The sequence below is a fragment of the Salvia miltiorrhiza genome, chromosome 3 (assembly GCF_028751815.1).
Source record: "Salvia miltiorrhiza cultivar Shanhuang (shh) chromosome 3, IMPLAD_Smil_shh, whole genome shotgun sequence".
Lineage (NCBI taxonomy): Eukaryota > Viridiplantae > Streptophyta > Magnoliopsida > Lamiales > Lamiaceae > Salvia > Salvia miltiorrhiza.
This window is the reverse complement of record NC_080389.1, coordinates 36494862-36639040: the sequence shown is the minus strand read 5'-3', so window position 1 is coordinate 36639040 and position 144179 is coordinate 36494862. Positions and strand designations below refer to the sequence as shown.

At 39.6% G+C, this 144179-nt stretch overlaps 9 protein-coding genes and 3 long non-coding RNA genes across 14 annotated transcripts; 8 read left to right on the top strand and 4 right to left on the bottom strand.

Moving 5' to 3' along the window:
- Positions 1 to 840: 840 nt before the first annotated feature.
- Positions 841 to 3567, top strand: LOC131016536 (uncharacterized). The gene is made up of 3 exons (XR_009099062.1): positions 841 to 887; positions 2582 to 2646; positions 3241 to 3567. It is a non-coding gene; the product is annotated as an uncharacterized LOC131016536 (long non-coding RNA).
- Positions 3568 to 16237: 12670 nt separating this feature from the next.
- On the bottom strand, positions 16238 to 17542 carry LOC131018733 (uncharacterized). The gene has a single exon (XM_057947442.1). It carries the CDS (start codon positions 17540 to 17542, stop codon positions 16238 to 16240), a length of 1305 nt encoding a protein of 434 aa, XP_057803425.1.
- An 18148-nt stretch (positions 17543 to 35690) lies between these two features.
- LOC131016535 (nuclear transport factor 2B-like) lies at positions 35691 to 36188 on the bottom strand. Its single transcript, XM_057945248.1, has one exon. It carries the CDS (start codon positions 36165 to 36167, stop codon positions 35727 to 35729), a length of 441 nt encoding a protein of 146 aa, XP_057801231.1. The 5' UTR covers positions 36168 to 36188; the 3' UTR covers positions 35691 to 35726.
- A 12240-nt stretch (positions 36189 to 48428) lies between these two features.
- Positions 48429 to 51242, top strand: LOC131018732 (uncharacterized). The gene is made up of 2 exons (XM_057947441.1): positions 48429 to 50618; positions 50805 to 51242. The coding sequence occupies exons 1-2, from the start codon at positions 48429 to 48431 to the stop codon at positions 51240 to 51242; spliced, it is 2628 nt and encodes an 875-aa protein (XP_057803424.1).
- Positions 51243 to 56444: 5202 nt separating this feature from the next.
- Positions 56445 to 59607, bottom strand: LOC131018731 (uncharacterized). Its single transcript, XM_057947440.1, has 4 exons — positions 59341 to 59607; positions 57985 to 58542; positions 56525 to 56709; positions 56445 to 56463 (listed from the first exon to the last, which is right to left on the bottom strand). The coding sequence occupies exons 1-4, from the start codon at positions 59605 to 59607 to the stop codon at positions 56445 to 56447; spliced, it is 1029 nt and encodes a 342-aa protein (XP_057803423.1).
- A 10963-nt stretch (positions 59608 to 70570) lies between these two features.
- On the top strand, positions 70571 to 73404 carry LOC131016534 (protein trichome birefringence-like 3). The gene is made up of 6 exons (XM_057945247.1): positions 70571 to 71161; positions 71231 to 71465; positions 71577 to 71748; positions 71834 to 72033; positions 72111 to 72269; positions 72844 to 73404. The coding sequence occupies exons 1-6, from the start codon at positions 70984 to 70986 to the stop codon at positions 73184 to 73186; spliced, it is 1287 nt and encodes a 428-aa protein (XP_057801230.1). The 5' UTR covers positions 70571 to 70983; the 3' UTR covers positions 73187 to 73404.
- A 4535-nt stretch (positions 73405 to 77939) lies between these two features.
- Positions 77940 to 80774, top strand: LOC131016533 (uncharacterized). The gene is made up of 5 exons (XM_057945245.1): positions 77940 to 78085; positions 78171 to 78251; positions 80211 to 80272; positions 80350 to 80408; positions 80498 to 80774. The coding sequence occupies exons 2-5, from the start codon at positions 78172 to 78174 to the stop codon at positions 80510 to 80512; spliced, it is 216 nt and encodes a 71-aa protein (XP_057801228.1). The 5' UTR covers positions 77940 to 78085; position 78171; the 3' UTR covers positions 80513 to 80774.
- A 2467-nt stretch (positions 80775 to 83241) lies between these two features.
- On the top strand, positions 83242 to 85718 carry LOC131016532 (protein SCO1 homolog 1, mitochondrial). The gene is made up of 6 exons (XM_057945244.1): positions 83242 to 83684; positions 83969 to 84059; positions 84694 to 84906; positions 84989 to 85078; positions 85156 to 85288; positions 85372 to 85718. Exons 1-6 carry the CDS (start codon positions 83346 to 83348, stop codon positions 85487 to 85489), a joined length of 984 nt encoding a protein of 327 aa, XP_057801227.1. The 5' UTR covers positions 83242 to 83345; the 3' UTR covers positions 85490 to 85718.
- Positions 85719 to 87015: 1297 nt separating this feature from the next.
- LOC131016531 (uncharacterized) lies at positions 87016 to 88227 on the top strand. The gene is made up of 3 exons (XR_009099061.1): positions 87016 to 87264; positions 87353 to 87434; positions 87694 to 88227. It is a non-coding gene; the product is annotated as an uncharacterized LOC131016531 (long non-coding RNA).
- A 5463-nt stretch (positions 88228 to 93690) lies between these two features.
- LOC131016530 (AMP deaminase) lies at positions 93691 to 102004 on the bottom strand. 3 transcript variants are annotated; one of them, XM_057945241.1, is made up of 20 exons: positions 101369 to 102004; positions 100190 to 100329; positions 99825 to 99993; positions 99220 to 99398; positions 99019 to 99070; positions 98810 to 98937; positions 98534 to 98713; positions 98292 to 98359; positions 97967 to 98109; positions 97747 to 97808; positions 97541 to 97654; positions 96554 to 96694; positions 96240 to 96392; positions 95593 to 95646; positions 95394 to 95504; positions 95139 to 95312; positions 94973 to 95053; positions 94389 to 94487; positions 94171 to 94290; positions 93691 to 94066 (listed from the first exon to the last, which is right to left on the bottom strand). In XM_057945241.1, exons 1-19 carry the CDS (start codon positions 101727 to 101729, stop codon positions 94222 to 94224), a joined length of 2478 nt encoding a protein of 825 aa, XP_057801224.1. In that variant the 5' UTR covers positions 101730 to 102004; the 3' UTR covers positions 93691 to 94066; positions 94171 to 94221. The 3 variants fall into 3 exon arrangements, with proteins under 3 accessions (XP_057801224.1, XP_057801225.1, XP_057801226.1); XM_057945242.1 differs by having other exon boundaries at positions 93691 to 94073; positions 101369 to 101982; XM_057945243.1 differs by having other exon boundaries at positions 93691 to 93991; positions 101369 to 101982.
- Positions 102005 to 116915: 14911 nt separating this feature from the next.
- LOC131018730 (uncharacterized) lies at positions 116916 to 118710 on the top strand. The gene is made up of 2 exons (XM_057947438.1): positions 116916 to 118469; positions 118696 to 118710. The coding sequence occupies exons 1-2, from the start codon at positions 116916 to 116918 to the stop codon at positions 118708 to 118710; spliced, it is 1569 nt and encodes a 522-aa protein (XP_057803421.1).
- Positions 118711 to 138602: 19892 nt separating this feature from the next.
- LOC131016529 (uncharacterized) lies at positions 138603 to 141473 on the top strand. The gene is made up of 4 exons (XR_009099060.1): positions 138603 to 139060; positions 140034 to 140113; positions 140755 to 140941; positions 141175 to 141473. It is a non-coding gene; the product is annotated as an uncharacterized LOC131016529 (long non-coding RNA).
- The last annotated feature ends 2706 nt before the right edge of the window (positions 141474 to 144179 follow it).

Sequence of the window (144179 nt, the reverse complement as noted above, 5' to 3'; positions counted from 1 at the left end):
CTATATACGTGTTTTAAGAAAGCCCACCTTATTCGTTCCCACAACGGGCGTAGAGTTACTTCCCTCTTTAGCTATCACTTCCCGCCTGGACCTTTATTGACGAAGAATCGATAAGTTCGAGAAGAAGTCGTGAAAGAAAGGAAGATTGATCTCTAAACTAAACTATCTCCTTTTTAATGATTTTAGGGTTCTAGCATCCATATTAATCTTGTCTCGTTCAAAACCTTAAATGTAATGACCCGACTTTTTATTAAGGATTATATACTTTTAATTACTGATTTAAGGATTGATTATGGTAATTAGGGTTCAGCATCCATTAATAAAATACGAACTTATATGAATTTCATAATTTATATATGTGATGATTTATTTTTATTTTCAATAGATGATGCACTCAAAATATATTTTGAGTCCATTAATTTATTGTGGAGAATTTAACACTGAAGTGTTAAATATGAATCTTTTATCGATTGTTTACTTAAGCCCATGAGTAATTTAATTTATGTTAGAAGCAAGCTCAAATGGATTTTATGCTTCAATAAGAATTAGGCTTATATGTCTTAATGTATTTAAATGAGTTTGGAACCATATAATTATATATTAATCTCTTAGATTTTTTTTAATGATTAAATTTGAATAAATCCTAAGCATGCTGAATCCTAAGCATGCTGAAGAATACTACGCATGCTGAAGAAATTCTTCAGTCATACAATGCAAGCTGAAAAAGAATTCTGTGTTCATACTGGTCAGTTGAATAAATTACACGATCCTCATCCATCCAAATCACCCCATTTTTTCTTTAAAACCACAGCCACTTTCACCATTCTCACACCACCATTTTCAATTCCTGCAGCAAGTTCACACAGCAACTACACCACCAGACCAAGGTTTTCTTCTTAAACTGAGCTCGTTTATTTTGAGCTCTCTATTTCATTCAACTGTTGCAGAGAACCACCAACACATACGAATTTCTCATATTCCATTTCATGTGCATATGTAGCCTGCCTGTTTATAAACGGAATTTACACATACAAATGAAGGGTTGAAATTACAGGAATGAATGTTTAAGTGCAGTATGCTCGATTGAAGAACATTTACAGTATTTGAAAATGAATTCAGTAAAAAGCCTATTTCTATGTGTTTGACTGAAATATGGGGTGAGCCCCTATTTTGTGTGAGATCCGAGGGAGACGGCAGCCGCGGTGACTGCCGGTGGTCAACGGACGGCGACGGAGCCGCGGTGGCTTCCGATCTGCCAAAGAGGGGGAAGGGAGATAAGTTTTCAGATTTTATTTTAGAAAAGGGAAAGGATGAGGGAAGGAAAAAGAAAAGGAGAGAAAGGAAATTAGAGTTACCTGTTTCCAGACGGCGGTCAGCGGCGGAGCCATGGTGGCTCGTCGTCGGCGGCGGCGGCGGTAACGTGACAGCCGTGACGTCGCCGTTGCTCCGATTCAGCCAAATCGAAAGAGAGAGAGAGGAGTTTTCAGTTTTAATTTAAAAGGAGAAGAAAAATAGAGAGGGAGTTAGGTTTTACCTGCTTCACGGCGGCGGCACCGCGGTGGTTGCTTCGCCGGAGGCCGAGAGAGGGCGACGGAGGCAGCAGCGACGGTGCACCGCTTTGACGGCGGCGTGCGTCCTGTTTCCAGCAGATAGAGAGTAGAGGAGAGAGGACGAGAGTTTAGGAAGAAGAGAGTGCCGAGAGAGAGAGGGAGAGCCGCGCCGCTCGCCGGCGGCGACGGCGCCGATGAACGGCAGCGGACAATTCGTCCGAGAGAGAGAGAGTGTTGGGGAAGGAGGCTATGTGTGTGTGCGTGTGATGTAGGAAGAAGGAATAAGAGAAATAGGGTTTAGGTATTGGGAGTGGGCTTGAGAATTGGGCCTATGATGGGCCGATTTTTAATTAAATTGGCTGGGCTTTTTATTTAATTATGTTGGGCTTGCTGTTGGGCCGAGACTTGGGTCGATTTTAATAATTGTTTGGGCCTTATTCAAAGAAAAACATAATAGACTTAATTTATCTAATTAATTTGGGCTTATATCTATTTAAATTATTTGAGCTCTTAATTATTAATTTAAATTGAGCTTGATTAATTTAATTATATATTGACCTTTAAATTAATTATTTAAATGGAGTTCTTTTATTTCAAGTATCTTTACAAATGGACTTTAAAATAAAATATTTTGAGTTAAACTCTTATTTAAATTAATTCTTTTCAAATGACTTATTAATATGGATTGTTTGAAAATGATTAAATTATTTTAAGTATGAGAAAGAATGATCTATGATGATTTAATTTGTCTATGTGATATTGTTTAATTTGTTGTTAAAAGATGGAATATTTGACTTGATGACGTGAGTAGAACGAGTTATGATTAATGCGCATGTTGATGTTCGAATAAATAGTTTCGAACCTAAATGTTAGTTATGTGATAAATGTTTTGAGTTTAAGGTTTTGACGAGATAAGATTAATATGGATGCTAGAACCCTAAAATCATTAAAGGAGATAGTTTAGTTTAGAGACCTATCTTCCTTTCTTACACGACTTTCTTCTCGAACTTATCGACTTTTCGTCAATAAAGGTCCAGACGGGAAGTGAAAGCTAAAGAAGGAGGTAACTCTACGCCCCTAGTGGGAACGGAATGAGGTGGGCTTTCTTAAAACACGTATATAGAGATCCCCTGGATACAGGCCTCTTATACGAAATGAAATGAATGACATGATATAACTGTGATATTTCAAATGATGAATGATTATTATGAAATGAAATGTTTATGGAAATGATTAAATGATGAATGGTTCTTATGAAAGGAAAGGAAATGTTTATGAAATGATTGTCTGCCAAAAATGTTTATGTTTTATGTATGTATCCTATCTGTGTTGGTTCGCCAACTATAAAGGAAATCGAATTCGGACCCTACGCTAGACGAAGGTTTGCTAGTAAGGGTTAACGTGTACACTCATGGAGACTGTGTGTCGCTTGCGACCGGTCTTAGCGTCCGTGGAAGGAGGCCTCCTTCCCGGCGTGTAAAAGGAACAGATATGGATCATATAGACCGAAAATGGGATGCGCATCCAACTTTATGAAATGAAGAAAATGTTTAGTAAGCACAGGTCTTTCAAGTAAAACCCTGTGTGTTACTGTTGGCAGTACAATAAATGATATAAAATGTTATGTTTCCGGCATATGTTCACTGAGTATTTTTACTCAGCCCTGCATGTTGTTTTCCCTAATGTGCAGGTTGAGCGGGTGATGGAATGGAGTGGAGTTGAGCGGATGTACCTTTTGACATAAAATAATAATGTAACCTTGAATATACATCTTCATATGTATAATTCACATGTATTTCCGCTGCAAGATACTCTGATTATGTTAATGTTTTATTTTAAGTATGATACTCTTTTTGGGTAATTCACTTCGACGGGCCTTCCCGAACAAACATCTTGTATTTGCCCAAGTGATCAGTTATGATCCTAGTGTTATATAATAAACGTCTCATTTCGTAAAATGTTTGATTGTAAAGTAAATGCCCCTTTCTTCCCCGCTTCTTAATCCCCTTCCCGAGTCATAACCCCGGTTAAGCCATCCTTAGGGATTGCGGGCTGTGACATTAAACTCAAAACATCTATCACATAACTAACATTTAGGTTCGAAACCGTTTATTCGAACATCAACATGCGCATCAATCATAATTCGTTCTATTTATGCCAACAAGTCAAATATTCCGTCATTTAAAAACAAATCCTATAATATCACATAGACAAATTATATCATCATAGATTATGCTTTCTCATACTTATATAATTTAATCATTCTCAAATAATCCATATTAATAAGCCATTTGAAAAGAATTGATTAAATAAGAGTTTAACTAAAAAAATATTTTATTTTAAAGTCCACTTATAAAAATACTTGAAATAAAAGAATTTCCATTTAAATAATTAATTTAAAGGTTCATATGTAATTAAATTAATCAAGCTCAATTTAAATTAAATAAATAAGAGCTCAAATGATTTAAATAAATACAAGCCCAAATTAATTAGATAAATTAGGTCCATTATATTTTCTTTAATCAAGGCCCAAACATTTTATAAAACAATTAAATCATATGGCCCAACAGTTTAATTAAAGAAGCCCATCAGATTATATTTGTAAAGGGCCGAGCCCAAACATTTAAGTCAAAGCCCATCAGATTTTAATAAATAAGGGCCCAAACACTTAATAAAATCGGCCCAAGTCTCGGCCCAACAACAAGTAATAAAATCGGCCCAAGCATATTGAGGCCCAAGCCCACTTTTAATTCTAAACCTAAATAAAACACACACTAAACACACTCAAACACACACATCACACATAACACGCAGCCACACACACTCCTCTCTTCTCTCACTCTCGGCGCCTCTGCGCTCTCTCCGCCGCCGCCGCCGCCGCTCAACGGCGCCGTCGCCGCCGGCGAGCGGCTCGGCTCTCCCTCTCTCGGCATCCCGTCTCTCTGAACCCTCTCTCTCTCGGCCGCTGGACCCAGGCGCAGCAGACACCACCACCGCGGTGTGCCGCCATCGCCGGGCCGCCGCCTGCTCCCTCATCCTCGCGGCAGATCCGCCGCCGCCGTTCATCTCGCCATCTCCATTTCTCCCTCGTTTTCATCTTCTCTCTAACTCTCACTGACTCACACACACACACGCGCGCACACAGACACCACCACCGCGCTGCCGCGTCGTCCTCCCCTTCGCCGGTGGACAGACGGCCAGGAGCCGCCGCCTCCGTCGTCCGTTGAATTTAAAGGTAAGCCCTAATTCCCTTCTCCTTTTCTTTTTCCCTTTTCTAAATTAAAAATCTGAAAAACCTCTCTTCTTTTTCCCTTTGGCAGAACGGAACCATGACAGGTTCACCGCCGCCGCTCCATCGCCGGCGACGAGCCACAGCGGCTGCCGCCTCCCTAATCTCGATTCACACATACACAGTAGGGTTTCAAGCCATATATCAGTTCACATAATAGCAAATAGGATTTGTGCAATTTCAGTTCACATGTAACATATCTTGTATCTGTAAATTATGAATTTGCTACTCATTTTCTTCATTTATCAAAGCATATGTAAATCTGAGTTAATGAGCATGTGTTGGTGTTCTGGAGTTGATGTATACAATTGAAGGATATCATAATATATAAATTAGAATATAAACCTTGAATGATGAAAGATGTGGTGTCGTTTCTTGGCTGCGAGAGAGATGGTAGATGAATGTGAGAGGTGGGAATTGGCTGAAAAATGGTGTAGGTTATAAAAGAAAAATGGGGTGGCTTGGATGGATGAGGATCGTGGACTTCTTCAGCATGCTTAGCATGACTGTGGTATTTCTTCAGCATGCTTAGCATGATTGTGGAAATTCTTCAGCATGCTTAGTATGAATGTGGAATTTCTTCAGTATGCTTAGTATGGTTCCATCTTAATCATCAAAATATCTAAGAGATTAATACATTAATCATATGGTTTCAAACTCATTTAAATACATTGACACATACAAGACTAATTCTTATTTGAAGTATAAAATTCTATTGGGCTTGCCTCTAACATAAATTAAATAACTCATGGGCTCACTTTAACAATCAATTAAAAGATCTATATTTAACACTTCAATGTTAAATCATCGGTAATAGATTAATGGACTCAAAATATATTTTGAGTGCATCATCCATTGAAAATAAAAATAAAAATAAATCATCACGTATATAAATCATCAAATTCATATAAGTTCGTATTTTATTAATGGATGTTGAACCCTAATTATCAAAATAAATCTTTAATCAGTCATTAGAAGATTTTAAATCCTCAATTAAAAGTCGGGTCATTACATACTATCCCCCTTAAAAGAAATTTCGTCCCGAAATTTGTACCGCAGAAAACAACTCTGAGTACTTCACTTTCCTGTTAGACCGTAGTCTATTCTTGACCATGATATATTCATAGGTCCCTTACTATCGGTATCGACTTAGTCCTTAGTACCTGAACTTCCCGATCTAAGATAGATTTGGATCTTCCTTCGTAACTCAAATATTGACTAATAACAATGTTGTTCTTATGGATCATATGCTTTGAATCGTAAACATACTTCTCTATTCGCGACACAAGGGATACGTTACGCACATTCTCAAAGCTTAGCGCTAACGCTAACCAATAAGTTATTGGGCCTATCCTTTCTACAATCTCGTATGAGCCTATAAAACGGGGTTTAGGTTTATTACCCTTCACATTGAATCCAATTATTTCTCTTGATGGAGAAACTTTTATGGAAATTATCTCTCCACTTTCACATCATAGGTCAATTCGTCTTTTGTCAACATATGACTCTGTCAATCATGGACCCTCTTTTATTCACTATCAAATTTTGACGAATGATTTCAATCATCTAGTCCATTTCATCCCAACAAAGTGGTGATCTATATTTCCTAAGGTATAACGCCTCATTTGCCAACCTATCGATAGTCGATTGATAACTGGTATTATATGTCTCACAAAGAGTGGCAAAAACATGTTCTCAGCTTTCACCCCGGTTTAGCTCGGTCGTCTTCAACATACCTTATTAGTAATTTCTATGTCGTCTAAGCGGAACTATAATGACTAATATCTCTAAAGCATTCCTAAGGCAACTTAAACAGTTTGTAAGGAGACCAACCATTTCAAGCATGTAGGCAGTCAGCCTAAAACGCCGTTATAAACTTTTATTCATTCATCGATGGAATCTCGAGTCACGTGGGCATTCACTGCCCCCTTTCGTGACAACCTTTGCTTAAGTCTGAAGGGTTCGAAAAATCCATCTCGACAAAGAAATTCATTGGTTCGTTAAGGGCTCGGTTTGTCCCAAACACGACATTAAGCTTGACTTTATGAGCTCGAAGACTCAAAGTAACAATATGATATGTTGTAAAACCTTCACTTGCTAGCACGCAAGACATATTTCAACAAATGAGGTTACATCTCGTTTTATTCCTCCTAACTAGAATTTTTTTTCTAGATCTTAATACATCTTAGTACTTCCTGGTGATAGTATAAGGGTGTCGTGGCTTTATCTTATTCTTAAGTTCATTGTCATGGAGATGCATATCTTCCCTTCAAAGAAGATAGCATTATTTTGATTCATTGTGGTAATTCTTGAAACTTCTTATCCTTATTCTTACTCTTAACTTCTCATCCTTCCTTCGTGCTCCTACCACAATTTTCCTCAAGCTGGGTGGTTTAATCACTTCTATCATCATCTTATCATATCTTAGACGAGGCCTTCCGGCTCACTGTATCATCTACTACATTGGTCTTGTCCATGTGATGGTTAATACCAAAATCATAATCCTTTACGGGTTCAACCCATCCTCTTTGTCTCATCAGCTACTACAAATTCCTTATCAGGTTTTAAAATCTCTAGCACTACAATTCAAAATCATCAAAACTCTTTATCAGTAAACTATCATTTATACTCGACACCAATTGTTCGAGTGTCAGATACCAACATTTATGTGCGTTATTCATAACTCTCACACTCACTCCATTTAGACACATAATCGATATCAAACTCAAATAATAAATTATATCTTAACAATTTATCATGCTCATAGTTTTCGATTAAATCTCGGACTTTGTAATTAAATACTAAATTCCAACTATAATTAATTAACATGCTTCTCTAATTTATTTATCTCATTTAAACTAATAAATCTAATCCATGCTAATTTCTCATACTTAGCCATTTTATATGCATTTCTCATGCAATTCAAAAAGCTCAATAACTTACTAATCATGCTCATCTCATAAATACTCAAATAATTCATATAGTCTTACTAACATAGCATTAACTCATATGCACTGCTAGTTCACTTACATGACTTCACATACTCCACATATCTCAACTTAATAAATCATCGAATAGTTAGAAAATTTGTATTTAATGGAAATAAATTCCAAAAATTTAAATACAAATATTTTTAATTATTCTAAACACATTGGCATGCTCAAAATAATTCAATTAAAATTGAGCATCGCTCGTCTCTGGCCTTATGACTCACGGCCTTCATCAAATTTGAACCTTGGTGTTCAAATTAATCTAAGTAAATTATACGTGCAATATTTAATAAATATAAACTCAAATCATTCAATATGTTCCAGAAAATGCCACTTCCTTGAGCAAAACTCACACCTACTAATTTGGCATAAATTCGTTCACCCAATAGTACTTGTGTACATGGTCCCTAAATGTTCCTTATGTTCATCTTCATTCTTGGAGTCATTAAGACGAACTTATCCAGGTGAAGGTGGAATACTCTATCAATGATGCCCATGAATATATTTGGGCATTTGTTAGCCTGAATGGCACACCTACAAACTTGTAGTGGTCATAACACATTCTAAAATTTGTCTTGAGTATACTTTCTTGTATGACTTTTAGCTAATGATACTCGATCCTAAAATCGATCTTGGAAAAACACACTTGCATTCTTGAGTTGGTCGAACAATTCATCTACCCTCGGTAAAGGATATTCATTCATGAGTATTAGTTTGTTCATCGCTCTATTGTCTGTACGCCTTTTCAAAGTGCCATATTTCTTCATAACATACAAAATATGCGCTCCCGGTGGGAATGCACTAGACATGATCTAACTTAGGTCTAGTAGTTTCTGCAATTGGATCTTTAGGTTCTCCAATTCCTTTGGAGTCATCTTGTTCAATGCTTTTGATACACGTGTCGATCCTGGTACTAGGTCGATGGTAAATTCTACTTATCTATTGGGTGACAGTCTTGGTAAGTTCTCCGGATAATCATAATGAAATTCACGTATAACTTCTACGTCCTCAACTGTCCTTTCTGTGCTAGCTCATCCGTTTAGGTATACAAGGAAAGCTTGGTAATGTTTCTTATTTATCACCTTCATGGCCTGTATATATGAAATAACTGATATTCTCTCCTTATACTTATCTCTTGAAAACTTAATGCGTCTATTCTTGAAGGTTTGAAGGAGATTTCCCATTCATTGCGTAAATCATAGCATATAGTTCTCAGCTAACCAGTCCATTCTTAGGGTTACATCTACGTTCCATATTGGTATAACATCAAGTTATTCGCTACCACCTTAAGTGATCCTACATTCAATTACAGGTTCATATAACTACGTGTCACTATCGTCGTTCCTTCTATGGGTGAAAAGTTTTTCATGTCTTGATCGCTTTGTTCAGTTTGTATTTGTGACGGGTGATCCCCGCATAACTACCTCGACGTCTAGAGTTTTGTTGAGCAATTCAAAGTACGTAAACTCACCGTGGTTGGCGAGTGCCATTCTTATCTCATACTTTAGGCCAGGTCGAAACTTCTTCGGGATCTTTTCATTGGTGTCCACCTATTGTGGGGCATAACGGACATGCCACAACAAATCTGGTCGTACTTGGTCATAGACATCTTATTTTGCTTCAGATTGAACATTTTCGTTTCTTTCCACTTATCGCAGATATTGAAAATATATGTCATATGTGTCCGTCTTAAAGTCTTTCTAAGACAAGTTTGCTAACCATTCTTGAGTTATTGCTTTTCTTTTGGCCTCCCACCAAAATCTGTAGATCTAGTCAACTGGAACGCAACACATGAAGTCGTTTTTTTTTTTTGTGCGGTACAAAAAAAATCAAAGGTTCTCTTCATCGTCTTAATCTAGAGTTTACCCTCAACTGGATTCTTGGTTTCATAGCTATAACAAGCTTTACTCGAGAAAAAGTTCATCCATCTTTCGTAATGGTTCATTTTTGTCCCCATCTCGTTTCTAGCTTCTCATCTACCAGACATTCTATTTTTCAAAGAAAAACGATCATCAATACATTCCTTTTCTCATATCACATGCGTAACACTTTTTCCATGATTCCATCGTGAAATCAGCATAGACAAAATAACTCAAGTCCTTATTCTCAAACCTTACGGTTTGTACTATAAATTGTTAACAAAAGGAGTGGTCGATAATAATCATAGGAGAAGAACTAATGTCAACAAATTTTAGACACAAACTGATGGACAGTTAACTAAGCTATAGTTTGGGTGACTTACTATGTCAATATACTAACACTTCTTAGTCGTATACCTCAAAAGAATCTACTAGGGCAACTCAAAAGTTGCAAAAACTCAAATCTCAAATGATATCAGAATAAAGTGTTGCAGAAAATTTGTTCAAGAGACTCAAATAAATAACCAGAGGGTAGAAAGGAGTAACTACCAGGTCGAACAAAATGACCTCGAGTGAGAACCCATCTGATTTTTAAACTGAAGTTGAAATACAGGGGTTTATAAACCCAAAAGACGTCTACTGAGATTTGGATCATGTGGACTGGCCAGGTCCAACATAATCACTTCCCAGTTACACGGGAAACATCATCCCGAACTTGGTAATTCTGGGTCTTCTAAATTCTCATCATACTATACATAACAAAACTTAAGTTCGTAACAGTAAGCTAATAGCTCAAACTTAGGGTCCTATCTCCTAGACTTATATACCGAACGTTCAACATTCTTCCATAAGTAGATATATTATAACATAGCAATGTAACAGTCAAACCATATTATTTCTATAACTCATCATGAAACAAAGTCAACTCGATGTTCTGTCATGTGTGAACTATCGAACGTAGAGACTATGCTTAAAAACCTTCGTGATGTAACGCCCATCTTGAAGTTGTCTCTTGCCACCTTTCGTTGACTTACTATCATCGTGGCACGTATCTTTTCAGTCTATCTTTGAGTTTTAACGAAACTACAGTCTCCCGAAGGAAACCAAAACATTCGAGGTGTTCAGTCATTTTTCTCATTCAACTTATCAAGCATCTAGAATATAGGAATATCCTATTGATCCATCAATCTATGTTCTTTTCCAATTATGATCATGTAACTCCTAGCAATCTATGTTCCTTGAAAAACGTGTCCATGTCCTTTCATTCTTACAATCGTATCAACATAATATGCACAAATTGTGCCATAAAAATTAAAGCATCAACATATCATTCATAACATGCGTTTCACAATCACATCCTTGCAACTGTTTAAAACCATAACATAATTAAACATTGTAACTTCAGTTACCTTTTTCTTTGATTGAGCGTGATGCAATGGAGTGTTGAGCGGTGTCGTTTGAACCCATATAAGTCTAGTGACTCGATCTAGGCTTTACTTTAAAAGGAACTTCTAGGGTCCAGAGCAAACGAACTGCTCTGATACCACTCTGTCACAGCCCGCAATCCCTAAGGATGGTTTAACCGGGGTTATGACTCGGGAAGAGGATTAAGAAGCGGGGAAAGAAAGGGGCATTTACTTAACAATCAAACATTTTACGAAAAGAGACAATTATTATATAACACTAGGATCATAACTGATCACTTGGGCAAAAACAAGACATTCGTTCAGGAAGGCCCGTCAAAGTGGATTAACCAACAAAAGAGTATCATACTTAAAATAAAAACCTTAACATAATCAGAGTATCTTGCAGCGGAAATACGTGTGAGTTATACATATGAAGATGTATACTCAAGGTTACATTATTATTTTATGTCAAAAGGTACATCCACTCAACTCCACTCCATTCCATCACCCGCTCAACCTGCACATTAGGGAAAACAACATGCAGGGCTGAGTAAAAATACTCAGTGAACATATGCCGGAAATATAACATTTTATATCATTTATTGTACTGCCAACAGTAACACACAAGGTTTTACTTGAAGGACCTGTGCTTACTAAACATTTTCTTTCATTTCATAAAGTTGGATGCGCATCCCATTTTCAGTCTATATGATCCATATCTGTTCCTTTTACGCGCCGGGAAGGAGGCCTCCTCCCACGGACGCTAAGACCGGTCGCAAGCGACACACAGTCTCCATGAGTGTACACGTTAACCCTTACTAGCAAACCTTCGTCTAGCGTAGGGTCCGAATTCGATTTCCTTTATAGTTGGCGAACCAACACAGATAGGATACATACATAAAACATAAACATTTTTGGCAGACAATCATTTCATAAACATTTACCTTTCCTTTCATAAGAACCATTCATCAATTAATCATTTCCATAAACATTTCATTTCATAATAATCATTCATCATTTGAAATAATATAGTCATATCATATCATTCATTTCATTTCGTATAAGAGGCCTGTATGCAGGGGATCTCTATATACGTGTTTTAAGAAAGCCCACCTTATTCGTTCCCACTAGGGGCGTAGAGTTACCTCCTTCTTTAGCTTTCACTTCCCGTCTGGACCTTTATTGACGAAGAGTCGATAAGTTCGAGAAGAAAGTCGTGTAAGAAAGGAAGATAGGTCTCTAAACTAAACTATCTCCTTTAAAAATTTTAGGGTTCTAGCATCCATATTAATCTTGTCTCGTTCAAAACCTTAAACTCGAAACATCTATCACATAACTAACATTTAGGTTCGAAACCGTTTATTCGAACATCAACATGCGCATTAATCATAATTCGTTCTATTTATGCCATCAAGTCAAATATTCCTTCATTTAAAAAAAACAAATCCTATAATATCACATAGACAAATTATATCATCATAGATCATGCTTTCTTATACTTAAAATCATTTAATCATTTTCAAATAATCCATATTAATAAGCCATTTGAAAAGAATTGATTAAATAAGAGTTTAACTAAAAAATATTTTATTTTAAAGTCCACTTATAAAAATACTTGAAATAAAAGAATTTCCATTTAAATAATTAATTTAAAGGTTCATATGTAATTAAATTAATCAAGCTCAATTTAAATTAAATAAATAAGAGCTCAAATGATTTAAATAAATACAAGCCCAAATTAATTAGATAAATTAGGTCCATTATATTTTCTTTAATCAAGGCCCAAACATTTTATAAAACAATTAAATCATATGGCCCAACAGTTTAATTAAAGAAGCCCATCAGATTATATTTGTAAAGGGCCGAGCCCAAACATTTAAGTCAAAGCCCATCAGATTTTAATAAATAAGGGCCCAAACACTTAATAAAATCGGCCCAAGTCTCGGCCCAACAACAAGTAATAAAATCGGCCCAAGCATATTGAGGCCCAAGCCCACTTTTAATTCTAAACCTAAATAAAACACACACTAAACACACTCAAACACACACATTCAGCCAACACTCACCCACTCATCTCTCTCTCTCGGACTCCCTCTGTCCGCTTGTCGTTCAACGCGGCCGCCGCCGCCGCCGGCGAGCGGCTCGGCTCTCCCTCTCTCGGCATCCCGTCTCTCTGAACCCTCTCTCTCTCGGCCGCTGGACCCAGGCGCAGCAGACACCACCACCGCGGTGTGCCGCCATCGCCGGGCCGCCGCCTGCTCCCTCATCCTCGCGGCAGATCCGCCGCCGCCGTTCATCTCGCCATCTCCATTTCTCCCTCGTTTTCATCTTCTCTCTAACTCTCACTGACTCACACACACACACGCGCGCACGCAGACACCACCACCGCGCTGCCGCGTCGTCCTCCCCTTCGCCGGTGGACAGACGGCCAGGAGCCGCCGCCTCCGTCGTCCGTTGAATTTAAAGGTAAGCCCTAATTCCCTTCTCCTTTTCTTTTTCCCTTTTCTAAATTAAAAATCTGAAAAACCTCTCTTCTTTTTCCCTTTGGCAGAACGGAACCACGGCAGGTTCACCGCCGCCGCTCCGTCGCCGGTGACGAGCCACAGCGGCTGCCGCCTCCCTAATCTCGATTCACACATACACAGTAGGGTTTCAAGCCATATATCAGTTCACATAATAGCAAATAGGATTTGTGCAATTTCAGTTCACATGTAACATATCTTGTATCTGTAAATTATGAATTTGCTACTCATTTTCTTCATTTATCAAAGCATATGTAAATCTGAGTTAATGAGCATGTGTTGGTGTTCTGGAGTTGATGTATACAATTGAAGGATATCATAATATATAAATTAGAATATAAACCTTGAATGATGAAAGATGTGGTGTCGTTTCTTGGCTGCGAGAGAGATGGTAGATGAATGTGAGAGGTGGGAATTGGCTGAAAAATGGTGTAGGTTATAAAAGAAAAATGGGGTGGCTTGGATGGATGAGGATCGTGGACTTCTTCAGCATGCTTAGCATGACTGTGGAATTTCTTCAGCATGCTTAGCATGATTGTGGAAATTCTTCAGCATGCTTAGTATGAATGTGGAATTTCTTCAGTATGCTTAGTATGGTTCCATCTTAATCATCAAAATATCTAAGAGATTAATACATTAATCATATGGTTTCAAACTCATTTAAATACATTGACACATACAAGACTAATTCTTATTTGAAGTATAAAATCTAATTGAGCTTGCCATTTAAATAAATTAAATAATCGCATATGTTCACTTTAACAATCAATTAAAAGATCTATAATTAACACTTCAATGTTAAATAATCGATAATAAATTAATGGACTCAAAATATATTTTGAGTGCATCGTCCACTGAAAATAAAAATAAAAATAAATCATCACGTATATAAATCATCAAATTCATATAAGTTCGTATTTTATTAATGGATGCTGAACCCTAATTATCAAAATAAATCTTTAATCAGTCATTAGAAGATTTTAAATCCTCAATTAAAAGTCGGGTCATTACATAAGCAGGCGGCGAGACCCTCGATACCAGCCCCTCTCCGGTCCGTCCGTCGATTTACCACCGCACATGTGTCGCCGTGTAAAGCCTGACCTCTATATCGACGGTTCCCTCATCCTCTGCAACAAGAAGTGGGACGACGTCTTTCGGAGCGAAAGGGAGGTGGCCGGTGTCAACGAATGGTGGGAGAGGTTTTCTCCTACTTTGCAAGGGATGCTCGAGATCCCGCTTCCTCCACTGTTTTGGGTGAGATCTTTGTTATTGCTTGTTCTTCTGTGATTTGCTTGATAGATCTATGATTATTTGCTCGAGAGTACTATGTGGTAGATGGATTGTGGCTATTGAAATGGTAAGAACGTACCTATACATAAATTTTTCACTTTTTTTGGTTGCATCTATAATTAATTGCTCTTTAAAAATGAGATTGGTTGAAACTTGAGTTTAATGGGATTTGATTATTATCTGAGTTGTGTCCGTATTGTTTGTTGTTATTTTTTGGCAGTCGATCACAACCGAGCAATAGAATTTCTACAACACTCAAACTTTGTCATGTTAGCCTGTTGAGTCCCTCGAACTAGCTTGTCATTGTTGCTATGTTGAAGTAGAAATAAAACTATAACTTATTTTTCTTATGTCCTGAGATCTTTCCTTCTAGTCATTATAACTTTAGTGTGTTAATTTTGGAGGTTGAAGATGGCTATATTTATTCTTTTTGGGAAAAAGATGACTATATTTGTTAATCATCCATACCCATGTTAGTGGGAAATTTGAATGAAATGAATTTTGACTTTTGGTTTCAATTTCTGCCGCCATTTTCAAATTTTTTCATATTCTGTTTTGTTTTCATTTTATCAATTTTCAAGTATGCCGCCAATTCATATAATCAGGTTTCTTGGAAAAAAAAATGAATTGAAATAAAAAATTAGTTAAATTCACTTAACAATTCAAGGTCTGCCCCTAATTCACTTAATTAGTTGTAATTAATTCAAAATTATCAAATTTAGTTAATTTAAAATTAATGTTAAAAATATTCACAAAATGAAATAGGAATAAAATACATTTAATTAAACACACTAAACAAGTGGGCCGCTAGACTTTACTCTCTAATCTAACTCTCCTAAGAGAGTGTTTGGCTGAGCTTATAATAGGGATGGCAATGGGCGGATTTGGACCGAATCCTTCTTGGTCCAGATTCAAATCCGAATTTTCGTACTTAGGTCTAGATTCATTGGATTCAAAAAAACAAGATCTAGGTCCAAATCCATAAGACTATCCCCATCAGTGACTTTCCCTCAACCCAACCTTCAATTAAAATATTCATTTATCTCTCTTCCACATACACAACCCAACCTTTATCTTAAATCTACTCCCATTAGTGACACTCACATGACCTTTATGTATTTTTTTATTTTCTTTTATTTTTATTCTTATATTAGTCACAATAATTTTTAAATATATTTTTAAAATTAAAATAATTGAGAAAAAAAATTTAAAATTTACTTGATCATACAACAAAAATTACACGAGTAAAACAAAATTAAAAATACATAAAATAAATTACAAATACATATAGGAAATTAAAATTACAAGTACAATAGATGCAAATTACATATTCAATTAGTCGTGCCGAATTTTGCCCATATATGCTCAATTAATTCCTTCTGAAGAGCTTTGTGAGCTTCGCGATTGCGAAGTCGATCCATGTTGATCATGTAATTAGACAAACTTGCAATTCTGTCAGTTGAGTAGTGAATAGATACATCTTCATCTGCAGGTAAATCCATCAAAAATTCTGTGGGATCATAATAGTTTTGGTATGTGTCTCGTTCATCTTCCACTATCATATTGTGCATGATGATACAAGCCATCATAATTTTTCCCATCAAAATCCTATCCCAAATGAGACAAGGACGTCGAATAAATGCAAATCGAGCTTGTAGAACTCTGAAGGCTCTCTCGACATCTTTTCTTACAGCCTCTTGGTGTTGAGCGAACAACTTGTGCTTCCGGAGCACTGGACTTGAAATTTTCTTGACAAATGCAACCCAAGAGGCTGTAAGATAATAAGCTCTATCATTTTGACGACCATTGACCACATAACTTATCTTAGGTGCTCTACCTTCTAAAATATCGCTAAAAACGGGAGATCGATGAAGTACATTGATATCATTGCACGAACCTGGAGTTCCAAAGAACGCATGCCATATCCATAAATCATATGATGCAACGGCTTCCAAAATGATTGTTGGTTTTTCACTTCTTCCTGCATATTGACCAGCCCAGGCAGTAGGACATTTCTTCCATTCCCAATGCATGCAATCAATACTTCCAATCATGCCGGAGAAACCACGTTGTTCCCCAGCATAGAGTAGTCTATGCAAATCTTGTTGATTGGGCCTTCTAAGGTATGTGTCACCAAAGCAAGAAATGATACCTTCTACGAAATGAATGACAGCATCCCTCGTGACTGTTGAACTCATTCGTAAGTATTCATCAACGGCATCGGTTGCGGTTCCATAAGCCAACACCCTCATAGCTCTAGTGCATTTTTGTAGTGGTGAAAGGCCTTGCCTACCCGTGCAATCGGGTCTCTGTTGAAAATATTCATCGTTAACAGTAACAACATCTACTATACGAAGGAACAATGATTTTTGCATGCGAAATCTACGCCGGAAGAGCTCCGAAGTATACGTTGGATTAGGGACAAAATAATCACTCATCAAACGTTGCTCACCAACTTCACGTTCCCTATCACAATACCTTTTTTTAGTGGTGGAAGAAGAAGTTCCTAAAATAAGATTGGGATTGTTTATGAGCATATCGTCAATAATGCGATCAATTTGACGATTTTGTTGATAACGTCGTTCTTCCCATTCATCTGAAGATGAAGATGAAGAAGAAGAAGAAGAAGAAGACATTTTGGCTTTAGAATGAGTTAGGTACTGGATATGAGGTATGTTATATAGAAAAATAAATGCAGTGAAAAATTTTAATTTAAGTTGTTTGACATGTGCATGTGAACCATTCATTTGTCGTTGTTGAGACATTTGGATGCATGTGAAATGGCAGGAAAATTATTAAGTGTGCATGTGAATGACAGAGACTAAAGTGTGCATGTGAATGGCAAAGATTAAAGTGTGCATGTGAAATGTCAGAAAATGTGTGATAGACATTTGCATGTTAAAAGGAGGAAAAATGTTATGGACATCGAGATGTGAAATGGCAGGACAATTATGATGGATTATCACGTGAAGAGTGTCAGAGACACTTGCATGTTCAACAGTTGGATTGAAAATTCAAACAAATTACATAGAGCAATGCAGAATTGAAATAACATAAATTAAAATTACACCATTGAAACATAAATTAAAATTACATAATTGCAAAACTACTTCGGAAATAAAATGGCAATGAGGTGGCTTTTCATCTCTTCCTTTCTGCAGATAAATGGTCCTTCGCCAACAATGCGACCAACATTTTCTTTTCCAACTTCAGAGAATTCATTTTAAACTTTTCACGTTCTACTTCAATTTTAGCAGTCATTATCTCATTTTCATGATCTCTACTAAGTCTCAATGCACAGATTTCTTCATACATTTCATTTGATTCAGATGCCATTGCCTTACCTTTTCCTTTCCTTTTAGCTTTGTCTCTACCTGTAGGACGAGACATAGTAGATCCGTGATCACTATTTTTATAGCAACAAAACCGCAACTAAAACGGTGTAATTGTAGCACGAAAACAGCAAGCAGAGTATCGTATCCACAAGGACTATTATAACGAAATTACTCTATCTATTTCCTAAACAGACTCTCACAGTAAACAGGCAAAACAAAATAGGAAGGTGAATCAAAAACTAAAGTTAACAGAATAAAATCTAAGTAGCAGAGAAACAATGATAACTAAATCAAATAGAAAGAAAACTCTGACCCTAGGGATGTACTTTTACTAATTTACTACATGCATTTAATCTATCGATTCAATTACCAATTTAATCCAACTCTGATGAAAGATTTTTCACAAGCTTCTCTAATGAACACCTATGAACGTAGATTAATTTACTCCTTTTCACATTCAAGACTCCAAGGAATAAACTAACTCCAAATAGCACACAAAGAATAGTTTCCTATAGCTTCACCTGTCGCATTCAAAACTCAAGGCTAATACTATATCATGCATTCCTGAATCGGCTGAACAATTATCGCATTCAAGACTCAAACTGAGCAGCTAAACATGTAAATTATTGATCAGGTAATTCACAAGAAAACAGGCACCAGAAATCATGAATCACAAGTTGGAAGGCAAATTGATATCAATAAATCAAAAACACATAATTAATCAGCTATGTACAAACCCTAGGTTCAGATTAACGAATTAGCCAGACATCGTAAAATAAAACATAAACATAATTAAAAAGAACGCAATTGTATAAACCAAATTGTATAAAAACCGAATAAGAATGATTGTAGCGGCTTGAATCTTCAATCTTGATCCAAGCCTTGAAAACTGGAAAACAATAATATTCTAAGCTAGAAAACTGAAATAATAAGTCTGGGAACCCTAGATAGGTCAAAAGAGGACCTATTTATAGTCTTAGGGTAAAATAAGAGTTTAAAAATCGAAAATAACATTGAAAAATGTAAAAACGCAGAGGCTTCAAAAATGCGCGACCAAAACGGCGGCCCGTTCGACGGTCGCCGAATTTGGCCTAAAAATCGCCCAAAAACGGCGATCGCCATTTTTTCTCCTCCTAGCATAATTCCAGTCCAGGGATTTCGGCGGCCAACTCGGCGATCGCCGAGTTGGTCGCCGTTTTTGCTCTTCAAAATGCCCAAATTCGGCGATCAACTCCTTTGACCGCCGAAATGCCCCTTTTCGTCCCGACTTCAGAATCTTCATCTTTTCTCGATTTTTGGGCTCGATTCTCTCAAAACTCTTCTCTTTAACATGTTCCTTACACTCCATGCTCCAGTATCACTCATTTCTGCATCCAAACAGTCAAAACTACACCCGACCGTGAAATCATGAAATAATAGTCAATGAACTCCAAATGATAATAAAACGGGCGTAAAATCGACTTAAACCGCAGAATATAAACCATAAAAACCATGCAAAATGAGTGTTTATCAACTCCCCCAAACTTAAGATGTTGCTCGTCCTCGAACAACGGGAAGAACGAAACAATAAACACGAATGGGTAAGATGATTGGATCATCGATGCCTCAGAAAAATAAAACTTTTGAATTCCCTCAAATCCTCAACACATGAACACAATAATTACCAACAAGCATGATCAATAGTAAATTCAACCTTGACATTCCAACAATTGACTCTCAAGATAAAAGTGTTTCACTCAACTCACAATTGATGGAAAGGACGTGTATCTCTCATCGAAATTCATGCAATGTAGATTACTTACCATATGCTTGCCAATAGTCTCAAATCTCCATCGCTAAAAGTGTGCCAAGAGTAAGATCAAATAGGTCTTTAATTCGGGTTCTAATGTAGGGACATTGGATTAGGTGGGGAAATTTGGCTAAGTGACTCAAATTAAATTGCTTTCACCAACCTTATGACCTCACCATTCAAGCATGGAATAAGTTCCATCTTCCACCTAACAACATCTCCATAATCACCACAAACCAAGGGATATAATCATCATAAATCAAAACTAGACATTCTTTTATGCTCTCACTTTTCTAGTAACACACAAAGTCGATTATCCATGAGATTTTCAATTATACACTCGACTTTCTCAACCAACTTTCATCACATTTTTTTTAGAGCTTATAAGAATGACTAGTATCATGTTTCACCCCTTATTTCAATCAACCCACAGCCAATACCACACAATGATCCCCATATACTCCATCACCCCCTATCATCCAGTTAAAGAATCAAAGCTTAAGAAGGCTCAAACACGGTTAACAAGGAAAAAATGTTTTCAGGAAAGTGTTTGGGATATAACGTGGCTTATGAAAGATGGCCTAAAATCATCTCAAACTCCTGGACACAACAAGCAATCTCAACCAAGACCCATGGCAAGTTCTAGAAGTGCACTACATGCATGACAACACTCAAAACAAAGAACAAACTGCAAAAATGGGCAGTTAAGGCTCAATTCCTCACAAGCTTGTTCAACGTCAAAAGTCAAGGCAAAATATACTCATCAATCACACACGTCAGTTCAAATCATGTCACACTGTCAAGAAAAATTGGAAATTACCTTCTTTTTCGCAGAAATCCTCATAGGCACCTTACCAATCAACTAACTGGAGCACTAAACATTCAATAAGCAAGAAACTATGGAATATGTCTGAGAATATATCAATTTAGTTACAGGCCCACAAATAAAAGACTATGAAAACCTCCTCAAAACAGCAAAAGAACAAAAATAACAAAAATACACTAGGCTCAAAATGCAAACCATAACCAATCTCCATCCCCCTCCCCCAAACTTATTAAGGAGCGAATGCTCGAAAATAAGTTTGGAGGGACAAATAGATAAAGGTTATGGTGAGCATACTTACAAAGCACTCAAGATGGCGGTCCTCCCTGTCTCCTCTGAAACTCCTGAAACTGTCGTAGGAGTTCCTCTTGCATCACCATCTGCCTAGCATACTCTTGATGCTGCTTCTCTATCTCTGCCCGCTGCCAAACCTCAAAAGCTGCCTGCCGACCAAACTCCTCCCGTGCATATGTCTCAAAAGCGCCAAAATGAGCAAACTGCTCACGCTGATACGCATCCATAGCTTGCTGCTGCAAGCGAACCGCCATGACGTCTGTGCGCATAACAGTGAGCTGCGCCTCTTGTTGCTCGGCAAAGGCCTGCAACTGCTGCATCCTCTCGGTGAGCTCAGTCACATCAAAATGAGCTCCCGATCCCCATTGTTCTCCGGCTGCTGCCTCTGCGGGCTCTTCTTGCTCTTCTTCATCCTCATTCACATGCTGAGGATCCTGCACGTCAACCTGCTCACCAGCTATGGCCCTCACATGGGCGCTGTGTTCATCAACCAATTCTGGGTCTCAAAGCGCCCGCCCACACGGGTGAGAGGCGGGTTCGGCAGGGGGAAGTGGTCACCTTCACTTTGCACCAACTTAAATGGTGGTTGGGCTCTCGACAAGAATCTCATGTGGACCATCCGGCGACCATTGAGCAGATTATCACCCGCCAAAGCTTCCCATTGAGCAACTGCAGGACAAATGCGGCGTGCGAGGGGTGTAAGCATCCCTCTAATCGTGATCACTCCTGCGGTGGCCTTTGATGCCTTGAACAACTGCTTGAGGATGATTTAGGTTAAATCCATTGGTGTGCGTGTGAGCATCCCCCAAATGATAAACAGCTCCTGCTGCATCACGTGGGTGTTGTCCTTCCTAGCAAGCACCGTATAAGCCAGAATGCGGTGTGCCATCCTTAGGACAAGATTTCTAATGTCCGCTGCATTTGATGTCCCCGACACAAATGCACCGACGCTTGGCAGAGCTATTTCTCTCCAGAATGCTGTGGCGTTGAATTCTGCACCGATGGTATGCACAGTGTAACCCCCCACTCTGCAGTTGAGCGCCGTAGTGATCTCGGTCACCGCGACATTAGCTTCCCAGATGTTGTTAAGCTGGAATGAGATCCTGCTTGGTTTGGATTGATTGAAGACCGACTGATCCAACGTGCTTAGGATCTCCAAAGTTGCTCTTTCATAGGTGGGCCATCCACCGTTGAAGATGTGGGTCCACCCAACATGGTAGAACAGGTCATGCACGTCATCATAGATTCCCATCTCCCTAAGAAGGTCATGATCGGCATAGCGTGTTATCTCGATCCCCTTCTTTGCAAGCTTTTGAAACCGAATCCGATCATCGTCTGATATAAGGGATACCCCATAAAACTCGGGGTCCTCATGTATGTATTCGGCCGGTTGACGGGAGCTTGAAGCGCTGGTAACTCTACGTTTCTTGGGGGCCATTGTACCTGGATTAACCACTAGTTAGAAACCATTTATCACTCCACAAGATTGTAAAACAAGTTAATCTAGCACCCCTATCAAACTCCCTCCACAAATTCAACTTCATTTATCTATCATAATCCCCCACATCATGCTTAATCTTCCCAAAGATACAAAGTCTCACGGATTTTATCAATGCCACAGTCAATATCACATATAGTCATCAAACAAAGACCAAGCAAAAGCAAAGCAAAGATAAGAACCCCTTGAGACTTAACAATTCTAGCACTAGCATGCTCTTTTGGATTCAACCAATTTCATCATCACCAACAAGTATATATCAATAAGCTCAAACACCAACACAAAGCATACGACTCAACTCCTTAAACAATTAAGCTCACAATATTGTTCTAGCATAAACCCTAGCTCTACTAAACCATCAAAATTCCACAATCAAACCAAAGAATCGTAGTAGTAGCATAGGAATAACACTAAATCAAGAGTTAGAAGCACATACCTTGAAGATTTAGGAGCAAAATTCGAAAATTCTAATTTCCTTGAGCAAAACCCCCAAAATCGTCAATCTCCCAATGTGGTGGATGAAAACTCGAAGTAATCGGATGGAATGGAAGCTAATGATGTGGGTGGAAGACGTATGGAAGGGATTTAGAAGATTCAAAGCCGTTTGGGAGTAATTTGAAGAAGAAAAATTGAGATTTTCGCCACTATGTGTGCTGAGTGTGTGTTTTAGGTGTAAAGTATGAAAAATGGGGTGAAAAACGCAAATAAAAGCTTACCTGGGCAACTCGGCGACCAACTCGGCGATCGCCGAGTTGGTCGCCGTTTTTCGGTAATTTCTCGAACAAATTCGGCGATCGCCGAATTCCATGCTCTAAGTGTAAATCGAGTTCAGGGATTTCGGCGACCTACTCGGCGATTGCCGAGTTGGTCGCCGATTTTGAAGCTAGGTCGCCGAAATTGAAGGTTTGGTCGCCGTTTTTGATTTTCCCCCTTTTTTTTACTGCAAAAACGAAAAAAACACTAGGAAAAACATAAAAAACGAACATAAACTTACAAGGCAAAAACTAACAAAAACGAGAAGAAAACAACGGCAAACGAAAAGAAAGAAAACAAGCAAAAACTAACAAAGCAATTAAAATTGGGTTACCTCCCAACAAGTGCTAAAATTAACGTCTATAGCTTGACGATACCTCACAAGCATGGATCAATGAAGTTAACCACTTCCACGTCGTGGTCTATCTCTGCCTTGTAATACGGTTTAAGACGATGGTCATTAACAGTGAAAGTGGATCCATTCGACGCAAGCAATTCATAAGTCCCATTCCAATTGCTCTTGTGAACCACATATGGACCTCTCCATTTAGACTGCAGCTTGCCAGGAAATAACCGAAGCTTAGAATCATACAAGAGTACCTCATGTCCCGGCTTGAATTCCTTTGTGCGGATGCTCAAATCATGGAACTTCTTTGCCCTTTCCTTGTAGATACGAGAACTCTCATACGCTTCATTCCTCCAGTCATCCAACTCTGTCAACAAATCTCGCCTTGTATGACCGGCCTCCTTAAACTCCAAATTGATTCTCCTCGTCGCCCAATATGCCTTGTGCTCGATCTCAACAGGTAAATGACAGGATTTGCCAAAAACAAGTTGATAGGGAGACAAACCAATTGGAGTCTTGTAGGCAGTGCGATACGCCCAAAGAGCATCATCCAAGTGCTTTGCCCAATCTTTCCGATTTGCGACGCTCTTCTCCAAAATCTGTTTGATCTCTCGATTTGCCAACTCCGCCTGCCCATTAGCTTGAGGATGGTATGGAGTCGTCACCTTGTGCTTTACTCCATGCCAACACGCTTGCTAACAACTTGTTGTTGAAGTGCAACCCCCCATCACTAAGCAACGCTCTCGGTGTTCCGAATCGAGTCAAAATATTCTTTTGCAAGAATTTAATGACTACCTTGGAATCATTGGTGAGAGTTGGGATCGCCTCCACCCATCTAGACACATACTCTACAGCAAGCAATATGTAGGAAAAACCACATGAAGGAGGGAAAGGACCCATGAAGACAATTCCCCAAACATCAAATAGCTCCACCTCTACAATGATGTTTTGTGGCATCTCATCCCGCTTGGTAATGTTGCCCATGCGCTGGCATCGATCACAAGACTTCACAAAAGTATGGCAATCTGCGAAAATTGAAGGCCAATAGAATCCACTATGATTTACCTTCATGGCAGTGCGGTTGGCAGCAAAGTGGCCTCCACTAGGTGAGCTATGGCACTCCTCAATGATATTTGGCCATTCATGCTCTCTAACACATCGCCGAATAAAGCCATCGGCGCACCTCCGGTACAAGTACGGATCCTCCCAATAACAGAACTTGACATCATGGAGGAACTTCTTCTTTTGATAGTGCAACATCCCCTCAGGAAGAGCTCCAATAACCAAGTAATTTACATAATTCGCATACCAAGGATCCTTAAATAACACCACCCAAATCTGCTCATCGGGAAAAGACTCATTGATGGCCATCTTCGGATCATCTCCCTCGATCGGGTTCTCCAAACGAGACAAGTGGTCGGCTACCACGTTCTCACACCCCTTTCGATCACGAATCTCCATATCAAACTCTTGAAGCAACAAAATCTAACAAATCAAACGGGGCTTGGAGTCCTTCTTCGTGAACAAGTAGCGGATGGCGGCATGATCAGTGTAGACAATTGAATGAGTTCCAATCAAATAAGAACGGAACTTATCAAAAGCATACACCACAACTAGCAGCTCCTTCTCCGTGGTAGTGTAATTCATTTGAGCAGAATCCAAAGTTTTACTAGTGTAGTAAATTACTTTGAACAACTTAGCTCTCTTTTGCCCCAACACAGCTCCCACGGCCCAATCACTAGCATCGCACATCGACTCAAACGAAGCACTCCAATCCGGCGTGATCAACACTGGCGTAGAAGTCAGTGCAGCTTTCAACTTCTCAAAAGAGACGAGGCACTCATCGGTGAAGACAAACTTCACATCCTTCTCTAGCGAAGCACAGAGTGGCTTGGACAGCTTGGAGAAATCTTTGATGAAGCGCCTATAAAATCCTGCATGCCCAAGAAAGCTCCGCACAGATTTCACAGAAGTAGGAGGCGACAACTTTTCAATAGCCTCGATCTTAGCACGATCCACCTCTAAACCTTAGGTAGAAACCTTATGCCCCAAAACAATGCCCTCACGAACCATGAAGTGGCACTTTTCCCAATTGATCACGAGTGCCGTCTCCTCACAACGCTGCAACACTTGAGCAAGATTGTCCAAACAATTATCAAAGGAGTAGCCAAAAACAGAAAAGTCATCCATAAATACCTCCATAATGTTCTCAATCAAACCATGGAAAATCGCCATCATGCAGCGTTGGAAAGTGGCAGGAGCATTGCAAAGACCAAAAGAAATCCTCCTAAAAGCAAAGATGCCGTAGGGACAAGTAAAAGTGGTCTTATGCTGATCCTCTGGGGCTATCATAATCTGATTGTAGCCCGAGTACCCATCCAAGAAACAGTAGTACTCATATCCTGCCAAACGGTCAAGCATTTGATCAATAAATGGCAATGGAAAATGATCCTTACGTGTGGCTGCATTCAAAGCTCGGTAATCAATGCACACGCGCCATCCTGTGACTAGCCTTGTAGCTATGAGCTTATCTCTTTCATCTTTTACCACAGTCATGCCTCCCTTCTTAGAGACAACTTGAGTTGGGCTCACCCGCTCACTATCAGAGATGGCATAAATAATGTCGGCATCCAACCACTTAAGCACCTCCTTTCTCACAACTTCTTGCATAGCCGGATTCAAACGTCGCTGCGGCTGCACCTTAGGCTTGTATTCCTGCTCCAATAAAATACGATGCATGCAAATAGAAGGACTAATTCCTTTGATGTCAGAAATAGACCATCCTATAACAGACTTGTATTTCCTCAAAACTCGCATCAACTTCTCCAACTCCAACGGAGATAAATAGGCAGATACAATAACAGGAAAAGTTTCATCCTCACCCAAAAATTGGTACCTCAAGTGCTCAGGAAGCGGTTTCAGCTCAAGTTTGGGTGCAGCTGCAGCTGCAGCTGGCGCAGGAAATTCTTTTTCTTTTTCCACCGACTTGCTTCCCCCATCAACAGGTTTGTGAATATCCATGTAAGGCACAAGATCGATGGGATGGCTCTCTACGGCCTCCAGCTCTGCAATATAATCCAAAATCTCATCACACGCCTCATCAAGATCGGAATACGGAAATAACGATTGTGTGATGCACTCCTCCAAAGGATCCTCTACAGCTGCAGGAAAATCCACTACAGTCTCAATTAAATTGCAATCCTCAAGTTGTGGCTCAGCTGGCTTCTTCATCGCATCATAGATAGACAACGTCATCTTTTCATCATTGACGCGGAAAGTAAGATCTCCCTCTTGCACGTCTATCAATGCACGGCCCGTAGCTAAAAACGGACGCCCCAAGATCAATGGAGTATTTTTGTCCTCCGGCATGTCCAACACTACAAAATCTGCAGGAAAAATAAACTGCTCCACCTGCACTAGAACATCCTCCACAATTCCCTTTGGATAAGTAAGGGAACGATCTGCCATCTGCAATGCAATAGAGGTAGGTTTGATATCTCCAATCTCCAACCGGTTGAAAATAGAGAGAGGCATCAAATTGATGCTTGCCCCTAAATCACAAAGAACGCGGGAGAAATTCTGCCCTCCAATCACACAAGCGATAGTAAAGCTGCCAGGATCCTTCTGCTTCAATGGTAGCTTTCTTTGTAGCACAACACTGCATTCCTCGGAAAGATTAATCGTCTCATATTTCCCCAACTTCTTCTTGTTGGAGACTGCATCCTTGAGGAACTTGGCATAGCCTAGCATATCTCTCAAAGCATCAAGTAAAGGAATGTTGATGTGAAGCTTTGAAAATACCTCCATAAACTTGGCTAACTTCTCATCCATCTTTGGCTTTGCCAGGCGACGCGGGAAAGGCGCTACAGGCTTGTACTCTGGCCTGGGAAATGTGGGAGTAGGAATAGGCTCCTTAACGGCAGAAGAACTCGACGCCTTAGAAGTAGGCGGCGAATCGCATACAATCGTCTCCAAATCATCCTCCTCAACAATCTCTACACCTTTTTCCTTGCCATCATGCTGCTCTGGATGATTCTGATATTGAGTCCCGCTTCTCAAATGAATTGCATTACATTGATTTTTAGGATTGATCTCAGTGTTGCTTAGAAATTTTCCTGGTATGTGCTGCGCAGCTGCTTGGTTGGCTATCTGACCAACCTGGTTCTCCAACATTTGCACTTGCTTAGAAAGTGCTGAAAATTTTTGCTCCATGCTGCAAATTTTGGTCCCCATGTTTGCCGAGTTTGCCTCCATCCCGGTGACCTTCACCAACACTTGCTTCATCATCTCCTCAAGTGACTCCTTCTTCGGCTCATTGACAACTCCTCCACTAGACACAGAAAACCCAGGTGGAGGCTGCAAAGTATTGTTCGGATTGCCGTAAGAAAGATTTGGATGCGGGCGTGCTCCTGGCTGGAACTGCTGCTGACTTCTGCCATACATTCCTGGCTATCCTCGCTGGAAATTCCCAAAGTTTCTGCCATTGATATAATTGATATCTTCCATGCCTGACTGGTCTGTCACAGCTTGCTCAGGACGTCTAACATTCAACTCACTAATTTTTGTAGTCAGCTCTGCCAGCTATGTAGCCATTGCTGTCTTCTGCGTAGCCATCGCTGCCTGTTGAGTAACCATTGCTGCCATTGGATCAGAGCTGGACGCAGCTGCAACCTTCTTCAATTGTATTCGCTCAGATGGCCATTGGTAGCTCGTAGAAGCCATACTATCAATAATGTTCCATGCTTCAGAACTGCTTTTCTGAAGTGGAGAGCCACATGTAGCTGTATCCATATGCATCCTTGTACGCTCCCCGCAGGCATTGTAGAACATTATCACGAGTGTGCCTTCATCAAATCCATGGTCTGGGCACTTTCTGAGCTTCTCCTGATACCGCTCCCAAGTTTCCGCTAGCTTTTCTCCCTCGTACTGTTGAAACTGCACGATGTCCATCTTTAATTTCAACGTAAGGCCAGGCGGATGAAACTTGCGTAGGAACGCATTAGCTAAGTCCTCCCACATGGTATTATCTCCCAGCTGCAGCGTATGATACCACGACTTCGCCTTATCCCGCAGTGAGAAGGGAAAAAGACAAAGACGGATAATGTCATCGGGGACACCATTCATCTTCACCGTGCTACACAGCTTCAGGAAATGCGCCAGGTGCGCATTAGGGTCTTCGATCGCATGTCCACCATATTGGCTTTGTTGGACCATTGTAATCAAACCCGTTTTCAGCTCAAAATTGTTAACGTTTACTCGTGGGGGCTCCTGGTACACATACTGCGGTATGAACGCCTCATTGATGGCTAGTTGCTTCTGAGCTTCTCCAGCCTCCTTTTCATCAATCAGCTTCTTCAATTGTTCTTGCAGAGCTCGAATTTGGATTTGCTCAGGAGTAGCCATCGTATCCGTCTCAACTTGATTCTTCTGCTTCTTGAGATTGCGCAAAGTAGCGTTGATTTCAGGATCCAACTCAAAAAGAGGATTTCTGTGAGATCTTGTGTTCATACGCAACCTACAGAAACACACCTTTTAAAAGTCAGAAAAGAAAAATAAAAACAAATAAAAACCTGTAGTACTATAAAGTCCTATCGAAAATATTCAAGCAACTTCTTAACAGTCCCCGGCAACGGCGCCAAAAAGTTGATCACTATTTTTATAGCAACAAAACGGTGTAATTGTAGCACGAAAACAGCAAGCAGAGTATCGTATCCACAAGGACTATTATAACGAAATTACTCTATCTATTTCCTAAACAGACTCTCACAGTAAACAGGCAAAACAAAATAGGAAGGTGAATCAAAAACTAAAGTTAACAGAATAAAATCTAAGTAGCAGAGAAACAATGATAACTAAATCAAATAGAAAGAAAACTCTGACCCTAGGGATGTACTTTTACTAATTTACTACATGCATTTAATCTATCGATTCAATTACCAATTTAATCCAACTCTGATGAAAGATCACTAAATTGTTCACAAGCTTCTCTAACGAACACCTATGAACGTAGATTAATTTACTCCTTTTCACATTCAAGACTCCAAGGAATAAACTAACTCCAAATAGCACACAAATAATAGCTTCCTATAGCTTCACCTGTTGCATTCAAGACTCAAGGCTAATACTATATCATGCATTCCTGAATCGGTTGAACAATTATTGCATTCAAGACTCAAACTGAGCAGCTAAACATGTAAATTATTGATCAGGTAATTCACAAGAAAACAGGCACCAGAAATCATGAATCACAAGTTGGAAGGCAAATTGATATCAATAAATCAAAAACACATAATTAATCAGCTATGTACAAACCCTAGGTTCAGATTAACGAATTAGCAGACATCGTAAAATAAAACATAAACATAATTAAAAAGAACGCAATTGTATAAACCAAATTGTATAAAAACCGAATAAGAATGATTGTAGCGGCTTGAATCTTCAATCTTGATCCAAGCCTTGAAAACTGGAAAGCAATAATATTCTAAGCTAGAAAACTGAAATAATAAGTCTGGGAACCCTAGATAGGTCAAAAGAGGACCTATTTATAGTCTTAGGGTAAAACAAGAGTTTAAAAATCGAAAATAACATTGAAAAACGTCAAAACACAGAGGCTTCAAAAACGCGCGACCAAAACGGCGGCCCGTTCGGCGGTCACCGAACAGGTCGCGGAATTTGGCCTAAAAATCGCCCAAAAACGGCGATCGCCGTTTTTTCTCCTCCTAGCATAATTCCAGTCCAGGGATTTCGGCGGCCAACTCGGCAATCGCCGAGTTGGTCGCTGTTTTTGCTCTTCAAAACGCCCAAATTCGGCGGTCAACTTCTTTGACCGCCGAAATGCCCTTTTTTGTCCCGACTTCAGAATCTTCGTCTTTTCTCGATTTTTTGGGCTCGATTTTCTCAAAACTCTTCTCTTTAACATGTTCCTTACACTCCATGCTCCAGTATCACTCATTTCTGCATCCAAACAGTCAAAACTACACCCGACCGTGAAATCATGAAATAATAGTCAATGAACTCCAAATTATAATAAAACGGGCGTAAAATCGACTTAAACCGCAGAATATAAACCATAAAAACCATGCAAAATGAGTGTTTATCAATCCGCCAGTAGTTGGAGTTTCTGGATTGGACGGGATAAAGTAATCACCATCTTCAGAAGTCTTAGACCTTTTTGTGTTGCCACCACTTTCTTGATCATCACCCACTTCATTGATTGCTAAGTTCCACTTCGGATGTTTACTAATAACATCATTGAAAACAACCAAGTCTTGGAACTTACTGCCACCTGCTTCATAAATTGAGTGAGCTTCCATCTCTATATCTTTCTGGCTCATTCCACTTCTTTTTCTAGCATTTAATTTGCTTCTTTACAAGCAGCAATCCACTTGTTTGCATTTTCATTAAGTCGTTTAAAACAACCTTTCATTGATTCGATATTCCTTGGGCTGATCTCATCTGGATTTTCTTTTTGAGCTTCATGATACATATTCTGCACACGTTCCCACATCGTCGCCCCTTTTTTGATTTTTTCCTTTTTGCTTATCTTCGCTAACGCAGATCCAAGAAGACATAAACGCTACATCTTCTTTCACGCACCAAGCTACATTTTTTGCAGCTTTCTGATTTTTCTTTGGGTGTTCGACATCTTGAAATAAATTCTGAGAGATATTTTGTGAAATGGAATGTTCGTGAGGGGTAGAAATTGGTTGAGGTGTGGAGAAAATTGAGAATTCTCGTAATACTGAGAATTTTGAACATCTTCTGGATTTGAAAAATTTTGAGGGTGAAAAAAAGATCCAAAAGTTGAATAATAATTGGGGTTATTTGGATCCATGACTTCAAAATGAAGAAAAAATGAAGATAGAAAATAAGGCTATTTAAAATATTGCTGGGAAAATAAGGATATTGAAATGGTGGTGATGAAAAAAAAAATTGAAGTCTATATATAGAATTTTTTTCCTAATTTTTAATTTTTTTTATATTACAAATAACTATTAAAAATTAATATTTAAAATTATATATAAAATTAAGTGGCACCCAATGAAAAGGTGCCACATGGCAGTTGACACTCTAGTGCCTCATCCGCCCAATGTCATGCAAATTGGAGCAATTTTCATTTATTTTATAAACTTTGGCTTTTGTCTTCTTATGGTGACTTTCACCAAAATGGCACTGATGGCGGTGGTCTAAGATCCACAGGGTCTCGGGTCCAGACCTAGACCCATATATTTTTTTTTTCTCTTTTAAACATTTATAAATTTTAAGTTAACTAAAAGTAAAATCGAATTTGTTCTAGAGTTTCAACAATTATTAAAAAAATAAATAATTAAATCATAATCTATAAAAATAATATTACTATAAATTTCATAATAAGTAAGAATATAATAATCAAGTACTAAATAACATATTAGTATAATAATGAGATACACACTTATTGTGATTGTATATGTAAAAAAGGGATGGAAATTAATTATAATATCATTAAAATCAATTTTATCTCTATCTTCATCACAAAATTTAGTAACACTGGAACATGTGTCTTCTATTTTTACATTGAAAAAAGAATAATAATAATAATAATAATAATAATAATAATAATAATAATAATAATAATAATAATAATAATAATAATAATAATATAATAATAATAATAATAATAATAACTAAAATTTAAATTAACATAAAAGTAAAATATTATCTTTAATATAATTATATATTATTTATGAAAAGAGATGTACAGATTAGTAATAGATCTTTAGAGTAGAGTTCGACAACAATAAAATAAAATTATACTTTTTTATATATAAAATTGGATCAGCGGGCCGGATTTGGATCTCAAAATTTTTGCTCCACATCCGGTCCAGATCCGTAAATTTTAGGAGTAATTCGGATCCGGTCCAGATCCATCGAGTCCATTTTTTACAAGATCCAAATTCTGGAAAAAGGATCTGGACCGGGCCCAGGATCCATTGCCATCCCTAGCTTATAATTTTTGATTCTCGAAGAATGAGGGGCAAGGGGATTGATCGAGAAGATCTCTTGTTCTTATTATAGGATCGTGATTGGATCCGCATATGTTTGGTAAAGAGAATAATCTTCTCCTATAAGCTCTTTAAATCAACTTATAAACTATTTATGAGTCTACGAGCTCCTTCAAAGTGTATGGCAAAATAAGCTCTTAAAGGGCTTATAAGTTGTAAAAATAAGCTCTAGAAGCTTATAAGCTTCCCAAAAAATAAGTTTTTCTACCCTGACTTATTTTCCAGTTATCTTATATGCAACACTCATTTTACAAAAATATTTCAAATATGATTTTTTTTTCATCATATAATCATTCTAATTTCATTTCACTTTGATTTTCTCTCTCTAACTAAAAATTCTCTCTAGCTTATAAGCTCAATTTTCCAAACACTTTGACAATTTATAACCTCTTAACAAACTACATTTTATAAGCTTTCGAAACATCTTATAAGTTCCAAAAGCTTATAAACTCTTTAAAATAAGCTTAGCCAAACACCCTCTTTAGTGCCCAAAAGTTTTGTGTCTTTATTATAACTAGCCAAATTATATTTAAAATAATTATAGCAAGATTATGCTTCGTTTCCTTATTAAAGAGGAGAATATAAATACCCCTTTTATAGTGATTTTTATTTGATGAAGTTTTGTAAAAAAAATCAACGTGGGATTTGAAAATTTAGAAGCATAAGTATAAGATTTTATTTGATGAAATTCAATAAAATTTTATTAGAGATTGGAGATATTACATATTTTTTCGTGCACTTTGCTTGTCATGCATGCTTTTATGTAAATTTTTTTAATCTAAAAATTACATGCTTTTATCCCTTGTTAAAAAGAAGTCATGTAATTTTTTAATCTCGAATTACTTTTCTTTTATTAAAAATATTAAATTAGTAACTGATCAAATTAAAATTATCAATAAAATAAAGTGTTGGGTCCCGGAGGGTCACTGAACTGGTATATGGGGGGGGAGGGGGAGAAATACACCAATAGGGTATTTGTTTTGAAAATCTTTTTGAATAACTGAAGATAGTATCGACCGATACAGAAGGATTTAGATTGAAGTCAACAGTTGAAGAAGTTTTCAATTAAAAATGGGTTGTAGACTGATACTGAAATAACTTCAGTATTTTGATTCCAATTAAGCACGAAGCTTTAACTGATAATCCACGTATGGTTTCAGTCTGGTATTTTGAAATCAGATAAGTGTTATGAATCTTACTGATTATCCAAAGATTTGTCAGTTAGACTAATAACACCAACAACGGAAAATAAACTTTAAGAAATAGCCTTTAAGATTAGCACCTTGTCAGATTTTAAGTTTCTCTTAGCAATTTATCAGTTTCAATTAAGTAAAGAACTTGTGCACAGATAAAAAAGGTAAATACTGAAAGCAATAAACAACATCAGATTTTTACGTAGTTCGGAACAAGTTCCTACGTCCTTGGTCAGTTAATCACACTGACAATCACTCTTGACTTGTGCTTACGGGTGCACAACAAACCTTCAACTAAAACAAGGTTTCAGTGCCAATACTCTAGATTGGACTTCCCGTCTCCTTCTCAACTAGCAGTTGCAAGGACTACACTTGTCTTGCTTGCGGAGGCTAAGAACTCTTGAGTTCAGACCATTGTTTCGAACTCTCTCTCTCAAACTCTCTTTTCGCTCAGTTGAAAAAGGTTCGAAATACCAACTAGATTACAGAGAACATGCTCTCTGTAATTGGTGACTTAGGCTAGGGACTTTACAACGGACTTGCCTAAAGATGTAAGAGAATTTATGTAATCAGTAAACTGACTTGGGCTTTAGATATTCTCTTATTCGATTCAAACTTTGAAAGCAGTGAGTGGGCTGAGTTGTAAATTTGGCAGAGGTTCAACTTGAGTGTTTGAATCAGTGAAAATTGAAGATGTTCCTTGAGCTCTATTTATAGGCAAAGTTTTGAATAGATCCGTTGGCAAGATGGTCTTCAAGAATTTGGCCGTTGTGAGACAGATTTGAATTTTGACTAAGGCTTCAATCTTCGAGGTTCCTGATTTGGTGAGGAATGGCGTCTCTAGGTGCAAGAGCATGGTGCTTCTGAAAAGTTAGCACCAAAAAGGAATGCTCTGCTCAGGGAAGGCCGATCTTCAATATCTGCATTTAATGCAGTTGTACTTGGTGTGTACGTGGCTTCCTTTTAACTTAAGGTCTTCAGTCCGAGGAAGAATGTCAATTGATACTTGACTTATGTATCAGTCCACTAATTCCACATGGCCAACAACAGTTATTCAGTCATAACTGAATCTTCAGTGAAGTCTTCGTCCATTAAATACTTCAGTATTTGACTTTGGTCTTTTCAGATGCGATCTTCAGTCAAACAGTTTTCAGTCTTCAAACTTTAGTTCGCCGGTCTTCAGTCTAACCAAATAACTGAACTCTAACACTCGAGTTCGAAATGTTATAGCCTACTAAAAGAAAGTCTAAGAGTTTTGGTATCATCAAAACTAGGGTAATGATATTTCATTAATGTTTCAACATAAATATATTGTTTGCGGATCAAATTTCAGTACAAACAATACTACTTGAAAATTAAAATTGGTAAAATTAATTTTTCCAATAAATAACTATTTATTTGCCCAATTAAATAATTAGCCAAATTATATTTAAAATATTCATAGTATGAGTATTTGGTTTCCTTGTTGAATGGGGGAATAGAAATACTCATTTTATATAGTAATAGTTATCATTTGATGATGTTGTATAAAAGATTAATGTGGCATTTGAGATTTTAAAAAATAAGTATAATTGTTAGATAAATAAGAATTAATAGATATGAAATTGTTTTGATAATTAAGATAAATAAAAAAGTAAAAATATGGTGATTCCACATTGGACTAATCCATTTCGCTATTATATATAAGATATATATAAATTTTTATATAGCCATACAAGAAAGAAACTCTTTGTCATTGTAACAAAGCATCAAAAACACAAGCTATTTTGTCCAATATCTGGAACAACAAATAAAGATCTATCAACCACTCTTGATGCATAGTTGAGCCGGAAGATATCATTGAATATGTAGAAGCTGCCCTGAGGTGTTGGCATCAGATGGAACATCTGGCTAAACTTGAGGGCGTGCTGCTCGCCGGCGAGCTGAAGATTGCCGGAAACAAAAACAAGCATTCCGCCGGCGGGGTCTGAGGGCTGGCAATCGATGGTGGTGATCTGGTGCTGGCACTGCTGGAACGGCAAGCTGGTGAGCTTGGCAGTGATGTTTTGGGTGCCTTGGAATTTCTGGCTCTCAAAAGTGAGCATCGACGTATCCTGGTAGAGATTCGCAAGAGCGGCCCGATTCGAGTCAAATGTGGAGTAGTAGTGCTCCATGAACGCCTTTGACACCGCTTCTAGATCCATCGCCATCGCACTATTTTACCCTTGCGGCGGAGGTATATAAATTTATATATATATATATATATATATATATATATAGAGTAAACATTAATAATAATTTCTATAATAACAAAAGATTATAAATTAAAGGGTTAATGCCGTGAAAAACCATGAACTTTGGGCCCATTTCCAAATTTTGCATGAACTTTTTTTTTGATCAAATTTTCCATGAACTTAAGGGGTTGAACAATTTTTCCATGCTTTTTTGCTCCGGTGAAGCTCCGAGCTGACGTGTCGCTTACATGGTTTACCAAGCTGACCTGTCGCCTACGTGGTAATACCGAGCTGATGTGGCACGTAGTGGGGGGTCGGCAGAGCAGAGCAGAGTCGGCAGAGCTGAGTCGTAGAGTCGGGGCAGAGCTGAGTCGGGCAGAGTCGGCAGAGCTGCCTCTGGATGCAGAGCTCTGCACTCTGACAAGGCTTAGTCAGCTCTGGAACTCTTCGTCATCTTCAATTTTAGGCTCGCATCAATCCAGTCTCCTCCACCACCATTAACGGCAGCGTAGCCATCTGCCCGCCCCTCCACTGCCTTCCCCCACCACCACACCAGATTTGCCACATTCTTCTTCCCCCAACAACCTCTGCAGATTGGCCGCACCCCTCCGCTGCCCTCCCCCCAAAAATCGGATCTGCCATCATCTTCCCCCAAATTAGGGATTTATTGTATGGGTGTGCTCCTAAATTGAGAAATTGAGAAGAGAGATCGAGAGATGGATGTATAACTTTACGAATTATGTCATTGAGAAATTGTGTGAGTGTGCTCCTGAATTGAGAAATTGAGAAAAGAGAGGGATCGAGAGATGGGAGTAGAAGCTGTAACGGCGGCGCAGCCATCTGCCCGCCCCTCCGCTGCCTTCCCCCACCACCACACCAGACCTGCCCTTCCAGCGAAAATCTGCACTCGTTTGCTTTGTTTGGACTCTGGCGAGTTTGCTTCATTTAGACTCCGCCACCACTTGAGAGAGAGAGATAGAGAGGGGGGTGATCACTATTTTTATAGCAACAATAACTGCAACTAAACAGTGTAATTGTAGTACGAAAACAGCAAGCAGAGTATCGTATCCACAGAGACTGTAAAACGAAATCACTCTATCTACTCCCTAAACAGACTCTCACAGTATGCAAGTGAAACGATTATGAAGATGAATTATGAACTAAGATTGACTAAATTAAAACTAAATAGCATATAAACTATGATAATTAACTCAAATATAAGGAAAGTCTGACCCTAGGGATGTACTTTCACTAATCAACTACATGTATTCAACCTATTGATTACCAATTTTAATCCAACCCTGATGAAAGATCACTATATTATTCACAAGCGTCTCTAACGACCACCTATGAACGTAGATTAATTAATCCCTTTTCGCATTCAAGACTCCAAGGAATAAATTAACTCCAAAGAGCACATAAAGAATAGCTTCCTATAGCTTCACCTATCGCATTCAAGACTCAAGGCTAACACTATATCATGCATTCCTGAATCGGCTGAACAATTATCGCATTCAAGACTCAAACTGAACAGCTAAACATGTAAATCATTGATCAGATAATTCACAAGAGAACAGGCACCAGGAATCATGAATCACAAGTTGGAAGGCAAATTGATATCAATAAATCAAAAACACATAATTAATCAGCTATATACAAACCCTAGGTTCAGATTAAAAGAACTAGCCAAACATAATAAAAGAAAGCAAAAACATAATTAATGAGAACTCAATTGAAAGAACTGAATTAAATAAAACTCTGAATAAAATAATTGTAGCGGCTTGAATCTTCAATCTTGTGGAAATCCAATCCAAGCTGTAAAAACTGGAAAGCAATAATAATCTAAAGCTATGAAACTGAGAAAATAAAGTTTGGGAACTGAAAAAGGAACCCAAAATAGGTCAAAAGAAGACCTATTTATAGTACCAGGGTAAAATACAGAGTTTGAGCTCGAAAAGGACTTGAAAAACGCCTAAAAAACGCAAAAATACGGAGGTGGCGCCGAAAACTCGGCGGGCTGCCCGGCGGTCGCCGGCCGGTCGCCGGCTCCTTCCCAAAACTCCTTCTTCGGACGGCGGTCGCTGCCCGGTCGCCGCGGGGTCGCCGCCGTTTCGCTGCTGCGCGCGACTTTCTTGTTTTGATCATAACTTTCTTGTCCAAACTCTGATTTATGATCCGTTTGCGCTCACGAACTCGTATCGAGACGATCTACAACTTCTATTTCAGATAAGTTTTCCAAATTCGAACTCAATAAACCTGAAAGTTCCTTCAAAGTTCGAGTAAGAAACATGTTTCAAAAGATAAAGCAAATTAAGCATAAAACAATCATCCAACACTTAGTTTCCTATAAAATTGACATCATATGAACACTAAAACCATGGAAACATGAGTGTTATCAACTCCCCCAAACTTAAGCCATTGTTCGTCCTCGAATAATGGGAAGAATAAAATCAATAACACGAATGAGTAAGAAATCTAGTTCATCGATGCCTCTGAATAATAAAGAATAATAGAATTCTCAAATCCTCAATAATTAAGCACAAAATTCACCAATAAACACAACCTATAGCAAAATCAACCTTGACATTCCAAACAATTGAATCTCACAAGGTATGTGTATCACTCAACTCTCAATTTGATGGAATAGGACGTGTATACTCTCATCGAAATTCAATACAATGCAGATCTCTTACCATAGGCTTGCCAATCGTCTACAATCTCCATCGCTAATAGTGTGCCATGACTAAGATCAAAAAGGTCTTTTTATTCGGGTTATAATGTAGGACATTGGTTAAGGTAGGGAAATATAGGCTAAGTGAGTCAAGTAGATCAAGAACACCAACCTTATAGCTTCACTAATCAAGCATGGAATAAATTCCATCTTCCACCCAACTATATCACCATAATCAACACAACTCAAGGGATTTAATCATCACAAAAAGAACTAAACACTCTTTTATGCTCTCCATTTACTTCCAACACACAAAGTCGATTTTCTAACAAATATCTCAATATATACTCGACTTTATACTTTTTTTTTTCTTTCTTTTTCTTTTCTCTCTCTTTTTTTTTCTTTTTTTTTCTTTTTTTTTCACAACTTTTCTAGAGCTTATAAGAGTAAATAGTAGCTCAATATCATCCCTTCTTTTTCACAACCCACTATGAATATTCACCACACGAAGATCCCCATATACTTCATCACCCCCTATCATCCGGCTAAAGAATAAAAGCTAAATAGGCTCAAAGTGGATAACAAAGGATAATTTTTTTTTTCAAGGATAGTGTTTGGGAAAAATTGTGGCTAACAAAAGATGGCCTAAAATCATCTCATAATCCTGGGCACAACAGCAACCTCGACACAGAAACCATGGCAAGTTCTAGAAGATCACCACATGCATGATAAAACTCACAACAAAGAATAAACTGTGTATGATAAACAGCTATGGCTCAAAATCTCACAGGTTTATTCAACGTCTAAAAGTCAAGGTCAAAATCACTCTAGAATTATGCAAATTAGTTCCAATTATACTTAAATCATCAAAGAAAATCAAATTCCAATTTTTTTTCATAGAAATCATCATTGGCATCTCACCAGAAATCTAATGGAGCAATAATCATCTCAAAAACAATAACACACCACCAACCAAGCGGGATAAAACAAGAAAGCTAACAAAAAGATAAAAGTGATACACATATCTACTCTCACCCCCCTCCCCCAAACTTATTACAGAACATAAGTTAGAAAATAAGTTTGGAGGGATGATGATATGTGTGTCACTACTCACAGAAAAAACATGCTCCATGGTGGTGGTATGAACCAAGCGCGAGTTCCCGCATCTTCCAAGCTCAACGCTCCACTAAAAACCCCAAAACAAAGAAAACAAAGAAAACAAAGAAACAAAAAGAAACTAAACAAAAGGAAAACAAAACAAAGAAAACGGTTGGGTTACCTCCCAACAAGTGCTTAATTTAACGTCTAGAGCTCGACGATACCTCAAAAACTCATGGAGGTCGGAAACAACACTCTAACCATTGGAAAGCTTTTCTACTCTTTGGTGCTCTCTCCACCAAAACACTTCTCTTGGCTCGAACATCCTCCACAAGCATTGTCTCATTCTCATTCTTGTTCCGAAAAATCTGGAATTTTACTTTCTTCTTCTTGGGGGTATGGGTTTTCAATGACCCCCCATCATGCTCCAAAAACAAACACATCTCAAAATTCAGAACTTCTTTTGGCTTCGGAGTTTTTTTCTTGGCTTTATACTTGGGCAACTCATTCTTCTCAACCTCTTCATCCTCCGAATTTGCTAGAAAACTGTCAGCCAAATTAATCACTTCATTCTGGGGAACTTCCTTTGGTGGAGGTTTCTTGAAAATCACAGTTTCCCCATAGGCTCCCAATGTCATCGTCCCCCTTTGCATATCCAGCTTTGCTCCACATGTGGCAAGGAAAGGTCTTCCTAACAGCAAAGGCATCTTTGGATCCTCCGGAATATCCAACACTACAAAGTCGACTGGGAAGAAAAAATCACTCACTTTCACAAGCACATCTTCCGCTACTCCTAGAGGTTTAGAGCAAGACTTATCAATAAGCTGAATTGTCTTGTTAGTTGGCTTCAAATCCCCCAGTTGCAACTTCCTATACACTTTGAGAGGCATGACATTTATGCTTGCTCCGGTGTCACACATCACTTTCTCAAACAGTGACTTTCCAATCTTCACAGGAATATTGAAGCTGCCTGGATCTTCTCTCTTTGGAGCCAACTGATACTCCTTCACTGCGAGCACCTCCTCAAATTCATTGAATGCTCTCTTCTTTTCCATCACAGCCTTCACAATTTGCACCTCATTTGGCTTGTTTCTCAAGATCTCCACGGAAGGAATATTCACAGCCAACTTCTTAAATGTCTCCAAAAACTTCTCATCCATCTTCGGCTTTGCCAGGCTATTCGGGAAGGGTGCTACAGGCTTGTACTCTGGCCTGGGAAACGTAGGAGTAGGAATAGGCTTCTTAACAGCAGAGGTGTTCGACGATACCTTAGAAGTAGGCGGCGAATCGCACACAATCGTCTCCAGGTCATCCTCCTCCATAATCTCTACATTTTTTTCCTTTCCATTCTTGCCGTCCCGCTGCTCTGTATGATCCCGCTGCTCTTCATCCTCAACTGAATTATCAACCACCCGTATGGAATGACATTGCTGATTTTGCTGAGGCTGTTGATGTTGGCTCTTCGGATTGAACTGAGTGTTGCTAAGAAACTTTCCTGGTGTGTGCTGCGCAGCTGCTTGGTTGGCCATCTGACCAACTTGAGTCTCCAACATCTGCACTTGTTTAGACAATGATGAAACATGATTTCCTATTTGACTCACTTGGGTCTCCATGTTGGTCTTCCACGCACCTACATTCGTTTCCAAACCACCTATCTTTCCCAACACCTGCTTCATCATGTCTTCCATCGAATCTTTCTTTGGCTCCTTGATAACTCCTCCGCTAGACACAGAAAATCCAGGTGGAGGCTGCAAAGCATTGCTCGGATTGCCGTAAGAAAGGTTAGGATGCGGGCGTGCTCCTGGCTGGAACTGCTGCTGACCCTGTTGAAATTGTTAATTTTTGCCATACATTCCTGGTTGTCCTTGCTGGAAATTCCCATAATTTCTGCCATTCACAAAATTGACATCTTCCATGCTTGACGGGTCTATCACAGCTTGCTCATGACGTCCAACATTCAACTCACCAAGTTTTGTAGTCAACTCTGCCAGCTGTGTAGCCATTGTTGTCTGCTGTGTAGCCATTGCTGCTTGTTGAGTAACCATTGCTGCAATGGGATCAGAACTGGAAGCAGCTGCAACCTTCTTCAATTGTATTCGCTCAGATGGCCATTGGTAGCTTGTAGAAGCCATACTATCAATAATGTTCCATGCATCAGAACTGCTCTTCTAAAGTAGAGAGCCACCTGCAGCTGTATCCATGTGCATCCTTGTACGCTCCCCACAGGCATTGTAGAACATTATCACTAAGGTGCCTTCATCAAATCCATGGCTTGGGCACTTTCTGAGCTTCTCCTGATACCGCTCCCAAGTCTCCGCTAGCTTTTCTCCATCGTACTGTTGAAACTGCACGATGTCCATCTTCAACTTCAACGTAAGGCCAGGCGGATGAAACTTGCGTAGGAATGCATGAGCCAAATCCTCCCACACGATATTCTCTCCCAGCTGCAGCGTATGATACCACGACTTCGCCTTATCCCGCAGTGAGAAGGGAAAAAGACGAAGACGGATAATGTCATCAGGGACACCATTCATCTTCACCGTGCTACACAGCTCCAGGAAATGCGCCAGGTGCGCATTAGGGTCTTCAATCGCTTGTCCACCATATTGGCTCTGTTGGACCATCGTGATCAAACCCGTTTTCAGCTCAAAGTTGTTAACGTTCACTCGTGGGGGCTCCTGGTACACATACTGTGGTATGAACGCTTCATTGATGGCTGGTTGTTTCTGAGCCTCTCTCGTCTTCTGTGCATCAAGCAGCTTCTTCAACTGCTCTTGCAGAGCTCGAATTTGGATTTGCTCTGGAGTAGCCATCGGATCTGTCTCAACTTGAGTATTCTGTTTCTTTAGATTGCGCAAGGTCTTGTTGATTTCAGGGTCAAACTCAAAGAGAGGATTTCCGTGAGATCGTGTGTTCATATGCAACCTACAGAAACAGCAAAAAGATCAGAAAAAAAATAAAAACAAAAAAACTTGCAGTACTATAAAGTCCTATTGGAAATATTAAAGCAAAATCTAAACAGTCCCCGGCAACGGCGCCAAAAAGTTGATCACTATTTTTATAGCAACAATAACTGCAACTAAACAGTGTAATTGTAGTACGAAAACAGCAAGCAGAGTATCGTATCCACAGAGACTGTAAAACGAAATCACTCTATCTACTCCCTAAACAGACTCTCACAGTATGCAAGTGAAACGATTATGAAGATGAATTATGAACTAAGATTGACTAAATTAAAACTAAAGAGCATATAAACTATGATAATTAACTCAAATATAAGGAAAGTCTGACCCTAGGGATGTACTTTCACTAATCAACTACATGTATTCAACCTATTGATTACCAATTTTAATCCAACCCTGATGAAAGATCACTATATTATTCACAAGCGTCTCTAACGACCACCTATGAACGTAGATTAATTAATCCCTTTTCGCATTCAAGACTCCAAGGAATAAATTAACTCCAAAGAGCACATAAAGAATAGCTTCCTATAGCTTCACCTATCGCATTCAAGACTCAAGGCTAACACTATATCATGCATTCCTGAATCGGCTGAACAATTATCGCATTCAAGACTCAAACTGAACAGCTAAACATGTAAATCATTGATCAGATAATTCACAAGAGAACAGGCACCAGGAATCATGAATCACAAGTTGGAAGGCAAATTGATATCAATAAATCAAAAACACATAATTAATCAGCTATATACAAACCCTAGGTTCAGATTAAAAGAACTAGCCAAACATAATAAAAGAAAGCAAAAACATAATTAATGAGAACTCAATTGAAAGAACTGAATTAAATAAAACTCTGAATAAAATAATTGTAGCGGCTTGAATCTTCAATCTTGTGGAAATCCAATCCAAGCTGTAAAAACTGGAAAGCAATAATAATCTAAAGCTATGAAACTGAGAAAATAAAGTTTGGGAACTGAAAAAGGAACCCAAAATAGGTCAAAAGAAGACCTATTTATAGTACCAGGGTAAAATACAGAGTTTGAGCTCGAAAAGGACTTGAAAAACGCCTAAAAACGCAAAAATACGGAGGTGGCGCCGAAAACTCGGCGGGCTGCCCGGCGGTCGCCGGCTCCTTCCCAAAAATCCTTCTTCGGGCGGCGGTCGCCGCCCGGTCGCCGCGGGGTCGCCGCCGTTTCGCTGCTGCGCGCGACTTTCTTGTTTTGATCATAACTTTCTTGTCCAAACTCCGATTTATGATCCGTTTGCGCTCACGAACTCGTATCAAGACGATCTACAACTTCTATTTCAGGTAAGTTTTCCAAATTCGAACTCAATAAACCTGAAATTTCCTTCAAAGTTCGAGTAAGAAACATGTTTCAAAAGATAAAGCAAATTAAGCATAAAACAATCATCCAACACTTAGTTTCCTATAAAATTGACATCATATGAACACTAAAACCATGGAAACATGAGTGTTATCAGGGGGGGGGGGTTTGGATTCAAAACGACGTCGTTTTACTCCTAACTAAACGACGTCGTTTTGATTTACCGCCGGTAACGCCATGTCACTTTTCAGGTCACTTAAAAATGCTATGTCAGCATTCAATTTGGGGATTTTTGAAAATCAAGGAATAATTGTTCGAGTGTTTAAGTTCATGGAAAATTTGATAAAAAAAAAGTTCATGAAAAGTTTGGAAATCGCACCAAAGTTCATGGTTTTTCACGGCATTAACCCTAAATTAAATTCAAACTATAAATTTAAAACTATACAGTTTACAAAATTGATTTAGAATACACGTCTCAAACTCAAATTTTAATAGTGAAAATAAATTGAGAAGTGATAAAAAAAAACATTATCATTAGATAATTATTTTTAAATTTAATTTATAATGAGAATGATTGCAAATAAAGGAGAATTAAGAAATTTTGAATTGGTGAGATTTGAGTCATATGTATTTTATAGTAAACAAATATAAATTGGTATATATAGAGTAAACGTTAGCAATAAATTCTATAATAATAAAAGATTATAATTAAATTCAAAGTATAATTCAAAATCATACAATTTAAAAAATTAATTTAGAATTTATATACATACACACGTTTCAAACTCGAATTTAGTAGTGAAAATAAATTGAAAAGTGATGAAAAATAATTAGCGTTAGACAATTTTTTAAATTAATTTCTTATCAATAAGTTCAGCAATGAAGAATAATTAGTGATTTCATTACAAATCTTTGGGTAAAAAAGGAAATAAAAAATATTAAGCAAAATAATCTTTCATTAAATAATTTTTTAAAATTAGATATCTATATTGAGAATATTATGATAGCTTAAGATAAACATAAATAAAGAAAGGAAATAACGTAATGTAAGCACATGAATTAAAGTAGAGTTTTGAATTTATTATTGAATTAATTACAAATAGAAGATAAAATATAATTTATGAATTATATAATGAGTAATAATTACATATAAATGAGAATCGAGAGATTTTGAAATGGTGCCATGTAAAATGAAATTATTTTCCTATTAGAGTGCGTTTACTTTAGTTGTAAAATTTTCATTGGAAAATGATGAATAAGAAAAGATGAGAAAATATTAGCCTTTTTCTCTCTCTTTTTTAAACCATATATTTACTAGAAATAAAAAGATGAGAAAATATAGGAAAATATTTAACAACTACTATTATTTAATATTGGAGAGAAAATGAGTTGTCCGATAAATTATTCCACCGTGTTCGGAGAAATTTTTCTATCATAATAAATATATAAAAATGACTGAAAAATAATAAAAATATATGGTCTCAAAAAAATAAAAACATATACTCTATATTTTTTTTAATCAAAATAAACGTATCATTATGTATTAGATTGTTTATGCGGAGTCAAGTTTCAAAAAGCATGACGTCTCTCTCTCTCTCAAACTCTAACCCTATTCTTGAGATTTGATTACACAACCGCCGTTCATGACTTCCGACCGTCTGCTTCCGACGTCGGCAGACCGGAGTGGCCTTAACCTCCCTCCGGTCTCTAGTAACTTCAACCTCTGTTCGCTGAATGCTCCGGTTCGTGAGTTAAGCCGCGTACCTTCAGTTTCTATTAATGGTTTAAACCCTAACATGGCTGTCAATACTAGCGGCGGCTCTATTGCGCCGCCCTTTGGAGAGAAATCTGATGCCGGACATGGTACTTCGTCTAGGGCTGGACCCTCGTATGCGAATGTCACCGCCCCTACTCGTGTCAAAAAACTGGATCTTCCGGCGCATAAGTTCCAAGCCTTGCGTCCCTTCAGGGCTGGTGACAAAGGAGTCTTGAAAGTGCCTAAGGATATTCAAAATTTTCAAGCGAACAAGTTCAAGTTTGCTTTGATTGGAAGGTTTTTGATGAACAAAGGCGAGAAGCCACGTACTACACGTGAGTTGAAACAAGAATTGCATTCATGCTGGGGAATTAAAAATAACTGGAGTCTAATGCCGATGGGAAAGGGATACTATACATTGAAATTTCAATCTAATGAAGATAAGGCAATTGCGAAGTCACAGATGATCTGGGAGTTCTCAACAGGATCCCTACGTCTCCGAGAGTGGGTCAGGTATTTTAATCCTTACAAGGAATCCTCCTCTCTTGCGAATGTCTGGGTTCGCATATACTTTTTACCTGTGGAGTTCTGGCATCCGGAGGTCCTAACCGGGATTAGGCGCTGGTTGGGGCAACCGCTTAAAATTGATGGGAACTCGATTGATGATGAAGTGGCGCATTATGCACGTATCTTGGTCGAAATTGATCTCGCGCAGCCACTCGCGGAGAGCATGGTGATTGATGGGGGTGACTATGCTTTCAATATTGATCTTAGCTATGAGTTCCTTCCGCTCTTTTGTACGAAATGTAAGATCACTGGACATTCGGTGGATCGATGTCGTAAGGGGAAGAAGGTGGAAAAGCAGCCGGTGGAGGTGCCTAAACCGAAGGAGCCGGAATGGCAGATGGTTGGTAGAATTGAAAAGTCGCAGTCAGACCATGATAAACATTTGGACGCCATGGAGGGCATCACCTCTGAAGTATTTTCTAACGAGGAGGCGGAGCAAGAGAAAGATCTCTTGGGGCCAGATTTGCTGGAGCTGGCTTGCCGAAAATCTCCGATGAGTGCTAATCAATTCACTACTTTGGAGCTTTTGGATGTGGAGGCAAACATTGACATAGTAGGGAATGCAGAGATCCCGAGGAATGTGACAGTCGATTTGGCAGAGCTGAATGGCAGTACTGGATTTGGAGCAGAGTTGGTGAGCTCTGGCTCTGGCACAGAGCTGAAGGGCAGAGCTGAACCTGGTGCTGAGCTGAATGTGGGAGCTGGTGACGCGAAAGGTGGAACGAGATCTGGAGCAGAGCTGACTGGCAGATCTGGAGCTGGATCAGAGCTGAATATGAGTGCTGGCTCTGGCGCAGAGCTGAATGTCAGAAAAGGATCTGGAGCAGAGCTGAATGAGAGCGCTAGCCCTAGTGTAGAGCTGATTGGCATAATTAGAACTTGAGCAGAGCAGAATGTGAGAGCTGGCTCTAGCGCTGAGCTTAATGGCAGATCTGGATCTGGAGCAGAACTGAATGTGAGCGCTGGCGCTGGCTCGGAGCTACATGTCAGCATGGGAACTGGAACTGAGCTGAATGTGAGACATAGCGTTGGTGCAGAGCTGGATGGCAGAACTGGACCTGGAGCAGGACTGAAGGGGTGCGCTGGCTCTGGCGCAGAGCTGCGGGACAAAACTAGAGCTGGAGCAAAGTTGAGCACTGGGACTGATGCTGAGCTGAAGAGTGTTGGCTCTGGGGAAAATTTGAAAGGCAGACCTGGATTTGGAATGAAGCTGCTAGTGAGAGACGGCTCTGGCGCAGAGCTGAAAGGCAGAGCTGGAGAGTTGCACAAGAAAGTTGGCGCGGGCGCAGAGCTGACGGGCAAAACTGGCTCGGGCTATTTGGAGACGTCAGAGCTGAATTATAGAATGAGTCTGGGTCGGATTACAACGCAAAAGCTGAATGATATTGTTGGCTCAGGAAAGGAGACCTCTGAAATAGCCAGATTGGAATCTGGTGTGGCCAGAGAAGAGCAGATGGACGGCACGAGCTCTGATCAGAGCAGGGCAGACTTTAGGTCTGACAAAAGGCCAGAGCAGAGAGATAAGAGTCCTGAGAAGAGTATGGCGTTGTTGGCTTGTGAAAATGAGATGAAGGTGCAACATTTTAAAGAGTCGGTCTCTTCACCCAAGAAAAAAAAGGGCCGACCATCTAAAAATGACCAAACGGCTCAGAATCATAACAAGGCTTTGATGCAACAGGAGGAGAGCATCAAGAATCGGTTAAGAAAGGCGGTTGATGCTGGGCAGAAGCCGAGGGATTATATCATTGAGCCTCGACATTCGGATTCTTTGAAAACTATGGATAACGTGTCGAATCAGCGATGGGCGGATGAAATTGAGCGGGGTTAGACTCTGCTCTTGACTTCAAACCAATCTCAATGAATATTCTCGTTTGGAACGTCCAGGGCCTTACGGACGAATCTAAACGCCTGTTGCAGGAGCACTGCCGCTCCTTTTCTCCTATTATTATTGGGTTGATTGAACCTAAGTTGAAAATGCGTAAAGTTCGTCAGAATTTTTGGCGTTCTATTAACATGACTCCTCGTCATCACAATTGTAGGCTCCCCAGACGTCCTAATAACTGGCTCTTAGCTCAGCCCTCGGTGGTCACGACTATCATTTTCTCTTCGGACCAAGTGGTGGTCGCCAACTGTACTTGGGGTTCTCAGAATTTCAGGATAGCGATTGTTCATGGCGCCAATGACAAAGTGCTGCATCGACAGCTCTGGCAGGATCTGATGGATTTTACTTATGAAAAAATGGTCTTTATTGGGGACTTCAATGCGATCAGGGGCGCGCATGAGAGGGTCAGCATTGTCGCACCGGATAGGAGTTCTTACCTTGATTTCTGTAACTTTATTGATGAGACGGATTTTATTGAGTCCCACTCCACGGGAGTTCATATGACCTGGTCTGGGCGTAGATTTCTTCCGAGGCATATTGAGTCGCGTCTGGACAGAGCTTTATTTTTCTCGGATTTTGCTACCAGTTGGACGGAAATCAACACGCATGTGCTTCCTCGGATTACTTCGAACCACTCCCCGCTAATTTTCCAGTGCAGCTCGGACATTCCTCTGGGACGACGTTCGTTTAAATTTCTCAAGATGTGGTTGTTGCATCCTGGGTTCCATGAGGTGGTGGCTAATTCATGGAATATTGATATGGAGACGCGTTGCCCAATTTATCGTGTGATGTCTAAGCTTCGAAGGCTGCGTGGGGAGCTAAGAACTTGGAATAAAGATGTCTTTGGTCATGTGGATATTCAAATTGCGGATCATCAGAGGCACCTCTCTTTGGTTCAAAACAATATCTCGATCATGGGATACTCGGATGAGTTATTTAATGAAGAGGTGGGAGCTCAAGCTGCGCTCAATTCTGTTTTGGCTAGGAAGCACAGTCTGTTTCAACAAAAGTGCAGGGCGCATTGGCTTACTGATGGGGAAAGAAATACCGAGTTCTTCCATCGTCTCCTCAGATTTCGTAAGAATAATCTTCGCATGGAGCATTTGAGAATCGGGGACACGGTTTCGTATGATCAGAATGTTATTCAGCAACATATTGTGGATTTCTTTTCCAACCTCTTCAAGGATGACCTTCAACATCAGGTGGACGTGACTATGTTTGAGGCTAATATTGACAATTATGTCACTGGTGATCATAATGCGGCTCTCATCAGGATTCCGGATGACGAAGAGATTCATGCTGCTGTGTTCAGTATGGACGCTAACAGCTCCCCTGGGCCGGATGGGTTTTCTGGAGCTTTCTTTCAGAATTGTTGGGGCACGATTAAGGGAGATGTGCTCAAGGCGGTGAAGGGGTTTTTCATCAACTCCTACTTGTCGGATGGCTATAATGCCAACATTTTGATTCTCATTCTGAAGAAAGAGACCGTGGACACCGTAGCGGACCTCCGCCCTATCATTCTGTCCAACTTCTTCTTCAAAATTATCTCGAAGATTTTGGCCACGAGGCTCAACAAAGTTGCGGCTGAGCATGTCTCTCCAAATCAATTTGGCTTCATTGGGGGTAGATCCATTCATGAATGTATTATTCTGGGTTCTAAGGGCTTCAGTTGTATGAATCGTACTGGTCGTAAGTCGAACATGGCTTGTAAGATCGATATCCGCAAGGCTTTTGACACTATGAGTTGGAATTTCATTCTGAAAGTCCTCGGTGTCAATGGGTTTCACGAGAAGTTTGTTCGTTGGATTTCCATCATCTTTTGCTCTGCTCGTATCTCCATTTTGTATAATGGACAGCTCAGTGGTTATTTCCCTTGCTTGCATGGTGTTCGACAGGGTGACCCGCTCTCACCTATTCTTTTTGGCATTGCGGAGGATGTGTTAAGTCATATCTTGCTTAATTGTGTTCGCTTCCGTCACTTGATTCCCATGGATTTTAGTCGGGCTTCTCATTTTTCTATGCATCTGTTTTATGATGATGATATTCTGATTTTTTGCAAGGCTTCTCTCAAGAATGCACGCAAGATTAAAGAGATTCTGGACTTTTATGGTGGTTTGTCTGGCCAAATCTGTAGTTCTCAAAAGTCGAACGTGTTTTTTCGAAAGGTGTGTCTCAGGCTATGCAGAGGAGTATCGTTCGTGAGCTTGATTTTGGCGTGGGTAGTCTCCCTGTTAACTACTTGGGGGTTCCGCTCTTCTCTGGTCGTATGAAGGCTTCTTATCTACGCCCTATCTATGATAAAATCATTCAGAAGTTCTCTAGATGGAAAGGCTTGCATTTGTCTATGGCAGGAAGTTCATTCGGTCATACAGAGCTCGGTCACTCATTCTATGATGGTGTACAAATGGCCGAAGTTGTTGATCTTTGCTTTGGATCGGCATTGTCGCAACTTCATTTGGACCGAAAATGTTGATCAAAAACCGTTCTATCCGGTTAAATGGTCAAGGGTTTGTGCTCCGCGGGGGGAAGGAGGTCTAGGGGTTCGCTCGTTTTCCAGCATGAATCGGAGTTTTCTGATGAAAAGTGCTTGGCGTCTTATTGATGGAAATGACTTTGCTTTTGCGGTTCTTCGTACTAGGTATTTGGATAATTTTAGTCATGCTAAATGGGCCTTGGCGTCTTCTCCTTTTTGGACGAGCATTCGTGACTTGGTGGATAATATGGTGGAGAATTCTTTTTCTTTCATCAGCACTGGTGCTAGTACTTTGTTCTGGTGTGATGATTGGTGACTCAACCTAGAACACCTCTAGTTTGACTTGCAATAGAACAAGGACATTCTAGTGATGGTAAGTTGACCCAGTGTCATCTCTCAAGGAAAGTCTTAAAGGGCTTCTAGTAGTATCGTGGGAAAAAGTAATAAAAGAAAGCAGTAAAGAGTTTGATTATTAATCTAGAACTGAAACTTAAAACTGAATTAAAACCAAATTGTAAAATTACTAGGCGAATTAAATTATTAACCCTAGGCAGAATTAAAACAACTTAAATAAAATCTAACTTAAGAAATTAAGTACTTGTAAATTAAAAATAAAACTAATCTAGGCATGAAACTAAAGTGCATAATTTAAATTGCATAATTAAAAAGAAAGCATAAACATGAACTAAAAACATAAACATGATTAAACGAAAATAAATTGAATTGAAATACGAAATACCGTAAATGTCTTGAACGTGTAATTGTGTCACGCAATCACAATCCAATAAATAACTAAAAACTTAACTAAATCGAAAACTAACTAAAAACAATGAATTTTCAATACTATGAAAAAGAACTTATGAAAGCAATAAATTCTAAATTTCGGATGCCAAGAGATCTCAAGGATGGAGTCTACAACTATAGCAAAAGATAGATGATTTTACAATAGAAATGAAACCCTATTTATAGACCTAGCTCTGGTGAGAATAAGCATAGCTAGAAAGTAATCGGTGCTGGCAAGAATAAACATAGTTGGAAAGTAATGGTGCTGGCAAGAATATGCGAAGCTGGAAAGAATAAACATAGCTCTGGAAAGTGAACTCTGATGATTATGCTTGGGAAAGGTAGTCAGCGTTGGCGAAATAGGTGGAGTTGGAAATGGTCAGCGCTGGCATTTATGGGCGGAGCTGAAAATGGTCAGCGCTGGCAGTTATGAGCTGAATTGAAAATGGCCAGCGCTGGCAAGAATGGGTGGAGCTGAAAATGGTCAGCGCTGGCAGTTATGAGTTGAGTTGAAAATGGTCAGCGCTGGCAGTTATGAGATGAGTTGAAAATGGTCAGCGCTGGCAGTTATGAGCTGAGCTGAAAATGGTCAGCGCTGGCAGTTATGAGCTGAGCTTAAAATGGTCAGCGCTGGCAGTTGACTCTGGCACTTAGCTCTGCTATGTCGATGTCTGCTAAAAACACCATTTTTAACCCAAAAATCTCCAAAATTGCATTCTTCCATCTATAAACCTAAATCTCCTGCAAAGCATCAAACAAACCATAAAACGCACCAATTTCCACAAGATTTAATTTAAAATATGCACATGCAAACCCCTAAAATTAGAACAATTAAGCATAAATCAACCCCCCCCACACTTAGCCTTTTGCTTGTCCTCAAGCAAAATCCATATGAATCCTAGGAAGAGATTGATTTCAACAATACAAATTTTCATCCAAACATTCACAAAGTCAATTCAAAATTTTATCATCAACACACATCTCTTGATCATGCAAGTAACTCAAAGTTTAAGACGCAACAAAAGAGTAATGCAAGTAATTCGATCAGACCCGATTCTCCGCTAGAAGTGAATTCCCTAATGTGATCACCTTTATAATCAATATCCCCATTTTTCACACTTTTTGTGCTTAAGATTTTCAACAGTTGAGCCAAAATTCATGAAATAAAACCATTTGGATGTAATCCAAAGTCTTTTCACGTGGTTTCCCATGCTCATAGATTTAGTCTAGAGGAGCAGAGACTCAGAGCTGTCACGTTTTCAGAACATGCCAGATGTTTTAGAGCTGGAATTTTCAGAGTTGGCAATTCGTCCAACATTTTTCACATTTTCACAGATAAGATACAATCGTAGGTAATCACACTGACAATACTCCTTCTAGTATCTACCGGACAAATCACGTTTTACTAACTTACAATCATGTTGCAACAAAACTCATAATTCTTTGCATAATCAAGAGACGCATATTAAAAATAAAACAAGAATAACCACCATTCATTCACAAACCCTAAATGCACATCGAAAACCATCTTCTCTTCCACAAATTCATAAAAATTCGCATGAGACAAAGACCAAAAACTAAGCATAGAAGACTAATCTCGCCAATTTTTTTTTTTTTTATTAATTTTTTTTTTATTATTATTATTATTTTTTTTTTTTAAATATAAGCACAAGAAAACACCCCCACACTTAAAGCATGCCATGTCCTCAGGGAAGAAAAGAAATACGAATAGTTTAGAAAACGTCCCTGATTATCGGCATTGAAAAACTGAAGCATCGTGAGAGGCGGTTAAGAAAGGGTTTTGCGGTCTGTTGCAAGTGTGGAGAGTAGCAGCATTGATAACTGCAGACTAGAAAGGCAGCGCTGACTCAGTGTGTTGAAGAACGGCTCCACGTAGCAGCTAGATATCGCCACCTTCGTGTCGTCGGCCCCGCCTTTCAACGCCATCGCCAAATTTGAAATCAAGTCGCCTAACGAGTTCCCCACGCTAGGGCAGTTCAGCGCTGACGGGTGTTGGGCGCAGCAGGGCGTGGTGGCAGCAGGGCCGAATATTTGGGAGTGAAGGTACTTGCATTTGGCAGCGCTGGCGTTATGCCGCGCTGAATATGGAGAGTGAAGGTGCTGGCAGCGCTTTCATGTAGCAGCGCTGACGTTCTGCCTTGTTGAATTTGGAGAGCGAAGGCGCTGACATAGAAGACTAATCTTCGCATGAGGTATGGTGCGCGAGAGCAAGGCGCTGGGCAGCGCTGGCCATGAGGCACTAAGCATAGAAGACTAATCTTCGCATGAGGTATGGTGCGCGAGAGCAAGGCGCTGGGCAGCGCTGGGCATGAGGCAGCGCTGACGGGTGCGGTTGGCGGGGCTCGCAGCGCTGGCATGTGGCGTGTGGCTGAGCGGTGCGGGGGCGTGGCTGGGCCGGCTGAGCGGGCTGGCATGTGCGCTGACGGAGGTGGCTGGCAGCGCTGGGCGGGTGCGGGTGTCGGTGCTGGCAGCGCTGACGGGGTGGGCTGCGGTTGGCGGGTGGGCTGGGCGTTTCGGGGTGGCAGCGCTGACACGACTCTCGTGACGGGTGCGTGGCTGGGCGGGGTGGCTGGCAGTTCGGGGTGGCAGCGCTGGCGGGTGGCAGCGCTGCCGTGGGTGGGCTGCGGTTGGCGGGTGGGCTGGATGGTTCGGGGTGTCAGCGCTGGCGGGTGGCAGCGCTGACACGACTCTCGTGACGGGTGCGTGGCTGGGCGGGGTGGCTGGCAGTTCGGGGTGGCAGCGCTGGCGGGTGGCAGCGCTGCCGTGGGTGGGCTGCGGTTGGCGGGTGGGCTGGGTGGTTCGGGGTGTCAGCGCTGGCGGGTGGCAGCGCTGACACGACTCTCGTGACGGGTGCGTGGCTGGGCGGGGTGGCTGGCAGTTCGGGGTGGCAGCGCTGGCGGGTGGCAGCGCTGCCGTGGGTGGGCTGCGGTTGGCGGGTGGGCTGGGTGGTTCGGGGTGTCAGCGCTGGCGTGTGACCGAGGCGTGCGGTGTTGACGGGTGCATGGCTGGGCCGGCTGGGTGCCGCTTGCGGGTGGCATATTTTGGTGACTTTTCCTTCTTTTGCTAGCCTGCTCCATTCGACGTTTGGCCAGCGCTGACTCTTTTAACTTCAATCGTTGACGTAATTTCCTAGCCAAAGCTGCGTTGGCCCTTTCTTAGTTTTTTAATCCAGCGCTGACTCTTTCCCCTCTCTTTTAGCAATTTTTAACACCTTAATCAGCTTTGGCCCACACATTTAAATCAACGCCTTCTCTTAGAATTGGTGTATTCTCAATCTTTTAGGCAACGGACTCCTTTAGCTATTTTTTTTTTTTATTTATTATTATTAGCGTTGGCTCCCTTCTTCCCTTTGTCGGCGTTGGCAACCAAAACTGAGGAAAGACTCAAAACAATCAACGAAAACAAAGAAAGCAAAAGAAAAATAAAAATTAAAAACAAACCAAAGGTAGGTTGCCTCCCACCAAGCGCTAGAGTTAAAGTCTCCAGCCCGACTTCAGAGCTGAACTTCAGCTAGGGTTGTGCAGAGCTTGAGACTCCACCTCCATAGGCGAGCTCTGGTGCTCGTAGTACGGCTTCACTCGATGGCCATTCACTCGGAAACTCTCCTTTGTGTGCTCGTTCAACAGCTCTACCGCACCATGCTCGAACACCTCTTTGAGTAAAAATGGACCGCTCCACCTGGATTTCAGCTTTCCTGGAAATAACTTAAGTCGAGAATTGAACAAGAGCACCTTCATTCCAGGGCAAAGATTCTTGTGGCAAATGCGGCGATCGTGGAGTCGCTTCACTTTGTCCTTGTAAATTCTCGCATTTTCATACGCCTCATTGCGTAGCTCATCTAGCTCCTCCATTTGTAGCGTGCGCTGCTTCACAGCAGAGTCCAAGTCATAGTTAGCAGCCTTGATCGCCCAATAAGCTTTATGCTCAATTTCCACCGGCAGATGGCAGGCCTTGCCATAGACGAGACGGTACGGACTCATCCCAAGCACGCCCTTGAAGGCAGTTCTGTACGCCCAAAGAGCATCATTCAACTTTGCGGACCAGTCCTTGCGCGAGGGTTGAACCGTTTTCTCCAAAATTCCCTTGATTTGCCGATTGCTCATCTCGGCTTGGCCAGAGGTCTGCGGGTGATAAGGTGTTGCTACCTTGTGCGTGATCCCATTCTTCTTCATGAGCTTTGCAAACAACTTGTTACAGAAGTGCTTGCCTCCATCGCTAATGATGGCTCTAGGAAATCCGAATCTAGAAAGAATGTTCTCTTGCACAAACTTAAGTACCACATTAGCATCACATGTTCGCGTGGGAATAGCCTCAACCCACTTGGACACGTAATCTACAGCAAGTAAAATATATTGAAACCCATGCGAAGTAGGAAATGGCCCCATGAAATCAATGCCCCACACATCGAAAATTTCAACAATTAATATGCTTTGGAGAGGCATCTCATTCCTGCGGCCGATATTTCCTACTCTCTGGCACCTATCGCATGCAAGAGTGAAAATGTGTGCATCTTTGAAAATGGAAGGCCAAAACAAACCTGATTGAAGAATTTTATGTGCTGTTTTCTGCCCCCCAAAGTGTCCACCACAATGATCTTCATGGCACATCTTCAACACTTGTTGTTGCTCCTCTGTCGGCACACACCGTCTAATGACATCATCCTTTCCAAGCTTGAAGAGGTGAGGAATCTCCCAATAGTAGTGCCTGCTCTGAGCTAAAAATCTCTTTCTCTCCTGCGATGTTAGCTCAGGTCGTAGAATACCACAAACTAAGTAATTGACAATATCGGCATACCAGGGCTCAGCGCTCGCAGGGCTGTACTGAGCAGCGCTGAGTTTGGCAGTGCTGGGCTGGACAGCGCTGAGCTGATCAATGCTGACTTCGGCAAGGCTCGCAGGGATGAACTGAGCCGCGTTGGGCTGGGCAGCGCTGCATTCGGTGGAGCTGGGCTCGGTAGAGCTGGACTCTGCAGCGCTGCACTTGTCAAAGGTTAATGCATATGTTTGCTCAAAAGGAAAAGATTCAGGGATGCAATTAAGATTCGACTCTATCCGATGATTATCCAAGCGTGAAAGGTGGTCAGCTACATGGTTCTCGCTCCCTTTTCTATCCCTGATCTCTACATCAAATTCTTGCAACAGTAAAACCCAACGGATCAGACGAGCTTTAGCTTGAGGTTTAGTCATCAAATATCGCAGCGCAGCATGGTCACTATGAACAATAACCTTAGACCCAATGATGTAGGCACGAAATTTATCTAAGGCAAAGACCACAGCAAGCATCTCTTTTTCAGTAGTGGTGTAATTTACTTGTGCACTGTTCAGAGTTAAACTAGCATAGTAAATTACACGTAACATCTTATCCACACGCTGACCTAGCACAGCTCCTACAGCAGAGTTAGACGCATCACACATAATTTCAAAGGGCAATGACCAATCAGGCGCAATCACCACCGGGGCAGAGCTCAATTTTAGTTTTAATGTTTCAAAGGCACTCATGCAAAAGTCATCAAAATTAAACGGAATGTCCTGAGCTAGCAGTTTGCATAGAGGTTGGCTAATTTTAGAGAAATCTTTAATGAAACGTCGGTAAAAACCGGCGTGACCTAAGAAACTCCTAATTCCTTTAACATCAATAGGGGGTGGCAACTTTTGGATTACCTCCACTTTAGCTCTGTCGACCTCTAGTCCATGCTTAGACACCACATGACCCAAGACAATACCACGTGTAACCATGAAATGACTCTTTTCCCAACTCAAGGTTAAGCCACTTTCAATGCACCTTTGCAACACTACATCAATCTTCGTCAAACAATCATGAAATGACTGCCCAAAAATCGAAAAATCATCCATAAAAACCTCCACGAATTTACCAATCATTTCAGAGAATATGGACATCATGCATCGTTGAAACGTCCCGGGTGCATTGCACAACCCGAACGGCATCCTCTTCCATGCAAACGTCCCAAAAGGAGTGGTGAAGGCAGTCTTGAGTTGATCTTCCGGGGCGATCGCGATCTGGTAATATCCTGACAAACCATTAAGAAAACAATAAAAATCATGCCCAGCTAAACGATCTAACATTTGATCAACAAAAGGGAGAGGAAAGTGATCCTTCTTGGTGACGGCATTGAGTTTCCTATAGTCAACACACATCCGCCACCCCGTCGTAGGACGCGTCGGTACCATCTCCATCTTGTCATTGCGCACAACCGTCATTCCTCCTTTCTTTGGCACGACATGCACGGGACTCACCCACTCACTATCAGCGACAGAGTAGATGATCCCTTCGGCCAGCAACTTAAGGATTTCCTTGCGCACGACATCCATCAGAATAGGATTCAATCGTCGCTGAGCGTCTCGCTTGGGTGCTGCTCCCTCCTCTAGGTTAATTTTGTGCATGCATGTGGCTGGACTTATGCCACGAATGTCTGCCAGGCTCCATCCCAAAGCTGCCTTGTTTCTCTTCAATACCTTGAGCAACGCTGCCTCTTGCTCCCAAGTCAGCGTGGAAGATATGATCACTGGCTTCTCCTCACCTGCTTCTAAAAATACATATTTGAGATTGGCAGGGAGTTCCTTTAGTTCCAGCGCTGACCTCTTGGTTTCCATCTGTTCATCAAAGGGCAGCTCGGTATGGCTGAAGGGTGCTGAGCTCGGCAGAGTTGACTGTAGCAGCGCGGGAATCGGCAGAGCTGGCTGCGGCAGCGCTGACTCTTCAGGCAGCGCTGATTCTTCAGCTTCCTTAGCTAATTCCTCCATGTCGGCCGATCCAGCAAAAGCTTCCATATACTCCTGTTCCTGAATAAATACCTTCTCAACCAAGCCATTAATAGCATCTATATATGAACATTCACGTATGAAATTCGTAGAAGGCATTGCACGATTTTCATGCACCGAAAAAGACACCGACTCCCCTAACACCGTCATTTTAATAGTTCCATGTTTAACATCAATCAAAGTGTTAGTGGTCGCCATAAAGGGTCTTCCTAATAGTAGAGTGTGGTCTCTACCATTCTCATGCACATCCCCAATCTCAAGCACTACGAAATCAACAGGCACAATCAAACCCCCGACTCTAACCAGAATATCCTCTACTATCCCACGGGGGTACCTAACGGACCTATCAGCTAGTTGTAGACACATGCGAGTGGATTTCAAATTACCTAACTCTAATTGTTGAAAAATAGAGTAAGGCATCAAATTAATTCTCGCTCCCAGATCTAACATACCCGTGGCCTTCTTACCATTTCCCAAAGCAATATTAATCACAAAGCTACCTGGATCGCGCTGCTTTGGTGGTAAGGATTGCTGCATGATTGAGGTCGCTACTTCCGAGACTAAAATTTTCTCATTGTCCCCGAACTTTCGCTTGTTGGAAACCAACTCCTTGAAAAACTTCACATACGCCGGTACTTTTCTGATCACATCAAGGAGAGGAAGATTCACGTTCACCTTGGCAAGCATGTTGTAGAAGTCGGCGAACTGTTTATCCAGCTTTTCATTCTTCAATCTGCTAGGAAAAGGGATCGGAGGTCGATAGGGTGTGGTAGATTTATGAAGTTTATTCTCCTTTTCTTCCTCCATCTCTCCATCTTTTTGTTGATCTGCCTTCTCTCCATTGGTAGGGCTGGTCAGAGCTGAGCTCGGCATCTCTGGTCTGGGCTGTGCTGAGCTCGGCAGCTCTGCTCTTGTGAAGGCAGAGCTATTCAGAGCTGAATTAGGCAGAGCTGGACTTGGCAGCGCTGACATCGGCGGAGCTGGATTCGGCAGCGCTGACTGCAGTAGCGCTGACTTTGACTTTGAGAGATTCTGTAATGTTGAGTTCGTCAGGGATGATCTTGGCAGCGCTGGCACTTCCACTTTGTTATCCACCATCTTACCATTACGAAGAACAGTTACAGCTAGAGCTTGATGCGACTGAGCAGGTTGGCCATGAAACTTTCCGGGCTGCTGTTGTTGTTGGATTTGATTCAAAGTACCGGAAAGTTGACCGACAGTTGTTTCAAGCCTTTTTATGGTAGATGCTTGGGACTCCATATTCTGCTTAGTCATCTCCATATTTTGCTTACTAATCTCCATGAAAGCTTGCAAGGTATCCTCTAGGGATGTTTTCTGTGGTGGCATGGGCTGTGCACTCTGCTGCAGGGCTGATTGTTGGTGTTGGTATTGCGGTCTATATGGTTGAGAGGAGCTTTGCTGCGGAGGGAAATATTGTGGTTGCTGTTGGTAGCCCATTTGGGGTGGTCGACGGTATTGATTCCCCCCAAAATTTTGATTTCCCCATCCAGCATTCGGTTGACTTCTCCATCCTCCATTGACATTCTGTTGCCCTTGATTCATGTTCTGCCCATATGGTCTACTTAGCCCTTGATTATAGCTTTGAAATCCTTGTGCCGCATAGACCTCGGCTTGTCCTTCCGGAGTAAACTCTCCCATTCTATGGCACTCATTAGCTCCGTGGCTGAAATCTCCACAAATACCACAAGGCTCCATATTCTGCATAGCTGGGTTCAGCAGAGCTGACATCGGCAGAGCTGACATTGGCAGTTCTGCATTCTGCAGAGCTGGCGTCGGCAGCGCTGCATTCTGCAGAGCTGAATTCTGCACCGGAACGGAAGGTGTATCCATCTTGCCCATCTTCAGTTGTTGTACGTCCCACATGATTGAAGCCAATTGTTGTTGTATTTCAAATTGATTCGTCACTGCGCTGGCTTCAACTCTTCTTCCACGGACGGATTTTTGTTGGGAGCTCTCAGCTAAAGTTTTAAAAATCCCTTTTAACTCAGTTGCTGTCTTCCGAGCTATGTTACCTCCTGCCGTGCTATCCACCATAAATTGGGCAGTTTGCACTAACCCATCGTAAAAGAACTGCATCAACATAACATTAGTGAATTGATGTTGAGGGCATTGACGGAGGAGTTCTTCATATCTCTCCCAAGCTTCATGCAAAGGCTCGTCCGCTCCTTGGGTGAACTCCATTATTTTTGTTCTCAACTCCTGTGTCTTATGGCTTGGGTAGTATTTCAGCATGAATTTTTCACAAGCATCTCCCCACGTAGTGATTGAGTTGGGTGGCAGAGATAGCATCCACGTCCTCGCCCGGTCTTTAAGTGCATAGGGGAAGCACTTGAGCTTGAGTTGGTCCTCCGTGAGACTAAGCAAAGGAATTGTTTGCACTTGGGTGCAAAAATCCCGGATGAATTGCAGAGCATCCTCGCTTGGCATCCCGTGGAACACCGGCAGTAAACTCGAGTCATTTGGTTTGAGATTGTAGTTTCTCACAGCAGTGGGGAGCACGATTGCCGACGTGTTGGTATCTCCAATCACAGGTCTGGTGAAGTCTCCCATGTATTCCTTGTTCTGGGCCATCTCCTTCTTCTCCTCGTTTAAATTCTGCTCAACTTTGTCCTGTTCAGAGCTGGTTTCTTCCTTGGTGGTTTTCTGCTCAGTGCGGAAGTTGGCAGAGCTGGCTTGGTCTGTGCTGAAATTGGCAGTGCGAACTTCGGCACCGCTGCCAGCGTTGACTTCGGCAGCGAAGAACTTGAAGGCAGGGCTGGCCTCTTCCTCCTTGAAGGCAGGGCTGGCAGCGTTGACTTCGGCAGAGCTGGCAGCGTTGACTTCGGTAGAGCTGGCAGCGTTGACTTCGGCAGCGAAGAACTTGAAGGCAGGGCTGGCCTCTTCCTCCTTTGTCTCTACGATGTGCTCTGGAATTTCAGGTTCAGATTCAGAGCCAGAGTAGAAATCGTCAGTTGGAGACACCAATTTGCCTTTAAGACTACGGCGTCCCTGCATGCATAACACTGAACAAACAGATTACGCGTACCGAGTGGAAGAAACGTAAAAACAAAACCGAGAAAAACTGGAAATTAAATAAAGCAAGTAAAAACGACACAACTAAAACGCCTAAAACTGTCCCCGGCAACGGCGCCAAAATTTGACTCAACCTAGAACACCTCTAGTTTGACTTGCAATAGAACAAGGACATTCTAGTGATGGTAAGTTGACCCAGTGTCATCTCTCAAGGAAAGTCTTAAAGGGCTTCTAGTAGTATCGTGGGAAAAAGTAATAAAAGAAAGCAGTAAAGAGTTTGATTATTAATCTAGAACTGAAACTTAAAACTGAATTAAAACCAAATTGTAAAATTACTAGGCGAATTAAATTATTAACCCTAGGCAGAATTAAAACAACTTAAATAAAATCTAACTTAAGAAATTAAGTACTTGTAAATTAAAAATAAAACTAATCTAGGCATGAAACTAAAGTGCATAATTTAAATTGCATAATTAAAAAGAAAGCATAAACATGAACTAAAAACATAAACATGATTAAACGAAAATAAATTGAATTGAAATACGAAATACCGTAAATGTCTTGAACGTGTAATTGTGTCACGCAATCACAATCCAATAAATAACTAAAAACTTAACTAAATCGAAAACTAACTAAAAACAATGAATTTTCAATACTATGAAAAAGAACTTATGAAAGCAATAAATTCTAAATTTCGGATGCCAAGAGATCTCAAGGATGGAGTCTACAACTATAGCAAAAGATAGATGATTTTACAATAGAAATGAAACCCTATTTATAGACCTAGCTCTGGTGAGAATAAGCATAGCTAGAAAGTAATCGGTGCTGGCAAGAATAAACATAGTTGGAAAGTAATGGTGCTGGCAAGAATATGCGAAGCTGGAAAGAATAAACATAGCTCTGGAAAGTGAACTCTGATGATTATGCTTGGGAAAGGTAGTCAGCGTTGGCGAAATAGGTGGAGTTGGAAATGGTCAGCGCTGGCATTTATGGGCGGAGCTGAAAATGGTCAGCGCTGGCAGTTATGAGCTGAATTGAAAATGGCCAGCGCTGGCAAGAATGGGTGGAGCTGAAAATGGTCAGCGCTGGCAGTTATGAGTTGAGTTGAAAATGGTCAGCGCTGGCAGTTATGAGATGAGTTGAAAATGGTCAGCGCTGGCAGTTATGAGCTGAGCTTAAAATGGTCAGCGCTGGCAGTTGACTCTGGCACTTAGCTCTGCTATGTCGATGTCCGCTAAAAACACCATTTTTAACCCAAAAATCTCCAAAATTGCATTCTTCCATCTATAAACCTAAATCTCCTGCAAAGCATCAAACAAACCATAAAACGCACCAATTTCCACAAGATTTAATTTAAAATATGCACATGCAAACCCCTAAAATTAGAACAATTAAGCATAAATCAATTGGTTGGGATATAAGTTGGTGGATAAACTTGGTATTCCTGATTACATGCACATGTACTTGAACCAGGCGGTTGATGATTACTACTATGATGGTATTTGGCATTTCACGGAAGACTTTGTGATTCGGTTTCCGGATGTGGTGGTGGATATGCTTCTCCTCCCGATTGGTTAGGAGGAAGACGCGCGCTATTGGAAGCCTTCTGCTTCGGTAAAGTCACTTCGGCTTTAGCTTATGCGGAGATCAGTCCATCTTTTCCCAAAGTCAATTGGGGGTCGTGGCTATGGGAGCGATTCATTCCGGATCGCAGATCTTTGATATGTTGGAGAATAATCCACTCCAAAATGCCAACGTTGGATAGTCTTGGCAGAAGGGGATTCAAGGTCCTAATCGTTGAATTCTTTGCGGTAAAGTTGAGGAGAATTTGACGCACCTTTTTTGGGATTGTTCTGCTATCCGTCTCTCTTGGATGGAAATTTTGACTTGGTTTGATAAACAAGACCTGGAGAGAAGTTCAGACATCCGTTCTTTCTTAGTTTCCTCGTGGAATGTGGAGTGTAGTCCCTTGGTGTCGGCTTTCTGGAAAGCGGCAGTTATTAACATGGTTTGAAAAATTTGGGACTGCCGCAATCAAGCCACCTTTGATGAGAAAGAGTTTCATCTGAAGATGATTTTGAGTTTCCTTAAAGTTGCCTTCAAAGAAATGGATACTCAGTTCACTAAACTTGGTCATTCCAATAACTCTTGGAATGACTACATTATTCTTCATCGCATTGGTGTGGCGACTCGGGCTCGGACTCCTCCGACGATGATTGAAGTTCATTGGTGGCCACCGGTGAGCAGCTGGATTAAAGTTAACACGGATGGCTCGGCGACGGGTGCCCCAGGCATTATCGCTGCGGGCGGGGTGTTTAGAGATAATTGGGATTGGGTGAGAGGTTGTTTCCACTTTGAAGGGGGCAAAGGATTTGCTTTTGAAGCTGAACTCCTTGCTGTTATTCATGCTATTGACATAGCGCATCTTCGTGGCTGGCGGCAGCTTTGGCTTGAAGCTGACTCGACTTATGTTGTTCGTCTTCTTCAGACTCGGTCGGTGGATGTGCCTTGGCGCTTTCTGGCGGCTTGAAAAAATTCTTTAAGGCTTTTTGATGACTTCCGTTTTCAAGTCTCTCATATTTATCGGGAAGGAAATAAGCCGGCGGATTTGATGGCCAACTTGGAGCGTAACGAAGGTTGGTGGCCTTACACTCTGGATGAGATTAAACTTGCGGTGTCCCTTGATATGGCAATGCATAGCTCCGTTCGTATTAAGTTATGAGACCTGAACTGAGCTTGGTCTGGGCGGAGTTAGTCGCGAAGTTCCCAGAGCTGCACGGGTTCTTGGGCTGGAGACCAGAGCAGAGCAGTGTTCATGCGGTGATCAGAGCAGAGCTGGTTCCAAGAGCAGAGTGGTTTGCAGAGCATAGCGGGTTCGTGCTCTGGAGGCCAGAGCAGAGCGGTTCACAAGCAGAGCCAAAGCAGAGCAGTCTTCATGCGGCGACCAGAGCAGAGCTGGTTCCTGAGCAGAGAGGTTTGCAGAGCAGAGCGGATTCGTGTTCTGGAGGCCAGAGCAGAGCTATCCATAAGCAGAGCCAGAGCAGAGCAGTCTTCATGCGGCGAACATAGCAGAGCTGGTTCCTGAGCAGAGTGGTTGGCAGAGCAGAGCGGGTTCGTGTTCTGGAGGCCAGAGCAGAGCTATCCACAAGCAGAGACCAGAGCAGAGCAGTCTTCATGCGGCGACCAGAGCAGAGCTGGTTCCAAAGCAGAGTGGTTTGCAGAGCAGAGTGGGTTCGTGCTCTGTTGGCCAGAGCAGAGCTGTCTACAAACAGATACCAGAGCAGAGCTATCTTCATGCGGCGACCAGAGCAAAGACCAGAGCAGAGCTGGGTCCAGAGTAGTATTGTCCTCAGAGCTGACTTGATTTCAGGGCTTCAAAGCAGGTCACCGTTACCAGAGCTGACCTGGATCCAGAGCTGAGAGTTTGCCAGTGCAGAGCAGGAGTGAGCTCTAGTGACCAGAGCAGAGTTGTTTCCAAGTCTCAGAGCAGGCTTCTTTTCGCCACGGCGAGGATGGTGAGGTGTTTGCGGCGACGGCGTAATACCGGCCGTTAAATACCCTTGCTTCTTCCTTTGGCTTTTATTTCTTCAGTGTGAGTTTTTGAGGTTAGTTAGTTTCTGGCGACGACGTCTCTCCGACCGAAACTTTGCCTCTTGTTTTTCCCTTCGGGGTAGTCTCGGCAATACGGTGCTTTCGACGACGGCGTATTACCGGCCGGGTAGTTACCGTTTATGCTTTCTTCTTGGGGACTTTTGGGTTGTTGGTTGTGGGATGCTTACAGCGACGGCGTATAACCGGCCGTGGAGCGTTTCTTTTTCGGTTCTGGGCTCGTTTGAGGTTGGCAGTTAGGCGACGGCGTCTCACCGGCCTTCTGCCTTCCGTATTTTTTGGGTTTTGTTCTTCGTTGGGTTAGAGCCGAGATTGTTTGGGGACGATGGTTAGGCCGGAGTTCTGAAAACTCTCTCTTCCGCTCTTTCCCTCTTGCTTTTCGTCTTTTAGACGAGTAAAGACGAGTACTCTTTTTCCTTTTAACGGTTTTTCCCTTTGGGTTTTCCGTAAAAAAGGGTTTTAATGAGGCTCGGCCCTTAGTCTGCTTTTCTTGTGCTTTCAAGGGTTTTTTTTTTATGTTTTTTCTTCTTTTTAATAAATCGCAGTTTAATAAGATTGTTTATGCGGAGATCATATAATGGGCCAATATGTTAATGAACTTTGTCGATGGACTTCGAAAATCTTATATAAAAGGCCCAGGCAATAAATTTACTTAATATCCAATCTAACAGTGAAGTAATATGTTCAGTCTGTTTTATCAAAAAAAAAAATATGTTCAATCTGTAATGTGGGGGAGGGCTAAAATAAAAATGCTTCTTAAAATATAAAATATAAATAATTTTTAGCCCTTAGATCATCAAGATCTACGGTTGATTCATAACCATGTTGGATGAATTCGTGGTCCTGAGTTCGAATCACAAAGGTAGCAAAAATTTATTTTTCACAATTCGTAATCCTGTTGCATTAATTCTTACATGTTCTATATAAAATTCGTACATTGAAAAATATTTTTATTTTTATTTTAAAAAGTATTTTCATAGTAGCACTGAATGTGAATATAGATAATTAATTAATTTAAAAGAAGTCGCTTTCATGGAATGACATAATCAAAGTATACCAACACAAGAAGTACGGACATATTCATGAGTTTTTTTTTTTTTTTGTCACGACATCGTCATCCCATCAATTAGATCATTTCAACGAACTAGATTTACAAATCGTAACATACAAAAATACATAGCTCTAATTTCTAAAATTCAATTAGGAATTGTTTGACGTGGCAATGGGACCAACATTAAAGATGTATGAGAAGCTTTCAAATTCCCCAACGAGGTTATTGTCCTAAATATAGGCCATTTTCGATGTTGCTTCTGTTACAGGAAATTTAATTTCGTTTACCAACAATATTATATTATTAATAATTTTGGCAACAAACTTGTGCTTCATAATGCATAATTTAAGCTTCAAACACACTGCAGTCATAGTCCAAATGACAAGTGCTTTTCAGCTCATTTCCACTAATCAAATCCAACAGCAAAAAATCACTGTAGAAGCTGGGGTGTCCTTTCATGATTAGCAACATCATTACATCATAGATTATTGCCAACTAAATCATTCCTAGGGTACTAAATAGTTAAATATTTAGGTACGATGAATTTAAAATATTAAGATGACATCCAGTTAAATATTTAGGTACGATAAATTTAAAAATATTAAGATGACATACAGTTAGATTTATAAGTAGATATTATATCTGAAAGTAGATTATTCTAAGACGGTTTTTAAAAAGAAACAGTGTATTCGCATGACCAATTTGAAGAAAGGAAATACAATATTTGACCATTAATTGAAAAAACACAAAATCTGGTCATTTTTTTACATTTTAGGACTATTTTGCCCTTAATTAAGGACCAGATTCGGGTCGGACTCAGGTTTGCGCGTGAATTAGTCACACATGACACTATTACTACCATTAGTGCCATATATTCAGTGTTGCACGAATGATACTTATGGCCATATTAGTGTCATATGAATGCTACTTATAGTCATATTAGTGTCATTGATGTCATATACCTTTGTGCTGATATTATTTAGATAGGTACAGTTATATGACCATTTTGAACACTTCCTCGTAGGATTTAGATTATCATTTAGGGTTTAGATTCCTCATTTTGGTTTAGATTATCCATTTAGGATTTAGATTCTCCATTTAGTGTGTTGCAAGAATGATACTTATGGCCATATTAGAGTCATTAGTGTCATATACTCTCTTGTATAGTGTTGCATGAATGATATTTATTGCCATATTAGTGTCATTAGTGTCATATACTTAGATTTTTTTTTGGGTTGGCACATATGACACTAATTAATAGTGTCATATGTGCCTAACCCGCGCGCAAACCCGAATCCGACCCGAATCCGGTCCGCCTTAATTAAGGGCAAAACAATCTTAACATGTAATAAATTGTCAGATTTTATGTTTTTTCAATTGATGGCCAAATATTATATTTCCTTCTTTAAAATGGCTATTTCATAAGCGCTTTATTTTAAAAAACCCAACGTCATAACTATAGTGAACTTTATAGATATGTAAATTTCAAAAGTAAAATTTTAAAGTATATAAGACCACAATAATATGGTCTAATCCTTTTCTATTACTAACGATCAAGTGTCTATTCCTACAAATTTTGACATACCTATATTGCCCTTGCTTACTTTAATTTATAAGAATAGCTTATTAATTCAATTAATAATTAAATTTTATTTATTTTGATATAAGAAATGAATCACTTTGTTGATGAAATTCTTCCGAATTATGATAAAAATTACCTGTTTTTGATATATACATGTATATAATTTTAATGCATAACTTTAGGTGTACACATACAATTTACCTAGTAGTATGTACAAATCCATACTATAATTTACAAGTCTTGTTAAATACTATAGGTAAACTAATATGTTGGCTACAACTAAATAAAGCAAATATTAGTTTGTTAATTTTGGGGCTGTTTGATTTAACTAGGTTGAAAGCAGGATCAAACTATTTCGAGTAATAACTGTAAGTTCAAGTCATATAGAATTAAAGAATGTAAGAGGAAAAAAGAGCAACATTGACTTTATTTTAATAAATCAAGCTTTCCCGCCTAATGATTTCTCTCATCAAAAATGGAGTGACACTTTATAATATTTATAGTGATTCATTGGATGCCTGATGGGCCACCTATGTACAAAATTTGTATTGCATAACCATACACGCGCGCACATACACATATATACATACAAAAATTTATAGTATCAAATAAAAATCTATTTCTTTAACACTATTTTATCACATCTCGGCTCCAGACTTGACGGTTGTTCCCACAGACCAATACGAGTCTTTTCAAGCGTATTTTATCCTCATTTGCACGCTTCTTGTTCGTGCCTCTTTGCACTGGTGATCACTCCGCACTTCGTCCCCGGGCGTCACAGGCCCACTAGCTTCCGCTTGGTTTGTCCCCGGACCACACCGTACTGGGAGAGGTTCGGCTCTGATACCACTTGTCACAGCCCCGCTCCAAACTTGACGGCTATCCCCACAGACCAACACAAGTCTTTTCTAGCGTGTTTTGTCCTCACTCGCACGCTCTCCAAGAAACTTCCAAGGGGGTCACCCATTCTAAAATTGCTCCAAGTTCACGTGGACACTAGAAATGAAGATGCATCTTGTTGGTATGAGTACGTAGCCCAACCAAATCCTTTAAGCTCTCCTTGAATATGTCGTTTCATTCCAATATATTCTCGGAATCCCTCTCGTTCGGGTGTGTTCTGATTCATCCCTTCGCCCATTTACTTAGAAGTCTTAATCAAAACCGCTCCTTGTCCGTGCCTCTTTGCACCGGCGATCACTCCGCATTTCGTTCCCGGGTATCACAAGTTTGCACTGAATTTATAAAATAATTGAACTTGACTTACAAAATATTTACACTTTTGTGATCATTGATCCAAATAATACAAAAGTGCAATTATAGGGTAATTACAAGCCACATGTGCAGTTATTTTATGGTTATGCACTTTCATGGTTTTGAATTTGGATCTCATGTGAGGCGCAACTACAATGCATTTATATGCCACCGAAAGTATATTAGCTATATATACGTTAAGAGGGCGTTTACTTTGCATGATTGATAAGATGCATAATTGAATATTGTTATCCTCAATAGTAGGATTTCTCTAATCTCATCATTGAGATAAGAATCAAGTAAAATTAGCTTGAAAGATAGAAATAATCAAGGTCTTGAGATATATCAAAGTTTCAATCAATCAAAGTAAATAAGAAATTAGCCTTACTATTTTTATCTATCAAAGTTAATTATTCAAAGTAAACGCCCCTAAGTATAATTATTTTATAGGTTAAATGCAAAATTCATAACTTCTTAGACATTAAGTATATTATTTTATAGGTTAAAAGAAAATTTCGAAATCTTTTAGATTAAATGATGTTTTTACTATGACCCAACTCCCCCCCCCCCCCACCCGCAATATATATAATTATGACATAAATTACATGAAATTATAACTATTTAAGTTCAGAGAAATAATTTATACTCATTCCACACACAAATTGTCACATTGCAAACGACATGAATTTTAATAAAATATTAAAATAGTTGTAGCTGAATAAAAGTCTCACCAAAAATGTAATTTTGAATTAAGTGATAATAAATTGAGTGATTATAAAGTGGAGTAAGGTTCACATCAATGACAAAGTTGTGTTGACTCTTTTTTTTTTTTTTTTGAGACGGAAGACGAAAAATCTTATTCATCAATATCTTCCTTTACAATATCCCTAAGCCAACTAGAAAAATCATCCACCCACCAAATGGTATCGGTTAAATGCCTAGCAGCTTGAACCCAGCAATGCACCGTTCTATTAGCAGTTCAATACATATGGCAAAGTTGTGTTGACTTTATTATTACTAGCCGAAAGAACGAACGGTGTACGTGTAATTAATATTATTTTATTTGATAATCTATTAATTCATTACTTTTATTAGATAATTTGTTGAATGGATATATTTATCTATAAGCCTTATCAATAGCTATAGATATATATCACATAGATCTAGTGTAATATCTAATGAATTAATATATTCTCTTATAAATATATAATATAAAAAATAACCTTAAAATAACTATGTAATAGGGGTAAAATAGGCAATCCATAAGTTGTGCTTTAGAATGCCTTAGGCTATTTTTCTATTAGTATAGATAAATGAAAATTGGCAAAAAAAATTGGACGATCTAAAAAAGAAATCGTAACAATTTTTCTTTGAACGAATGGAGTAAAATTATAAAATGTGAGATGTGCATCAAGTTCAACAAATAGGACCATCCAAGTCATGCTATAAAATCTTCTTCATCGTGTACGCTCATATCATAACAAATATTTTTTATTCATACAACTGTCAGCTTTATTCATAATGGTTAATTTTATTTGAGAACAATGTCACTTTTATTTATAAAAATGATCACTTTTTTCTGAGACAACGAGCGAGGGAGAGCACGTACAAGTTTTTTGTCTTAAATATACACGAATCACGACTTAAACTCGAAGTAGTTAATATCATACGATTATCTCGACATGAGGATGAGGGAAGCGTCTCTCCAGACCACCACACCACACCACCCATTTTATATGTGAAAAGGGAAGATGAGGAGAGCCCATTATGCCTATTAAGTTGCAATAAAGAAGAGAAAGCATGGCTAAATCATACATTACTTTGGCTTCACTCCTACTCAAACTCCCATCATATAAACTCCACCACACTTGGTTTTTGCTTAAGTTTGTAATAATAATTCTTCATTCATTCCATCAACCTCCACCTTCCCTTATCTGGCTTTCCTCCAATGGGGATGCCAAAGCCCCCAAGAGGAAAGCTGCCTCTCTCGATTATCGCCATCGTATTCTGCGCGTTGGCCTTCCTCGCGCTGCTGTACACTGAGAGCATCAGTTTCTTCTCATCCACCTCCATTTTTAGATTAAAGCCCTGCGCCAGAAAGCATGCTGCCAAGGAAGCTGCCACAGGTATAGTTTTGTACACGTGATTAGTCATGGAATTTACGATGATCTTAACCTTTTTCTCGTATATGATAGAGAAAAGAAAAGTTGATGCAGCATTGAGACGTGTAACAGATGACCGGTTTGAGTTTGATCCGAAAGAGTGCTCTCTCAATCAAGGAAAATGGGTGTTCAACCGTACGAATAAGCCTTTGTATACGGACACGTCATGCCCTTATCTGGATAGGCAGGTTTCGTGCGTCAAGAATGGGAAGCGCGATCTTGACTACCAGAAATGGGAATGGGAGCCTGATGACTGCATATTGCCTAGGTTAGGAAATGAAACTGAGCTTTGTTCTGTTTACTTACTGACCTCAAAAAGCTTCAAACGAACAGGGTTGTGTTTGTGTTTCTTGACCAACCTCGTGGTTTGCTCGTGCAGGTTTGATCCAGAAACCGCGCTGCGCAAGCTGCAAGGGAAGAGGATCATGTTCGTTGGGGATTCACTGCAGAGAGGGCAGTGGCAGTCCCTCGTCTGCCTTGTCGAATCTGTGATACCACAAGGGGAGAAATCAATGAAAAGAGGGCGTATGCATAGTGTGTTCGAAGCCAAGGTGCATATAAACAACAAACTGAGTCACAAATTGAGAGTGTATTGGCTATCAAGAATTCACAGTTTCTTTTTTCTTGATTGTATAGCAATACAACACAACAATTGAGTTCTACTGGGCTCCATTTCTAGTCGAATCAAACTCAGATCTTCACATTGTAGCAGACCCAAAGGAGAGGATTCTGAAAGTTGATTCAGTAGCAAAGCATGCCAAACACTGGACAAATGTAGATATCCTCGTATTCAACACATATGTTTGGTGGATGAGTGGTCTGAAGATTAAGTCACTGTAAAAATCTCTTACTTTATTATTAAGTTTATGTGCATTGAAACAGTTGGGATTCTTACATCTGCAGCTTAATGCAGGTGGGGTTCATTTGCAAATGGTGACCAAGGATTTCAAGAACTGGATGCCTCTGTTTCCTACACAATAGGACTCAAAACATGGGCAAATTGGGTGGATTCAAATATAAATCCCAATAAAACAAAGGTGTTTTTCACCACAATGTCTCCTACTCATCAGAGGTCAGTCTTTCCATTTATCAAAATCACAAATCGAAAATATGATATTTCAGTCACAAACTCTATTGGGAAAAAAACAAAAACAAAAACAAATACTGTAGAAGATACCAACTTAAAACCAATTCTATTGAAATGGATTATTATGCTTATTTAGATTGCTTATTTTCTTTATTACCTTATAAAGAAAATATTTGATAACAAGTATGAAAAAAAAATATGTGCAAACAGATGAATGTTAACACCTAACGGGAGACTTGAACCTTAAAATATAGAAAACCTCGATTTCTTCTTTTCTTTTTTCTTTTAATGGCATGAAGCATATTAGGTTAGTCTCCAAACCTTTTTTTGACCAAAAATCACCCAGTTTTATGATCAATCCATTCACGTCAAAATTTGGTGTTTTCTTTTAGTGAAGCAAAAAGGTCCAATTTTTCCACACTATCAAAATCAAAGCTCGAATAATCAAAAAGCCCAGAGACCTAAAAAGTTTGTATATAGTGACCCAATTTTAGTACTATATGAAAGGCTATGAAAAACGACATTCATTGCCTCTGTTGCGCATTTCATCGAACAACAGGAGTGCAGACTGGGGCAACGAGAAAGGCATCAAATGCTTCAACGAGACGAAGCCGGTCAGAAACAAATGGCATTGGGGAACCGGTTCCGACCGGCGGGTCATGAGCGCCGTCGTCGACGTCGTCGGAAAGATGAAGACTCCGGTGACGATGTTGAACATCACTCAGCTGTCAGAGTACAGAATCGACGCTCACTCTTCAATCTACACAGAATCGGGGGGAAGATTGTTGACGGATGAAGAGAAGAAGGATCCATTGCGTCATGCAGATTGCATACATTGGTGTATACCGGGAGTGCCCGACACTTGGAATCGGATTCTCTACGCACATTTGCTCTACGTGTAGAGACAGACAAGATTCCTCTGTTTCAAAATGGAACACAATCTGTAAAATTTCCTGAGTGTGTCATTCTTCTTAGATGTGACGTAAATTTATAATGTAAGTTTGTTTGATTTTTTTTTTAAATGTATAGTTACATAGATGGTGTAATAATTGCGTTTCTGATTATTGATTCACTTCTCAAAATGTAATGGCAAAATGCAATGCATTGTGTTATTGGTTTATGCAAAACTCATAAGTATTATGTAATTTAGAATAAACTATGATGTTACCTAAAAAACAATAGTGAATAACTATGCAAAACAATAGTAATTATAGTAAAATAATTTTAATTGAAGTAAGATTTGTTTATTTTCTTTTCTAATTAAAATTATCACATCAGTGGCGGGCACGTTATGCTTGTCACAGTGGGTAGGTGATCGTTTTTAATAGTATATAAGAGGATATAAAATATTTTAGACCCCCGAAAATAATAGGCCCTGAGCGGTCGCCCATGTTAGCCCACCCTCAGAGACGGCCATATATTGTGGCGAATGGCATCATTTTTTAGGAGAGGCAATTGGTTTTGCTCCTCAGCTTCACAATCATCACAAAGCCATCTAACAAATCCATCGAGTGACTTTGGTATGACATTAAGGCAATAGGTGAAAAACAAGAAAATTAAAGTAAATTTAACAATAATCGCCCGAACCATGATAAGGTGGATTCCGAGAAGTTCCAGCTAAAACATGACAGAAGTAGACAAGTATATCAATGATCAAAGTGGGGGACAAGTTTGAGAGGGAGATAATAAAGTAGATGATGTTGTGAGGGACTAAGTTTTAAAAATTTTATTTGATAGGTTAATTTTTAAATTTATTATATGAAAATGACTAATTTCATATATTATCTCCAAAAATTTTCTCCTCTCAATCTTTTCCACCAAAATTTCTCATTTGTTTTTTTCTTTTATCTATTTTAATTATTTTGAGAAAATCGTTAATTTCGTTCAATGAAAAGAATACTGATATGGATGTTAAATTAAGTATTATGAGAAGATCTTTATTTCGATGTAAAAATTATAAAAAAAAATAAATTTGAAATGAATAAGTTATGATTGTTTAAAGTGTCAAAATTAATTTTTGTTCTCTCTCATTTATCTATAATGTTGAACTCTTTTTTTCATTTTATTTTTGTTTGTTGGTGAAAAAATAAGTAGATGCATTTTTTTCATTTCAAAAAGGTTTACATGATTTTTTAATTATAATTATTTTAAATTTAACTATTTTTAAATTAGGGTTAATTGCCTGTAAATCCATAACGTATACACGGAATTGGTTTTTGCACAATTTAAAAAATCCGCTTTTAAATACATAACCTTTCATTTTGTTTCGTTTTTGTTCGATGACCAGTTTTCTCTTACCCCGGCGCCGGAAATGACACGGTGGCAGCCGGAATTGATGTGGTGGCTGCCGGAAATTGACACATAAGCATATTATTGACACATGGAAAAAAATAATTTAAAAAAAAAAAATCCACATGTGAAATAACCCCCCCCCCCCTCCCCGTCTTCTTTCCCCTCCCCCCGTTCCCCCACCCGCCGCCCTCCCTCCTCTCCTTCCCCCACCATCTGCCACCGGCCACCGATCTCTGCAAACCGGCCACGCCACTACCGCCGCCGCCTCCCCTTTCCCTACCCTTCGCCACCGCTACCTGACCAAATCGAGAGAGAGGCCCCTCTCCTGTCTTCCTCTGCTGGTGTCTCTCCCTGGCCCCTCTCCAAATCGAGAGGCCCATCTCCGCCGACCCCTCTCCGAAGCTTTGAAGGGATAAATATTGAATTTTTATGTTGCATTTTTGTTGAATTTGTGGTGTTTGGAAATGTCTGTTGATTTTGCTGAGATTGAGTTTTATGTATTCGTCATTGGAATTGTTTGTGGGAGGGGATAGAGGAAGGCCGACGGGGGAATTGTGGAGGGCGGGGGGCGTCGTTGGCGTGTGGTGTGTTTGGTCATGTGTGTGTGTGGCGCCGGTGTGTGAGAAATCGAGCTGCTGCTAGTATGAATCAAAGTCGCAAATAGGGGGCGGCGGCGTTCCTGAGGTGGTAGCAGAGGGTGGCGGCAGCGGAGGGACGAGAGTCGGCCTCTCCCTCTCTCTTAATTTCTCAGATCTTCCCCCTTGAATTCTCGAATTCCATCGAGGCAGCAGCGACACCGAGGTGGGGGAAGGGGAGAGGGGGACGGACGGCGGCGGGCACCGGTGTCCGGAGGTGGCAGGGGGTGGCGTCGGATTGGGGAAGGGGGAATTAGGGTTTGGGGTGGGGGAATGGGGAAGAAGACGATGGGGGGATTTTTTTTTCTTTTATTTTATGCTACATGTCATTGTATGCTTAGGTGTCAATTTTCGACTGCCACGGTGTCAATTCCAACTGCCACAGTGTCATTTTCGGCGCCGAGGTAAGAGAAAACTGGTCACCGGACAAAAACGAGACAAAAATGAAAGGTTATGTATTTAAAAGCGAATTTTTTAAATTAGGTGCAAAAACCAATTCCGCGTATACGTTATGGATTTACAGACAATTAACCCTTTAAATTATACTCCATCTGTCCACAATTTAAAGCCCTACTTGCCCTTAAAAATTTGTCCACAATTTAAAACCCCATTTTGCTTTTTATACCATTTTACCCTCCCTTGCTTTTTAAAATTACTACCCTTTGCCATTAATTATTCCTCCTCATTTTTTAACCCACTTAATTATTTTCTTAATTAATTCACTAACACTAACTAATTAAATAAGTTAAAAATCGGGCACTTCATTTATGCCATTCTAGGGAATTCCATCCGATCTCTTCATCTTTCTCTCTCTTGAATTAACCCCAGATCTACCAGCCATTCTCTCTTTGTCTTCGTCTCTCTGGAAAAAACCCTAGATCTGTATCGGCTCTCTCTTTGTCTTCCTGTCTTTGGAAGAAACCCTAGATCTATAGTCTCTCTCTCTCTTCTTCTGCCTCTCTCCATCTTCCTTTGTCTCGTGTTCCTCTCTCTGTTACTCAATGAATCTCTCAGAGACTAATTGCCCTTCATCTTCAATGGAGGGTATTGTGCTACACTATGTCACTTGGTTTTGTTCTCCACCAAAAATAGAGTCAATTGTGCCGGAAACCCACATGTCGGCCTTCGATCTCTGTGAATCGGTGTCGGTTGTGTCTGAAACGGACTTCACCGCCTTCGATCTATGTGTGTCGGAGCCGTTGCCGCCGGAATGCGAAGCGGCGGTTTTCGATCGCTCAGAAGTGCCGTGGTTGCTCCCTCTCTCTGGATCGGAGGCGATGCAGCCGGAAATCGAAGCGGCGCCGTGGTTGCTGCCGGAAACCGAAGCGGCGCGCCTCCCTCTCTCTGTACTTGTTTCTTGGTTTCTTCAATGAAATATTCTATTCCCTCCTTTTTTTACTACAGCTTTTAATTTGTTGATTTCATTCCATTCGGTTTTTCAGCTATTTAAAATTTGATAATTTCTGCCTGTTTGTAAAAGAAAAAAAAGCAGATTAAAAAAAACAAAAAAATCGAAGTCCAGTTTGTACAAGTAAGGAATTCAAAGTTAAAATAAATGAGAAATAAGGAAGAATAAAAAAAAAACAGAAAACTATAAAAGAAAAAATAAGTAAAATAAATTACAAATGCATATAAAAATAAATCTAAAAATTAAAAGCAATCTCCTAATCACAAATTAGTAAAAGTAATCTAATCCTTTAACCACTATCATTTTCTTTCATCCACATCACCTTTTTCAGCTTTCTTAGTCTCCGTGCCCACACCAAAGTGGGGCTTTAAATTGTGGACGGAGGGAGTAATAGTTTTTAATGCAGTTAAGGAGTAATAAATTTGTTTTCATTTTAATATGAATTTGTAAAAAAAAAAGTTATATATATTAAAATTATAATTTTAAATATTATATAGATTTATTTAATTATGTGTACGGATTATTTTTATTTAAATAAACATATTTATTGTTATGTTTTTATTTTTAAATTATTCATATTTTTACTAATTTTTAATTAGTTTTTTTCTATTTAAATATGATTTTTTTGAAATAATAATTATGAACTTTTAATAATAATATAGTTTGAAATTTTAAGAGCCCAAAATTATTATATAATGGCTATTAATTTTGTTATATTGATGATATAGTGTTATTTGCTCAAAATAAGTTTGATTTAAATTATTTTCTTTACAATCTATAAATTTAATTATTATTATTATTATTATTATTATTATTATTATTATTATTATTATTATTATTATTATTATTATTATATAATACTCATAAATTTAATATTATATTCATTAAGTTGATAATATTGTTATTCTACACTATTTTAAATCAAATACTAATATTTAAATTAACATATTTTTTTGTTACCAATTAATCTAACTCATAAATAACAATATTTTGATAATTTTATATATTTGAAAATTTTAAAAATAAATAAATATATTGTGGTTTGTGCATCGCACGAAAGAATGTACTAATTTTATTAATTCATAAGTATAATTTATATTAGGAAAATTCTGGTTTGAGCACAGGAGGAAATAGATCCAAGTCTCCATTAATAAATAATTATACTGATTTTATCAAATAAAAAATTATATACTGATTTTATATTGTTTAAACTTTGAACTATGCTTGCCCACGGTGGATATGTGATCGGTTCCGTTAAGTATTACTTTAGAAAAAGAAAATGCAACTTTATAATTCCAATTTATCACCCAACAAAATTGGAAAAAGAAAAAAGTGGGCCCAATTGATCATCTGGAGAGAAGCCCGGCCCATAGTATTCGCTTTAAATATGAAGGTTAACTTAGGTGTGGACACGAAACATTCTTGTTGATCTATAATTAGGGTTTCTATTAGTGATCGCTTTTCAGGTAGTTGAAATCTGGTTCGAACAAAAAATCAATTTTACCATACATTTTTCTTTACAATTGATTTGACTTTTTTTGTGATTTGAAGAATGGCCGGGGGCGGAAATTTCATTCACAGGGTGCTTTCTTATGTCGCTAACGAGCTCATCGTAAATGGACTTGCCAACAGGTAATTTGATTTTGTTTGTCTCTGCGTTAGATTGTAGATATTAGATTTTTCGTCGAATGATGATGAATTTCTTGCTGATTCCGAATTAGGGTAATGAATTTTCGTTTTCGAGAGTGTTTGCCGATGATGACTTCCGTAGGCTTGTAATGATTGAGGAGATGATCGATCTTTATATCAAATTTTATCGGTCTGAGGCTAATTGTGTCGATTGAAAATTGTTGGATTCTTTTGTTAGGTTCTGTAATTGACATGTTATAATCTTGTTTCTGGTTTAACTAAAACTTTTCTTATCATGCTTCGTTGTTGATCAATATTTGTTTAGGTTATTTTTGGTCAATTCCTTGAGCTATTGTATATTTATTGGTGTTCTTTCATTTTTACTGCTGGTTAAAAAGATACTCTCGAAGAGGGGTGTAATGATCCTTGATTCTTGATGGTTTGCTTTGCAGTTTGATTGTTTGTTTTTAAAAAAATTGAAAATAGGAACCTCTGATGACTTCCGTAGGCTTGTAATGGTTTTCGGAGATGATCATTATATTTGTATCAAATTTGATATGTCTGAGGCTTATATCAATGATTTAAAGTTCTGGGAGAAAATTTGTTGCAGTCTGTGAATTTGGTACTATTCAGCATTTGAGCTGTAAATAGTTCTGGGTGGCAACCTGCCTTTTTGTGATTTGTGAATAGTAACAATTGATTTTGCGTAGGTTTTTCCTTCATTCCGCCATTTTGTCAATTGTGTGAGCCATTGCACATCTATTGGTGTTTTCATTTTGCTGATTGTGAAGCAATATTAGACTTTGGAACATAAGTATCATGATTCTTGTTGGTCTGGTTGTAGTGTACTTGTATAATTTTTTTTACTAAGATTAAAATAGAAGCCTATGATTAGGGCTGGTCCTGACATTTCGAGTGCCCTAAGTGAATCGAAAAAAGGGCCCCATAAGAAATGAAACTTGAAAAATACGATTAAGTTTCTCTAATACCTTATTTTCTATGCATAAAATATCTAGCTTATTCAACCTTTCTTAAGACGTATTAGGACGCAAAATATGATTTTATCAATTGTAGTTTTGAAAAACTTACTTTTGTGGAAGTTACAATAATTGGTATAGTCAACAATATTCTATATGCAATAAAAACATCTAGAAAGCAATATGGAATTTTAACAAAATCGAGAACTCAAACAAAGAGTGAGAGAGCATAATGAGAGAGAACGAGAGTGAAGTGTGAGATGAGAGAGCAAAACATAAGAGGCGAGCACAATATAGTTAGATTTTTTTTAAATGATCGATTCAAGATTAATAGATAAATTTTTTTTTATATCATTAATACAAAATACTGAAATAGGTTATAACTAGTGAATTAATTTGTAAAATTTGGGGTCCCTCAACTTTGGGTTCCCTAGGCCTTTGCCCCACTTGCTACATAGAAGGGTTGGCTCTGCCTATGATGACTTTCGTAGGCTTGTAATGATTGCGGAGATGATAGCAGTAGTTACTGCAACAACATGTTTGTCTTGGGCTGGCTTGCTTTTTTTTTTTTTTTCTTTGATAAAATATCTATGAACCAAAAGGGCAATTTTGCTGTTTCCAGTTTGAGGACTATATGTTTGTCAAATATTTGGGCACATGTCTAGAAGCAATGTGCCTATGTTATATTTTTCAAAAAGATGATAATAAGAGCTCCTTATGACTTCTGTTGGTTTTAACAACTGTAGTAGTTTCTATAACAAGAGGATCATCTGAGGCTAGCTAGCTCTGTTTTTGAGAAATATTTGAATTGGAATGGCAATTTGTTGTTTCCTGTTTGAGGGGCTTCTATTAGTCTATGTGCATATATTTGGCCACTTTTATAGTGCATTGTTCTCTAAATTGGAGTTGTGATGTACATATTGTTGAAGAAGATTAAGTATCATCAGTGAATTGTTTTCTAACATAGTACATCATTTTGACCCAGCCCAAGATTCCAGAGATTTGCAGTGAGGACATCAAGGAAGATGGATGAATTATCTGAGATTGGTATCTTTTTTGTTTTATATTTGTGTTGATTTGGTCATCATAGTTGCTCCATACTAAACTGTATTTGCTTGATGCAGCTGCTCAGAAGAAGAAAGAGTTGGCCGAGCAAGTGAAGGATGCATCGAAGAACTTTGGGGTGGGTCCTTAAAATTGTTGATGTCGAATCTTGCAACACTTTATGTTCTAATATGATTTGTCTAAACATCAAACTTTACTTGCTTGCAGTCCAAGAACCAGTAGTGGTCGATGGTTGCTGCTGCCGAAACGGTATGGGAGTTGTTGTATAGTGGCATTAGATCCTGGTGAGGAAAATGTAGGTGATAATTGTTCTTCGTCTAAACAAGATGAAGGTTGATTATGAAACATGGCCTTGAAGGTTTATTTGTAGTAGATAATAATGTATTTGGCACTTGTGATGGTGTAGCCTATTTGTTTGGCGATGAGTGTGTAACGTTTACCTTCCCCTATATGGGTCTTATTGGTATATCGGTTACCCTCACAATTGCTGTTGATTTATCATTATTTGGTGATTGTTTATATATGCGAATCAGAGAGGATTATGTGATTTCGATTTGTACATGAAAACTTGTGGATGACCGTTTAATGGATCAAAGGGTGGGTAAATTATTTGGGCCAAAATTCATATCTTGTATCATTTGTAATTCTTTTTTTGATTTCTAGTGACAATGGTAACCTTTTTTTGGTGATTTAATGCTCGTCTGGTTCAAGTAGATGAATGGAAAGGAAATGTAATCAAGTAGAGGAGTAGAATGGTAATAATAATCATTATTTTTATTGAGTGTTTGGTTTAACAATGGAAATAAATCATTAGTAAGGGATTCTCTTTCTTTTGTTTTTCTTTTATTTTGAGGGGTAACAATTTTTTTTTTTTTTGAAGAGGGGTAACAAATTGGTTGATTGGGTTATCCTCAAGTAACGGTAATGGACAATGGTGTCAAATGGCCACATTGAACATGCAAACACAATATTTGGCCACTAATTAAAAAAACACAAATTATGGCCATTAATTAGGCAATATGCCTAATATACCCCTAATTGGGCGGACTGGGTAGGGTCAGGAGCGCGGGTCGCGTGCCGGGTAGGATCAGGCACGTGGGTCGGGTTAGGCACTTATGACACTATTAGTGCCATAAGTGCCAACGAATTTTTTTTTTACTCCCCCTGCCATGTCTACCCCCAGACCCCCGACCCCACCCACCCCCAAGCCAAAAGAAACTTTTTAAACACTTCCCCTAGGGTTTAGATTATTCATTTAGGGTTTAGATGATGTTGTTGTTTCTATATTTGTTCTGCATGTTTGGCACTTATGGCACTAATAGTGCCATAAGTGCTAAAAAGACCATTTTACTTTATTTTATTTTGGATTTTCGTTGGCACTTATGGCACTATTAGTGCCATAAAATAAAATAACAAAAGTAAAATTTGATTTATTTTTATCTAGGGGGAGTAAATTTTTTTTTGTTTTTGGCTTGGGGGTGGGTGGGGTCGGGGGTCTGGGGGGTAGACAGGGCAGGGGGAGTAAAAAAATTTTTCGTTGGCACTTATGGCACTAATAGTGCCATAAGTGCCTAACCCGACCCACGTGCCTGATCCTACCCAGCACGCGACCCGCGCTCCTGACCTTACCCAGTCCGCCCAATTAAGGGCAAAAACGTCCCAAAGCTATAAAGCCAAAATTTATGTTTTTTCAATGAGTGGCCATAATTTGTGTTTTATGATTCATTTTGGCTATTCCAAAATTTTACTCAACCAAATAATGAGTAATGAATTCAATTAATTGATTCTCTTTCCAACATCTAAAAACACCCAACCAAACGTGGGCTTATTATGTTTGAATTCCGATTTTGATGTGTTTTACGAGTTTTGACTTGTAAAATGGTACTCCCTCCATAGGGATTTTTTATTTTTTTATCGTATAAGGAAAGTGCTTAAGTTTTGTATGATTGATAAAATGGATGATTAAGTATTATTTTGATGGGATAAGAATTAAGTAAAACTAGCTTGGATGATAAAAATAATCAAGGGTCTTGAGATATTCCAAAGTTACAATCCATGAAAGTAAACAAAAGATTAGCCTTATTATTTTTATCAATTAAAGTTTATTCACCAAAGTAAACACTGTCGTAATCTACTACCGATGTGATAAGATATCGGAGGTCATTATTGTTTGAATGTACTAAATAAAATCAATGGTATGTTACAATTGAAAAAAAGAAAAAAAAAACAATAGTTTGTTGTATGTTTATCAGATTTTCTCATAGTTTGGTTTGTTTGTTTTTCGTTTACCCGTGGTTTCTCGCAGGTGTTTATGCCTACTTTTGTTTTGTCCCTTGTCTTTTTTTTTTCCTTTTAATAAAATTTCTATTTCAGCATTATGTTTATCAGATTTTAAAGTCAAGAATATGGTCTTCTTGCAATTTCGCTCGATTTATTTATGTAGACACTAGACGCTGCTCAATTTAGGGTCTTCTTTCGATGTTTTATTGGGATATTAATTTACAAAAATTGTTTTCGGGTTAAATCTAATTTCTTAAATTCCATTAGGTTTCACAAAAAAAGACAAATAAATAAATAAATTCCATTTCTTTTCTAGTAAAAAATATTTTATTGAAGATATATTTACACTCAAATTTGTTCTTGTCCGACAAGTTACAAATAGTTTACGAGTGCAAAACGATAAATCTGTTACTGATATTTCTAAATTCTAATGAGAGTGTAATTTAATTAAGTAATAATTAAAATCGGGGGCTTAGCTCACCTGGCCACCGGGTCCTCACTTAAGTGATGAGACTTGGATTCGATCCCCTTTGAGAGCGAATTTGGCGATTGGAAAGATAAGTTGGGCTTGGTGAATTCTTGGAGTGTTTGGGGTACTAATTATTAACATCTAATATTATTTTAGCCGATAAAAAAAAAATTAAGTAATAATTAAGAGTTATACATATATAAATAATCATATGTAAGTGTAACAAATCTGGCAACATAAACCCCGGCGATAGGGTTTTTAGAAAGAGGCAAATAAAATTATCCCTCAATCTCATATCAGCTAGCAATGGCTTCAGCATTTCTGCGAAGTTCGACCCTCCGTCAATTCTGCTACTCCTTCAATTCTCGATTTCTCTCCTCCAGATTTCACAGTCTTCCTGAAAAATCGCTGCAGAATTCGCCGCTCGCCAGCAATCACTACGAACTACTGCGTGCTTTTTCGGCGAACAATCGATTTTTGTGCACGAACGCGCCCAATCCAGGAGCTAGTCAATCGAATGTGAATGCGGCGGCGCAGCCTGGTGTGTCGTCGGCTCAGAGCGGTTCTGAAAAAAGGAATGATGGGGGGCAGAATTCAGGTGGATCGGAGAACACTCAGCAGCAAGGGAAGTCTGTCCGAGGAGGGGTATATCTCATTTTATCCGTTTATTCAATTTCTTTTGCTTATGATTTTCTCCGTGGATTCAATTCTTTCATTCTGTGAATAAATTGAGCTAAATTGCAATTTGTGCATGTATTATTAGTTTGTTAAATGTTACTACCAACTATCAGAAGTAGAATTTTTAAAGGCGCTCTTATTTTGTTTCCCAATTTTTGGTATCCGATTGTAGCATTAGGTAGTATAAAGAGAAAGGAAGAATTAAATCGTATGAGTGGTATTGATAAAAGGATATGTATTTTTTTGGGCAGCCTGTTTCATGGATGAGCTTCTTTTTGCTTTTCTGTACTGGAGTGGGATTGGTGTACTACTACGACAGGGAAAAGAGGCGACATATTGAAGGTTAGATATCTATGGTGAGTTAGGGAGTGATTATGTGTCTTTATTGATTCCTTGTCATCCTTGATATTAAGGATCTGATTCCTACTACTTTTTCAACTCAAGTTTAAGTCTGAATAACGAAATTGTTTTAAGTGACTTTCAAGATCTTGAATCTGATATAACCATGACTTCCATCTTGAATCTGATATAACCGTTCATAAGTAGTTCAAAATGCATGTTTCTTCATCAGAAGCACAAAATGAAGAGAAAAAAGAAAAGTAGAAAAAGAATTTGTTACCTTGTGATCAAGCAAAAACTGTTTTTGCTACTGAATTAGGCTTTGAGATGTTGGAAAATATTTATGCTTACTTAGGCCCCATCTGGTACTGAGATATGGACAAAAATTAGGGGTGATCATTCATTTGATATTTGCCGCAAACATCAATGATCTATTGCTAGTTACATATATTGGCCTAAAACAAATCATCTATTGCTAGTTATATACAATCACATTTACTGTTTCAACTTTATTCTTTTCTGAATTTTTTGTGGCCTACCTATTTGTGATGTTTGATTTGAGATATAGTTTTCTTATACTTATTTGTGATTTTTGATTTGAGATAGTCATATAGTTTATCAATGTGATGGTTTGCAGGCTTAAATAAGGCTTCAAGTGCAGTAAAACAGGGACCTTCAGTAGGGAAAGCAGCTATTGGGGGTCCATTTAACCTCGTTGACCATAATGGGAAAACAGTCTCTGAGAAGGATTTTTTGGGAAAATGGAACTTGTTTTATTTTGGATTCACTCATTGTCCTGATATATGCCCAGATGAGCTACAAAAGTTGGCTTCAGCAATTGATAAAATAAGTAAGTAAATAAGTATTTTCTGGTTTGGATCCAAAAGCAAGAAGTGTGCTGCATTAGGTTTACTTTTTTGAAATATTTGCAGAAGCAAAATCTGGATTAGAAGTAGTACCAGTCTTCATATCAGTTGATCCAGAAAGAGATACTGTCGAACAAGTACGCGAATATGTCAAAGGTAAATTTTGACATGAGTTGATACTTTAGTTTCTTCCTGAATGAAAACTGCAACTGCAACTGGATTTCACCGTGCAGAATTCCATCCGAAGTTGATTGGCCTCACCGGTTCCCCAGACGACGTCAAGAAGACTGCACGTGCTTATCGAGTGTACTATATGAAGACTGAAGAAGAAGGTTCAGACTACCTAGTTGACCACTCTATAGTCATGTAAGTACACTCCTTCCTTTCAGTAAGGCCAAAACCATTAGGATGAAAAATAAAGTAATTTTGAAAAAAATACTACGTTGCAGGTATCTGATGGATCCAGATATGCAATTTGTGAAGTTCTTTGGGAAGAACTTAGACGACGCTTCACTTGCCGATGGAGTAATTCGGGAGATAAAGCAACACAAGAAAGTTAAAGCATAGATGCATTCTTTCATCTTTCTACCACAAAAGAAACCTAGTACGTCTCGAGTATCAGACTGCATTTTTTTAGAGAAATTCTGTGATAGTATAACAATTTTGATGAATAAATTGGATAGTTTCATTTTGTACTGGATGGCAACATCTAGCAGAATGTGTTTAACAGAATGAGTGGTTACTTCAGTAGGATACATTTATCATTTGTTTCAATAAGCCATTCATTGTTCTCAAATTATTTTCCAACAAGTCTGCTTCTAATGGCTATATTTGATTTTCCCTTGTTATGTAAAAATCTCTTTTCACTATCCTTAGTTGGGAACTCTACGTTCTTAAAAACTTATTTCATCAAAAATTGCTAAAGTAAAACAGACGGAACTTCTAAGAAGAAAATATTTTGAATGGTATATTTAACATAGCCCCTAATTTGCCCACGATAGCCTTTTAATAATAATAATAATAATAATAAATTTACTATTATATTCTAATGGTTTTTAATTTTAAACTTTAATAAAATAATATTGTTGAACTTTAAAAATAGAGATGAGCATAGCCCCAATTATTAAGATGAATATAAATTCCTCAGGATCCCAATGACTAAAGTTTGAAGAAAACAAAAACTTGGGTGCAACCAGTTGTACGCTAGATACTGACCTGCTGATCCGAGTTCCCTGAACTAAAATAAAAAACAAAAAAGAAATTAAAATCGGTAATCCCCTTCCCATAACCCCACTCTGAAGGTTTCAACTTCAATCCAATAGATATGGACGGCAACGGCTACCCCCAACTTCGACAACCTGATGCTCTAGTCCACGCTGCGCCGCCCTTCTCCGCCGATAAATCCCTCGAAGACCTCCGATTTGCTCCTCAACCTCTCCGAATCCGAGAACGACGACTCCTCTTCCTCATCCAAAACGCAGCTAGCTAAGGAAGAATTTAAGCTTGAGAAAGAAATCGTCGGCACAATTGATAATGGGAACAGTCTTTCTTCATATTACACTTGTATCATGGGCTATAGAAAATAAAAAATAGTTCAATCATATGTTAGTATTAGATTTATTTAGATATTGGAGTTTTGTCAATTAGTTTGTATGAGATATAGTTAAGTTTAGAGTCATGTGTTCTAGTTTGGTGGTGACTTTAATTTGTGTGAAGTGGATGCTTTGTCCGCTGGTTGTTAGTTATTAATGTAATGATGTTTCTGTTCTGATAAAAGGAGAGAGAAAGAAAGAAAGTCACTATAATTTACTTGGTGATCACAATTTTATGCACCAGAGTGAGTGTTTCAGACCTCAATTCACACCGATGGATTGACAATTGGCACTTTTGGGTCCTTGTGGAAAGTTTAGAATTCAGACATTGCTCCAATTTTCTTTTTATTCTAATCTATATAATATATAAAGCACCAGTTTAACGACATCCAATTTACCGTTAATTTTTTAACAGAATCTTTTTAACATTTAACGGCAGTTTAAAGATACTAATTCATTGTGGTAACCCACTATTTTTTAATCCTCTCTCTCACACGATACTCTCCCTCTCTCTCACACACGGTTATCTCACAACAATTTTATCTCTCTCTTTCACACACTCTCGGTTATCTCACAATATATATTTATTATATTTCTCTCTGCACGTATATAGATATATCATCTCCAAAATCAGATTTCTCTTAATCTTTTTTTCTGATTCAGCTTCTATTTCTCTATATCTTTACCTAAAGCTTTAGAATACTGTGATTTTCTATGTGATTCAGGACTGCGGGAAACCAATCTATTTAGGTGAAATTTTATTTTGTTGCGTATTTATTTAATATATTTTTCTGCATCTGCATTCTTATTTTATCTTCCTATTTTTTTTTTGGAACAGCCGATACACGCTATCCACACAAAATTTTAGATCTAAATTTTACTGCGGACATTCAACCAGATCCAAGAAGAACAAAATACAGGTCATATATAATTTTTCTTTGTGTGTGTATTTACAATTGTTGATTTTCTAAATTTAAACTAACATTGATCTACTTTTTGTTATTGTTTTTCTACGGTGATCAATTATTTGAGGTTTTAAACATCTACTAGGAAATTAGTACATATATACAGCATGCTTTTCCTTCATCATAGAGTTGAAAAAAAATTAAATTAGATTTTTCAATAAGTTTTCCTTTAGATCTATTCTCATTTACATTATTTGGCCTTTTTTCTTCACAGAAGAAGAAAACGGTGAAGTACGACCTGAAAATTGCAAAAGAAAATGGAGAAGAAGAAAATGAAAAAAGAAAAGAAAAGTGAATTGCAGAAAAAAGGCGCTGAGATTTGCAAATAAAAATGGAGAAAAACCAGCTATGACAAAAGTCACTCTTTAAACTTCAGTTGCCTGCTGTTGTTCGATCGGAGAAGGTGGACGACAAGAATGACGATGAATAGCCTCCGATCTGAAGGAGGAAGTGACACATGGATAAAGGATCTAAGTTTTGGCGTGATTTGAGAGAAGAGAGAGACGATGGAGGCGAGATGTACAAGAGGGGGAGAAAGAGAAAGGCGTATAGACTATGGAGGGCGTATCAGAGGAAGAGAGAATTGGGCTGATGATTTAAGGCCAAAAGAATTAAAATATTTATATTTTTATGAATATAGAATTAAATTATGTATATTCTCTAAAGAAAAGAATTAAATTATGTATATGTATAAAAAATATTTAATTGAATGCCAAATCTTTCTTAAATTTAAACAAATTGAGAATTTTTTTTTGACCCATTTATAATTATAATTTGGTGACGATCAATATGTTGCTGAGGAAAGAGAGATATCACCAAGAATTCTGAAAATAAGAAAAACACTGCAATTTACAAGGATTCTTATTTTCTAATTTTCCTTTAAATTTTTATTTTCTCATTTTCAGGATTTTGACTTATGTATTTAATACTATTATTTTTATTATTTTATTAAAACACAAACTATAATTTTTATTTAGTATGTATTTTGCATTGTGCCGTATAATAATAATAATAATAATAATAATAATAATTATTATTATTATTATTATTATTATTATTATTATTATTATTATTATTATTATTATTATTTAATTCTTACATATACTGTAACTATAGTTAATTAGTGATAGAAATTTAGAATTCTAATAGTTGAAAATTTTGTGCTTTCATATTAATGTTCTTTAGTGAGTAATTGATGTAGATTATTTTATCTTTTAAGAAAAATTAATTTGTATTTACTTATATTCATGCTATATTTAATATTTATTTTTTATTTATTTAATACATCGTTTAATTTTAATGTAAAGCTATGTTCGGCGTGCATCGCACGAGAGGCCGTACTAGTTTATATAATATGATAGTTTCGTTTTTATAAATTAATAGTAAGGCTAACTAACACTTTCTCCCCCAACGTTGACACTCTTATTGTCTTTAACACCCTAACGTCAGGATTGACGTTGTTTACTACCTCAACGTGTCAAAATTGAAGCAAATCGCCCCCTACATTTTAACGGTGCTTAACCCCGTTAGAGCTGTGCCTTAGGCGACCGTTAAAACGCGGGGGGCGATTTGCTTCAGTTTTGATACGTTGAGGTAGTAAACTTCGTCAATCCCCTGACGTTAGGGTGTCAAAGGCGATAGGGGTGTCAACGTTGGGAAAAATTGATACTTAACCCTTAATAGTATTATAACAAGTACTCCCTCCGTCCCGTTATTAATGGCTCGTTTCTTTTCGGCACGAGTATTAAGGAGAGTTGTATTAGAGTATGTCCCACATGTTTAATGAATCTTAAATATTGTTAACAAAGGAGGCATTTGTTTCTCCAAAAATATACTGCCGTCGTCACCGGCGAGGCCGGCGCCGGAGCCGGAGCCGGCGCCGTCCCTTCCCCCCTTATCTGTGCTTATCGTCTCCCTCTACCCCTACACACCATCCTTTGAACAGCCAACAAAGAACCAGTGACAGAAATCCAAGAAATTGATTTACAAAAAAAAAAAAAAAAACAGAAATCCAAGAAATTGCCTCCAACAACAAGAAATGGGCGAAAACATTTACAAGAAATTAAAGAAATTGCCTCCTAATCTGTAAATTTCTTCACCACAAATTGATCTCAAATCTCGCTGCACAAAGAGTGGCGAGAAATGGAGGCGGAGGGCGGCGCGGGCTGCATCGACGAGCGGTCGTCTTCTTGGAGGCACAGATCTGATAAGGAAAGAGGCGAAGGCAGAGGGGGGTGGATGGGGGCTGCCGATAGGTTTTTCTGGAGAGGGAAGCTTGGGGGGAAAGGCGACGCGAAGGTGGAGCACAGAGGAGAAAGAGAGAAGTTGCGGAGGAGGTGGGTGGACGCGGAGTCGCCGCGCCGCCGCCGTGGAGGAGGAGAGGCGGCGAGGGTGTAGCATGAGAGAGAGAGAGAGTCATCGGGGGCGAGAGAGAGAGTTTTTTGAAAAAGGAAGAGAGAGAGAGAGAATTAAAGTGAGAGGGGTTTGATTTTAATTAAATAGGTTTAATTAGGCTTTTAATTAACATTAATCACTCCCTTATTTTTGCCAAAATAGGAAACGTGCCATCAATAACGGGACAACCCAAAAAGGAAAACGTGCCATTAATAACGGGACGGAGGGAGTATATAGTATCACTTATAATAGTGTTAGTGTTATTTTCATATAATGTTATTTGTAAAATAATATAGTGTTATTTTTATAACATGATAGTGTCATTTATATATTGTTATTTATAAAACAAAATAGTGTTTGTGTTATTTATATAAGATAATAGTGTAATTTGAAATCTTATAGTGTCATTTGTATGTCGGAGTAGTGTTATTCGAAATGTTAAAGTCTCATTTGTATGTCGGAGTAATATCATTTGAAATCTTATAATGTCATATTTATGTCGGAATAGTGTCATTTGAAATGTTATAGTGTCATTTGAAATATTGTAGTATCATTCGAAATGTTAAAGTGTCATTCGAAATCTTATAGTGTCATTCGAAATGTTAAAGTGCCATTTGAATCTTGTAATATCATTTGTATGTCGGAGCAGTGTCATTTGAAATCTTGTAGTGCCATTTGTACGCCGGAGTAGTGTCATTTGATATGTTAAAGTGACATTTGTAAGTCGGAGTAGTGTCATTTGTATGTCGAAGTAGTGTCACTTAAAATGTTAAAGTGTCATTTGGATGTCGGAGCAGTATCATTTGAAATGTTAAAGTGTCATTTGTATATCGGAGTAGTGTCATTTAATATTTTATTGTGTCGTTTTTTTTAGGGTGAAGATTATAATGTCATTTGTATAATAGAATAATGTCAATTTCAATCTTATATTGTCAATTATACGAAGTATCATTTAAAATGTCATAGTGTCATTTGTATATCAGAATAGTGTCATCTAAAATGTTATAGTGTAATTTAAAATGCTATAGTGTCAATTTCCGTCTTATAATGTCATTTGTATAACAGAACAGTGTCATTTGAAATGTTATAGTGACAATTATACCCAGTGTCATTTACAATGTTATAGCGTCAATTTCAATCTTATAGAGTCATTTGTATACCGAATAATATTAATTTATTAATGCATATAAATTATTGAGGAAGAAAAATAATATTATTTAGATATATTAAAAGTGTCATTCAAATATAAATATAGTACTCCCTCCGTCCCACGAATCTTGAGTCATTTCCTTATATGGCAAAAAAGTTTCTCTTTATTCATCCTTTTACTTTTTCACCTACCACACTTAACACACTAAATATTATTTTCTTAATTCCCCTGCCAAAAAGAATTGACTCAAGATTCGCGGGACATGGGGAGTATCATTTATGAATGTAGATTGTACAATTTACTATGAAAAATAGAATCATTATACATAATTAAAAGTGTCATTCAAATATAAATATAGTACTCCCTCCGTCCACAAAGAGTGTGTGGTGGAGTGGAGGGTACGAGTTTTAATAAAAAAATTGAAAGTTGTGATTTTAGTTTTAAAGGATAGTATTGGACCCACCAAATTGTAAAAATAAAGGGTGGTGTTTTGCAAATATTGAGTGTGAATGGGGCTTAAAGTATAGGAGATTTCTAAAAAAAGAAAACACACAATCTTTGTGGACGGACGAAAATAGTAATAGACACACAATTTTTATGGATGGAGGAAGTACCTTTTATTAATGTAGATAGTGTAATTTACTAAGAAAAATAGTATCATTAAACATAAATTAAAAGTCTCATTCAAATATAAATATAGTATCATTTATTAATGTAGATAGTGTAATTTAATAAGAAAAATAGTACTCCCTCCGTCCACAATTTAAAGCCCTACTTGCTATTAAATTTTTGTCCATAAATTAAAGCTCTATTCTATTTTTTGTACTTTTTTACTCTTCTTCTTTTCTTATATTTACTACCATTTGCCACTAATGGACCCACCTCAAAATACATTTATCATTTTTATATTCTATATTTGCTACACTTTATCACTAATGGACCCACTCATAACACCTTTATCATTTTAGTTAACTACCTTTATCATTTTAGTCAACTACTCTTATATTTCATTCAGATCACATTTTTCAGCTTTCTTGGTCTTCGTGTCCAAACTAAAGTGGGGCTTTAAATTGTGGACGGAGGGAGTATTATTAAATGACACTTTTAGTATATTAAAACTATACTTTTAAACGAACATAAGAGAAAATTTTCCCAAAAAATAAAAACTGAAAAGAACAAAAAAAAAAAAAAAGAAAGAAAAATTATGTACTTTTAAAGAGAAGGAAAAAAAATCGCCAACAAAACAAAAAGAACAAAAAATCGCCAATCCCCCCCCCCACAAAAAACCTTAAAAGATCAAAAAAATAAAAAATTGACACTGGAAATAAAGAGGGAAAGAGGAGAAAATCGTTGGAAGGAGGAGAAAAACGCCTCCAATGGGTTGGAACCACAACCTTCACATGCAAGGCGCAAGTTCAAACCATATGCACTAAGTCCTCAGATGGTAAATGAGGCGCGGATTTAGTTTTTTTTATATGGATTGAACCGGGTCAAATCTGACCCGGTTGTATGGTACAACTGGTTATACACAAGACCAGCTCTTTGAAGAAATTGGATGACAAGAACCACTATCGTTCAATCAACATATTCATATGTCTTGTACACTTCTTTCTCTTCTTCGATTTTTCCATCATATTCTATCAGATCTCTTTTTCAATGAGATCTCTCTTCACTCACCCTGAATAGTAGCGCCAATTTTGCCCCACTAATTCTTCCTTTGGTTCCGAATTTTTTGGTAGGAACACCGACGCTCCATTTGTTGCCACCGAGAGCAGTGTCTCTACCTCGCTCCATTAGATCATGTCGCCGCCGCCGATTGCTGCTTCTTTTCTCTTTCTCTATCTTTTAATAAATGTTTTGTTTTACTTCCTCTGTGCCATTTAGTTTGGAGCACGGAGATTAAGAAAAAAATATAGTTAGTATATAAAGTGAGTTGATGAAAGATATTTAAAAATTATTTTAAGTGAGTTGATGTATAAAGTGAGTTGAACTCACTATTAATGATATTTTAAATAATTAATTTTTTACTAAAAAAAGGTATGAGACATTATTAGTGGAACGTCTCAATATAAGAACTATGACTTTACTAATGGGACAGAGGAAATAATACATATGTAGGTTTTCATATTCTGATTACAGTTGCTGTGAGAGCAAATAGATGGGTAACAAAAACAAAAATGTAAAAATCTTGTTATTGATGATGATGATTATGGTCGTTACTTTGTGAATCGAATTTTAGGCTCCTATGAATAATAAAAAATAGAGAAACCATGAAAACACATAACATAATAAGTGAAAATCAAAATTGCCCACTTTCTTTATATAGAAATGAAAATTACCCAATTTTATAAAAACAATTTTATGTCCAAATTTTATCCTTAGCATAAAATTCTATAATTATTCATCATTTATACAAATCTTTGTTCGTATTGAAAATAATCGGTAAAGACTTATAATTCTCAACATGCTTTTGTATCACTTCAATATTAATCTTAACATAGACCAAAAACAAATATAAAGGTAGCCATGTTATTTAGGTGAAGGTTGTATTTTTCTGTTACACCGGAATTGTTATTGGTAAGAGTTGTGCCAGATGATCTTAACAACATACACAAAGTGCATACACTAATTGCTTGTCCATGCACATGGATAAATAAAACTAAAAAATAGTAACCACAACGCTCATTCCTTTTATCATTTTATTAGGCAGGAGGTTATAAGGTGTAACAAGTAACAAAAATCTTACACAACACTAAGCTTCTTTGTAAGAAACTCCAGCTGATTAGTAATACACACCATAAAACTATATATATTACACCAAGAAGTGCGGATACCACTGAAACAAAGTTGATCTTGAGCTGTGATTCTGTTCTGAATCGTGTGTTTGGATTTCAGGTGCTCTACTCTTCACCCCGTGTTATTGACTTCTTGGATATCGACGTGCTAGTCGAGACATCTTGCCCACGATCTTGCAAAAGCATATGACCTTCCATCAGATTTGAGATGGGTAGGCTAAGGCAAGTAATAATATAGTTACCCAAACCTGCAATCTCAAAGAAAGAACAATTTTCTATTTTATTTTTTTGTAAAGAGATTGTATACTATTGGCATTTTTGGCTAAATCAAGACGTAAATATATATAATTACCAATGGGTCAAGTAATCGAGGATGCTCGGAGCGTTGGTCTAGCCAAGCACGTCATGGATAGACAAACTTGGGGAAGTTTGCCTTCCCAAGATAAACCTGTTGCATTTCCTCTTTCCATATCTACATTAACAACAGATATACCAGCTTAAGAAAATCCATGATTTGAAATGCTTGACTAGGACATTAGTGAATTCCATGGACCAAACTTGGGTTCGTACCATTTCACGAAACTCGAGCCTTATATGAGGTACATTAGTCCTGTGAATGTCGTTGCCATCTGGTCCTCGCTTGAAGTATTCCTTACCGATCCAATGAGACTGCAGAAGAATTATGGTAGCAGTAAGAGACGCAGTGAAACTAGTTCGAATGCAGCGAAGAGTGAAATGAAGAAGATAGTTTATCGGTCTTTATGCAAAAGCACAAAATACAAGAGCAAAATTAGTTCCCCAATAGGAGATTTATAATCGATGATGTCATCTTCATCATTTACCTTCCTGCCCACTTTCATACATAAAAACAAAGAAATCATTAGTTAATGTTGTTCCAAAGTAAATGCAGTAACTTCACCTATGGATCAACCAAACTTAGATTTGGCCCCATAGATGCACAAGCATTCGTGGTTTTAAAACAACATCTCAGTTAAGTTTTCTTTTTGCCAAATAAATTGGAACGTGCAGAGGGACAGCAATTCATGATGAAGATCAGTCCTAGCATGCAATGCCACTCCGCAGAGCCAAGTCTATAAGCCTTGCAATAATTCATAACACTAAGATATCTCCAGGAAGTAGCAAGTAGTGAGTACCTTTAAAGCGTGCGAGAAACCAGATTGATACACTGAATTACGAGCAATCTCACATAAATCACATGAACTTAATTTCCACACCTGTAACAACAACAGATAAGGAAACTGTAAGAGTTTCAAAGATTAAGAATTAGGGTGGAGAACAAAATAGATTATGCAGACTCACTGAAGCAGCTATACTGTATTCTTCCACCAGAGGCTCTTTTGTCAAGTGAATTTGTAATGGATCATCAGTCGAGAGGGATACATTCAGGCCCCGCAAGAAAAACATAGGAAAAGGATTGCGGTGGTAGTCCAAGAATAAAGAGTTGTTGCTCAATGGAGACATAGCAAGACCAATCTGAATTCACAACCCGTTTCAGACATTGGAAACTGAAGTATTTACCAGTCCAAATTTTATTTAAAGTTTTCTGAGACTTGCCTGGGATAGATAATATAAATATTGAAGAACAGGCGATTTTCTAAGATTGATTCCGTGTGCAATATTGTGAGCCGTGAGAAATGTTGCTGCAAGATGGTCTATGTCACCAGCCTAATCATGTCCAGAAAAGAAAAAGATCAGAAACGTAAACATTACTGAGGCCAGTGAAGAGAATGATGTATCCAGATTAAGCACCGACCTCTCCAGAGTGGGGTCGGAACTTAATGGTCGTCATGCCTTTGGACTCACGAAGCTGAAAATTACAAGAAAAATTATTATTATGTGATATACATAGGATACACATACACCTACAAACAACTATAAGTACAAGACCAAATAGAGTATACATCAAACATGATTATTTGGTAAAGAAAACTGCTTCACCAGTTTTAAGGAAAAAGATATTTCAGAACCATGGTTCACCAGTTTCAAGAAAAAAACATATTTCATTACCATAGTTGGTATTCCTCAGGTTAACTGAAAAAAATAAAGGATCATAAAGCATTCAGATTCATGAATTATAGCTAAAACCAAACAGCTTATTTCACCTTAAAGTGAACACTAGACAGTAAATTGCACGAGAAGATCACTCATAGCTAAATTACTCTTGAATCAAGTTTAATGCATTATGGTGATATGAAAGTTAACTCATGACCAGTTTTCTATTCCCAAAATTGCGCAGTTTTTTTATTCCCAAAGGACAAAGAAAAGAAACAAATATGACAGCTAGATGTCATACTAGCTGACATTTAAAAATTAAAATAGTTTCGAACTATGAGACTACAATTTCCAGAAACAGCTTTCAGCTTTTTTATGAATGAAACAAAATGCTTATAAGATGCATACCTTGTTCAAAGTGTACAGGTTAGCGTAACAATAGTATGCATAGTACGAAAATGCAGGATTAAAGATATTGGTCCACTGAGCCGGCGTAGGCATGTGTTTAGTAGGCCGCCTTTCAGGCTTGCTCTCATCATCCACAAGATCCAGGCCGACAACCTATCATGACCAAAGACAGATATTCAGAAATCAAAGGATGCCCTAAATTTGAAAGTTAGATATATGTTGAAGGAAACAATATGATATGCCTAAAATATTATCTTCCTTGCAGATGACAAGATTGAATGAGCATATATAATACAGATGAGTAGATGACGAACCTGCTTTAAGAAAACATGCAACTGGGGGTGTGAGTCTGGGTCGACAGTAACCTCAAATAAAGGCAGAAAGATGTTATCAAGGATGTTCTGGAATGATGTGACAATTCCCATCTCCTTGTAAATGTTGTAGAGCCTTGGAAGCTAGATGATAAATTTCCACATTAACGATAAGATCATTTACATTTCAGCTACAAACAAGGCATATATATGAACACAAAGCAGGTTTGAGGTTAGTTCAACAGGGAAAAATGTAGCAAGCACGAGTTCCCACTTTTACCAATTTAATTTGACTAAAACAACTAAGACAAAAGGTTCACATGAAGTTAATATTATGCTGCATTCAACCTACTTGAAAAATCAGCGTCCCTAATACCACGTAGTTAATTACCATGCAAAAAGAAATTGCTTCTCAAGCCAGAGAGACGCGCTTTTAAAACTAGAAGCTATTATCCTCCAGAACTATTGTTTCATTTTTATAATAAAACTTACAAAAGTTACAGAAGATTACTAACAAACAAAATAGTTATACTCATCGATGATATAAGTAGAAATTTTCCAATATATCATAGGATTCTGGTTACCCGAATTCCATATGTTATTATGGTCAAGAATTTCCAAAGTTGTATTTCCTCATCTTCCGTTGAAAGAATAGATTCTATGATGATTGATCATTGATTAAGTTGATGTATCACAAGACAATGAGATTCAAGAAAACTTAAATTTCCAGTTGATTAGGGCACAGATTGATCTCTCATTAGGGTTCCATTTAGAATATTAATATAAAAATTCAAGCCAAAGGTAGTGTGCCGTTTTTACACCAAGACAGGTGATAAAGAAACAAAGAAAGGAAAGATGGAAAATGAAGTGCCACTTATGATTCAAAAAGGGTGTAATTATCAAATAGTCATGTTGCCTCCAGAAAGTAGAAACCATAACATTATATTCCAAAGTTATACCGCAGTGGATGAAATATCATATTCTCTTTACCTGAATCAGCCATACAACATTCTCACTGTACAAGTCATTATTAACTATCCAACTTGCAAGCTGATCCCACTCACTCATCTTTCTGCCATAAATTGATATTCTATATTCAGCCATCTGTACAAGTACAAGAGAACAACTCAATAAACTAAATTTGAAGATCCTAAGTTACAAATTGTATCTTCAAATATTTGCTAACAGGGACTCACCTGATATTTACTTGCAGACAGATCTGAAAAAACTTGCTTAGTCAATTCAGCAAGAAAACGGCCTGTTGGAAACATGAACAAGTTAAAGTAGACATCAATCAGCAGAGAGTACGCCATCATATTAAACAAATGAGCAAGCACTAGAATAGAGAGAACCAGGGGGTGATATAATAAAAATTTGTAATATAAAATACTGTTAACAATCTGTCACAGAGCATACCCTGAATAAGATTGTCCTGCTTCAAAAAGATCTCTCTCAATCTACTCTGACCACATGGATTATACTTCAAATTAAATTTGTCAAAACGATGGAAGGTGCTTTTGTCAGCATGAACATCTAGTAGGTCAACATTCAGATCGTACCTGTTATTTTTTTTAACCAATTATAAGACACTGAGTATAAAATAATTAGCACTAGACTTATTAAAGGAAGTATGGTGGAATTGAGAGTGCGCAGCCTAATAATCAGGCAGTGCAAGCACAGTATGTTCTCAAATATTCATTGTTGTTCCCAGAAGTACAGCCCTCTTAAGCAATAACTTTACCCAGTCAAATCCAAACTCTCAAACACCTCTTTCAAGGTCAGATATGTTCCATCTCGAAATATAACAACCTGACAATACAGCAAAAGAAATATGTCATGTAAATAAGAAATTATGTGTGGATCTATCATATAAAATTCTTTTTGTGGCCCCCCATCTGCATAAACTCTGAGGAAGCATTCTTGTTGATGATGCAAGAACACAACTGCCACTGCAAACATCAAAAAAATGAAAGAAAGCTATACCTCATCGGGTTCCTTCCTCAACTTCGATTTAATGAACCTCAAAAGATGTTTCTGGTTCATGCAAGCTGAGTGATGAACGTGGGTGTCAACTTTCCTGACGTTATAAAAATCTCGATGTGGCGCACTTTTTTGAGCTAAGAACTCCCTGTCCGCATTAAGCATCAGATGAAGGTTGAATTTCTGGGGCCAAACAAACACCACCAACTACCCGGTCACTTTTTATTTCAAAATAAAAAATGCATAAATGCATGACTTTGAATAGAGGGGTGCATCAACCTGTTCTAGAAGAACCAGCCTGTGGTGGCATAGAGTTCGGATATTCCCAGCTGCTATAACCTTAAGGATATGATGCAGGTCAGTGAAAAAAGTCGTAGCATCAGCTACCGGAAAAAGTTCCTCTTTTGCTGGGAAAAGAAAAATGAAGTAAAATTAGAAAGAAGAGAATGCAAATCAGAAGTACCCTAATTATAGGGAAATAGTCTTACAATCTTTATTGGCATAAACATGAACGACTCCATCTTCCATCTGAAAATAGTGCTGCAAGGGTTTTGAAATTCATATTTAAAAACACACTGATAGTAAACAGCATTTCATTGATTCATAATAAAAATGAGATAATAATTTTCCATAGAACAACCAGGTACAAAAATTGAAGATGTATATAACATTTTACTGATGAGACTTACATCAGATTTCCCTTCTAGAGTATAATTAAATGGATTCTTTATTGGTTTTGGAGTACTGGGATCAGATATAACTTCTTTTTCCCATGGAGCAACAGCTTCTCTAAAAATATAACTTTTCCGCAATTCAAGGCAATCTTGTATTGCTCGGTAGACCTCCATTTCGTCCACAGATGGTATCTCTAACAACAATCACAGGAATATAGGTAAAGGATATCAGAACAAAGGAGGACAAACCATCCCCACATGCAAACATACTAAGCACACTACTTGTTATGGCATCACTTTGTAGAAGAAATTCTCTCACATCATAAACAACAGAAATATATCTTCATCATTTAAATACTATGATAAAATAGAAAAGCATAATATAGAGAAAAGTAGATACACAAATGTCAATATGAAAAGCTGAAACAGAAAGGTATGCTTGTATGCTGCTTTTTTGAATGGTCATGTAACCTACAGTGTGAAGTAGACGAAATTTACAGAATCAAACAGCAGGTTAAGCTTTTCAGTTAAAAATGGCTATATGCACCAATAAGGTCATGTTTCAAGACTGAAACAAATGCAGATATCAGTCCATCAGACATGGATAGTGAGAATAATACCAGTGGGAGAGATTCTCAATCGTACAAAAGTCTCATGCTCTGGCTCTTTCCTGAGGATATCAGCAGCTACAGGATCGGGTTGGACACCATGTAGATCACCAGAAACACTGTGTGAGCGAATCATACTTGGGGCCACAGGCATTTGTTCCCCATTCACATTAGTTAGATTCTGAAAAATGATTTCACAATTAGGTAACATCCACACATCCAACTAAATGTAGAATGTTCCCCACAAGATAAGAAAAATTGGTAACATTGTTTGAACACATATGACATCTGTACAGGTTTCCAAGTTTATGATGCAAGTGAGAGAATGAGAGGTAGACAGGAACTGAACCTAAGTAAGTAAATGTTACTATGCTTACCGCATCTCCATTAGTAAGAATATATGTAGCATCTAGCTTAGCACCATCAGTCAAATCTTCATCATCTGAGCCTTCTACACTTTCAAATGCACTTGCACTAGCAACGGGTGATTTAGGAGAAGTAGGCCGAATAAGATGACCTGCTCAAAAAGTTACATTAACATTACCAGGTTTTCCTGAAAGAAAAGAAATAGCTACTAACAAATACATGTGAGGATCAAATAACTATGAAAAAGAAGGTGCAGCCTGATCTTCGGGAGGACAACATTCAATCGATAAAAGGTGCTAGCTTTGCAATTCATAACCATATTCCTTGACAGGGACAATGAAAATAGCATAGTATTTTCTGTGCTTATTTTATTACATAATATGTTTTCAGAAAGCTGTCCACTTTACTTAATATAGCTGGCAATGCTTAGTTACATGAAACAAAACTCTGATGCTTCTCAAAAACACGACTCATGTTTTTCCAATGTTCAGAGTTTGGTTATGGAAACCTTTCTCAGTTCTTTTTAGGACCCAGAATCGTGCATGATGCACACAGCACGATTCCCTATCAAAATTTAAGACTTTAATTCAATTTCCTCTTTTACCTGTTACAAAGTGAAGGAATAACAAGTATTGTCAAACTCAATCTGTACATAAAAAATTTAAGTGCGAATAGCATACAACCCATACTATGCATAACAACAAACAAACTATTCAGTGTCAGAGTTTATGCCGTACTATTTGAATTCTGAATAAGCATATTCTAAACGATCAATTCTAGTGACAATAACAAACAAAATAAAGTCTATACAGCTACTTTAAAATTCCAAGTATAAAATTTTTCCAGAAAAAAGGGCAGGGCATAGGAAATGAATGCAGGATAGGGGACTCATGCTCTAAGCTTGAAGATAGCAATTGAATTTCAATCGTACTGGTAACAAGGTCGTGAATTAATCACCGATGCTAATGTAATTGCACGCCAGTACTTTTTCAAACATCAATCCGCTCGCAATAAATTGACGCAATCAATCTATTCTCATTTACTGTCAACAACTCTTTTCGCATAAGCAAAGTTCAGATTACTTTCCAAAAGCATGATAAACAGACAAGCATACATCTTTTATTCAAGAATAACTAAATTAAATCTCGCTTCATTTCATCAGTCCAGCGACATGTCCTACATTCCCATACCTTCAGGAAGCGTGTGAAGTCTCGGTAGCCCCGCCGGAATAGAGTCCACACGCACCGGACCGTTCCTCTTCTCATCCACCTCACCGGCGCCGCCGGAGAACGCCGTCACGTCCGGCAACGACGCAGAGCCGCGGCGATTGTAGCCGCCGTTCCCCTTCCTGCGTCTCCGCGAGGGATAGCGCTTGAGCTGCTCCGCGGCGTCGCCATCCTCCGCCGCGAAGTCGTCTCTCTCCCTCTCTATCGCCTTGGCGAACTCCAGCAGCTGGTTCAGGGTTTTCCTGTGCATATAGTACGCCGACACCGCCACGAACGACGCTCCGAAGAGTGCCGCCATTGCAAGATGCAGCGAATAAGAGTCCATTCCGCCGTACAGTATGACGTAGGTATGACTGTATTTACACAGAATCAGTGTACGTTGTAGAGAGAGAATCGAAAAACCCTACAAACTGAAGATAGTAGAGAAATTATTTTGGTTAGGAGAGAAGAAGGGGAAGGGGAGAGGTGGCAGTATTTATAGGCTAGAAAGGGAAGGAGGGAGAGAGGAGAGAGAAAGAGAGAACCGGAGGCAAGGGCACAGCACCAATAACGTTATTCGTTTATGCGTTTGGTATTTTTTCCATTCGTTTATGCGTTAAGTATACATACATATTTGTTCCCTTCTTCTTCTCTATTATTTGGATGCAACATGTACAATTAATCTATTACTAATATATTAAAAGATTATATATTGGAGAGCCCACCACCATTCTCATTGGCACTCTCATATCCTTTCAGTGGCACTCTCATATCCTTTCATTCTCTTTTTTCTAAATACTTCCTCTGTCCCACCAATCTTGATACGTTTTTCTTTTTGGACCGTCTCACGAATCTTGACACATTTTCAAATAAGGTAATAATTATTATATTCCATCTCCTACTTTATCACTTTTATTACTTTCTCTCTTCTAATTTATCACTTTTATATTTTATTAACCACACACTTAAAACACTAATTTACAACTCCTTAATTCTCGTGCCGAAACCAAACGTGTCAAGATTCGTGGGACAGAGGGAGTACTACATTTCATATTTTAAATAATTATTATTAATTCAATTGATCATTATATATATAATTGTTTTAGCAATATTAATGTGCATTTATACAAGATGCATATAAAATTTGAAAAAAATTCATATCCATTATATATAATGATGTAATTTTTAATTTTCTCACTGTATTTTTTATTTAATAAACAATAATAATATTTACATTATATCTAATCATTATTTTTAATGAAGTAATTCATAATACATATAAATATAAAAATACTAATCAACAAAGAAACATATGATCAATCCAAAAAAAATACAAAATATGAAATGTATCGATTATATTGATATTGCTATAATTGTTAATTAAGTATTAATTAGTCAAAATACTTGCAAATGTGTCGTATCTAGAATCTCACCATTTTAAAAATTCTCTATTCTCCTTTATTCTCATCGTTTCACAAGTCCTATCTCTTATCCCACATTGATTTTTAATTAAACTCCATCTTGACCAAAGATTATATAAATATTTGTGTAGTATCTCATCATTTATATATTTGCTTCATCAATTTAATTTGATCAATTAAATTTTAGTTGGCCAAATAGATAGTTATATTTTTATTAAAAAAATAATTTAATTTATCTAATATTACTTTGACCAATAATAAAATTTATTCAATAATGCCAGTCCATATATTAAAATAATGAATTAATACATTTGATTTTTCTTATGTTATTTATATTTTATTAATTCTATAATTCAATATTTAGCTTTACGATACTTTAGCAAATGTAAAATTTATATATAAACATATTTATAAAGATAAAATGATGTAATTTGAATCTCATATTGATTTTTATGACACTTTTTTATTAAATTTTAGAAAATCTAAAATCTATATAAAAATAAATTTGTAAAAATAAAATGAAGCAATTTAATTCTCACCATTATATGATAGTTTTTTAGTTAATAACCTAAACAAAAGTATATATTTTATGCAATTTTTATTAAACAAATTTTGAATTCTAAATCTTTTTTTTTAAATAAAGTTTTACAAATTAAATTATTGAATAATGTGAATCCATATATTAAGATGATGAATTAATAAATTTAATTTTTCTTGTGTTATTTATATTTTATTAATTTTATAATTCAACATTTAGCTTTACGATATTTTAGCAAACGTACAATCTATACAAAAACAGATTTATAAAAATAAAATTATGTTATTTGAAATTTTATGACACTTTTTCCGTCCATAACCTAAATAAAAATATATATTGTATGCAGTTTTTATGCGGACATCCTGAGTATGTTGGTGGCTGCATGGGGTTATTCTTTCAGCTCGCAATTAGTTTATTTTTGGAAGGCTGGAATCATTAACATTATATGGAATATTTGGATGCTGAGGAATCGTTGCTTTTTTTAGGGGGAGGCTTTCAATGGTAAAAGAATTATGCATTCTGTCAAAGTTGCTTTCTGTGAGATGGAACAAAATTTTAGCTTGGGATCTATGGCCAATACTTGGATGGAATTATCGATTCTTTGTAAGATCGGTATTAAAGGTCGTGCAGCTCCTCCGCCCAAGGTTATCAATGTGTACTGGTGGCCTCCGGCTACTCACTGGATCAAGGTTAATACTGACGGCTCGGCTATGGGCTCTACGGGGAAGATTTATGTCGGAGGGGTTTTCAGAGACAAGTTTAGTTGGGTTCATGGCTGTTTCCATATTAAGGGTGGCATTGGTTATGCTTTTGAGGCTGAGCTTCTCGCCGTTATCACTGCTATTCAGAATGCCCACCATCAAAATTGGCATTACCTTTGGATCGAGTCTGACTCCACTTACATTGTGTGTTTGCTTACAACGCACTCTTTTGTGGTTCCTTGGCGTTTTTTGGCCTCTTGGTGGAGAATCATTTCCTTGCTTCAGAACTTTACTCTTCATGTTACTCATATTTATAGGGAAGGAAATAAAGTTGCGGATATCTTAACTGCCGATTCTATGGAGGAAGGATGGTGGCCTTTCGAAATCGAAGCCATTAAGGCGGCGGTTCGCCTTGATATGTCTACTCATAGCTATATTCGTATGGTTCATTAATCTTTTCCATGATGTGCTGGTTTTTCTTAGTGGGTCTTTGGTGCACGGGAGTTGGGTTTTTTTCGTCTTAGATAGTAAGCAATCTTTTGGTCGTCTTATTGCGGGGCTTTATCATGAAATATGTTGTGTTCGATAGGTGGTCTGTTGATGGGAATATCATCTCTACGTTGAGGACGTGGGAAGCGAATGATTTGTGCATGAGTTCTGCTCGTTGTTTTGTCGAGCACCTGGTGGGCATCCATATCTGTTTTTGTTTGCTGTTATTTACTTCGGTGTTGCTTGCTTGGTGGTTGTTATGGGCGTCAAGTTGGCTTTTTTACGGTTTTTGGGTGAGCTCAAAACTGGAGTCAATGTGGTTGGGCCTTGATGGTAGCTCAGCAATAAAGTTTTTTTCTTTATTGGCATCGAGATCATGGGGCTGGCATGTTCTTGTCGTCGATTCGCCAGGTCCCGCCCCTTGATGGGCAGGTTGGGCTTTGATTCAACACTTGGTTGTCGGTCCAAAGTTTTAACTTTCTGGAGAGATCACCTCATAATAGGTGCAAGTTTTTGGCTCGTCATTTCTTTGAGCATTTGGTGGGTCTTCTCTTTGGTTCGCAGATCTCTCGTTTGGAGTGGCATGGTTGGTTTATTGCATTTTTTTGGTGGTATGTTGCGGCGTCATTCCGACCCTTTTGCAATCTTTGGGTGAGTTCAAAGATGGGGTTTGGTCGGGCCTCTTTAGTAGCTCGGCGATAATGTTTTATTGGCATCGAGATTTTGGAACCGGCATCTACTTGTCGTTGATGTGCCGTTTTGGCACCTTCTTTGTTTCATCAACAGAGGGGCGGATTTTGATTTACTGCTTGGTCTTATTAGGCTGCTTTGGTTCGATGGGTTCATCGATGGTTTTACTTTTAATGTTTCTTTTTCTTTCAATCTTTTCGGTCGGAAGTTTTTTATATGGTCGTTTTAGTTATTAGTTATGCTCTTGTTTTTGGCACAGAAAAGGCCGGGTTTACTTGAGGGCGATGGTTAAGCCTGAGCTTTCGAAGTTCTCCCACTTTCCTGATGCTTTTTTTTTTATATTGGTTTATCTAGACGAGTACTCTTTTTCCTCTCTCTCGGAGAGGTTTTAATGAGGCTCGACCCTTAGTCTGCTTCTTGTGCTTTCAAGGGTTTATGTTACTTTTTTCTTTCTTTTTTCAATAAAATTTTATTTAATAATTGTATGTAGTTTTTATATAGCTATAGACGAGATGATTCTCAAAATTCACTTGATCTTTCAAACTCTATACGAGATAATATTAAAAAGTTAGAGGTGGTCTATCAAGCTTCATACAGGATGTACTTAATTGGCTCCAAACAATATGATGCTCATAAGTTATAAGTCGCTTGCCAAACTCCAAAGGAGATGATGCTTATAACTATATTCTAATCATTTAAGCTTCAAACAAGATAATGCTTAGCACTCATTTGCGGTCTTTCAAGCTCCAAATGAGTGATGCTTAGAACTCATCTCCGATCTATCAAACTATGAACGAGAGTATGCGTACAAGTCAATTATAGTATTTCAAACTCTATACGAAATGATGCTCATAAATTAGTTATGGTCTTACGATTATTTTGGCTCCAAACAATATGATGGTCACAAATTAGATGTGGTTTGTCATGTTCCAAACAAAATGATGTTCATAACTTAATTCCAGCCTTTGAAGCTTTAAATGAGATAATTCTTAGCACTCAACTCCAGTCTTTCAAGCTCCAAATCAGTGATGCTTAGAACACAGCTGTGGTCTATCAAAATATAAACGAGATGATGCTCACAAATCAGTTATGGTTTTTCAAACTACACACGAGATGATGCTCATAAGTCAGTTATGGTCTTTCAAACTCTACACGAGATGATTCTCACAACTCAGTTATGGTCTTACGAGCTCCAAATAAGATGATGCTTACAAGTCAAGTTTTATCTTTTCAAGTTGCAGATGAGATGATACTCATAAGCCAAATCTCATATAACAAGCTTCATATAAGATAATGATTAAAAGTTCGACGTACAAAAGTCAAATGTGATATTTCAAGCTACAGACAAGATGATGCTCAAAAAAGTTGTTGGGGTCCCAGAGGGTCTTTGAACAAGTGTATGGGGGGAGGAATACACCTGATGGGTAATTTTTTTTTTCAGAAAACTGATTTGAACTAAGAAGCGTGAACTAACAGTTTTCAAAAGAGTAGGCTGATGACTGATACTGATGAAACAATCAGTGGGTGACGAGTTATCCGAGTCAGTCGGATAACTTTAGTCCAGATAAGGCTTCAGTCAAATTTGAAAGAATACAGAGTAGTGTTAAAAGCCTTACTGATTATCAGAGGATAAATCAGTAGATTGATAACACAAGCAGCGGAAAATAATCTTAATTTAATTAGCCTTTGAAACAAGTGAAACAAATAAATTCTTGATTACACTTTCCAGTTAGTCAGTTTCAGTAGAAAGCAACAGTTGCACAGAAAAGATAATAACAGAAAGCAAAGAACAACACAATAATTTTTAAGTGGTTCGGAAACAAAGTTCGTACTCCACGGTCAGATGATCAATCTGACAAGTACTCCGGGCTAATGCTTGAGGTGCACTGCAAACTTACCAACACCACTCTTGGTTGGATTTTACACTTAGCGTGCGCTCTGACACTCTCGTGCCCACACAGCGAAACACTAAGGTCTTTGGAGTTAGAACCTTTAAGCTGAACTCCCTCTTGGCTTTCTCGGTGAGAAGGTAACCAAACCTATTTAGTTTTAGATCGATACTAACAACAACCACTCCAACTCACTTTTCGCTACGGTTGAAAAGAGGTTTGGATTCTTCCAACTAGGATTACTGAGATTTGGTTCTCAAGTTAGAATCTTAGGCTTTGTGTATACAAGGATTTCCTAAGGGGTTAAGAGAATATGTGTAATCAGAGAACTAATTTGAGCTTTGATGATTATCTTCTTCGATTCAAACTTATGATAGCAGTTTAAGGCTGAGTTGCAATTTTGACAGAGTTTCAGCTTGTGCATTTGAATCGGTGAAGGTTGCAGTTGATCCTCGAGCTCTATTTATAAGCGAAGTCTTGAATAGATCCGTTGGAGAGATGGTCTTTAAATTTTCTGCCGTTGTGAGAGTAGATTTAAATCTGGCTGAGTCCGCAATCTTCGAGGTTCCTATTTTGGTGAAGAACGGCATCTCATCGTACGTCCGGTAGGGTGCCTCTAAGACATGTTGCATCAAATAGGAACTCTCTGCAGAGAAAGGACGATCTTCGAAATCTCTGCATTTATTGCGGCTGCAGGAGCATTTAATGTTATCTTCAGGATATCAGTTCGATGAAGAATGTTAACTGATACTTATCAGGAGTATCAGTCCGCTGATTCCTTTTCTCCGCATCAAAGCATTAATCTTCACTGTTGGTTCAGTGAAGCTCTCATTCAGTCAACACTGTTGTATTTTTACTTGTCTATTCCAGCTTTTGTCAGTTGTGATCTTCAGTTTTCAGTCTCCAGAGAACAAAAAGAATGAACTCTAACTCTTGAGTTCGAAAAAGTTATAGTCTATGAAAAAGACTAAGGAGAGTTTTGGTATCATCAAAACTAGGGACAAGATATTTCATTAAGTTCCCAATAATTTCCCCCTTTTTGATGATGCCAAAACTAGGGGTGAGCATCGGTTCGATTCGGTACAAAACCGAAAACCGAACCGATGGTTAAAATTGGAACCGAACCGCACCAATTGGGGGTCCGGAACCGAACCGAAACCGAACCGATAAAACCATCGGTTTCGGTTTGGTTCACCGAACCGAACGATGCAATTTTTTTTATTTTATTTTTTTTCGAAAATACCAATTAAAAATTATAAAATAATGTAAAATACACAAATTTCAAATGTCAAATCCCCACAACATGAACATGATAAATAATTATATGTTATAATTGTGAATTAGGGTTTTAGTTTTAGGTTAAAAAATTAGAAAAATAATTATATATTATAAAATAATTATATATAATAAAATATTAATATGTATCAGTTTGGTTCGGTTCGGTTTAAAACCGAACCAAAAAATGGAAACCGACACCAAACCGAAAATTTTCGGTTTGTACTTTTCAAAATCGAACCGAAAATCGAACCAATAGAATTGGGACCGAACCGCACCAATCCGGTTCAGTTCGGTTCGGTTTTCAGTGTCGATTCGGTTTCTGCTCACCCCTAGCCAAAACCACGCAAGCAATCCTGTGCAAAGGACGACTGAAAAATTAAAAGGCAAGATTTTACAAGGTGTGGAAAAAAAAATTCCCCCTAAACATGACAACCTAATATCTTGCAAAGAAAGAAAAACAACAGAAGAGAGACCAGTAGAAAGCATTGTAGAATAGACGTAAGTAATCACAGCCTGGACAAAGAGAGATTATCTCCAGGGTGAGATCAAAAGTAATTGTTTCATTACATAAGAACTTATAAGAAATCAGTTCCTGATAAGTTAAAGTCAGATCAAACAATTACAAGATCAGTTTTCTTCACCACGAGGTCGCTTGAGAGACCTTTCCTCTGTGGTGGTAATCCTTTTACCTTCCTTACCTTTGTCTTCCTTCTTCTTTGACTCATCTTCAGACTTTAGTTCTTCCCCCTTTTTGGCATCAGCGGAAAGGGAAGAATTCAGCAGCTGAGTGATTGTGAGTACTTGTGATTGCAGAGCATGGTCTTGTGCTTTGAGATTGGTCAGTTCCTCTTCTTGAGTTTCCATGCGTCGTTCAAGCTGGTGATTCTTAGCTGCATGCGAAGCAACAATTGGTTGATCCTCTTCCATGGTGTCTTTTAGAAGACCCAAGCAGAAAATCTTGTGCAATCAGATAATCGCGGATGACTGCAAACACATCATGTATGGCATCCCATATGTTGGAGATGCCAAACTTAGTGTACAGCTCTGACTCAGCAGAGTCTAAATCAGACTCAGACATCAAGACATTGAGGTCCCGAATTTGTGACCGAGAAGTAGTTCTGATGAAGGTGAAGAAGAAAAGAAGAACAAGGTCTTTGTATTCATCAGGATTGGTTTCTGGTTGAATGCCTAGAACGTATGTGTTGAGACAGTGATTAGCAAGATCAAGGAAGTAGGCTCTTAGCTTATGAGGAAAATCATCTGTCACTGATGAGGAATGAGCGAGGGGTTCTTTTTGTGGAACCTTTGTGAGAAAGGTTTTAGTGACAAATTGAAGAATGTTTCTGCGAGGAAGTGATGCATAATCAACCGGTGATGGAGGATTATGATCAGGTTGAGTTGCATGAGGTGATTTTGGGAGTGAGGAAAAAGAGGATGGTGGTTGTGTTTGAACATCAGCGGTTTCTGGAGGAGCCTCAGTTGCATCTGTTGAGACTTCTTCTGTTAAGGGAAAGATGTTCGAGGGAACAGTGTCAGACGTGAGGTCTGACACTGCAGATTTGCCTATATCACGCTTGGACTGAGAGGAGCGTGTGCGGCTGTGGATTTCGTTAGAGGACAGAGGGGAATCCGTTGTTGTTATCGTGAAAGTAGCCACGAGGGGTAAACTCAAGCTTCCTTTGAAGAAACCGATCGCATTAGCCACTGAATTTTCTTCCTTCTAAAAGCATGGAATCTTATTTCTGCTGTGAAGAATGATTGATGAGACCCTGTTTCCTTGACGAAGATGTCTTGAGGAATAGGTTTGATTCATTTCTTCCGCGAGGACTCAGAGATACGTTTATTCCTAGTTGAATGGGCGGGTTTGGATCAGTGCGGCGAGCACAATTTTGTGGGGTTGAGAGATGTGATCTGGTGAACCCAGGGTGCCAAACCAACACCGTTTAATGATTTTGGCAATAATCTTGAGATGAGGCTGAAGCACCGACATGCTCATGGTTCATTGCACTCCGGATGATGTTTCTTCCTTCAATGCCGAGAGAAGAAGCTGGTTAGTGACTTCGTCGGAGAAAATAGGTACAGATCCTTCAACGGGTAGTTGAAAGATCTCTTTGACGGCTTGCGAAACATTGACTGTGTGTTTCTTGGATGAAGAAAATCTGACATCTGCGAAGATTGTGATCTGAGCTGTGTACTGTCCTGTTTCGGTGCTGAATGTGATTATGTTGTAGAACTTCTTGATCACTTCGTCTCCGATGAGGAATGGGGGCATGGAGTGAATGAAGTTGAGCCATCCATGGTGAGATAGAATCTCTTGGAATTTGTCGAAATCCTTCTGCTTTGAAGAATTTCCAGAGTGATGGAGGCTTCATAGCATACAGTTTTCTTGATCACTGACTGATAAGTCTTTCCCATCTAAAATTCAAATCTTCAGGAGTTTCTGTAAAATAGAAGGTTTTTCTCACATTGTAAGCCATGGATTTGAATTTTTAGAGGAATGAGAAACAAAACGGAAGACTTTGAATGTGACAAGAAAAGACTAAAGAAAAACGTGATTAGGAATTCTGTGTAGAAGTTAAGCGGGCGAAGATAAACATGAAAAGTTGTGCCCTAACACATAATTTTCAAATACGATTTTCTCATAAAAAGGCGGGATTTTAAATATCTGTAAAATTAGGATATTTCAGTTAAGGGTTTTGGTTAACTTAAAAGTACTTACTGGTCGACTGAACATCATAGTCAGTCGATACCTCAGGATGTTAACTGAAATCCTTAGTTCCCCCTTGATTGATGGCCTGTCTTTTTGATAGACACATCAACAGTTGTTATCTCGTCAGCAGTTGCAGAGTCATCAGTTGACAGTGTTGGTCAACTTCTCCAGCTTCAGTTGATTTCCTCAAGGAGTGATCATCTTCATTCTTCTGGATTGATCAGTCCGATTCTTCCACAGAGGTTAGTGAATCTATCCTCTAAAAGTGCCTTTGTAAGAAGATCTGCTTGTTGAATGCTGGTGTGGATCTTTTCAACTGAAACATCCTTCTTTTGAACATGGTCGCAGATGAAGTGATGTCTAATGGCGATGTGTTTCATTCTGGAGTGATGAACAGGATTTTGAGAGATTGCAATGGTGCTTGAGTTATCACAGAAGATGAGAACTTCATTTTTTTCGATCCCGTAGTCCTTCAGTTGTTGAACAATCCAAAGGATTTGTGAGCAGCAACTCCCAGTAGCCATGTACTCAGCTTCCGTTGTGGATGTGGCGACTGATGTCTGCTTCTTTGAGAACCATGAAATCAGCTTACTTCCAAGAAACTGGCAAGTTCCGGAAGTGGATTTTCTGTCGACAGCATATCCAGCTAAATCTGAATCAGTGTATCCTGTTAGCTTGAAGTCATTATTGGCTGGATACCAAAGGGCTACGTTGTGTAGGAATATTAAACTGAATTAATACTCGATTTGTCTGAGGATCGTCTCTTGGATTATCTTAATTCACCATACATCGATTAAACCTAGCATGCTCCTATTAATTTAAGTGCTGCACCTTGGAGTTAGAATCACTTACTTGTGAATTGAACGCAGAGGCTGTTGACGATTGAATCAAAAGACTCCAGTTCTGACCCAATTCGTCACTGAACAGGTTAGCTACCTTCAACGCTCCATTACACCCCTCAAACGACCTCCAATAGTATTTTTGGCAGAAATACGACTTCTTCGTCTTTGAAAGAACTTTCCGTGGCCACCTGTTTCACCTCAATCGGAGTTCTGTAGAGAAAGTTATGGCTATTTTTCGGAGACTGCCAGAACTTGGTTTCCTGCGAAAATCTGACTTCAGCTCAAATCTTCTGAACTGTATCCCGCTTAGTTTACAACGTTGGATGGACAACGAACTATGAGAACTCCCAAAGAATTCAACCCCTATAGTTAGCGCCTCCTTATTGCTCTGCTCTCTAAAATCCTAATTTTTGTGTGTCTTATTTTGAGAGCACATATATATATTTAAAGACAAAACACAGACCTAGGGCCTTAATAACTGTAGTAGGCGACTCCTACTGGGCTCAGGAGACTTTGGGCCAGTCCAGAGATCAGATACAAGGAATAAAGATTGGCCTCTAATGAATTAATTCTTATGATCAGCCCAGATCACAATTAATTCATAAATATTAATTCATTCCACTAGAGAATCAATATTGACTTACCCCTTTATTAACGATGATGAGTCGGGCTTGTATTTAGACTTATTAGACCTCCGTATTTAACATATCCGACATTCATTAATTAATTAAAGATCTGACAGCTGATATTAATTAATCTCTTTGTAATCCTTAAGTAGTACCACTCAACCCTTATTATTGCGTCTAAACTTAATCAACCTGCAGGGTTTAACGCAATAAACCTTTTGAGCCCCTTAAGGGGATGTCATTATCCTATACCGGATACATGTACTAATACAGATAACCAAATATCATATATTAACCGCTATCACCGAAGATACAGAGTACTCAAGTTAATATATAACTCTCACCCATAGTAAATCAAAGTGATACACGAATCAACATATATATTTGAAACCTTATTAGTATTAAGATCTTATTAAGTCACCAAGATCTTGATCCTTCACATATGTCAGATAGAATAATACATCTCACTGTGATCCTATCAATACGTTACGACGTACCAGTATAGACACCTTGTACATTACTATTCATATAATATTTTTTAGGGATAAAAAATTGCTGAAGTTTTTAGATGTTGCCTAAGTCCGAGCTCCCAGAGCTGGCTTAGCGCGAGCAGCTGCCTAAGCCGGATCCTAATGCTGGCTTAGCCTGAGCATTAAGTTTTAGAAGTCGCCTAAGCGCGAGCTCCCAGAGCTGCCTTAGCGCGGACATTAAGAGGGAAATTTATAGATGTTGCCTAAGTCTGAGCTCCTAGAGCTGGCTTAGTGTGAGCAGCTGCCTAAGCTGGATCATAATGCTGGCTTAGCGAGAGTATTAAGTTTTAGAAGTCGCCTAAGTGCGAGCTCCCAGAGCTGCCTTGGCGCGAGCATTAAGAGAAAAATTTCTAGATGTTGCCTAAGTTCGAGCTCCCAGAGCTGGCTTAGTGCGAGCAACTGCCTAAGCCGGATCCCAATGTTAGCTTAGCGCGAGCATTAAGTTTTAGAAGTCGCCTAAGCGTGATCTCCCAGAGATACCTTAGCGCGGGCATTAAGAGAGAAATTTTTAGATGTTGCCTAAGTCCGAGCTCCCAGAGCTGGCTTAGCGCGAGCAGCTGCCTAAGCTTGATCCCAATGCTGGCTTAGTGTGAGCATTAAGTTTTAGAAGTCGCCTAAGTGTGAGCTCCCAGAGTTGCCTTAGCGCGGGCATATTAAGAGGGAAGTTTTTAGATGTTGCCTAAGTCCGAGCTCCCAGAGCTGGCTTAGTGCGAGCAGCTGCCTAGGCCGGATCTCAAGGTTAGCTCGAAACAAGTAGTTAGGAAAATTGTCTAAGCACGGGCATACAGAACTGACCCAGCACGGATGATGAATTTATAAAATAAAATAATAACAGGGGAATCAAAATGACAAATAATTCATAAGTTGCGAGTTTGAAGAGCATAATCAACATATGAAAATTATGAGCGCGAGGAAAACTAAAAGGAGGAGAATAACAATTATCAAATTCACAGACATATGTTTACCTCATTTTTGGGCGGTATCTGCTAGTGTTCTACCGTGTTTTCGAGCATGTTTTCTTTACCTCTTTGCCTCTTTGCCTTATTTTTCACATGCTTGATGATCTTTTTGGGTATACTGTCGTCGTGTGCAGGATTCGAGAAGTTTCAAGTAATTTCAGCTCGACTGGAGCAAAAATCTCGAAGTTGACCTCACGGCCGCCGCCGTGCCACGGCGCGGGCCGTGCCTGTTTTGGAGATGTTCTGCGAAGGGGCCTCACGGCGGCCGCCGTCCACGGCGCCGCCGTCTCACGGCGGCCGCCACCCCTGTGCGAATCCGGCAGTTACGTTTTTTGATATAAAAACCCATTTTTAGGGTTTTATTCGGGACTTCCGATCAGCACAGCCTCCAGGGCGATTTTCCACTATTTTTCCACTGTTTTTAGAGTTGCTAAACTTTTACCTCGCTTTCGGATTCATCGGATCGCTTGTGATTTCCATTACTCTTTCGTCGGATTGTTTTCCATTGAATTGCTACGCTTGTAAGAACTCATTTATTCTATTTAGTTAATTTGAATCCTTTGGTTTATTAAAATTCCTTGGTTTATGCTTTGATGATTGTGATGATGGTGAATGTGATGTTTTGTGATTGATGACGTTTGATCTCGAATAAATTGCTAGAATCGTTGGATTAATATTGTTGCTTTCAGTTTTATCTTATTGGTGGATGTTTAATAATCTTTTTAATTGTCTTGAAGTTTGCGCAAGTTAGAATTTGATCCTCGATTTAGTTTCTTGCCTAGGTGTTAATTAATTGTTGATGCTTATGAGTTTATGATTGTTTGGTTCAGAGTTCAAGATTGAAACCCTAGTTGATCCCGTTAATGTTTAAATGCCGTGTTCTTAGTTTTTATCGTGTTCGTATATGTTCCTGCATTAGTTAATTTTTATTGCTTCATTTCAATTACGTACCGGTGTTAGAGCGTTAGTCAGTGCCAGCCCCAATTATCCGATTAGAGTGTTTAGGTTTTAATTCTGTATTTGTGAGTAGCATAATCGAAGCCCTGTTAAGTCTTCCTTGAGAGACGACTTGAGTCACCTTACCACCCTAGGACGACCTCGTATAAATTCGAGTCCATCCATTAGGTGTTTTAGGATGAGTCAAATTTTGGCGCCGTTGCCGGGGAAGGCTTTAGGCATTTGATTGTGTTGCATTGTTTTCCGTGTTTATTTTTGTTTCTTTCTTTTGACTTGGTTATTTTCTCCCTCCGGTGCGTTTGATTTGGTTTGCTAGTGTTGTGTATGCAAGGTCGCCGTAGCTTGAAGAGAAAGCTAGTGCCTTACTTTGACAACATTCACCGACCTCGTGAGGTCCGTTTAAACCTGGAGGAGGAGTCCGAGTCCAGTTCGAGGAACTTTGTGGAATCTCAGTCTCGAGAGGGAGACCGTGAAGAGAGAATCGCTGCCAACCCCATTCTGGAAGCCGTTGAGGATACACCTCTTGTGCACTCTGACGAAGAAGAAGAAGCTCGGCCCAACCCTGACCAAGAAACCATGGCGGAGCAGAACGTCCAGTACATGGGAGATTTTTCCAGGCCAGTTATTGGGGCCACTAGCACGTCAGCGATAGTGCTTCCCACGGCAGTCCGGAATTACAATCTGAAGCCCAACGATTCGAACCTGTTGCCGCTCTTTTATGGGATGCCGAGTGAGGACGCCTTACAGTTCATCCGTGACTTCTGCACTCAAGTGCAGACCTTCCCACTACTGGAGCTCACCGAGGATCAGTTGAGACTCAAGTGCTTACCTTATGCACTCAAGGACCGGGCTAGAACATGGTTACTGTCCTTGCCGCCAAACTCCATCACCACATGGGCGGAGGCGAGTGAGAAGTTCATGCTCAAATACTACCCTAATCACAAGACGCAAGAGATTAGGACACAGATAATGAACTTCATGCAAGGAGCTGACGAGCCCCTCCACGAGGCTTGGGAAAGATTCCAAGAGCTTCTCCGCCAGTGCCCGCAGCACCAGTTGGCTCCCGTCATGTTGATGCAGTTCTTCTATGACGGATTGATTCAGACGACACAGTTTATGGTGGATAGTACCGCTGGGGGCAACATTGCCCGAAAGACAGATGATCAGCTCAAGGAGATCTTCAACACTCTTGCCGCGAGTTCTCAACAAAAATCAATCAGAGGAAGGAGGATCGAAGCCAATGCGGTAGCCCCAAACAATGAGCTGCAGAAGCAAGTAGCGGACCTGATGAGGCAAGTTCAGCATCTAAGAATGAATCAGGTGGAGCCTCAACCTGTTCAAGCACCGCCAGCACAAGCACCGCCAGCTCAGGCACCGCCAGCAGAAGGGTGTGGCATTTGTGGCGATTTTAGCCATAGAACTAACGAGTGCCACCGAATGGGGGAGTTCACACCTGAAGGGGAAGCAGAGGTCTATGCTGCCCAGGGATACCAGGGGAGACCTCAATTTGAACAGAGGCCCATGTTTAATCAAGGGCAACAGAATCCCAACTCGGGGTGGAGAACTCAGCAGAATTCTGGATGGAGGAACCAAGCGCCTGGCCAAGGGTCGGGACCAAATCAAGGCAATCAATTCCGCCGCCCTCCTCAGCAATTTGGGTATCAGAATCAGCAGCAGTTTTACCCACCTCAGCAGCAGTTCCCCTTTCCTCAGCAGCAGAACTACCCGCAAGCTTATCAGCAGCAGCAGCAGCCCCCACAGTATCAGCAGTATCAACAGTTCCCTATGCAGCAAGGGAACTTCCAGCAGCAGCAGCAATACCAGAATGCACCCCAGCAGTTTCAGAAGCAAGCCCAACCACAGAAACCGTCTCTCGAGGACACCATGCAATCATTTATGGAGATGACAAAGCAGAGCATGGAGTCCCAGTCGGCTACAATCAAGCGTCTCGAGACAACCGTTGGGCAGCTCTCCGGGACATTGAATCAGATGCAGCAGCAGCAACAACCAGGGAAGCTACATGGACAAGGATTGCAGCCCCACCAAGCCCAAGCAGTTACTGTTTTACGCAATGGGAAGGTGGTGAACAACAAAGTGGAAGCCCCTGTAGAAGAACCCCCCAAAGAAGCCCGCATGGAAGAGCAAGTAAAGGAGCCGCGGCAGCCAAGAGAGGAGGAGAAGGAGAAAGAGAAAGAGCCCGAAGTGAAGCTCCACAAGGCCGCCAAGCCATACAAGCCACCGGTTCCTTACCCAAGCCGGTTGAAGAATGAAAAGCTGGACCAACAGTTCACCGATTTCTACAACATGTTGGCAAAGGTGAACGTGAACCTGCCACTTCTGGACGTGATCAGAAATGTCCCGGCTTACGTGAAGTTCTTCAAGGAGCTGGCGTCCAAGAAGAGGAAGTTTGTTGACAACGAGAAGATCCTTGTGTCCGAGGTTGCCAATTCCATCATGCAGCAGCCCTTGCCACCCAAGCAACGAGATCCAGGTAGTTTTGTTATCAATATCGCTTTGGGGAACGGTAAGGAGGCCTCGGGTATGCTTGATTTGGGGGCAGGGATTAATTTGATGCCGTACTCTATTTTTAAGCAATTAGAGTTAGGCGATTTAAAACCCACTAGAATGTGCTTACAATTGGCAGATAGATCAGTTAGGTATCCTCGCGGGGTTATTGAGGATATCCTAGTTAAAGTGGGTGGTTTGATTGTGCCTGTCGATTTTGTTGTGCTTGAGATAGGAGAAGTCCATGAGAATGGCAAGGAACACACTTTACTGCTAGGAAGACCATTCATGGCCACCACTAACACCTTGATTGATGTGAAAAATGGAACAATAAAAATGACCGTGTTAGGAGAGTCCGTGTCTTTTTCTGTGCATCATAGTCGCGCGTTGCCATCGTCTTCTTTCACCAATGAATGCTCTTATATAGATGCTATTGATGGCCTCGCCGAGATGGTTTATGTGCAGGAACAAGAGATAGTGGAGGTCTTTGCAGGATCGGCGGACATGGAGGAGTTTGCTCGGGAAGCCGAGGAAAGAGAGAGAGAACGAAGAGACAAACTCCCCATTGATGAGCCTGTGGTGCTTGAAGATGCCACGACATGCAAAAAGCCCAAGTTGGAACTGAAGGATCTCCCAAACCATCTCAAATACGTGTACCTGGAAGAAGGAGAGGAGAAGCCCGTGATAATATCCGCCGAGCTCACGCATGAGCAAGAGATGGCGTTGATGGAAGTGCTAAGGAGCAACAAGTTGGCATTTGGTTGGGGCCTTGCTGATATCAGTGGCATTAGCCCCGCCACATGCATGCATCGGATTCACCTCGAGGATGGAGCAACACCTAAGAGGGATGGTCAACGAAGGCTCAACCCCATCCTCATGGAGGTAGTACGCAAGGAGGTACTCAAACTATTAGCGGAAGGGATCATTTACCCTATCGCCGATAGTGAGTGGGTAAGCCCGGTGCATGTGGTGCCCAAAAAGGGAGGAATCACGGTGATCCTAAATGACAACAAGGAATTGGTGCCGACCCGTCCGGTCACGGGTTGGCGTATGTGTATCGATTACAGGAAGCTAAATGCCGTCACAAAAAAGGATCATTTTCCGCTACCTTTCATTGATCAAATGTTGGATCGTCTAGCTGGCCATGATTTTTACTGTTTCCTTGATGGTTTGTCAGGTTATTATCAAATAGCAATCGCGCCGGAGGACCAGGACAAGACGGCATTCACCACCCCTTTTGGTACCTTTGCGTGGAAGAGGATGCCATTTGGGCTGTGCAATGCACCGGGGACCTTCCAACGGTGCATGATGTCGATCTTCGCGGAAATGATAGGTGATTTTGTTGAAATTTTTATGGATGATTTTTTCGTGTTTGGTAATTCGTTTAGCGATTGCTTGGGCAAAATTAACTTGGTGTTAAAAAGGTGTATAGAGAGTGGGTTAACTCTTAGCTGGGAAAAGAGTCACTTCATGGTGACTAGTGGCATCGTTCTTGGCCACGTCGTGTCAAAAGATGGCATAGAGGTTGATAGGGCTAAGGTGGAGGTGATTGAAAAATTACCACCACCAATCGATGTGAAAGGCATTAGGAGTTTCCTAGGTCATGCCGGGTTTTACCGGCGTTTCATTAAGGATTTCTCTAAGATTACCCAACCTTTATGTCGTCTGCTTGCCCAAGATGTGGATTTTGATTTTAATGAAACTTGTATGCATGCTTTTGAATTGCTGAAGCTCAAGTTAAGCACTGCACCTGTTGTTGTTGCACCTAATTGGTCTTTGCCTTTTGAGATTATGTGCGATGCTTCAAACTCTGCTGTGGGGGCCGTTCTTGGTCAACATGTTGACAAAATGTTGCGTGTGATTTACTATGCTAGCTTGACTTTGAATAGTGCACAAGTGAATTACACTACCACTGAGAAAGAGTTGCTTGCTGTGGTTTTTGCTTTAGACAAGTTTCGTGCTTATATCATAGGCTCTAAAGTAATTGTCCATAGTGATCATGTGGCTCTAAGATATTTGTTGACTAAGTCTCAAGCTAAACCACGCCTTATCCGTTGGATCTTATTATTGCAAGAGTTTGATCTTGAGATTAAGGATAGGAAGGGGAGTGAAAACTCTGTTGCCGATCACTTGTCTAGACTTGAGCATAATGTGGTTGAATCGAGTCGAGATGTCATACATGAGTCTTTCCCTTTTGAGCATACTTATGAAATTGCCTCTGTGCCTTGGTTTGCTGATATTGTCAATTACCTTGCGTGTGGGGAATTAAGACCCGATCTAACATCCCAAGAGAGGAAAAGGTTTTTGGCTACTTGCAGGCAATACTATTGGGAAGATCCCTACCTTTTCAAGTTGGGAAAGGACGAGGTGATTCGGAGATGCATTCCGGATGTGGAGCAACAACAAGTGTTGAGGCTTTGCCATGAAGCCCATTGTGGTGGGCATTTTGGTGGACAAAAGACGGCTCATAAGGTCCTCCAATCCGGTTTGTTTTGGCCAACTCTGTTCAAAGATGCTCATTCTTTTTATCTTGCTTGTGACCGGTGTCAAAGAGTGGGGACAATTGGGCGCAGGAATGAAATGCCCCTCACGAGCATTCTTGTTGTGGAGATTTTTGATGTGTGGGGCATAGATTTCATGGGCCCTTTCCCCATGTCTTACGGTTATGAATATATCTTGCTTGCCGTTGATTATGTGTCCAAGTGGGTTGAGGCCATCCCCACAAGGACATGTGATGCTAATGTCGTCTTGAAGTTTGTGCAGGAAAACATATTATGTAGGTTTGGATTTCCCAAGGCCATAATCAGTGATGGAGGCAAACACTTCTGCAACAAGCTTTTTGAGAAGCTTATGAGGAAAAACGGCATTACTCACAAAGTGGCCACACCTTATCATCCTCAGACCTCGGGCCAAGCCGAAACTAGTAATCGGCAAATCAAGGGCATACTGGAAAAGACGGTCCAACCTTCCCGGAAGGATTGGTCTCTTAAGCTCAATGATGCCTTGTGGGCGTACCGCACCGCCTTTAAGGAAGTCCTGGGAATGAGCCCCTACCGCCTTGTCTACGGTAAAGCGTGCCACCTGCCTGTGGAGGTTGAGCACCGAGCTTATTGGGCAATCAAGGCCACCAATTGCGACATTACTACTGCGGGGAAGCACAGAGCCTTGCAAATGGAAGAGCTCGATGAATTACGCAACGAGGCATACGAGAATGCAAGGATCTACAAAGATAAAGTCAAGAGGTTGCATGATAGCCGCGTTGTACCCAAGAATCTCAAACCCGGAATGAAGGTTCTTTTGTTCAACTCAAGGTTGAAACTTTTCCCGGGCAAGCTCAAGTCTCGTTGGAGTGGCCCTTTCCTTCTTAAGGAGATTCTCCCTCATGGCGCTGTAGTCTTAAGCAAGGAGAACAACGACGAGACGTTTACCGTCAATGGGCATAGAGTGAAGCCCTACTTGGAGCATGAAATGGTTGCCGCCGTGGTGGAGTCTCAGGAACTCCACGACCCTTTGTTTTGACAAGCTTATTACAGTCGAGCTCTCGACCTTAACTAGAGCGCTTCGTGGAAGGCAACCCACGTTTCTTCTCTTACCTTTTCTTTTTTGTTTTGTGTTAGTGCGCTCTTGCGGTGCTTTATCCTTTCGTCGTTGGTTGTTGTGGCGTTTTCTTGGTGTTTTATTGTGGTGCTGCAGGAAATAGGATTCCCGGACTGTCACCGAGCTTCAAGGATGTGTTTTTGGCTGCCGGATAGCAAAAATAAGCAAAAGGCCGAAGGGGAGGGCCGGCGGCGCCGTCTCACGGCGGCCGCCGTCCACGGCGCCGCCGCATCACGGCGGGCGCCGCCTCTTAAAAACCTGCCAAAGCCTTCAAAAATTCCCAACATGCCGAAGGGGGGGGACGGCGGCGCCGTACCACGGCGGCCGCCGTCCACGGCGCCGCCGCGTCACGGCGGGCGCTGCCACTTAAAAAACCGGACATATCCACAAAAATCCCGAAGGGGGGTCACGGCGGCGCCGTGCCACAGCGGCCGCCGTCCCCCCCCCCCATGCCCAGCCAGCCCGCTCACCCCATGCCCAGCCAGCCCAGCCCGCTAAGCCCAGCCCGGCCCGTCCCCACCCTTTAAAAGAACCCAACCCTAGCTGCCCCCCCCACCTTCCCGCCTCCCTCCCTATCTCTCTCCCCCTTTCTTAATACTCGCCGCTCCACCACCTCCAACCTCATTTTATCCACCTTCACACCTAACCTCCATAAACACCACGCCACCACCCTACCTTCCCACCACCGCCACCAAACTCCACCACTTCCGGCCTCCTTCCCAACCGCCGCTGCAGCGCCGCCCTCCCTCTCCGCCACAACCGCAGGTGCCGACGCTGCATCATCCAGCAGCCGCAGCCGCAGAGCTCCCAGCCCTTCTCCTCCCGCCGCCCACGGCCGCCGCCGCCTACACGGCCGCCGCCGTATCCCACAGCCACCGCTGTCTCCACGGCCGCCGCCGTCTGCACCGCCCCCGCCGTCAGCGCAGCCGCCGCCGTCTACTTCCGGCTCTTCCCATGGCACCTCTCACCACATACAAGCGCCGTCGCCCCCTCGTCGTCGACGAAAGCGAAGATGAGGCCCCGCCTAGCCCTCAGGCCTCTCCTAGCCGCCAGCCGGCCTCTTCCAGCCGCCAGCCGGCCTCTTCTAGCCGGCAACCAGCCTCGCCGATTCCCCGCCCTCCCTCGCCACCGAAGGACATCCGGCATGTATACAATGCTCCTTTTGCTATCTTTGAGGACTGGGAAGGCACCCGATGGAAGGCCCTAAAAGGGAAGAAGGTGACTCAGCCTCGATGTCTTGATTGGCCCCTGCTCCGAAGGGCGCAACTCGACCAAGACGTCATGGCACATTTGAAGAGTTTGGGACTCTACAAGTTTTCCCAAACCACGCCGCCGGGTTTGCTTCCTTTGCACTTGGAGTTCCTTTGCACACTCAACATGACCGCAGACAAGTCACAGCTCCATTGCCGCATGCTCAATACGCCATGCGTCGTCACCTACCGGATTATGAGTGACGCCTTTGGGTTTCACCCGAAGCGATTGAAGGGATTCCCGGATACGTGGGTGCCGGCTAAGGCTTGGCAAGAACTGACTGGATTGCCCACTTGGACCGGCCAAGGTGCCCCGAGCAACCAACTCATTGACGCCGACATCGGCGTGCTCCACAAATTCCTGTCTTTTTGCATTTTGGGCAAGGAGCAAGCCAACAAAGTCAATGAGACTGAATTGTACCTGCTATGGTGTGCAAAGCGGAAGAAGAAGATTGACGCCACGACCATCATCTGGAACCAGCTTCACAGCATGGCCCGGTATGGGGGTTTCAAGCCTTCTCTGAGCCCCATCTCCACCGCCCTGGCTCTCCATTTCGGCCTCTTCCCGCCGACCCAGGTTCCCGCACACCTAAGCGCCGCTGAGACAAGGGAAATTGATCACTCTGAGCTCAAGACTTTTGTGGCCAAAGACTTCACCATCATTCCCCAGTCCAAACGCCACAATGTCCGTTCCATTTTGCAGCAACTCCAACGGGGCGAGGGCACGTCATCTTCGGCGCGCCAGGTCATAGATGACAATGATGAGGACAATGATGAGGAGGAGTACGACGAACCTGCGCCACCACCTGCTTTCGTTTATGATCCTGAGGCGGGCCCCTCCGATGCCTTTCAGCAGTTTCAGGCCCATTTTGACGAGTCCTTTGGCCAGTTCCGCCAGGAGGTTTCCTCCCGTTTTGATTCAGTGGAGGACTCGGTGGGCGGCATCTATGCTCGGATCGACGACATTTATGGTCATCTGGACCATCTTGGTGGCTACGTGACGCCCATGCATGCACAGTTGGGCGACGTCTACGGCAGGGTGAATACCATTGGCGGAGAGGTCACGCGTTTGCGTGAACAGGTGTCGTCTTTTGATGCTCGGTTTGCCCAATACAATCAGGGCCTCACCGATGCCAACCAGGGCCTCACTGACACGAACTACTACCTCGCCGACCTTGAGCGACAGTGGGCCGCCTTCTCTTTACAGAACCAGGACCAGTTCCGGCACCCCCCGGGCCCCCCTCGGGGCCCCTACTGAGCGACCTCTTACCCACCTTTGTACATATTTTTTTTGTCTTTCCTTTCGTTCTTGTTTTATGCTTTTCTATCTTGTGGGTTTTCTCGTTGTTTGGTTTACAGCTCTAGGTCGCCGCTCTCTCTACTGCTGTCGCCGTGTTGACTGCACTCCTATTCAGGGACGTCCTCTAACTTTATAGTTTTCATGCCCTGAGGACAGTGCAAGTTTTTCTGTGTGGGGGAGGGGCGTTATTTATTCATTGGGGGGGTCGTATGGTCCGGTCTTGGTTGTGTTGTTGGTTGTGCCGCATGCGGTTTACGATGCTTTATCATTTCATTGCATGCTTGGTTCTGTTGCCCTGTTTTGCTTGTTTTGGGGCGAATGGTCCCCTTCTCTTGTTTTCGTGCCTGTTCTTAAGTGCATCACATGATTGATGGTAGCTCATTGGCGATTCTGGATTGTGAATTTCAGTGCAATTCCTAAGCCGGATCCCAATGTTAGCTTAGCGCGAGCATTAAGTTTTAGAAGTCGCCTAAGCGTGATCTCCCAGAGATACCTTAGCGCGGGCATTAAGAGAGAAATTTTTAGATGTTGCCTAAGTCCGAGCTCCCAGAGCTGGCTTAGCGCGAGCAGCTGCCTAAGCTTGATCCCAATGCTGGCTTAGTGTGAGCATTAAGTTTTAGAAGTCGCCTAAGTGTGAGCTCCCAGAGTTGCCTTAGCGCGGGCATATTAAGAGGGAAGTTTTTAGATGTTGCCTAAGTCCGAGCTCCCAGAGCTGGCTTAGTGCGAGCAGCTGCCTAGGCCGGATCTCAAGGTTAGCTCGAAACAAGTAGTTAGGAAAATTGTCTAAGCACGGGCATACAGAACTGACCCAGCACGGATGATGAATTTATAAAATAAAATAATAACAGGGGAATCAAAATGACAAATAATTCATAAGTTGCGAGTTTGAAGAGCATAATCAACATATGAAAATTATGAGCGCGAGGAAAACTAAAAGGAGGAGAATAACAATTATCAAATTCACAGACATACAAGTCAAAAGGAGCCCACTACGAGTGTTCAGAACCAGAGTATTCACAAATATTTTCTAAGGAACATGAGCGGGAGCAGGAGTGAAAGCAGTAGCATCAGAGGCAGGAATGCCATAGATGGGGACGGCTGAGGAAAAGCATTCAATGAATATGGGTAGAGTCTTGGAAGCATCGACATCCGGGAAAAGATCTAGATCCCTAGACAGATCCCCCACCAAGGAACGAGTGAAATTAGCCTAATCCCTATAGAGTTTGGCCAGTCTCTCGAGGACATCTTCTCGGGAGGATGGGAGGTTAGCATGATCAGACGCAAGCGGTTGAGGAGGGTAAAATCTGAACTCGGCAAAGGACCTAGGCGCAGCACTGTCTCCGGACAAGTCTTGCACGAATTCTTGGAGAACTCCAAGAAAGGGGCTAGTAAGAACAGGTTTCTCCGGGACATCCTCCGAGCAAAGGCCCACTGTAAATTGCTCGAGAGCGCGGTTCAGGACCGGGTACCACCAGTCAGAGCTGCCAGGAGCATCAGGATCGACGCTCAACTTGGCACACATGGTATTGTTGTCTAAGGATCGTATAAGGGCCCGTAAATCCAGCTACACTACCTGCGCTGGAGTGGCTCCGGTCATTTTAGCTCTTCTTCTGTCAATTTCTGTAATCATGTAAGCCAAGGTAGAAGCGAATTTTCGCATGAAATCGGGAGTTTTCTGGAAGGCCTCCAGCGTCCCCTCGAAGAGGATTTTGAGGAATTGATGGCCATGGGGCGATAGGAAGAACTTTAGCCTTGATCGTGGGCCCCGAAGATATACCCTTCACGGTGAGCTTGAATGCGGGTTTTCCTCCACCCCTTCTTAGATTCGTCATATTCTTTGGAGTAATGGTCCTTAAACCGATACCCCAACTCATGATTTTCTCACTTGGCCTCTTGGTAAGCTGACTCTAGAGAATTCTTTTCCACCTCCAGTTCTGACAAACGGGCCTTAGTACGGGTTAACTCCTCATCGACAGCACTGAGGCGAGAAGCCTCCTGGGAAGCTTCTTGTTTCTTGAGAGCCAAAGCAGACCTGGCCTCGTGCAAACCTCTCTCCACCTCGTCGAAGATTTCGACTCGGCGTAGGGCTTCCGCCCTTTGGGCCTCCTCCTGGAAATGATAGAAACAAGGTTAGGGGACAAAAAAAAAAGAAAAAAAAGGGAGATGAAGACAGAAAAAATAAATAAATTATACCATCATGTACATACGACCCAATGACTCGGCCAATGCCTTGCCCGAAGCTTTGCGAGCAAGGGCCTGGTCTTCCAGATGAACCCGGGCTATCATCTTCTCAAGGCTTTTAACACTACTTTGTATTCTTTCAAATTTGACTGAAGCCTTATCTGGACTAAAGTTATTCGACTAACTCGGATAACTCGTCATCCACTGATTGTTTCATCAGTATCCGTCATCAGCCTTTTCTTTTGAAAACTGTTGTTCACACTTATTTCTTTAAATCAGTTTTCCGAAAAGATTTACCCATCAGGTGTATTCCCCCCCCCCCCATACACCTGTTTAGAGACCCTCTAGGACCCCAACAATTGGTATCAGAGCAGGTTGTTCGCAAGAACAAGCTGCTTTGATCCGGTTCTATTGAACTAGATCATTTTAAGAGGGTTTTTTAAACTTTTAAAGTTTTCTCTTCTCAACGTGTTCTGTGCTTTTTATCTGTTGTTTTTTTGTTCTATCATGACTACTAACCCTGGCAGCACATCATTCGTTCCAATTTTCTCGGTGAAAAATTACAACATATGGAAGTTCTGAGTCAGGAGCTACCTCATTGCCCACCACTGCAGAATGTGGAAGTCATCACCGATGGTCCGATCATCATTTGGACAATAGAGAAAGTTGTCCCCTAGGACACCACAAAGGATCCTTATGATGAAGTTAGGATCAAGCCCAAGTCAAACTACACCACAGAAGAAAGGAAGCTGGATGAGCTGGACAACCACGCCAAAAACATCATCTCTGGCACCGTACCAGACAAACACATTGCCAAGTTGATGAAATGTGATACTGCAAAGGAGATGTGGGAAACACTCGAGAAAATGTGTGTCGGATCAGAAGAAATTCTGGAGAACAAACTGTCAATCGCCTGTCAAAAATTTGACTCATTCAAAATGCTGAAGAATGAATCAGTCGAAGATATGGAGTACAGATTCAATCAACTACTCAACAAGTTTCAGTCTATGTCAAAGGACAAGTACAATCAGCGAGATATCAATCTCAAAGTCATTTGTGCTCTTCCATCTGGAGATTGGCAGATGTATGCAGTTACTCATAGCACAAACCTGTATTCAACAATCTACCAACTAAAAAATTATTCTCTCATCTCAAAGCCAATGAGTTCGACATCAACAAGAACAAGCCAGGTGGATCAGATGAAGACATCCCTATTTCATCAAAGGGTGTTGCACTGAAGGCTTCAACAAAGAAGAGCAAGAAATAATCGAAGGATTTAACTGAACTGAAGTCGAAAGACTTCCTCAGTCAGTATGCATTATTGACTGAAAGATTCAACATAATGGAGTCCAAATTCCGCAATAAAAGAACAAGTTGCGCAAAGAGAACTACAAAGGAAATTAGAGAGAGCACAAATCCAAAAACTCCACTAAAAGGAGTGAAGAGAAGAGACCAACCACTTCTAATATTAGAGATGTTGAATGTTTTCAATGCTTGAAGAATGGGCACTTTAGGACAGACTGCCCTGATCTTTCACCAGAAGAATGCAAAACGCTTCAAGACAAAAGGGCTCGAAAGTGGTCAAGAAGAAGATGAATGTTGGCTGGAGACATTAAAGACTTATGGATCAACATCAGCGCCATCCTTCAGCAACTTTACAAGCTCAGATGATGAGAGTCAATCACTCATGGCCAAGGACACCAAAAGCGTGGCTGACAACTCTGGAAACAGCTACGACAACGGACTTAATGGGCCTGAGGTAAATTCTCAATCCAGAACTCTCAATACTGATAACTCCTTCATGATTACATGAGAATGCTCAGAATCTAGAGACACATCAATCAATGGAGTTGATGAGTTCAATCAGCTCATGACTGATCATCAAAAGTTGAGAACATTGTTCGAGAAACTCCTGCTTCAGAATCAGAAACTGGAAATGGAGTTTAGTGAAGATCAGCCAAAGAAAGAGACAATCAGAGTATACTATCTGGATGAGAGTTGTCTCGATGAACTGATCAGGGAAAACACCCAACTGAAGACAGAGCTTCAGAAATCAGCAGTGGAATGCGAGAGAGCCACACATGAAATCAAAAGGCTCAACTACAAATTAGAGCAAACAGTCAAGCAATGCATGAAGGAATCTCCATTGATGAACAACTATCCATCAAAAGCCTTAGTAGAGAATATTGGAGAAAAAATCACAACTGCTGATAAAGGAAAAACAATTATGATCCAGGAGATCATTGAATCATCCGACGATGACACTCCAGAAGAACCCAAGGATCAGGACAAATAAGAAGATCAGAAAAGAAGATTGATGGTGAATAAGAATGTTCATCATCCTCAAAACTACAGACGATCAAATGAGGCACCCAATCAATTCGCCCTCCTGAGGAAACTAGAGAGCCGATTTCAGTCGAAGTATGGAGAAGGATCCTCCAAGTAGAAACAACAACAACATAGAGATGCAAGAAAGCAACCTTATCCGCACCAGTCGAAGGGAAAGTTCAGGAGCAATCACAAACTGAAACCAGTTCAGTTCATAAAACAGCAACAACCATGGAGACAAGCAAACAATGAGTCCAGTCATGGACTGTCTCAGCCTCGACATCATATGATTGGACCCCATCAGTCTCAGTACAGACAACTACAACCGTTTGCTCCTAATCATCAGTCTAGACACCATCAGTCAAGACGAACTCCGGTATCTCAAAGGAGTTTTACATCTGATCAAAGGAGATTTCCAGTCTACACAAAACCTAACTTCTACAAGAAGAAGGATCCAAAGAAGAAAATGCCTCAACCAAAGAAAGCTCATATGCCAACTGAAGTATCGTCTATCACAGCCAGCCGATCTGTCAACCGCAAAAGGGCAGCAACTCGACCAGTGATGAAACAGATCTAGGTTCCTAAGGGAACAATTAATAACACTCTAGGACCCAAACATTGATTGGGCACCTAAAATACTTCTTCCTTGCAGGGCAAAACCAGAAAACACAAAAAGAAGGAAGATGTCAAAGCTCCAATCAATACTTAAATCCTAGACAGTGGCTGCTCGAAGCACATGATAAACTTCAAAGAATATCTTACTCAATATGTTGAGAAAGTTGGATCAAAAGTTGCCTTCGGAGACAACTCAACTGGAGAAACAAAATGATATGGTGTACTCAACATGGGTAACGCCAGTATCAACAACGTCAGCTATGTTTCTGGATTAAAATATAATCTGCTGTCTGTGAGTCAATTTTGTGACAACGGGTTTGCAGTGAAGATCAAGAAGGATGAATTCACTGTAAAGAACAATCAGAAAAAGGTGGTGCTGAGAGGAATCAGGCAAGGAAATCTCTACGTCGTCTCTTGGGAAGATAGCCCACCTAAAACATGCTTCATCAGCAAGAGCAACTCCGAACTCAACTGGCTCTACCACAGAAGGCTCAACCACCTTAACTTCAAAACTATCAACAAACTTGCGAAGCACCAACTGGTAGAAGGCCTACCTTCTATTGTGTTTCAGAAGACGCAAGAATGTGAAGCATGCCAAAGAGGAAAGCAAACCAGAGCTTCTTTCAAGTCAAAATCAGGTCATTCCTCGGAAAGAATACTTCAACTGCTTCACATGGATCTGTTTGGATCAGTGTCTCCTAGGAGTTACAATGGTAGGAAGTACACCCTAGTAGTGGTAGATGATTACTCTCGATATACTTGGGTTGTATTTCTCTACAAGAAAAGCTAAACACTGGAGGAACTGCCAAGACTGATGAAAAGATTAAGTGTTGAGAAAGACAAGAATATCATCAGTATCAGATCAGATAGAGGAGCTGAATTTCTGAATTTAGTGATTCGAACGTACTGTAAAGAAAGATGAATCAGCCATCAAACCTCTGCAGCAACTCCACAACAGAACGGAGTAGCTGAAAGAAGGAACATGTCCTTGAAGGAAGCAGCTAGGATGATGCTATGAATAATGCAATAAAAATAAAGAAATATAATATTTTAAAAATATTAAATTTTTCAAAAAATAAAAAAAAGGTAAAAGAAAAACAATAAAAAAAAACAAACAAAAAATAAAGAAACTACCGAAAGGATAAAAAAACCAAAATATATAAATAATGCAATAAAAATAAAGAAAAATTAAAAAATGCAATAGAAAAACAGTAAAAAAAAAGTAAAAGAAAATACTAAAAAGAAAAAAAAAGAAAATTTATAAAAAAAATGCAAAAAAAATAAAAATAAAAAAAGAAAACAGGAAAAGGAAAAAAAACGTAAAAAATGAAGAAACACAACCAGAATAACAAGGGTCAAAATTTAAAATACCCACCTCTATAACTTATCTATCAAAAATACCCACTATCATAAAACACATATCAAACTTATCCAACTCATAATTAATGACAAAACTACCCTTTAAAAAATCCTCTAGCAATTCATCATAATACAATTCCATGTTCAAATTGGAAATAGTCGGTGAAGACTTATCAGACCCAACATGCTTCCGTAATAATTTAAAATAATTCTAAACATAAATCAATATTATACCTTTCGTCGAATGGTCTTCTTCAGGAGTTAGTTCTCGTTGCATTTTACGGACCGTCTGCCCCCAGGCTCCGTCCAACCACGCACTCGCAAGAGATGGTTGCAACCTTCCTCCGTCACTAAGTTCCGACGTTGAATATTTTGTTGATAAATGAAAGAAAATTTTCTACTAAACCGGAAAGTTGAGCAAAAACAAAGCGTTTATAGAGGAATTATAAAATATTTAATTTATTTCATAAAAATCTCCTTCAGGGAGGAGACAAACTTGTCTAGCTACTCATTAGTAGCTAATACTTGTGTACCTAAAAATAAAAATAAACTAAAACTAAAACTAAAACTTTTGGAAATAAAAATTTAAAATTACAAGGATAAATTCTAGAGAGAGAGTGTGTTGTGTGAAAGTGTTGTGTGTTTTCGATATCCTCTTCCTCTCCAGAGCTCGGGGTTTTATAGAGGTCTGTTGCTCTCTATAATTGCTTGGTAGTTGGCCTTGGATTCCTTCCTCGTGGCCAGCTAACTTGGATGTTGACCGCCACTTTCTTTTGTCGACAATAATTGCCAACACCAGCTGTGCCTTCACATGCTTCCGTGGTCCCTTACTCCATTATTTAGCTGATAATGTTGTAGGAGGGGCCTGCTGCTTTTATCCTCCACTCACTTCTGCTTTTGGTGAGTTGTCCGCCTGCATGATAATCCACTCACCTTTGTCGTTTTCTTTTTGGTGAGTGGGATTCCTGTTGTGAGTCACATGACTTCCTTTTTTCTGTCGGGCATCTTACTTTTTTGGTGCTCGAGGTGCTCTTCCACGTGGAGTTTTGTGCTCCTCATGTTCATTAGACCGAAATCTCCTTCGATCAGGTTTCGGGAGAAAACCCTTTTCGAACTCCGGTTCCATCTGCGTTGGGCATTCCGCGCAGATATGCTCGTTCCAATGACCCAAGTGAGCCATAATGCAGAACTTTCGACGAGTCTCCTTGCTCCCCGCGATCTTATTTTGCCAGAGTGTTAGCCCTTTTTCTTCAAAGGCCTTCTCGGCAAATTTGGTGGTGGTTCCCGTCATAGTGTTTAACAGGAACGATCCCAGACTTGAATTTTGGAAGAACTTAAATCTAGACTTGACTTTGTCCATCTCCGTGAGACAGACCCACAATCCCCATGCTCGTCTGGTGGAGATTTGATCCTCCTTGTAGGTGGCGACGATTGAGGACTGATAATCAGGGGCCTTGATTCGGTTCAAGGCCTGGTTGTCGGGTCTTCGAAGCTTTATGAAATGGAAAGCTTCGTGGTTCCCCTTCCCTGCTGGTTCTAGTGCTGCACTGAAGAAGTATAGCTCCAAAATATCCCCTCGTTTGAGAGACTCATTGTTTGCCCAAGCAGCATACACCGTCTCTTGGATCCATTTTGGTAGACCCTTAATTTCGGTGAATGCTGGAGATATGGTATAAACTGAAGCCAGAGCTCCAAACTCATACCATTCCTTAACATCCTGTGGATGGGCGCCGGTGGTCATCCACACCCTCGAATATTTTCCTCCGACATCAACCTGGCAGTTTCCCGGGTTAATGTCTTTCCTTGTATTGAGTTTCTCCCATCTGCTCTGGTACAGCTGCCAAGAAGGAGACATTTCAACAAAATTAGTATCAATCTTAGATTTGCCCGTCACCGGCCTAAGGCTGATCTCTCCCTCTTTTTTACCAGAGGTGGAGGGTTGACATGTTGGTTCGGGCGGAGAAGCCTTAGCAACATCTTTTTCTTGAGGATCCAGTTTTGACACCTTAGCCTCAGAACTTGTGCTAAGGGTACTTGAATTCCCTGCTACCAGTAATCCGTCCGGTATGGTAATGCCTGCTTCGATTAGGGGAGCCCTAATCCCGCGCAAGAGCGGCTTGTGGATTGCCTCATGAAGATTTATCATCCTCTTAAGATTTTCTTGTATACGGTCAGACACTTTGGCTTCATCAGCCGACTGTATCCTTCCAGCTTGTTTGGCATGGAGTACGCACTCTTGCCATTCTTATTGTAGCATCTCCATGTTTTCTTGGAGTTGCCTCTGGTTCATGATGATGGTGTCAACCTCAGTTGACTCCATCCCTTGTTAAGAAATCTGCAAGAACATTCTCATCAGATTTCAAAATGACAATATCGGAATCATAATATTGCCATTCAGCTTGCCATCTAAGTAATCTAGCCTTTTCAGGTTTAGATTCAATTTTCTTGGTTAAGAAAGACTTAACGTTAGTGTTATCGACTTTCAAAACGAATTTCTTTGCAAGTAAGAATAGCGGCCATTTTTTGAACGCCTTTCTGACTGCATAGAATTCCTTCTCGTTGATGAGCCATCGCACAACCTCACTGTCGGAAAAGAGACCACTACAGTATCTGCATGGTTCTTCTCCATAAGGGGTGATTTTAGTGAGCACGGCTGCCCACCAAGAATCGCTCGCGTCGGTGTATAGGACTAATTCATCCTCGTCTTGTGATATTGAAAGCTTTGGGAGATTATTGCAAATCTCTTTTAGCTTTTCTATACCCTCGCGATGCTCCTCCTTCCATATGAATGGATCATCTTTCTTCAGTAGTGGACTGAAGATTTTCCTATGCTCTTCAAGGTTCTTGATGAACATTCCTGCAAAGTTAACAACTCCAAGGAAACTTTGAAACTGCTTCTTTTCCTTATCTTTTGGGATTTTCTGGACCTTTTTTCACAATATGATCTTGTAGAATTATTCCAGACTCATCGATCTCGATTCCCAGAAACTCCATCTTCTGGGTTGCAATGACAGCACTAATCCTTCCTGCTGACAGACCTCCGCAAAGATCTCCAGATGCCTGACATGTTCATGGATGTTTTTTGATGCAATAAGGATATCATCAATATAAACAAACATGAATGAAGAATAATCTTTGAAAAGATTATCCATATTCCTTTGGAATATCTGAGGCGCGTTGGCTAGCCCCATTGACATGACATTCCAGACATAGTGTCCTTGTGGAGTTGAGAAGGCTGTGAACTTCTTACTCCATTCCTCCATGCGAATCTGGTAAAACCCTGATTTGCAATCAAACTTTGAGAATACTTTTGCACTTCTGATGCAGTTGATGAGGTGTTCTCTACTTGGGATGAAATATCCATCGAACTCAAGAATATCATTAATCCCTTTGTAATTAATGACCAATCTTGGTTTTCCTCGTTTGATCTCCCCATGATTTCTCACCAGGAATCCAGGACTGCTGTAAGGCGAGTTTCCTGGTTCGATTAACTTCAAATCAAGGTGTTCCTTGATTATACTCCTCATATCCTGCCGATCTTGAGTGTTCATCAGGATAGGTCTGAACCTTAAGAACTCATGCTTCTTTCCAGTTTTAATTTTCAAGGTGGCTTTGAGCTGGTTCTTGTCCCACCACGCCAAAGGATCCTCGTGATAACACTTCTGGATTCTCCTTTTGACATCGGCTATGGACACCTGTTCTTCTTCCTTAATATCTTTATGCGATATCAATGAAACTTTGAGGATCTGTGTTTCTTCCTCGGAGAGATCTGAAAATCCCTCGGCTCTGCATTTGAGCAGAATATCTCTGAATCTCCGTTGATCCTTCATTTGTGGTCTCCGAAGTCTGCCATCATCACCACGCTTGCTGCGAAATTTGACTGGCATCGATCTATTAAAAGCTCATTCGAGCCTTTGCACAATGATTTTGTGGTCACAATTGGTTGTGAACACAAGCCTTCTGGCTTCATTGTCCTGGGTATACCTTTTGAAGGTTTGCAGAAAATTGTTTCCGAACAAAATATCTGCTCCTGTATCATGAAAATAGATGGGTGAAGTTTGAACCTTGTACCAAGGTGTTTGTCCTGCTCCGCCAATCAATATTTCTGTCTGTTTTACTCTTTTTGATAAGAGTAAAATCTTCTTTGAGAAGTCCCGTCCCGCAATTCGAGGTAGTTCTTCTTCAACTTCCGTTGGAAAGACCCGTCGCTTTGCGGTGCAGATTCCTGCTCCTGAATCAATATAAGCAGCAAAATATTCTGCTTTGAACTTCTCGTATAACATCCCTACAGAGATGTAGATCGAGAATGGACTTGTCATTGGATCAGCAACCGCTTTTCGCCAATTGTGATCTCCACTCCACTTGCTTTCCTTGACCATGGTTGATAATTGTCAAGGAAATTTCGTCCTAAGATCAAGACGTCAGCTTCTTGTCCGGCTTTGCCTTCGACTTGGATCTCAAAGCCTCCAATTTCCAGAATTTTGATATATCGATTGCTTTCTGGATTTGCCAAGTAGTACAACGTGTTGCAAGGAAATTGATTTTTCCTTTCGGTTGTATCAATCTTCGTGGAAACACTTCTCCATCCTTCTGGGCATTTGAGTTTTACCCTTATACCTTGAACTGGTGTTTCCTGGATCGCCCTTCTCTCGTAGGAGTGAGAGAAACTTCTTTCTAAAGGCCTTGAGGTCAGACTATCTCCTTTGAACGATAGCCTTGGTGCTCCCAATCTGAGACTTTGATTATGTTTCAGCACCTGCTTATCTCCAACTTGGATATCAATTTCCCTTATTATGGGAATTTCAACTCGGTCAAGGCTTATTGCCTTGGCTACTTCTTTGAATATTTCGGGGACCTCAATAAAATTCTTTCCCAGAAATAAATCCGTGTGGTGGGAATTTGATAGGGCATACGATACTTAATATGTAATCGAGTATGGCCTATTTCCCCCCGTCAATTGATCCTTCCTCTTATAGTCCTGGTAGAGTGTCAGGGCTCGACTGAAGGATGAATCTTGAAGATTATAAGCGATCTGTGGATATAATTCGGTTATAATCTTCTTGGCGTAGAGATTGCCTGAGAAGGCTTCCAGTACTGAATCTTTTGTATTTATGATCCTCTTGTCACAAATTGCAATATCAATTGGTGTATCTGTCCCTGGTTGAAGTACGGACTTGATTACCAATTGGATTGCTCCAATATGAATTTATTTCATCGTTTTAGCGACTTCTGGCTTCATTTTTGTAAGATCCCTCTGCACATCTTCGGCTGGAATTAACTGGATCTCCACCTGGTTGTTTGTTATCTCTATTGGAAGCGCCAACTCTCGACTCGTGGTGCCGAAGAAGATATGATGCTTCATTTTGAATGGACTCAAGCTTTGTATAACTTGATTCATTCTTCCGCTTGAAAACCCTTGGAATGTTTGTACATCCATGGTTTTGTCTTTTAGTTTTTTCACGAGCTTTTCTACCACCTTTTCTTGGGGAATCAGAAAATGGCTGGTAAATCCTTCCTGATCCTCATTTTGAAGGTGGGTAACCTCGTCCTCCTCCTTAGTCTGACTCGTCTCCGGATGATCCATTACTCATATCTGAATCTTCGGAACTAAAGATTTCTTCCTGTTCGTATATACTCTCATCAGAGGATATATCTTCGAACTGATAGACTGGCATCAGTTCTTGGTTGTAGATGGCATCTTCGATATCCGGTGTGGATTCGAATCTCCTCATCCCTCTTTTCTCGTTATCGGGGCAGTTGGTAGAAATATGCCCATTTGCACCGCACATCCAGCAGTTGCAATCTTTGAAACTTTCATTTGATTTGGCCTGGGTACGCCTGAAAGTTTTCCTCGTCGGGGTTCGTTTTTGAGATGAAAACCCACCCCTTGATGGTCCACTCCGTTGCCCTGTCTTGTAAGATCGGGCCTTTTGCTTGGACCACATAATCCTGGGTTTCCAAGAACCTCGCTTGGTTCTTGATTCTCTTCCATAGGGTTGGAACCTATTTTTCTTTGTCTTCCTCCTTTGATACAATAATTCTCGACCTATTTCTATTGGTAGATCAATATTGTCGCAAATCAAAGGAGTTCCTTTGTTGATTTTTCTCAATTTCTTGAGATTTCTCTGGACTTTAGCCTGCTGACACCATTCTGACAGCTTCTTATGGACATAGGACATTCTCCTTGATGTGCTATCGAGGGGAATATTCCAGGTGACTTGTAATCGTTGATGAACATTTCTTTCCATGGACTTGGAAACTTCAGAAAGAAGAGATCCATAGCGATCTGATCATCGACCAGCCCCATATGTGTATATAAGGCATATAAGCGTAGAAATTCATCGAGAGCTTTTGGCTCCAGAACCACCAACCTCAAGCTGTAGAGTGCTTGTTGGTATTTGATACGCTTTTCTTCTCCCGCACCTTCAAAGAATCCCATTCCAAGAAAGTGAACTTTGAGATATTCCGTTGCCTTTTCAAGAATTTCCCATGGAGATTCTTTGGCAAACAGCTCGTTCTTTTCGTGAGTTTTGATGTTGTCCCAAAACTGTTTTGCCATTCCAGCAAAACTTGCCTCGAAGATTTTGATAAATTCATTTTTATCATACTCTACGGTGGCAACCACGATCTTCATTGCCGATGCCCATTCATCGATGAGTGATTCCCAATTTTTGAAGCTTGCTTCGTCAACATTGAGAACTAACATATATGGATGGATTGGCTCAAGTATGGCCTTTCCTACAGGGGTTTCCTGTAGTCTGCGCCGTCTTCTGGTTCTTTGGAGGCTACCTGCTTCGTCCCGAACTTCAGCCCTCTTGGAAGATATAGGTGGATCTTCTCGTGGGATTTCGACTTTGGGCTCGAAACTTCCTTGATTCATCTTTAGATCAACCATCTTCAAATTAGCAAATGGTTCTGCTAATTCTTGTAGATCTTCTAGTCCGATCCTTTCGAGGTTATTCATGATTTTTCCCTCTTAAGAACCGGGCTATTTCTTCTGTCTGCAGCTTTTTGGGTGCTGCATCAAGTGGTAGAGGATACGTCTGATCTTTGGACCATGTATTCCGAATTTTTCCGGAACATGGTTTTCGCCTTTCGATCTCCTCCACCTTCTTCTTGATATCTCGCAAGAGGATCATGATTTCCTCTTGTTTCATTGATATCCGGCTCATCTCCAGTGGTAGATCATATAGCTCGTTGCCATAGTATTCCACCGTCTTTTGGATTTCCCGTAATTCAATATTTACGGAAGAGTCCGGCTTGATGGGCTAGTACTTTGGGTAGACAGCTTCCGCCTTGTCTTTCTGTTCCATTAGTCGTGGGACTGATGGGCTTCATCTTTTGTTCGTTCAATCGCCGTTCTGGTTGCAGCGATTCCAACAAGATGTTCATGGTATGATTGAATACCCGTGATGATATCACGAATAATCGCAACATCTTCTCCTCGCCGCATATTTGTCACGAGGGCTCGATTGTTCTAGTTGAGATCGTCTAGTAGACGAGTGGTTTCTCTCTCCAAATGTTGGAGAGAATTCCTATATGGTACACATCTCTGACAATCGTCCGGATCCATAATTTTTTAATGGAGTCTCCTCCCACATAGGTTAATTATAAAATAAATTAAATATAATATAATTCCTCCATAAAAACCCGCTCTGATACCAATTTTGAAAGCGCGGATTAATGTATAAGATGAAGTATTAAGAGAGATATATTATACGGGTAGGAATGATATTTCACTATGAAGTGGGTATTTTTCATAGATGTTTTATAAGGGTGGGTAGATTTGATAGATATATTATGAAAGTGGGTATTAAAATTATTTAACCCGAATAACAAATCCCAAAAAGTGTAAAAATAAAAGAAAAAAGGAAAAAATCGCAAAAATCCAAAAAGTGTAAAAAAAAATGGAAAAAATCGGAAAATATGAGGTAAGAGGTTTCGAACCTGGGACCTTTAAAAATGGAGGCGCTATTAGACTCTCCCCACTGCACCAACCCATAATTATGGTTATTTGTAACGATGGAATGGGGTCGGTGTGCCCTAAAATTTTAAAGCACGGGATACTTAGAGGGTGTTTGGCTAAACTTATTTTAAAGAGCTTATAAGCTCTTGGAGCTTATAAGATGTTTTATGAGCTTATAAGATGTTATTTTTAAGAGCTTATAAGTTGTCAAAGTGTTTGGATAATTGAATTTATAAGCTAGAGAGAGAAATTTTTTGCTAGAGAGAGAAAATATTTTTTTAGACAAAGAAAATCGAAGAAAAATGAATTTAAATGATATATGATGAAAATAATAAATTATAGTTGAAAAATATTTGTAAAAATATTGTTGTATATGAGATTATAGAAAAATAAGTTGGGGTAGATGAACTTATTTTTTGGGAGCTTATAAGCTCTTGAAGCTTATTTTTTGAGCTTATAAGCTGTTGAAAAGCTTATTTTGCCAAACACTTTGAAGAAACACCCTCTTAGTCACAACTCCCCCTTCACTTTCACAAAATCCCCTCTTCAAATTTTCATCTTCCTTCAAATCCCCCCTTCGATTTCACCTCCGATTCCCAATCACCGGCGACCGGGCCGTCCCCACCGCCACCCGCGTTTGCCCCCTCCCGCCTCCCACGTCTCCCTGCCTTAGAAAGCCATCACAGAAGCTCTGCCTCCGCCGGAACGACGTCGCCTGCCTTCGCCGCTCTGCTGCGCTGCCGGAAACAACGTCGCGAAGCCTCCGCCGCTCCAAATCTGTCGTGACTATACGGCACTGCTAGAGAAGGTCAACCCCCGGCATTACGCCGCTGTCAAATCCGCCGTCGATCGGAGCCTGCCGCCGCTGGAGAAGGTCCGCTCCAGCCGCCGCCGCTGAAGAAGCTCCGCCGCTGCTGCCGAATACTCCTCTCCGCCGCTGAAGAAGGTCAGTGGTATAGTTCTTCTTCAAAATAATTTTTTTGAGTCTTTTTCCTTGTTTGTGTGTGATTCTGATTACTATAGTTGAAGCTGACTGTGGAAGTTAGCAATAAATGTTTGAATCTGATCCTTCAATTTTCTGTTGATATGTGATCATTGCTTGGGTATTTGGTATTTGTGCTTCATTCTTTTTCTTGAGCTGTTTGTAGGAATACACACTGTTTTTTAAATTCTATTGAAACCAGTTTATGATTCCCCTAAATTAGCATTAGTTCATATAGAATGATAATGATTAATTGGTGACTTGGAGGCTCTTTTTTACAGTTTTCTAAGTATTGTTTTTTAAATTTAGGTTTTAAAGGCATTTTAATGTTTGATAGTCTGATATTGGTTTTCTTCATTCATTTTCCAGCAGACTTCAAGCAAGTTATTTTATCCTTAAATCTTTTTGTGCTTAAAAAGTAAATTCTTTGAGGGTTATTGTCTCTCAACCAGAGAAATCTTGAATGTTTCTCCAACCCATTCCCTACCCCACGAGCCACGACCCACTAAAAAGAAGCATCAATTATTCATTCTAATACCTATATGACTTATTAATTAAATTAATACTTGTTTTTTAATATTCTGCCAAAAGTTTCCTATGATTTCATTTGTGAATTGGGATAGATATTTGTCATATTCTTTTATCAGTATATAAGGGATATTGAATTGAACAATTTTTACTTGTACTGTTAAATGCTTCTTAGAAATAATGTAGATATTTGCTAATTGCTTCGAATAGAGCATTAATATAAATAGGCTACTAAATCTTAAAGCTTTGATTTTTGTAAAGTTGAATTAAATGCTTCGTCCCCCAATTTGATAAATTGTTTATTTTGTTAAATTATAATTTTATGCACTTTGGTTCTTGTAAATAATTATCAATCTCGAATAATTATTTAATTTGTTTTTTTGTGCTTTGGATTAATTCTCATTTGTAGTATATCACTCCACCCTTGATTCTTGAGGAAGAAAGAAAGAAGTCAAGGTGAACAAAAAAAAAGAGCGAGTAACAAAACAAGTAAGTTTTCACTAAATTATCTTTTGTTTTGTTACCATGGCTCAAATGGTAGCCATGGCCCGAGTTTAAAATTTTAGATGAGCATGTATCTAGGTTTTTTTGTTATGTATTTATATATATTTTAGATGAGCATGTATCTAGGTAGTAAATGGAGATTAGGTTGGGGGATGGCTGTGTTCCATCCCATTTTGTTGCTGTGGTGATGGCTTGGAGCCGCGTACATGTTTTTGTGTTTGATTTATAGAATTTGTGTTGAGCATGTGTTATATTATGATAGTATCTTTTGATGTTCTATATGCACCTAGACCAAATTGAAACTCTATATATAATTTAATTTAATTTAGAAATAATATTTCATTTTGTTTTCCTAATTTTTCGGTCCCATTTTGATTCTAAATTTTCGAATGACTTTCTAGTTCTTTTGCCCACCAAATGTTGGCCTCCAATTTGGCCCAATAAGATGTTTAATATTGGGCTCACAAATTTCTCATCACCATTGTTGGTACTTTAATTACAAATCAAAAACTAGAGTTAGTTAAAAGGTTGTAGCTACAATTACAAAACTGACAATACAACATGTGAATTTTGAGATAATGAAAACATCTACGTATCGCAACTCATACCCTTCTCTTCTTCTCAAGAGGTTCTGCTGCTTCTCGAATTATTTCTGCAAAAGATAGCTGAAACGGTTTAAGAAAAATGTCATCTTTGGGTACATCAAAAGGGGTTTTGGAGATTGCAAAATTTGCATTGTACGTCACCATTCCGATCGGCATGATGTACTTCTTCGCCAGCAATACCAAGAATCTCCATAAAGTTATGGGAAATGTAAGAATTCTTTCCATTTTCTTGACCTATTTTTTTTTTGTTTTGGTCTGTTCGCTATTTAGAATTTTAATTAATATATCCTGAAAAAAAAAAGGCATCAATTTGACAATTAACTGATTTCCTGAATTGATTTTGTGGATTTGAGCTTCCTTTGTGATATTTAATCGTGTTATGGATTAACATTTCTGAGTGTTGTTTATCTGGTCGCCTTTAATGTTTCTTTTGCTGTACAGTGGAGGAAATTAGGGTTGAAGTGGGTAGAATCGATTAAAGGGGATGTGTCAATATCTAGAGATACAAATTTAACTACTAAATTTGGCAGTGTAGAAGTTGGCTATGGTGAAAACTTCCATTATCATTAATTTGTCAATTTATCTCGCTATATTGGAAAAGGTTAGTTTTTTGGATTTTCAACTCAACTGTGTATCATTGTCAAAAATGACAAAAGGCAATACTTCAATGAAGTTACAAATTTGGTGGTCACATTGACAATGTAGAAGTGGACAGTTTATGATGAAGCTTACATTACAATTAGTTTATCAATTTACTTTTACTCCAAAGAAAGAGCTAACAGTTTGGATTTCCAACTCAAATCTTTATCATTGTCAAAAAATGATGAAACTATAGCGCTTAACATTCTATATGATAGAGATAAGCATAAAATTGAACAGGAGAAGGAAAAAGAGAAGAAAATATTGTTTATTTTAGGGTTAAGGTGCAGATAGGCCCCTTAAGTGGAGGCCCTTATAGCGTTTCACTCCTCTTACTCACTGTGTGTGCAATTTAGCCCCTAAAGTACCAAAAATCGAACATTTAACCCCATCCGCCCTAACTCCGTCAGTCCACCGTTAGTCAATTTTTTTTTATTTTTTTATTTAATTCGAAAATGGTCGTTTCTCTGATGGATTCGTCTCTATACGCCATGGTCTGCAGCAGATCAAGAGCGCTCATCTGCGCCGCCTTGTCCCTGCTCCCGGCCAGCTCCACCACCCCTGCAATGCCGCCGTCTTCCACCATGAATCTCTTTATCTCCTCCACCGCCACTCTGATCAGCGGCGCAATCGCGCCGGCGGCGATCAGCTCGGCTTTGTAGGGCGGGAAGCCGGCGATCAAGCAGACGGCTCTCGCGGCCTCCTCCTGCACCTCCGTCTCTTGAAAATCGAGTAAATTGATAAGAATGTTTAAGAAACCTTAAATCTCGGCGCCAATCTTGACATATCTATCATCTTCTCGAATGACTTGGTTCAAGGCAAAGAGGGCTTCCCTCTTCATTGCCTTGCTCTCGATTTTGAGCATGGAAACGACGTCGTTGAGGTAGAAATGCACGTCGTCCTTGGACGCGGAGGCGGCGGGCCTGGACACGACGAGGGCGTGACTCTACTCCAGCAGGCCGGCGGCATAGATTTCTCGGAAGCAGGTGATGTGGGCGTCGAGCTTCGCCGACAGCATGTTGAGATCGCTCTGCATGAGGAGCTTCCCGTTGTAGGAGGACTCCGAGCACCGCCGCGCGAGGCCGTCGCAGCTTGCGAGTGTGCTTAGAATATTTTCCAGCGCCTCCATTTTCGAATTAAAAAAAAATTGACTAACGGTGGACTGACGAAGTCAGGGCGGAGGGGGTTAAATGTTCGATTTTTGGTACTTTAGGGGCTAAATTGCACACACAGTGAGTAAGAGGAGTGAAACGCTATAAGGGCCTCTACTTAAGGGGCCTATCTGCACCTTAACCCTTTATTTTATTGTAAGAAATGAATGATGCTTCAGCTTCGTTCTCTACTTTCATGGAACAAACTTTTTTTAGCTTTTTGTTATACTGCCTCATTGTAAAAATAGCCAGAATATTGATCGAGCAGGTTTTGAACTGACGCATATGGATGAATGTGGCACCTGATTTTCTCTTATGAAACATAAATCTATACATTTTTATTGTGTAGTGCAATTATGTGGTCTATCCGCCTGAAGCAGAACGGCCGCCATCCCCTGAGGAAATGAGGGAGATGGCAAGGGAAATAGTTCGCAATAGAAACAAGCAGTGATGGATCCCCGATGAATGTACTTTTAAGACATTTACTATTGTAGCCATAATGAGTTCAGACACTGCTAGTTATGACCAGATCCATTTGTGGTTCAAGTAATCGGTTGCACACCATCTGTAAATTTGTTGTGGAATCAACAAAATAAGCAGGTCAGAAGTCCCAGCATTGTACATTACTTTACTTTCCTCTTTGTTCATGAAGATATCCTATGAATAGAAAAGCAGCTTTTGTGGCTACATGACCTATATTTCCTCCGTCTAGTTGATATATTTCAACTAGTAGTGATAGAAGGTGTCTTTGAACACTTAAGCTTGTGTGTTTTGGTACTTTGCCGGGGCGCTGGAGTGTAATCTCGATGGCTGAAACTGCTTCTTCCTCTATGGAAAAGAATACACAGACTTGCATGATGGAAGAACCTTGTCTGTTTTCTTGAATAAGATTGGAGGATGTAAACGATGATAAGATATGTGTGTGTGCGTGCGTGCGTGTGTGGGTGTGAGCGATTCCATCAAGCTACAAGGCTTGTAGTAACGATGATATGGTTAGCGTGAGATGCATTTTGAATAGTTTGCGTTTTGATTAATCAATCTGTGAAGTTGTGACCAAAAGATATAATGACAAAGAAAAAGGATCAATAATAATTTCTCACTTCTCCCTTATGATGACTTGAACTTTCGATCTATTGGTTGAAAGAGAAGCGTCTCACTTATTGAACTACACTTAATTATCAATTTGCACACATTGACTTTGATGATTTTAGCTATAAATATGGCATTCATCGAAATCATTTGACTTGCTATTTGATCATCAGGTGATACAAGTTCGGCAAATAATCATAGTACTTGATTAGTAGGATGATCACATCAAGTGAAATTGTAAAAATACTATATTCAAATTCAGATAATATTCAAAACACTGCAGCACGTTTCACTGAATATGCCAAGAAAAGTCATCTCCAAGTTTTCAGGCAAGTAATTCAAGAACAAATCTAAATCCATAACATGAAGTACCAAAAAGCGACTGGAATATGGAATCATTTTTCCTACAACTATATATAACTTCATTGAAGTATTGCCTTTTGTCATTTTTGACAATTATACTCAGTTGAGTTGAAAATCCAAAAAAGTAACATTTTCCATTATAGCGAGATAAATTGACAAATCAATGATAATGAGAGTTTTCACCATAGCTAACTTCTACACGGC

Coding starts and splice junctions, on each gene's coding strand:
- LOC131018733 (XM_057947442.1), bottom strand. CDS start 17,542: ATGTCTTCTTCTTCTTCTTCTTCTTCATCTTCATCTTCAGATGAATGG.
- LOC131016535 (XM_057945248.1), bottom strand. CDS start 36,167: ATGGCGATGGATCTAGAAGCGGTGTCAAAGGCGTTCATGGAGCACTAC.
- LOC131016533 (XM_057945245.1), top strand. CDS start 78,172: ATGGCCGGGGGCGGAAATTTCATTCACAGGGTGCTTTCTTATGTCGCT. Junction 78,252..80,210: donor GTAAATGGACTTGCCAACAG/GTAATTTGATTT, acceptor ATTTTGACCCAG/CCCAAGATTCCAGAGATTTG. Junction 80,273..80,349: donor GGATGAATTATCTGAGATTG/GTATCTTTTTTG, acceptor TGCTTGATGCAG/CTGCTCAGAAGAAGAAAGAG.
- LOC131016530 (XM_057945241.1), bottom strand. CDS start 101,729: ATGGACTCTTATTCGCTGCATCTTGCAATGGCGGCACTCTTCGGAGCG. Junction 95,647..96,239: donor ACCTGTACACTTTGAACAAG/GTATGCATCTTA, acceptor TGTAATTTTCAG/CTTCGTGAGTCCAAAGGCAT. Junction 95,054..95,138: donor AATACAGTATAGCTGCTTCA/GTGAGTCTGCAT, acceptor TTGTTGTTACAG/GTGTGGAAATTAAGTTCATG.
- LOC131018730 (XM_057947438.1), top strand. CDS start 116,916: ATGACAAAGCAGAGCATGGAGTCCCAGTCGGCTACAATCAAGCGTCTC.
- LOC131016534 (XM_057945247.1), top strand. CDS start 70,984: ATGGGGATGCCAAAGCCCCCAAGAGGAAAGCTGCCTCTCTCGATTATC. Junction 71,162..71,230: donor TGCCAAGGAAGCTGCCACAG/GTATAGTTTTGT, acceptor CGTATATGATAG/AGAAAAGAAAAGTTGATGCA. Junction 71,749..71,833: donor ATAGTGTGTTCGAAGCCAAG/GTGCATATAAAC, acceptor TTGATTGTATAG/CAATACAACACAACAATTGA.
- LOC131018731 (XM_057947440.1), bottom strand. CDS start 59,607: ATGGTGGATAACAAAGTGGAAGTGCCAGCGCTGCCAAGATCATCCCTG. Junction 58,543..59,340: donor GCCCTACCAATGGAGAGAAG/GCAGATCAACAA, acceptor TTGGTTGAGAAG/GTATTTATTCAGGAACAGGA. Junction 56,710..57,984: donor CTGTCGCTGATAGTGAGTGG/GTGAGTCCCGTG, acceptor ACCTTTGACAAG/TGCAGCGCTGCAGAGTCCAG.
- LOC131018732 (XM_057947441.1), top strand. CDS start 48,429: ATGAATATTCTCGTTTGGAACGTCCAGGGCCTTACGGACGAATCTAAA. Junction 50,619..50,804: donor CGAACGTGTTTTTTCGAAAG/GTGTGTCTCAGG, acceptor TGTCTATGGCAG/GAAGTTCATTCGGTCATACA.
- LOC131016532 (XM_057945244.1), top strand. CDS start 83,346: ATGGCTTCAGCATTTCTGCGAAGTTCGACCCTCCGTCAATTCTGCTAC. Junction 84,060..84,693: donor AAAGAGGCGACATATTGAAG/GTTAGATATCTA, acceptor GATGGTTTGCAG/GCTTAAATAAGGCTTCAAGT. Junction 85,079..85,155: donor AGTACGCGAATATGTCAAAG/GTAAATTTTGAC, acceptor TTCACCGTGCAG/AATTCCATCCGAAGTTGATT.